Raw genomic sequence first — 144,179 nt, forward strand, 5'->3', positions numbered from 1 at the left:
GTTATGTTTAAGTGTATAGTGCCCTATTTGTGTAGGGGTTGCCATTTCCTGCTTCTGTCTGTCTCTTACCAATCTTGCTCATGGTTTTGTATCCTGTTGTCTTTTTGTTTCAGGTTGAATAGCTTCCTTCAATATTTTCTGTAATGCAGGCCTTGTGGTGCAAAATTTTCGCAGCTTCTGTATACCTGGAAAGGTCTTTATTCCTCCTTCATATCTAAAGGATAACTTTGCAAGATATATTTATTCTTGGCTGGTAATTTTCTCTTTCAATCATTTGAATATTTGATTCTAGTCCTTCCTGGCTTGTAGAGTTTCTGCTGAAAAGTCTGATGATATTCTAATGGGCTTTCCTTTGTAGGTTACCATCTCCTTTTCCCTGGATGCCTCGAGAATGCTTTCTTTGTCATTAATTTTTGACAGCTTCGATAAAATGTGCCTTGGAGAAAGCCTGTTGGGGTTAAGGTAATTAGGTGCTCTGTTTGCTTCTTGGATTTGAGGATCCAGTTATTTCCATAGGTTTGGGAAGTTCTTGTCGACTATTTGTTTGAATAGACTATCTGTGCCCTTCTCCCTCTCTTCTCCTTCTGGTATGCCCATTATTTTTATATTGCTCTTTCTGATGGAGTCAGAAAGTTCTTGCAGAGTTCTTTCATTTCATTTAACTCTCAAGTCTCTCTCTTCTTCCATCTGTGTCATTTCCAGATTTCTATCTTCATTATCACTAATTTTTCCTCATCTGATCAGCTCTGTTTCCTAAGCTGGGTATTTCATTCTTCATCTCTTTTGTTGAGTTTTTCAGCTCCAGAATTTCTATTGGATTCTTTCTAAAACTTTCAGTCTCTTTAGTACAATATTAATTTTATTATTGATTTTATTTCTGAGCTCATTAAAGCCTGAGTTTTCTTGTACCTCATTGAGTTTTTTCAGACTACAATCTTGAATTCTCTGTCATTCAAGTCACATATTTCCATCTCTTTAAGTTTATTTTCTGGAGATTTTTCATTTTCTTTTTGAGACGCCTTGTTACTTTGGTTATTCATGGAAATTACTGGATTATTTCTTTGCTGGGCATCTCAGGAGTGAATTCTGCAGCAGGTGGATATGAAGAGGTCCTTTTTTTGCCTTCCAGTAGGTGGCGCTGGAGCATTATTTTCTCTTGCATTGTTTATTCTTCTCACATTGTGGGAGATTTCCAGGGGAGGTGGGCTTCTTCTTTGCGATCAGGACACCTCCGTCCCTGGGTATCACACCCATGGAGGGTGTGGTGGGCGATGGGATTCTGAGCCTCTGAAATCCCAGTGCTGTCTCTGCAGACAGATGCAAAGCTCTGTGCCTCAGCAGACCTGGGTACACCCACTGCAATCAGCTGAGAAAGGTTGGGGCAGAGTAAAGGAGACAGGCATTTTTGTGGATCTGCTTTCCTCAGAGCAATGGCGACTGCCAGACCACAGCTGTCTCACCCTTATAGCTCCTACCCCGTCACTGGGATTAGGTGCACCATGTGTCCACCACTCAGGAAATATCTGTCCAGTACTCAGGGCTGCACATTTTCTGCTCTTTAATCTGACACTGCTACCTTTTTTTCCTGGAGCTCACTGCTAACACTGGGAAGGTGTGGGGGAGGTGAGCCTCTAGGAGAGTGGGGGCAGGTGGCCAGGCTCCGTGGCTTTGTTTTTCTCCGTGGCAGTGAGGGCTTTGACCCTCATTGTCACACTTCTGTATTTGGTCTTTGTCCTGAGTTCTCTGCCCCAATCACTGGGTTCAGCCATATTCTATGCTGATCTCTTGGGCAGGATTGCTGGGGCCACAGAAAGTGCACCTGTAATTTCAATCCTCCCCTCTCCAGGGACCACAATCAGCTCTGGGCTATGTCCTGTAGCCACTATCTCTGCACTTTCCCCCTTCCCACTTCTCTGTTCACCCTGATTCACCCACCTTCAGATGTTTCAATGTGTGGATCTCTCAGTCCTGTTTGTGTGCTGCATAGGGAATCCTTTGTTGAATTATAGCTGTTCAATTTGTTGTAACTTCCAGGGAAAATTTCAAGGAGCACCTCTCATGCTCTCATGTGTCTGATGTCACTCTAATGTATTCTTCATTTCTGACTGGTTCTTTTTTGTTTTCTCTCTTCATTTTTATGTTTCCTCTCTTTGTTGAAGTTCTCACTGAGATCATGGAGCGTTCTTATAACCAGTGTTTTAAACCCTGCATCTGGTAGATTGCTTGTCACCATTTAGTTTAGTTATTTTTCTGGAGTTTTATTCTTTTTTGGGGAGGCATATTTTTTTGGCTCCCTATTTTGGCTGCCTCTCTCCATTTGTTTCTATGTATTAGGTAGAGCTGCTATGTCTTCTAGTCTTGGTAGAGTGGTCTTATGTAGTATGTGTGCTGTGGGACTCAGTGGCACAGTCTTCCTGGTCACCTTTCCCAGGTGCTCCAGGGGTGTCTCTTGTGAGGGTTGTGTTTGACTTCTTGTTGTATTTGAGCCTTGATTGCTGTTGGCATATTAATGAGAGGGATTGACCCTCAGGCTGACTGGCTGTGAGGAATGGCCATGACTACACCAGAGGAGCTGTTGTGCAGAGGCTGACCGCATGGAGCAAGATTCACTTTAGTGGGGTCCTGTGTCTGCTGAGTCTACATTTTGGGTGTGTCATTTGTGGAGGTGGTTGTGTGGTTCTTTGGTATGGTCTGAAAGTGGCCACCAGATGTGTTCTTTCTGGAGCCTCTTGGGAGGGGCTCTGATTCAGGTAAAGGTCAGTCACTGCCTGTGCCCTGCCCTGGACCATCTGGTGTGAGCTACAAAGTGATTTGCAGATGATTGTTTCTTAGGCTGGGCTTGGAGGTGACTGGGAGAGGCTAAGCTGAGAACTGAGGCCAGCTGCTGCTAGTGCCAGGCTTGTGGTTGTTTAGCAAGAGGTACTAGGCACACAGAGGCCAGATGCTTCTTATTGGGGATTTGTGAATCTTTGAATGATTTTTGGAAAGTCCAAAGCACAAACCAAGACAGGATGTTTTTATGGAAAAGCCCTTAGAAGTGGCTTGTGTGGGCCAGCAAGTTGGGTGGGGTGGGGTCTCAAGGAATCGCCAGGATGGGGGAGAATGTTGTTAGGTAGTTTGGAGACTCAGACTTGCAGTCCATATATGTGTGTAGGCTTGGTGGTGGGAGGGCTCACCAAAGGAACAATGGCTCCTGAGGGGACCCAGCTGCCCTTCCAGCCCTTGCCCGGAAGCCGGACAATTCAGTTCCTCCGTGTATGTCCCTGGCACTTTTTGAGCTGCTGCCCCAGCATGGGAGCTCAGGGCGAGTGAGTCTGTCAACCAGTAAATTCATGTGAGGGCCCTTTAAGAGGAATGTTTGGGACTCCAGCAGCCCTCCTTCTCAGCTGCAATCCCTGCTAGTTTTCAAAGCCAGAAGTTATGGGGACTTCTCTTCCCAACTCTGGAGCCCTGGGCTGGGAAGATTGGTATAGGGCTTGGTTCCTCCTGTGATCTGTCCATGAGGGAGTTCTGGTCATGTATTTTCCTTTCTGTGTCTACTACACCAGGCTTCTCAAACTTTGGTGAGCCCAGGGGGGGAGGGGGGCAGGGGACTTTCACAAGCCCCCACCCAGAGTGCTGAGTGAGAGGCGCACTGAGTTTCTAGTCAGTTTCCAGGGACATTCAGGTGGTGCTGGTCAAGACCACATGAAGAGAACCGCAGGACAAGACAAATCCTGTGGCCTGCTGCCCTTCCCTGCTCTGCCTTCGGCATGTAGAAAATGTTCAAAAATATGTCAGTAATTTTTTTACATTGCTGCCTTCTAGAAATGACATCCATCATAACAGGTTAGTTTCCTAATTCAGATGTAGAAATTCCATAAAAATGTAATGACCTGATTCATGGACTGATATTATGGTTAAATTGTGCACTTGTCTAATCCTTAGCTCTCCAATGTCAGAGAAGCCTGCTCTTTTTGTGTAAACCACTCATCGTCATGAATCTCACCATGCCTGTGTGGGATGTGGTCCATGTAGGGACACAATGACAAGCGTGCATCGAGGACATTCTCAGGAAAGTCCTAGGAGATGGGACAACGCAGGAGGGTTCCCCAGGAAGTGGTCCTTGGGCTTCCATGGTTTTGTTCCTAGCAGAAGTGCAGAGATGCTTGTAGTTTTGGTATTATAGGGCTAGCTCTTACTGCATGCGTACTGGACAACCTGCTGACGGCCTTCCTGATGATCACCTCATTTCACTCATACACCTCCTTGCTTCCAGAGTATTCTGTATCCTGTTTAGTAGAAGAGGATGCAGGGCCTAGAGAAGTGGAATGACTGCTCACCAAATGCAAGTTTCCAACAACACCTGCTCTTCACAGCCCTGTCCTCACCACCTTTGTTCCCATTGATGGCTAATGCACACTCACCCACACACGCACTCACACCACACTCACTCACGTATACACTCACATACACTTCCACACTCATACCCTACACACACCCATATTTGAGTGTGTCATATACACACTCATACCCACATTTGCACTCACAGCCACACTTTCACACACCCATACTGACACACTCTCTCACACAACACATTCACACTGACACACATACACACAACCCCTAAACACTGGGAAGGATGTTTTCTGGCTCACAACGGTCATGATTCTGGATCACTTCAGCTTTCGTTCCTGATACACACTGCTCTGGTTTGGAGGTGTTAGGCCAGAGTTTAGCAAAAGTTTAGGGCAAAAAAATATTGTAAATTTGCTGAAAGAGCCAGGCCATGGTGGCTGCTGTGAGGAGAAGTGTCGTGTGAGTGGCGTACCAAAGACAGGTCCGGGGAATATGCTGCCCTGGTGCAGATTACATGAAGGTCATTGACAGCAGAAAATTTAAAAACAGTTATAAAAGTGATTTAAATTAGAGTCTTTTTTTTTTTTTTGTCACCAGGTACTAGGAATTCTAAACAGTGCCAGGAATGGTGTACCCTTCCTCCCCAAAATCTTTGTTGGTACAAACCCTAAACCGCCACTACAACTCCCAGAGCTTTGGTGGTGAGTACGTCAGCTGCTGCCAATTGGCGTGGTCATTACCCACCCTCTAGTAGGCCCCGAGCTGATTCCAGGAACCCCTGGGGCTCAGCTTCTTGGACATTCAGATTCAGCTACAGGCTCGCTGCTGTGAGAGCACATTCTTAATTGTTCTGATCACTTCAGCTTGTTCCAGGCACAGCTGGTGTCCCCAGACCTGAGGTGCTGCCTGTTCCTGAGTCCAAACAGCAAATCTGAAATGCACTAGAAGGCTCAGTGAAGGAAAAGATGAAGAAATAGCACTGAGGTCTTCAATGGGACCAGTCGGTGTTTACGTTTGTGTTTAAAATTCCAAACAGTGACCTAAGGCAATATTTTTGTTTGGTAAGTTCAGATTTTGGTTCATATATGAACTATATTTATTTCAATTCGTGAGTATTATGGACAATACTTTTGTCTTATGGAGGAGATGAATATTATATGCTAGGACTGTTCCTTTGGACCATAATTGGGGCAGAGATCTAGACCTTTTTGGTTTTTCTGCATACATTCCAAAATATAGAGAGGGTGCCAAAAGAATTATATGCATTTTAAGATAACATCTCTTAAAATGTGTATACATTGTTGTGGCACCCCTGATATATGATGTATTACACATACTGCCGCTTTTTCTATTGCTAAGTTGTAACTGTCACTGTGTGTTATTAAACCCTTGTACCATATGTCTTTATTTGAAAGCCCAGATGCTGGTCAATACCCAGAGGAAAGGTGTTATTTGTTGGCATTTCTGGAATTTTCGGCCCCTGTGCTTCTAGAACTATGTGAGAATTACGGCTGGAGGACCTCCAGCCTGGCCTGTCAAGGTCCCTGACTCTTGTCTGCCATGATGTACCATGGTTTCCCCACATAGCTGCAGACCTCTAGCTGAGTCCTCCCCTGGAACTGCCTCAGTCGGGAGGAGCTGCCTCGCCCAGAGTCATCGCTACCCTATGGCTGCCCCACCCAATGTGCTCAGGGAAACACAGAGGCCCAGCCCTGCTGCCTCCATTGAGGCAAGCCTGAGGCCCACCAGTGGCACACTTCTTATGGCCACCTCCATGGTTCCGGTGCTCCTTCTGCTCACTTTTATTCCCCCACTCCCTACACGATCCATCCTGACAGCGCAGCCCGATCTATCACCTCTGCACAATCCAGGGTCTGCTTTGGGGACTCTCTTACAGTACCACCTCTCTCCCTGGACCCCCGTGTGCATCGAGCCTTCATTTCTGGCTTGTACCCTGTTCCCCAAATGCGTGTGTGCATCCCCATCTTGACTCTGGTGGCAATCGGTGCCATGTTCCAAATATCCCTGCTGTTCAGGATTCCAGGCTCGTGGAAGCCTTACCTTCCTGGCCCTAGTCATCGGGTGGAGCCGTGTGAAGAGCTGGCTGATAAGCCATGGCAGAGGTGATGTGGCTCAGTTCGGGGGATGGTTTAATGGCCTGCTTAGGACCTTCCAGAACTGTCTGTCTGGCACTGACAGGGAGCTGGAATGAGTGGTCTAGGTGCAGCCCTCAGCCAATCCTCTATGGGTTTGACACAGGATCGGGAAATAAGCCTCTGATGGTGAGCGCCCTGAGGTCTGGGGCTGCTCTTCCAGCAGCAGCGTCTTGAACATCCTGACTGATACAATCCCCACGGAGCATGACCTCCTTTCCTGCATCTTCTGGCCTTCACTTCTGACCTTCCAAGTTCTCGACGAAACATAACCACCTCTGTGAAGCCTTCTCTGAATTCGCAGGGAGCCTGTGCTTAGTTTTTTTCTTTTGAAGTCTGTCTTCCCCACTGGACTGGCAGCGTCTCCGACAGGAAGCATACCCTAGTAATCTATCCCTCATGAGGACTCGGTCGTAGTAGAGAGACACTGCTTGTGAAGTGACACTAGACTTGTGAGAAGCTAAGGGTGATGAGGAACATGTGTGTGCAACGCCAGGCGATGCCAGTGGGCTGGGGGGAGGCACTGCTCACACAGGTGCGAAACATCACCTTTCATTCCTTTCACCGGCCCAGTGCCAAAGCACTGAACTCCCATCCACCGGTGAACACCACACACTCACTGCAGAGAGAGAGACACTGGATTTAAGTGTATCTGCAGTGCTCTGTGACACATTTTCTCTGCACTAGAAGAAGCTTAATATTTGATATCAGATGTTCCTTCACAGTCCTGCATGTATTGAGCAAACATCAAACATTCTGGGGTCCCAAAGCTGGCTCATTGGAATGGGGAATATGCCACTGAGTACCACTGATGTCAGCCCTGGTAGCTTCACACTGAAACAGCAGTAATGACATTGTCATTTTAGCAGTTCTGCAGGTGTGGCAAAGCACTGTGACTCCACTGTCCACTCGGTGCTCACTGAGCTCCTCCCAGGCAGATGGGCAGCGATGGCACCTATTCTCTGCAGGGCCAGGACGCAGGGAGTGCCTACAGCTGGAACTGGGGCCTCACTGGTTAATGATTTCTCAGAGCCAGGTCACCCTGCAGGGCACGTGACATCCTCTGCTGTCACTACTGGTCCTATTTTCTGAGACACTTGATTTCCCTGAAATGTCTTTTGAGGAGGACCCCCAAGGTCTTCCCACTTCATTCTGCTGCTAAATTATTTCTCTTGAGTTGTTTCAGTTCAGGTGTTTACTGTTAATTGTTTTGACATTGACTCCCTGTCCTAAACTTGCCTGTTACAGAGACTCATTTCAGCCTGGTTCTCTGGCTTGCCGGCCACCCCGCAGTGAGTGAGAGTTGAGTCCCAGCCCCACTCTACATAGGAGTGCAGTGTGTCTGGGGTTCTCCATGACCAAAGACGTTTCTGGGGCTGATGCTTTCCCCGACCCCATCACCCCCCTTCACGGAGCCCACTGTGCATGATGGTACTCCTGGGAGAGAGGCGCGAGAGCCTGCAGCCAGAGGGGAGAGACAGGAGCGGGTGGGCCTCACGTGGCCTGGTTGGGAAATCACGGAGCTGTGCCTTGAATAGTACTAGGTCCTGTTGGACAGAACTCAACATGCTTTCCACTCCTTTTAAGGTAAAGACACCAGGAAGCTACCATAGCTTTCCCTAAACTCCTTTGCAGCTGGATTCTGGGCATAATTTTGTCTCAGTTCGTTAGGTGCAAATGCTTGCAATTTCAGGGCAAACATGCACTGCTTTGCAGTGTCTGCTGATTCTATCAGGGAGCATGGTGGGGAGGCCTCTGGTTTTCTGCAGCAACTTTAGCAGACGTCCTGATATCCAGACATCCAGGCAGTGGCTGTGTCAGTGTCAAGAGCAGGGTTTGGAGGCCCCAGTCTCCCAGCAGCATCCAGCAGGAGCCTGAGGGCCTCGTCTGATCCCTAACGCTTGGTCAAGGTGAGCTGTTCCTACAACACTCGATTGTGGTTGGTGGTTTCCTGGTCCCAGAATTGTAACGAAGGTGCCCACCATCTTCCCCGGTTGTCCAACTTCCTGAATGTGGCAGAGGTGGCAGCCTCAGGTAGGCCTATCGGCTCTGTGTCCCAGGAGCCCCTCCCAGAGGCCCCGGTCAGGGCCTGCTCCTTGGTCCTCTCAACCAGTTTGCCAGCATCTCATTTTTGTGTCAAATCCTGTTTGGCTTACAAGAGTCTGACCCTGTGTTAACACAAAATGTTCCTCATGTGCTGTCATCTGTGGTTCTGCCTCGACATCTGAAGACCCAGCTACCTACCTCAGCTTCAAACTAGTTCAGTTAGAAGTGGCCCCGAAAACATAGAAGAATGGCCACACATCTTTCCTTCATGGGGCTCTGTGAGCTTGGGATAGAAGGCGGGGGACTGGCCCTCAGAAAACAACCAATTCTCCTCCCCTTTCTCAGCACCAGTTTCTCTGGCATTGGGGTGCATAAAGTGCAGGGTCTGCCCATTGGTCACTGCTGCCTTTTTGGCTGGTCCTTACTTGATCTCTTCTGGGTGGTGGACATCAAATGACGTCTCTCGTGTGAGCCCGGGAGGGTTCTGTGGAAGGCCACCAGCCGCTGGTTCCCTGACCAGGAAGTCCACTGGGGGTGACTTCTCTGGTTGGTGGCCCTGCTTCAGTCACTCTCAGCCCTGTCCTTTTCTGTCCCACAGGGCCACCAACCTCTTCCTTCTGATGCTGTGACCACAACCTTGTGCTCCTTCTGCCCACTTCACCCACCTTTGGAGAGGTCGGTTCTTCATCTGCTCCCCCTTGAATCTATTATTCATGGGTAATTTACGCCATGCTTATTCACCTTGGGGTTTCCAAACCCTTTTAAATGCCTATTTTTTAATGTCAAAATGCCCTTCTCTGGCAGGTTGAAATCTTTGCCTTTTGATACTATTGTCTCAAAGTAGGCTTCTTACTTAGAGGTCAAAGATTGCAATGCACACGGACTTATTTTGCTTTGCTAAATTCCTTCTGTAAAAACTATTCTCTTCAAGAACACGTCTGACAGACTGAGGAAGGGACATGAGAACATGAGCAGAAAAACACACAATGAATACTGCAAAAATCTTCTGATTAAGTTTAAATCCTGTGCACAGTCCAAAGGGATTATGTCGAGATGATCAACGAGGCTCTGTTGGTGGAGAATCCGTCTTGTGTATTGTGGGCAGATTTCTGTATTGACATCACATTGGAGGAGACATTTCTGTTACTTCCTCCAGATAATGCGTTTTGGATGAGACTGAGTGTTTCCCCAGGTTCCTCTTACCAGTGGGTGGTTTTGACCCTTCAGATCCTGTCCAGCTGGTACCCCTTGTACTGCTTTGACTTGGGGAACTTCAGTTCATTAGGCTTAGAAGGAAAGAGGCTTTTCAATTCTTCTGTAGCAGCACCGCCTTTCCCCGTGGGTCTGTATTGGGTTGGAAATCAGAAAACATAATAAAAACACTTTTAAAAAATCTGAAAACACTCTTCCCTCTGTTGATCATTTGAGACCTGCCTTGGGGTCAATGGAGAGCAAGAGTCAGTGTTATGTGGCTGCAGGAAGAAACTGTGACAAGGACACTGGTGGTTGTAACAAGGCAGGCAGTGGCCGAAGGATTCCCAAGCAACCTGGGTGAGACCGGGCCTCAGGGTGAATCTGCCCAGCGAGGTCTGGTCTCGGGACAAAGCCAGATCACTGGTAGACATGGATATCGCTGCTGGCTGGGGGAAGCCTGTGCCACATGACACCTCACCCTCCACCCCCCAGGAGGAGAGCCAGCCTCCTGTAGGAGAATGGAACACACTCCTGGGCCACGGGTCTTCTGGAACAGTGGACCTGGCAGTGGATCTGAGCCTGTAAGGCAGGTGCCTTGTGGGGCGGGGAGTGAGTGGTGTCTGGAAACTCAACCACATTTCCAGCTGGAGGCCAGGTTAGTCTGGGAACATCAACTCCTCCTTCATTCAAATGCTTTATGAACTTTTGTGTTCACTTTCACTGAATGAATTTACAAATGGAAAAATGTGCTGGAGCCTGCAAATATCAGATAAAACCATGTAGTTAATATGTATTCAACAGAAGCAATAATATCGGGTTACATTATTAATAACATGAACCAAAGAATACAAACATCCAAACTTTCAAATTTTCCAGTGTCAAAGGCCTCTCTGATTTGTTGGTTTTAGCGTTTCATCTGGGTGGGAAAATTTGATTTCTGGCCAGAAGTTTCTAGGCACTGGACTTCCTTGAATGGCACGGCGTCTTCCTGAGGTTTCTAGCATTGACCCCTTGCTGTCTCCGACCTCCTTGAATCCAAGGGTACTTTTCTGATAAGCGATCTACTCCCATTTTCCTGGCAGCAGGGCAAGTCAGAGTGGTCTGATGTGTTTTTCACAACCTCTTAGGTGGGAGGCACGTCTGCGGAGTCAAGTGTGCAGGTTTTTCTGAAGAATGTTCCCTATGCATGAGGTCATCTGCTCTTCCTTTCTTTCCTGTTCTACCCACTCATTCCCTCCTTTTCTGGTAAGTTCTTTCATCAAATCGAGGGAGGGGATTTTGAGCAGCTTCCTCAGTACCATGAGCAATCCTATATTTCAAGGTGTTCAAGAGCTCAGCCAACACTGCCTGTCTCACAGTAAGGGGAAAATGGGCTGTGATCCCGGGTGTCTAGAAGTGGCTTTTATCCCCCTCATGTACTGATAGAATTGTGCATTTGATGGGGCTGAGTTTGGTTTATTTCTTAAACCTTTAGACAACAGCAGCTGTCTGAACTTGAAAATACCCTTGAAAGCACCGACCCCCCGTCCCAGTGAGTGGGAGGAGGCACAAATGGGCCCATCAGCAGAGGGCTGCATGAACACATTGCGGTGCCCTCCCACCATGGAGGGAACACTGGATATAATGAGGACACGGTGATCTAAAGTGCCTGAGACAACACAGACGAGAATCTTGCAAATGTAATTTGAGCCAAAGAAGATGGACAGAGCAGTACAAACTGTATGATTCCATTTATACAAAGTATAAAATCAAGGGAAACTAAGCTATGCTGTTAGAAGTCAGGATAACATGTCCCATGGCCCCGCTGTCACCTGTGGTGCTGCTGACCTCTGCTCTTGTTCTAGGGCTGGAGACATGGGAGGAACAACTTGTGAGACTTCAACAAACCGTACCCTTAGGAAATGTGTGACGTGTGTGTGTGTGTACACACGTATCTGAGATTTAAATAAAAAAGAGCAAAGAACGGCACTGTCACGGGTGAGCGGATGGAAAGCCCCATGTGGGCATTAGGTGAAGGAGAGGCCTTCTCCAGGCACCACTTTCCTCTGGCTGCTCATCCTTCTCTCCTGCTTGGTGCTCTGGTCTGTATTTCCCCTCCTTGGCTGTACGTGACAAGCTTGGGGACAAGAAGGGATGGCCAGTGCAGACTGTGGTGGGATCACTGAGTGGTCCTCACTGTGGGATCAGGTTCTGAGGTCACCAACAAAAGGGAAAATGAAAAAGTATCTTTATTGTTGTTTTTAGCATTGAGACTGCAGATCACCCAGAACAATGACAACCCCAAGAGCATTTGGCGTTTGAAGTGAAAGATCCACGGTTCTTCTAGATTGTCTGCAAAATGACTGAAATTGGTGTGTAAAAAGAAGCCAAGGGGTGAGGGGGAGCCCTAGCCCAGCGTTCTACAGGCAGAGTCCTGAGGTTGAACAACGAGCTGAGAAGCTCCCAGAGCCAAGGTAATAGGTTTTTCAGCTGCCAGCCTTTTTGAGGTTCTAATACAGGATTTACTATTATACCACTGCTGCTGCTGCTACCACTACTATTAGTTTAGTTCATGCAAAACTGAATCTCTTAAGAGAAAGAAATTCAATTTCCCTCTCAGAAGCTCTTACAAAAAGAACCATCTTCCTCAGAAAAAGAGGACAAACCAATTCAAAAGTTTCACTTCCTCATTTCTGTGCTGAATCTCAAAAGCACTTAAACCAAAAAAAAAAAAAAACCAAAAAACAACACTGAGACACACAGACCTACACACAGACCTATTTTAAGAACAATGGGTATTTGCACTTAGTGCTTTAACTTATTTCTAGATCAGAAACTGGATCGCAAGTCCAAAAAGCCCAGTCCCACCTGGCATGGGCTGTGCATGGTGGCTGAGAAAGCAGGCTGAGGGGTTAGTGGGGAAGGCAGTTTTATCTTTTTTTTATGATAGAATGCTATGAATTCACTAATTTATAGCATCTACTTTGATATTACACACGATTGGAGCCAAGATTGGAGCGTAGCCCAGTCTTTTCTGGAAATGATTCCTTTGAAAGCAGGAGATCCACTTACAGAAAAGAAATGGAACTGTGTGTTCCCTGGCAACTTGGACCGCCTCTGTCACTTGTAGCTTTCCTTGATGAGACTTACTCTGGTAGCCACTGACGGGAGTTCTGTTCTCATCTGGAGTAGGATGGTTGGCAAGTCACTGGGGTCTATCTGCCACGGGAATCTCTGCATTTCTACAAACATGCCAGAATGAATATGGAGGAAGGGATTTCACAGCAGTTAAATGTGGGTGTTCCCCACAAGGAATCATAACACTGGAATTTGAAATGACCTTCTGGATCACCCGGTCCATTAGCTGCTGGACAGGCTGCACGGAGCCTAGGTCACCTGGCCCAGGAGCCCTGAGCCCAGGCTCGTCTTGCTGCAGGAGGGAGCTCCAAGAGTCCAAGGTGGCACCTCCAGGGTTGTCACCTGCTGTGATTATTGCCGAACCCTTTCTATTTACACGCAGTGCTTCCATACGCACGGTTTCACTTGAGAAAGCTAAAAAGAGTGGAAAACCACTGATCTACTTGAGGCCTTTATTTCACAAATAAAAAAACTGGGCACAGAGAAACACACTGTTCAGTGATTCCCAATAAGAAAAATATGCAGATAGCCAAGAAGTGTCAAATGAATGTTATGAAGAAGTGGCAATCGGTTTCAACAAATGGAAAGAGCCAATCCAGCAGAATAAGTCTCAACGGTAATTATAATTAATATATTCAAGGAGATTAGAGAATATAAACTATCCATAAAACAAGAAGAGCTTATTATGAAAAAGAACTATAGAACTTTGAAATTTTAAAAACAATTGTTAATGAAACCTCAGTAAGTAGGTTCAATGCACAACAGACCTGACTGAAGAATGAATTAGTGAACTGAAAAATTGAGGGTTTCTTCCAGAATATTCGTAAGGACAAAGGAATCAAAATCAGAGAGAGAACAGTGGACACGTAGAGGGGAGAACCAGTAGTCTGATCACGTGTTTACCAGAAGTTCCAGGAGAAGAGAGAATCTAGGGAGGAAAATCATCAGGTAACTAAAGGAAGAACACTTATCAGAACTTTTTCAGTTCTGAGCAGGGCTGGCCTCACAAATGTGTGGCCTCTGCGTCACACACCTTAATGCCCAGAAGGGTCTCAGCTTGGTCAGATGCTCTGAGGTCACCATCCTGAAATTGTCGATTTGATCTTTGAGCTGTGCTTTGTAAACGGAGTCCTTGTGACAGTGGAGCATGTGTGTGGTCAGAAGAGATAACGTGCAGAACCGGTCTGCCAGCTCTTTGCTGTCCCAGTCCCAGTCACAATGCGCATAAACACAGAATCCCCATGGGCCCAGGATGCGTGGAGTTCAGTAAAACTCAGTCGAGCTCAGGTGAGCGTGTTACCTTTACAGCTAAGTAAGTGGGGCAGCTCTGAGAAGCCACTTTTTCCATTCGAACTAGAACTTCTTCCAATGCAGAAAGAAGGCAGTGGCCATCTCAGAAACGTGAGCAACTGAGACATCCTTTCCTATCTTTTCTCCCCACTGTAGGTCGCTCTGTCAGCCAAGCACTTACTCTGAAAGTGATGACACGGAAAAAGGAATAACAGGGAGGCCCACAATGCAGTGTTTTCTCTCCTCTCACTACGCCAAAGTGTCAAGAAGTGAACTAAAAACAGTGGAGTTGGTTCTGGGTAGTATTTGCACTGTTCCAGTAAGAATGAAATACCTGGGCATGTGCGAGCTACAAAGTCCAAACTGTAATTGCAATGGTTCCAAATGTGAGTTACTCTTGTATCTGCATTTACAACTGGCATTGCACAATATAAAGATGAATGGTAAAATTCATGCTAATAATTAAAAATTTTAACTTTACTTGGAATGACCTTAAGTAACAAAAACACCTGGCAAGTCAAGAAAGACACTGTGGAGGAAAGGAAGAGCTTTATATTTTGATAACTTTAAGTACATTTTTCCCTGCTTTTTGAACAAGGGTCCCACGTTTTAATTTTGCACAGGTCCTGCAAATGAGATTTAAAAGGCCCTGGCAAATTCATACCAGAATATATTTTAAAAATTCTTATTTTGAAACTTTAAAGGTAAGGAGGACTTTTTGAGTTTCCAGAGAGAGAAAGAGTCCATTTAGATGAAACAAGAGTGCCCACTACTGATAGCCAAGTGACGTAACAACTGTTGCTGCCCGGAGGTTGGGAGCGAATGGCCGCCGCTTTGGCAGTGAGGAGTGGGTGCTGGGGGACGTTGCACCCATAGGTGAGGTGATGTGGGGTGCCGAGAGCCTTTGAACAGCCACATGGTTTTCAGGAGCAGCCCAGGCCGGTCTGGTCTTTTCTGCTCTAGAAAGCAAAGGAGGTGGAGAAGCCAGCGGCCTAGGCAGTGGGTGGGCTGGTTGTGAACCCTCCCCGGGCCGTCTCCTCACAGAACTGGCAGGGCTGCCCTGGAGACAGGCTGGATTCCTGGGATGTGCCAGCTGCAATCCTGCTGGGCTGTCCCCACAGGGCTGTGGGCGGTGGGATGCATCTCAAGGACATTCTGGAATGCAGGGTCACTCTGCTCCTGCATCCAGGCACCCCAGCCCAGCAGAAAGCCCAGAGGCCAGAGGACTGGGTCAGCTGTGACAGATGTGGCCAGGACAGAAGGATATTTGGGCTTCCCGTGTCAGCAGATGGTCAAGGCCAGCTCTGTGAGCCCTGGGTCCACTTGTGGGCAGACTCATGTACACACATACATCTATACACACACATGTACACACACACACAATGATATCTAGAGACATACACAGCACACATATATAACATACAGACACAGACACATACACGTCTATGGACACACATGCATAGATACAGAGAGACACAAACACACACGGACACCACACAGACATATACATCCATAGAAGGACACAGATACACATATACAGATGTGCATAACACCCATCGTGCATGTACACACACAAACATGGACCTACAGACAAACCCACAGACATACACATGCAGACACATACATGGCAATAGAAATTTCTGTTTTGGTTCTTCAAATACAGAAACATTACGCAAACACTTTGGCCAAAGCAAACTCTTGCCAATGTTATGAGCTCGTGAAGGACCAGGGAGCCGGTCTTCTGCCTTTTGTACCTTCTCCTCTGTCCCGCTTGGGGAGGCATTAATGAGCGAGCTTGGCTAAGTCCTCCAGGAGGAGGGACACATAGCAAGAAAGCACTGAGACGCAGTCCAGCAGCTGGGGAGCCTTGGCCAGCGTTCCGGCCCACTCAGCCGAGCTCCCCATGCTGGTCTAGGCTCGGGGAGGCGTGGGAAGGCACAAAGGACTGATAGCCTAACATCCATGAACCCGGCATCTCCAACTGGGTGAGACATCACGTTATAGGGACCGTGAGAGCTGAGGGGATGTGAGGGAGTGCACGGTGGCAGTGGAAGGAGGGGAAGGTTGATGGGGAAAGCTGGTGGGCTGGCTGCTAGGACTGGAAGAGCACCGGCACCTGCTGAGGCCTGGGCAGGCAAGAAGGGTGGCGTCCTGGCCACAGAGCCTGAGGATATGTGGGAAATGAATGTGAACAGGTTTCTGTGCTGCAGGAATTTTGTGCATTTTGAATACGCTTCCTGGATCTGTCGTAGTGGAACATAATCTACGGAGGTTTCTATATGGATTCAACCACAGTTCACCTTCTTTTCTAGCAAGCAGAACACAGTCTGGGAAACAGCGCTGCGAGCAGATGGTGGCGGCTGTCAGGGTTACGGGTGGAGGGATGGGACAGAGGGTCCTGACTCTAACACACAGCACAGTTGAGTTACCTGCTAGGTCAATAGTAGATGAAGCTGGAAAGCCACAGTTGCCTTAAAAGGGCAAAACCCAGGGTGGGAACCAGTCCCTCAACACTTTTGCTAACAGCTCTTGGTTGAATGTGCAGCCCCTTGTGGTGAAATGCACAGAGCAGACCGTGTCCACTCAGCTCACTTTCGGGATGAAAGGAACAAGACCTCGGTTAGGAGATCACGCCTTCCTAACACAACAGAACTTCTGAAGGGCCAGTATCCACACAGAGGGGGAAACCACATGGCGGGCAGTGGTGGTCACTGAGTTTGATTTTTAAAATGCCTTTGAACCATTCACATGCCACAGACTGTTGCAGAAAATGACTTCCTCTGGGGGTGCTTGTTCCTTTGTTACAATGGGGACTTGTCTTAGATGACAAAGGGCTGAACCAAGGGCTCAGGATGAGGGACTGAGGTTTATTTCATTGTTCTTTCTATGATTGGAAAGAGAACACACACAATAAAGTTTCCAAGTCCAGTCATTTAAAAACAGAAACAAGTGCATGTTGCACACCCCCTCCAGGAAGGCCATTCCGTTCCTGTGGGAGGGGTGACCCAAGGCCAGCAGCGTCTACACTGCAGCAGACTCTGCTGGGCCTGAGGTCGGGGGGCTAACACTGGACCATCTGCAGGGCACCAGACCTGTGCATGGCCCTGGGTTACAGCAGCGACCCCCAGACACGAGGTTCCCCCTGAACTTCAGGGTCCATATGGAGGGAGAGCCCTGAGGCTTCCGTCCCAGGAAGACTGGGCAAGTAAGGGCTCCATGCAGTGACAGCTCTTATGTGTCCGACCGTGGAACCGACACACCAAGTTGCCGTCTGGGTGCTCAGGACCACCCTGACCACTTCCTTGGGCAGGGCCCAGGCCAGGAAGAGCACGGGAGATGCTGGGAGGTGAGATCTGAGGAGGCCTTGCCGTGGGACCCACAGACAGCTGAGCGAGTCGCCCCAGCCCTGTTCTTGCTATGGAGGAAGCCACATTGATGAGAAAGCCCCGGGAGAAAGAGCAGGCCCGGTCCCGAGAGGAACAGGGCTGTGTGGCAGCTGGACAGGACGCCTCACAAGGAGCTATGCAGTGTGGTCACTTCAGCACAGACAGTGACCAGGCTGTGGTCCCCCTGTCGGCAAGGGCTCAGGTCATCTGACCACCAAGCCCCACCCTCACGTATCGGGACTTTTGGTTCTGGCAGCTGATGACTTCCTGAAGACTCTGCATAGAGTTTCTGTCAGGCCAGAGTCCAGACTCCAGGCATCCGGGATGACCATGGAAAATAGCAGGAGCCATTATTCATGGACCCATAATTACATCTGGGTCCCCAGGGAGATCTACCTCATGACAAAACTGAAAGCTAAAGGCGAACGCATTAATTACCTGACTTTGCTACATCTGTGAAATAACACATTTTTGTTTCACTGAATTTGTTGAACTGTCCAGCTGATCTGGGGAACTCACGAGCCCTAGGGAGCCCTAGAGGTCTAGAAGGATGAGTGTCCTTTCATGTCAACAAATATGTAAGCAAGGCTGCCTGGCAGTGGGACCCGCACACACTTCTATGCACCAGGTGCTGGCTGGGGTGGTTGTAAGGCCTCTCCCCTCGGAGCGAGAGGTGGGATTTAATAATACCAGCTCCCTGAGGTTCAAACCGACCTCTGCCTTAGCAGTCTGCCTTCCTTCTCCTACACGCCCTCAGCCCTGGATATAGTACTCACTCTCTCATGCTGCAGAAACACGTGGTGAGGCGCCTGTCAGAATCTAACAGCCTGTGTCCTGAATCTCCTTAGGCACAGACAGGGGAGCAGTGGTGAGGGGGCTGGAACTCGACTCTTGAACAGTTTGCTTGAAATGCTGAACTACGCGTTTGGCTTCACAGTGATGTACCCATGTGTGGAGGAAATGAGGACAAAATCCATTCGTTTGGGGTCTAAATCACTGACCTCTGTCTGTGTCAGTAAGCTGGAAGAAGATGAAAGAACAAACATGCAGAAAATACATCTTTTCACCAACCTAGAAGAGTCACCTGTCTGTCATCTTGACATTTTTCAAATATTTTCTTGGTGTGTCTGGGAATCTAGCAGACAGAAGTAGGCCTGCAGTGTGATCTCCTCCCCACGGGAGGCCCTGGTGGGAGTGAGAAGAGCTCCACAGAGGAGGCGATGAGGTCTCCGGGCTCAGTCCACACCCATCTTAATCCACCTGGGTCTCTGGGACTTGGTTGCCTCCCTTATAAAACAGAGGATGAATTAAACCTGGGGTCCTTGTGTCACCTCCTTATAAGCTACATTCAGAAAAGGCTAATCCTAAAACCTCGTGGACTTACATAGTAAATCCACTGTTCTCACACCTTCCCCTAAGCAAAGGCCTGCACTAGTCAAGCCTCAATGAAGGAACCCTCATAGGTCTGTGGTCCAGGTGACCTTGTCCTGGAACTTGTGACGTGTCTGTCCTTCAGTTCATAAGGACTCCAGGGAGGAGACTACCAGGCCCAGGTGAGTGGCATCTTCCAACTCAAACACTTGGCATCCTGCCTCACAATGGGCACATTTCAAGGTCAGGTTGGCAAGAATGAACACCTGTCAGGGAGATCTTTAACAAGAGGACATAAAGAAAACTTTCCAGCCCCTTAGCTGTCCAAGTCCTAATGGCAAAGATTAGAACTTGCTTTCCTGAATAGAAGAGCCAGCTGCCAACCACATACTTTGGAAATAAATCACTTACATCTTTTTACACCTGTCAACATGTGATTTCCAATAGTGCATCCCATTGGTGGCTTTCGTGCTTTTGTGAAAATAGGCAGAACCTGAATAGCAGCCGCCAGGACTGAGGGGCTCTTGTCTGGGTGTTGGCTGCCATCTAGTGTGCAATCAGGGAGCGGCCGCGCTGTGTCGGTCCAGGAGCCCAGGCTCACCCAAACACCCACCGTGCCCTCTGCCCCTTGCCGGGACAAGGCCAGCCCACCCCTCTGTTGGAGATTCCGTGTGATGGCAATCCCTCTGGTCCTTCCCTTCTTCTTCCTTCCCTCTGTGGGGACAGAGCCAGGAGTGCAGTTTCCAGGCTCTTGGCCTCACGTGGAAAGGTGCTCACTCGGGTAGTAAATGGCCATCAACTGTGATTAGATGGCCATCAGCTGTGGCTAGTTGGCCGTCAGCTGTAACCGGTGAGCCATTGGCCACTAATATAACTGCTGTGGCTACGCTAACAGAAAATGGGGGCTAGCAAGAAGGTGGTGGCTGAGCCAGCAAGCGCGGATTACAGTTAGCACGACGGATTGCAGCTAGCACGACGGATTGCAGCTAGCACGACGGATTGCAGCTAGCACGACGGATTGCAGCTAGCACGACGGATTGCAGCTAGCAAGTGGGGTTGGTTGGCAGAGAGAGAGAAGTGGATGGCAGGTTGCAGATAGCGTGGCTCCTGCTTCCTGTGTCTCCAACCCAGCTGCCAGTGAGAATACAGTGATATGACTCCCCTACCTATGGCTCCGTGGGTGTTCCTTTTTGGCCTCACCATGTCCTGCGTTCTTATGTGGGGAGCGGGACCAGAGACCCCGCATGACACCCTCCCACCTCTTACAAGAGACTCAACCCCAAAAAAGTGAACCGCCTGAGGAGAGGTAATGGGGTGGGCTTCACGTGGGTGGACTCAGGCCCGGCACTTACAATTCCAGAGGGTGGCCCCTCGCCCTCGCCTGCAGCCCCATCTCTGCCCTGGTCCCCCACCCCCGCCCCGGGCTCTGGGCCTCGTCACCTGCTGGGTCACTGTGTTATTATAACGGGCGCCTAAAGACCCAGCACTGGGCCTGATTCCGAGCTGCCACGCGGTGGCTTCAGAGGGGCCCACAGTCTGTAAAAGTGGAGCCTCCCTGAGTGTGGCATCACACAGAGCTGCCCACCGTTCCTGCTCCCCGATGGTCCCAGCGTGGCGGGAGCCCAGGGCCTACGCCTGCCTCCTTCAAGCTCTCATCAGTCAGCCAACACCTTCGCTTCGGCTCCTCCCCACGCTCCTCAGGTGCGTGACTGTTACTGATTTAACACCTGAAGCAGGGCCTGGAGACCTGGGTTTTGGGGCGGGGCCAAGGGAATTGGGGCGGGTCCAACTCCATAAGCCACTTCAGGCCTTTCTTGAGGGGCTGGAATTCATCTCCACTGGAACAAACACCATAGGGTGACGCCTCTTCAGATAACAGCTCCAGGCCTTCTCTGGGCACTGGGATACTTTCTGCTAGTGTTACCGTGTAAAAGGTCTGGCTGCTTGCTGCAGGAAAGCCAAAACTCGAGAGGCGAAGTTGGCGGAAAGAAAAGCAGGTTTATTCCAAAATGCCAGCATTAAGGGAAGACAGTGGACTCTGACAGAAAGACTGCCTTGCTCTATTAATATGGCCAAAAGATTTTATAGACACACAAGGTGGGGCAGAACAAAGGAAGGAGAAGTTGGCCAGGCAACTCCAGGAAAAGGTGCTTCCTAGAGGCTATTAGGTCCCAGGGTCAGGACTGAACCCCATACAGATGTGTAGACCCCCTCCCAAGTTACCGGGCCAGGTGTGCACACTGGTCCCAAGAAAACAGAACCATTAGAGCTGGTATGCATTGTCTACACAGTAAACAGACAGAGTCATCAACGTTTGGGGGGAGGAGAGTGAAGCAAAGAAGGGAAAGAAAAAAAAAACTTCCAAAAAGTCCCAAGCCAAACCACTGTCAAATCGAATATCAGAGGTTTTTAAATTTCAAAAATGGAAGATACAGGGTCACCCTTACTTAGCTGTTTCCTCTTCTCTCTTTACTCGTTCTGTCTCTCTTTTCCTCTCTTCTTTCCCCATCACCCTCTCTACCCCTACTCCCTCACATGCACACACATGTGCATATACACACACTTTGCTGACCCCAGAATTCCGGTGACATTTCCTTTGACCTTCAAAGCCCTTGGGCTATTTCACATGGGAGGAGGCTGGAGAGCACAGGAGCTCCCACCGGTGGCCGGCCTGCAGGGGTTAGAGCTCACCATGTCGGGGTTTCCAGGTCATGGCGGGGTCAGAGGTAAAGCCAGAACACGCCTGCTGGACTGGGCACAATTGTCCTACAGATCTGGCTAGACAAACCCACATGGTCCTGGGAGAAAGGCCCCAATGACAGCTTGTGGGGTGCTGGAATTCCTTGATGGATGAGTTCAGGAGCCTGAGAACCACCCTCATGACCTCCGTACCTAGATCCTCTGCAAAGACCTGACCTCCCATACGGTCACACTTATAGGTCCTGGGCTGGCGCTCCAACTTCCTGCTGAGGACACAACAGACTTTGTTCAGAGTGTCTCAGGGTGAGGCTGGTGCTGTAGCCCGTGTGAAAGCCACCACGGCCAGGTGAATGCAGCAAGTCGCCCAGAAGGCTACGGCCTGGTGTCAGCTGTCCCCTGTGGGCTTTAGAAGGTGTCCTCAGCTCAGAGCATGGCCTCAGGATCCAGCTTGGAGGGAATCATCAGGCCAGTTAGTTAGAACCTCTGTCCTAGCTAGGTTAAGGTCTGAGGCCAGTGGGAACCCACTACTTCCGAGCACTTGAGAGGAGCCGTGAACGAAGGACAGTGTCCTTTGGACAGTGTTATGTATGGCCTGAGCCATGTCTCTCAAACTCAAATGCTGAAGCCCTAACCCCTAGTCCCACCAGAATGTGATCTTCTTTGGAAATAAGGGCGTGGCAGGTGTACTTACTTAAAATGAGGTCATAGGCGAGTAGGGTGGCTCCCTATAAAAAGGGGAAACTTGGAACCAGAGCCAGACACACACAGAAGGAAAACCACGTGAGGACACAGGAGGAAGAGGGTTGTCTGCACACCAAGGAGAGAGGCTTCAGGAGAAACTGGTCCTGCCAGCACCTTGATCTCAGACTTCCAGCTTCCAGAATTATGAGATGATAAATGTCTGTTGTTTCTGCCCTTCAGGCTGTGGTGTTCGTTACGCAGCCCTGGAACACGTCCACACAGAGATGCTGACTGGGAGAGGAACTGGTGCCCCTGGCCTCAGGGAATAGCGTGTGAAATGTGGCCTTGGACAGGACCTGATGGCCACGCCCAGCTGCAGACACACAGGTGTGCAGACAGGTGCAGCAGACACAATCTGACCACCTCACTTAGGAAGGGTTGTAAGATGTGGGTTGGGAGCCGCTGGGCCGGGGCTTGCTGTCGTGTGGACTACAGGGAAGGCTGCCCGCTTAGCACCTCTGGCTTCCGGGGCCACATGTAAGAGCCTGAGATGCTCAGCACTGGGGTGTGGCATTCAGAGGTGACAGGGAGCCAAAGACGTTTCCAACCTCTCTATGAATCTGGCCTTGGTTCCATCCACAGGTAGCAAGGCCTGGGAAACAGGAGGGTGGAGACTGTGCTGGCAGGGTAGGCCTTCTTGGAGCCTGCTGAGGCACTGGTAGGGCCGAGTTCTGAGGGCCCAACCTGGGCTGCAGAAGGAGTAGTGAGGACCCAGGCACAGCTCACACCATCCCGTGTCCCCAGCAGGTGACTTCTCTCCTTTTGGGGGCTCTACCCATCTACCTCCTCTCATACCTCCTACACCCCGTTCTACCCTTCTCTCCCTCTTTCCTCCCTCCCTCTCTCCCTCCCTTTCTCCTTCCTCAGTTTGTCTCTCCTTCTCCCTCCTCTTCTTCCTCCTCCTCCTTTTTCTTTTTCTTTCTGCTCTTCCAACACCCAGCTTCTCTCTACCATGCCAGCTGTCGGCAGAGGTGGATTCTCCAGGAAACGAATGCAATGTAATCCTCAGGGCCCAAGTTTGCATGGGCTCCTTCCAAATTCCTGGGAAAGAAGACCTACCTATGTAGTCACATTTTTAAAACAAAATTTTCCAAAGTGAGAAGTTTAATCTGTAATTTCCCAGGAAATCTGTCTCCTTCCCCTCCATGTTCCCTGGGCAGCACTGGAATAGCTGGGGGAAAGACCCGGCAGCCCGGGCATGGTTTCTGGTCTCTCCCATGCATACGTGTTACCCCAGCGGTCCAGTGTACCAGGGGCACCACCCACTTTACTGAACCCCTGGCTTAGGACTGGAGGTGGCAGGTCATAGTATCGTGTCCCGTAGGAGTGTGGGAGTTGCACATTTTATATCTGCTGATACTCTGGGCCAAGTCGCAGCTCTGTTTATACGTGGACTGGAGCGGCTCTGGTGGCGCTGACGACATTCTCCTTCTCAGAGGCAGCTGCACCGCCATGCGTGTGAGCATCAGGTTCTGCAGCCCGCCCTGCCCTGGCACTGGGCTGGCGTGAGAAATATTTAGTTCCCCTGTTTGAGGCAGTTAACTCACTCAGGGTTTCTGGACATCTGAACCAGCCAATGTGAGTCTCTGCCAGTATCTATAAGGGAATCACTTCTGGCCCAAATTACCTTGGGTTTTCTCACTGCTGGGCATCTCCAAGCCATTGGGGATGCAGATGCTAGATGTGGCATGCAGGCCGGGATCTCCTGATTCTTCTCCTGAGCAAGGCCTGGACCCCACAGTTTCCCCTGAGTCGTCCTGGGCTGACCACAGTCCCAGCACCTTCTCAGGTTCCCACTGACACCCTGTCCCCTGATTTGTCAGACTCTATAGACAGAGAGGGAGTGACGGATGCTGCTGCCTTCCAGCTCTATTCTCTGACCCGCCGAGCCAACATGGACGAGATACTCGAGACTTCGACCTCACTGTGCTATAGGTTTTCCTGTTCTTCCAGGGAATTCTGGGACCTAAATGACAGAAAAGTGAGGAAGTTCTACAGCATAAACTTTGAGTCAACTTTTCTATCAGCCAAGGGAATTCAAGGCCCTCATCATTGAGCCAGTGTGGGACTTCTGGGACCCCTTAGAGAATTGTGCTGACCCACTGTCATCAGGTCAACACCACTCAGCCTCAAGTGGAGAAACCCAACCTACTAGAACTGAGGTCTGACTCTGACCCTCAGCTTCCTGTCCGAGGTTTCCAGATCCCCCATGTCCCCCATGTCCGAGTGCTGCCAAGGAGGAGCATCATGACAGGTCACACCAGGGCAATGGGTGGCACACCTTGCCTCCTGGCACACTTTTAAAGCTTATCAATGGCTGCCCCCCTGCACCCACTCCAGACCAATGAAGCCATGCCCTGGGAATGGACTGGCAGTCAGACCAGAAACCATTGGTGTTCTACAGGGAAATCTGGGTGGGCCTCCTTCTTCGTGCTCCTTTCTGAGTCATGGCCTTTTCGTTTTTAAAATAAGGAGTTAATAATAACAGCACTCTCAAAAGGTCGTTGTTTTTAGACTTAAAATAGAAAATATAACTGAAAATGCTTTGCAAGCTGGAAAAAGTTATGCAAATGCAAGTTCTATTACAGAGTGCTCATAAATAACACCGCGCATTCCAGCCCACCAAAGCAAGCTAAGCGACTCGTACGGGTGAGCCAGGCTCTGGGCATTCACAAAGCCCGTTGCATGCTGGTCTTCTCAGTGGTCAGAGACACAACCAATGAACTGATGGAGGCACCACGTGGGCATTTGTTCCTCTGACCCAAAGGGCTCACTGGTGCTTTACAAAGGCTGAGACTGGGGAGGGGAAGAATGACACTCACAGATTCTCATGTCCCTCTCAGGTGACAAGGGCGAGTAGTCTAACTCTGTTTTCTTTCCTGGTGAAGCCTCCAAGAACCATCAGTGGCCTGAGGCCTGGGGAACTTCCCTGGGGCCATCTAGGCCATAACTGGCGGCTGGGTGTGGGGAACTGTGGAGCTGGCACCCCTCCTTCAGGCCACTCACCCCTCAGGGGACCAGTGAGAGATGAAATGTTTGTTGTGAAGACTAGTCTGCAGGTTAGGCAGGCTTCTCAGGGGGCACGGCAGGTAGTCACAGCAACAGGCCATGTGCCACTGAGGAAGGGTCTGCAGGGCTGGAGAGGAAGCCTCCCCACCCACCCTGCTCTCGGTGAACCACCTTTTACCTGTGTGTGAGTTTCCCAGCACCCACCCTACCCTCTCACTCCCAGACGGGCTGGAGCAGGGGTCCCCCACGAGCAAAGCAGACCTTTCATTGTGAATGGAAGTACTCTGTTCTTAGGGAGACTGAAGTAAAAGTGCGTCATGCCCCAGGTCCCGCCGGGAGGGAGGTGGGGAGGAGAGTTAACTGCGGTGACTGCCAGTAAGCGGGGAAACGCTTCTGCACACTATGAAGCAAGTGGGAAAAGCAGTGATCAAGTTGGTGAATACTAGAAAGTTATTTTCATGTTGAAGGAGTATTAGAAGTACAAGAAGATTTGAAAAAAAAGACAGACTCCTGTTTAACAAAGAAGCACACACACTCACACACTCCTGGGGGAATATATACAAGAGTATAGGCCCCGCTAGCAGACTTTGGGCCCTGAATTTTCAAATTATGATACACAGAAGTAGGGACTCTGGATACAATGAACTCAGTGGCACTTTAGGGCACCCGATCGCCCTACATGGGAAAGCAGCCTGTGGGGGATTGTTACTTATGGTACAAGAATAAAGTGCTGGAATGACCCCGAGAAAAAAATGCCACAGAAGAACATTAAGGAATGGATATCTTCTTGACTTTAACAGATGAGTGTTCCAGAATGAACAAATGTCTAAATGTTTTGATTTCAGAAAAAAGTCGACTGAAATGGTTGTTTGTTCACTGCTGTGCTTTCTATCTGGGCAGTGCTTTTGTTTGCGGGAATCTCCTCAGCTTTTCCACCCATCGCCGGAGGTCAGCTTCATCTTTGTGTGGAATGGAGCCTGCTGGGAGCCTGGTCTGCTGGTGTCTGTTGTGTCGTTCACTCACCTTTCTGTTAGGATTTTCCTGCCCTGGACAACGTACAGAATTGAGATAAATGGGAGTGACATTATCAAGCATCTTGTTTTCTTTTCTCTTCAGGATTGAATGTTTATAGAAGCAAGAAGGAGGGAAGATGGTGGGGTGGTGGCATATTGGGCAGCTCAAGTCCCTACATTCTGACAGGTGTCTTGGGTAACAGCATGCTGCTGTGTAAGTTCGCCGAGCTGGGAGCTACTGGCCACCAGAACGCTCACTGGCATCTCAGGGGACACATCCAGTGCCAGAAGCCACGCTCTTGTGTGAGAGGAGCTGCTCTCTGGGAAGCTCAGGTGCATTATGAACTTGAAAACCAATTTCCTGAGCAGTGCATGCAAGTGACTTGCACACTCCCACGAAACCATTTCTTTGGGCACAAGCCACTTGAAAAGGACTGGAACTTAGCGAAATGGTTTCCTCGAGGAGTGATGGCTCCTACAGTTCCTCAGCTGTCACTTCCCACGAGACCCCATCTCTCCTCTGCCCTGGAGCAGGGAAGGAAGGAGTATTTACAGCACGTATTCTAACCTTGGTGGCTTATGGAGACTCATGAGGTCATTTGATATAGGCTGGGGAAAAAAAAAAACAGTACCAAACACTGGCTCTTTATTTTGATGAATGATGAAGAGTTGTTTATGAACAACGTGCATTTTTCTCTCATTATTCCACAGTTTCAAGACAATTATGGAAAAATGGAGTCATTCAAAGCCCTGAAAGATTGCAAAGTCATGAAGTCTCACGACTCATGGCTTTGGTACAATAATGCTGAGCTAGAAGAACAGCTCCTGGAAATATCTCCACCTGCGTGGAATGGGTGGTAGTGGTGCTGAGAGCATTACCTGGTCAGCTATTTCACAGGGGGCAGTGACCCTCAGCACCGTCCAGTGAGGCTGTGAGTTCAGACAAGTGCGTGATATGTTGAATCCTAGCTCAGGCTGTGCTGGGCGTCCAGGTGGGTGCTCACTGCGTTTGGTGGTGGTGGCTCTGGAAAGGGCTCTTTCTTCCTCTAGGTTAATTTTGTAAAACTACAAAATAATAAGGGGCCTTAAAAAGAGCTCTTTGTGATGAAACATAACTTAGTGACCTGGGCTCTCCTGCTGTATTAAAATGCTATCATTTCTTTTCTTTTTATATGAAGGAGAAACTGATTACATGGTGTATGTGTGTGTGTGTGTGTGTGTGTGTGTGTGTGTGTGTATGTATGAGAGAGAGAGAGAGAGAGAGAGAGAGAGAGAGAGCGAGCATGATGTATGCACAACCAACATCTGAGAAGATGACAGGCTGGGTTTTCAGCTAACAGGAACATGATGGGCACCAGCTTCTGCTTCCCTGGCAGGTTTCAGTGACAGAAATCTTTCCAGAAGTGCCCAGTGTCCATCCCACTGGGCAGTAAGTGTGGGATGTCCAGTGTGTGAGGAACACCAATCTGCTTTGCTAATAGTTATTGAGCACAATGGTGGTTCTGTGGTCAAAGAAGTGGGGAAACTGTCCAGCTAAAACAAATGTACAAAGGCCTTTGTCACATCACTCCTGGAACGCTGAGTGGGTAGCGGGCACAGGAACACACTTGGAGTTATCTAATTGGGGAACCTCCTGCTTGCACAGCATAGCTCTGCTGTCCAGACTCGGGTTCGCTGGAAGACAGCTGTGAGATGGTTTGGGGGATTCTCTTGGGGTGGACGGCAGGGAGGAGGAGGAAGACGAGGGAGGGGGACTGAGGACACTTCCTCTTGTCTGGGTTCACACCTGAGAAAATGCCATGATTCAGGGGACTTGCTGTCTCTGAAGCAGGGACGAATTTCCACGCTGAGGCCACAAGCCAGACCAAGGAGAAGGAAGTAACTGCTGTGTAAAGCGGGAGACACCTGCACTGTCTGTCCTGAACTGAAAGAGAATTAGGAAAAGTAAAATCTCATTCTGGTTATTTCAAAATACTTCCTTCCTTCCCTGAAAGGAGAACATGTTTACTGACCATTTCTGAAGTCCCCTCCTAACCTTGGAAAGACAAGCTCGAGTCTTAAAAGCAGTGGTATCTGCCTCTCCCCAGGGATGAAGGAATCCGAAGTCAAAGGCAGCTCCTTGCCTGAGCCATCCCACAGCGCCATCTGCTGGCCTGAAGAATCCCCACTGGCTAGGCAGCCCTCAGCTGTGGCCTTGGGGCCCAGACAATGGCTCCCACCGACATTGTGAGAATATGGCCCCTGGCCTCTGTGTCTGGCCTTATGTGTGTCAGCATAGGCCAGTGGATAACCCTCACCTGCAATTGTGCAGATCAAGGCTGAGTTTCCATGACTCACCCAAGGTCATTGCTGGAGACCCAACTGTCTGTATTGTACTCAATTTTGCCCTCACACTCTCACTGCTTCTGGAGCTATGGCCAAGGAGCTGTCCAGAAGTCTGTCATTCCCACCTTGGAGCTGTCCCAATCTCAGAGCTCACCATGGGAGTGTGAGGCTTACCAACTGGGGTCTCCTCCAAACCTCTGCCCACCAGGACCAGAGGGACCTCTAGTGGGGCTGATGGACAGGAGAATCTCTAATGCTTGACCCCAGAGTGGGCAGAAGGGAGAAGAGTACAGCCACCAGTGCATGTCCCCACGACACGATGCCTGCCCCACGCTGGAATTTAAGTGGCTATTTGGAATAAGGTTCAGTGGTGTGTGTGTGTGTGTACACGTGTGGTATGTTGGTGTATGTATGCCTGGGGTATGCATATTTATGTGGTGTGTGACATGTATGTAGGTGGCGTGCATACCATGTATTTGAATATGCCTGTGTGTGTGTAACTTCCCTTAAAAGAGGAAGAGATGGGAGCTCTGGAGTTCTTTCCCAGACTCCCCCACTGTATACTATCTTCACAGAGGAAGGGAAAGCTCATAACCCTGCTTTGGCCCCTTTTGGCATTTCTGAGTCCCATCAGTCCACCTTCCATTAGGGTATTTCGTGGGCTGTCAGGCTCTCACTGGGCAGGTCCCCTGCCCGCGCACAGAGGGTCGTGGCAGGCCATGGCCCTCTTGGACGGCCTGTGCCTTCCATGGAAGGCAGAAGCTCACAGACCTGCTCCGGAGTGCGTGGGGGAGCTTTCTACAGCTACCTTTTTAGGACATGGCTGGGGACTTAACATTTAAAACTAAACAAAGCAAAACCACACACACATTTGACAATGCTGCTTAACACTGTTTGACAGTGTGACCTATCATTCTAATAACATCCATGAAAATGATCACAAAGCTAATTTAAAATTTTTATTTAGAATCAGTTTTAACAAAGTCCAGCGACAAAAGGTCGCTCTTCTGAAATGGATGGAGGATACTGCTTAACCGGCCGCGTGTGCTCTTGGGAGCTGAAAACCCTCTAGATACCCCTGCATGTGAAAATCCAGGTGGAGTTGCGGTCCTTGGGCTGCTGTAAATGTGAAGTCACCACCCAACACATAAGAGCAAGGCTGGTGACAGCAAGTGTGGGGAAAGAACACACTCAAATGAAAAACACACGTGATTATTTTAGCCATAGAGTGGATTACATTTCTGTCGTGGAAAACTTCGACCCCACTTGGGGTCAAGGTGTTTATGGCTTCCACAGTCAACTGGTGCTGGCCTAGCCAGGGCAGTCTGTCTGTTCACAACGTCCTTTTGTTCCCAGTAAACATGGACAAGAGGTGAAGGCACTTGGAGTGATCCCAGGCCCATGTAAAGACTTGGCTAGAACCCATGAGAAGGGCAACACGCTCGTGAAAATCTGGCACCGGCCAGATGCCCAGTACAAGCGCTTACCTTTTCTGCACTTAGCTCATTCACATTATAAATCCTTCTTCAGTGAAGTTGCCTTTCCCTCTGCGCCTTCCTCTGTGACGACAGGGAAAAGGACCTGCCACGGGGCACAATTTTCACTAGACAAGACTTGCACACACTCTACACAGAATTCTGGGGAGGTGCCGGAGATGTGGGGGCCGGGGGTGCCTGCTGCTCCAGGACTGGACCTCACCTTCTAGATGTTCTTCTTCCCCAGGCTCCTGGGAGGGGCAGTGCTACTAGAGCGTGGAAACTATCCCCAAAAGGATGGCGACGAGCTCCACACATGTACTGCACACGTGCCCCCATTCCTGTGAGCAGGGGGCCTTTCCTAAGGACACATCTGGGGGGTCGAAGAAGGAAGACGCCGTGAGGCAGCAGCATAGCCTTTCCCAGAGGCCATCACCACTGTGTCCAATCCCTCCTTCTGTGGTTCTAAAGCTACACGTGGCCTGACCACAGAGATCTTGTCATGAATCTATTTAATTTCGGGGACTCTAAATGTGTACTGCCTCTGTTTAGAGTATCTGCTCAGCACATGGGAAATAACCTGCCATGAAAACCACACAGACAAGAAACACGAAGGAACCACAGGCTCTTTGAACCTGCTGTCCATCTTTCTCCCTAAGCTCCCCTGGGACAGCTTTGCTTTGTGGACAGTTGTTCCTCTCTTTAACAAAATGGTTAAACCAAGAGGTAGCATGATTCTGAAAAGCATGGATGGTTTCTGAAGTTCCTTAACACAAGTTCTCCAAGGGACTCATTGCTGCTTCTGGTAAAGCAAGGGTGCGACAGCTGCCTTTCTGTATGCTGGCTCCCCTGTTGGGAGTAGGGCCTGCTTCTTCTGCACGGGCTGGAGGAAACATTAATATGTCTTAGTTGTAGCTGCAGAGGACATGGTCCACCTCTGAGCTAAGAACGATGGGTAATTATCTTGGATTTTCAAGGGTCACAGCAAAACTGCTATCAATGGGCTAACGACTTGTGTGAGATCATACATTAGTCAAGGATTAGTCAAGGATTAGGGGATTCTCGGGTTTTGTTTCGTCAACCCAAAGTCACACTCAATGAGGCCTCCCTGTGGCGAGATCAGGGTCTGTGACTTTATTGTGTATGAATTAGTACTTTCCTTAGAAACACATGTTTAGATGCCCTTGGCCACCAAGGTGTCCCTCACTATGAATACAGAAAAAGACAGGAATTCTGGGTGCACCCCCCGCCCCCCCTTCAAGAGGGAAGAAGCGTGGACGACAGCTCACACGCCCTGCAGTCTGTCCTCAGGCACACTCGAGATGACGAGATGACGGACATGCTTTCCCCTGTGCCTATCCACGAAGACGTTTATTTACCAGTCTTCATTCACGTTCAGTCTTCAGAGAGTCTGCGGGAGACAGGCTTTCAGGGGTAAGCCAAGCCAATTCTTTCCAGCAGGGCCCACTTTCCACACAGATCTTCTGTCTCAGAACACACACAGGAAAAGCAGTATCCAGACATTTTTTTTCCCTTTAACTTAGAAACCACACTGGTCAGGCTTTTTTTTTTCTTTTTTTTTTTTTCAGCCTCAAAGCACTTTGCTCGTTGGGAAAGCTTTTCAGGGGCAGGCTCAGTCTTTCTCCTCTCCCATCCTGCCCTCCACTGCAGGCATAACAGGTGGCACTACGTCCTCTGGATGCAGACAACGCAGTACAGGTCAGCACTCAATACCACATAGCGATGTCTCCAGGCTGCTGGGGGTCTACAAGCAGCCCAGAAGCCAGAGAACTGGAAAGACAGCAAGGAAATCTGGGAACACCCCCTGAAAATAACCTGCTACGAAAACCACACAGACAAGAAACACAAAGGAATCCACGGGCTCCTTGACCCTGTTGTTTGTCTTTCTCCCACATCTCTTCTGGGGCGAGTCTGCTTTGTGGAGGGTTTGTTCCAGAACAGGCTTTGGGGAACCAGTCACACATATCCACCTGTGGCTGGCTCTCCCGATGGGCAGAGGGAGATGGAGACTCAAAATCGACGTGTTGGGACACGTTTGCCTGTGACGGCCTATCTGCTCAGAGATGGCCAGAGACAGGTGCAGGGGCCTTAGTTCACCACATCATAGTAGTAATTGCGCAGTCGCAGTTCCACCGCCACGAACCCAGGCCTGCTCTCCACGCTGAAAAGGCAAGAGATGCATCATTGTTTGTTTGTCACACACTGGTGAAAAGTGTGATCCCAGCCGGGACCCCGCAGGCTAAGTGTGAATGGTGCGCCCCCTGGGGGCTCTGTCCAAATCCTGCGGCTCACAGTGCTTCCCTGCTCCTGGCATAGCGTGACCACAGCCTGTTTGGAATAAAATGTCAGGCCCACCCCACACTGACAACACCCAATCTGCATTCAACAAGACCACCAGGTGACTCAAGTCCACTTTAAAGATGGAGAAGTTCTGCACTCAAAGTCAACGTTTTTTAACCCAGAGACTGTGATCTAGCAAAACATATGTGTCTGAAATACTTAGTTGGCCAATGTGCTGCATCATACCTTTAAAGTTTGATTGATAACCTTGTTAAGAAAAATAAAAACACACACACATACACACACAATTTAAACTTTCCCTCCCCACACCCCAATCGGATAGCGCTGGATTTCTGAAAACATGCTGTTGATATGGGTTCTTAGTAAAACTCAAAATTTGTCATAGGAGAGGCAAAGATGGAGGTGTTGTCTATTGTAAATCTTAACACAGCAAGGCCTTACTTTTCTGTCACTTGTCAGGTGAGGTATTGAGGTAAGTAAACTATGGGGAAAAGTTTGTAACAATTTGCTATCTCTAAACAAGCTTTTACAGACATCTCTGTTTTCTGTAACATGGGCACACTGACAGGATCTGTTGGAAGCAAGTATTTCTTAAAACTGTAAGAATCTATCCTCTCTTGGAAATTACTTTTCTTATTTTTGCAAGATTTTTGGCTCTATTACAAGTGGGTAAAATTGCCCAATAAGTGAAACAGAACTTGAGGTTAAACTGTGAACTGTCCACATTCAACCTTTTTGACGTACAATTGTTATGGTTCACTTGAAGGCACAGAGAACAGCCAGGGAAGGGAGCCTGCGTGAGGCCCAGGGATCACTCACCACTGTAAGGGCAGAGTGGTTTCTACAGAACCTAAATGGGTTGTTTTGTCAAATGGCATCAAAATACAGTAAGTCTTCACTAAACATCATCAAAATGTTCTGCAACATTAAGCGAAACAACGACGTATAATGAAACCAATTTGACCAAAGGCTAACTAATATAAACAAGAGTTAAGTTCTTATGGCATCTCATCAACATTATAACGAAATGACATTGAACATTTTGATGTTATTTGAGTACCTGCTGTAAATGGTTGTACCCACAGTTTTTAAGAACAAGCAAAAACTGCTTGAAAATTTTAGCCTTCTGTGGTCATGGCTGGGTACCCAGGCTTCCCTGTGGGGGGCATGTCTCTGGTCACCATGTTGTGTTCTAGGAGGAGGTCTGATGGCCAGAACCTGGGGTGCGGGGACACATGTAGAGACCTGTGTACACATAACTTCCACCCTGCTCCTAAACTTCTACAGTCAGAGAACACAAACTCATCATCTTTGCAAAATAGAGCATTCTTCTCCAATTGTGGGGATCCGAATGCACAAAGAGCACCTTTGAATCTTGCTGTGAGGGTTTCATTCACACAGCAGCCAAGCACCAAGCAAACTAATGTAGAGAATCAGGAATACAGATTGGGCCGCAGGGAAGACACGTGGTTAGGTTTCCTCTGCGCTACACCATGGGTGAGGCTGCCGACAGAACACAGGATGACCCTGAGCTTGGGCAGAGGTGGGTGACCGAGTGTCCTGTGTATGTGCCAGCTTCCTGTCCACCCCTCTCCGGGCCACTCTGCCCACCCAGGCCTGGGGAGCCTTGTCCGCTCTGCCCACTGTGCCCAGCCGCCTCCTTCTCTCATTTCCTGCATCCGAGCTCCCCATCCTGCAGCTCTCAGGTGGAATTCCCCTACCTAGGGGCCAATATGGACCCCCCAACAGAGGTGGAACCCCCCATAATTGCTCTAGAGCACCAGCCATAATGTCATCCCATGTTTATGTGGGAGTTCATTTGTTTCATGTTTGTCTAGTAATACCCAGCCCAGAAGTATAAACTCTATGAAGAAGTGACAGCTCAGGGACACAGCTAAGTGCTTATTTACAGTGCTCAGCATATGGACGGCAGCCAACAGGGTGTGTCAGTGATAAATCTCAACGTGGATATGTCGGCCTGTCTAAACTTTTATTTATCGTCTGTCTATCCTACCTACCTATCCATCAATCCATCTATCATGTGTTGATTGATCTATCATCTATCTGTCTAACTATTGTTTCTGTCTGTCTGTCTGTCTGTCTGTCTATCTATCTATCTCATCTGCCTAAAAATCTATCACCTTGGCAAAGGTGGCTAACTGTTTACATTGAAGGAAAGCTTGGAGACGACACAGGGATCATTTGTGTTTGCTTCTTTGAATCCACCAGGTTCTGGAAGCTCCATATGCTTCTGTGCCCCAGGCAGCTATTTCATTTCCCTGTGTGAGAAGGAGGGGAACACGGGGGTGTTCACACGTGGGGTAGCACCCTCCCGGGTCCTGTGGCCTCTGGCTCTGAATTGCCATTAAACATTCAACGCGTCTCCTCATGAGAACACACTACCGAGCACACTTATTTTATAGCCTCTGATGTATTGCCTGCGGCCCCTCCCTCAGCTGCAGGCTCGTACGGGGCAGGGGCTTGGCTCCCTGAGACATTTGGGGAGGGCAATCCCTCGGGTGCCAGAGCAGCTCCTGCTGCTTCTGACTTCTCCGTGTTGGCCATGCCCCAGAAAATGTTTTGTTTTCTCCATTCAGCTGTGCATCATGTCACTGCTTATATTTAAACAGAGTCTCTGACTGTTTCTCCCTGCCGTGCCTGCATCATTTCTGGTGATTACTAGAAAAACCTGAACCTTCAGAAATAAAGCTCGTTGGGGAAAGAGTCAAAGTTTGATGAGGAGCCATGATTTCTAATTTTAGGCACGGGCTGCCTTCGCTGTTTCTACTCCACTGACACTTAAACCCTGTTGCTGGTTCCTGGATATCTACATGGAACTCAATGGGAAGCACTGCTGGGGTTGGAAGCGATGAAAAAGACCTTCATTGCCTGTAAGCCTCACTCAGACTATAGCTGAAATCTCTAGGTGGGAAAATACCCCGAGAAACAACATTCTCCTAAAGATGAGTGTTCTACCTAGTGAACTCCAGTGTCCAACTCCAGTGAACACCAAGAACATTTCCCATTCCTGCCCTCTCCTCTTGAACCATCCTGGCAAGAACAGCACAAGGACCTGTGCATGGTCACAAGAACAGAGGCAGGTAAGCAGACTGGGTTCTAGTTCCCGTCACAAGAAGAACGCTTCAGGTGCTAACAGTAGGCTCTCTGGGCCCCCTCAAGCAGAGCGGGGAGTGTCCTGGCTGCATCTCCGTACCCAGCATGGTTTACCCACCCGCACATCCCCTAACACCCACCCCACCCTGAGCCACCTCCCTGCCCACCCTTCCATCCCTCACTGGTCAGCATACACCATGGAATAAACACGTCAGTGTTAACATCAAATGAAAAACACTAACTTTGACCATCTCCCCGAGTCCATTTAGATTCTAGGTTTTCTGGTTGTTTTTTATTTGTTTCAGAATGATTTAAAGTTCATTTTTCTCAGAGGAAGTGAAACCTTTCAAATGGAACTGCAGGCAGGACTTCTAGTAAATGCTCACAGGCTACCCCTGCCCATGGTGTCGCGCATCTTCCGCCTTGGGGGTCTGCTCTGCTCCCAGAGAAGCATCACAGCCTGCCAGGTCTCCAGAGCCCGGCAGGGTGCAGGGTACACAGTGCCAGGAAAGCCTGTGCTATTCCTACGGCTGTACAGATCCTTAGGGACTGTGCTGCAAGGAAAAGCTTAACAGGCAGCACTCATTTAGGGGGTTTGTGGATAGTCTCGGAAGGTGCTGCTGTCCTCCCTCCCCCTGCCTTTCAGAGGCACCTCCTAGTAGGACAGCTGGGACTAGCCTCAGCGCAGGTGCAGGTGACAATACCAAGGTCTGTAACATCATCTCAGGGGTTACTTGTCTTCTGTTTCCTATATGTCCCGACCCCAACCAGAGTTTTAAGCCCAGACCTTCAATTTCAATTTTGAAAATGGCTGGGCCCTACCTGCCAATGATTCTAATTTGGGCACTTGGGGGTGGGGGTGGAGGTGGGGGGATGAAGTCAAGACTTCAAGGAATGGACACCCCCCTCCCTCACTTAAAATCTATTTCTAGCTTCCTCTCTTGCCAATACTCTGATATCCCTTCAGCACAAACAACTCAGGTTAGAGACACGGCTCAGGGCCCAGACAGGCACCTTTGGTACCAAGAGGCCGAGGCAGGCCCTTTCCCAGATCCAGGATCAGCACCCGCAGACAGGAATACCTGCCCTCTCCCTTTGGGGCTGACACCCTGGTGCTTCCAGATGATAATGAGATTCTTTACTTGCACTCCCCATTGTGGTGGTAAATGGCGTTCCCTGGGTGTTGCTGAATCACAGATGACATCTGAGAGCACTTGAAATATCCCTCATCCTAAGATTCTCCTACATCATAAGCTGTTGTATCTGACACCAACCTGATCCCCCAAATATTAAATCTCCTGCTGGTAAACGAGCTCCTCCCAATCACAGAGCCGCGTCATGGCCGAGCTACAAGGGCTCTGCGTGCACACTGCAAAGCTAGAGGCACAGAGACCATGGCCAGGGCTTCCCCGGCAGCACTCACAGGTTGCCAAACCTGGGCAACAAAGGCCGCCACGTCCCTGATTCCCAGGTGCGATGTTTCCCTGATCCCAGGTGCGATGCTTCCGATTCCCAGGTGTGATGGGTTTCCCTGGCCTGCTGACCTGCCCTGAACATCACCTGCCATAATGTCCTATTTGCTCAGGCAGGACACATGACGGCACTCACGGCAGACTCAGGGCCACTCTTCCCAGGTCTGAGTCATTCCCCATGCAGTGCTACTTTAGCCAATCCACCTGTGAGCAAGCCAACATCTGTGGTCATGCCTCACTCTGAAAGATGATCAGAAATTGGGAAAGTGGGACGTTTCCCTCTCAGTGCCTCTGCCATTCCCTCTCACCCAAAATGGCCCATAGGGCCAGGCCGGACTCTTAGGAACATCTTTGTGGTTTGACCACCGCACTCCCTGGCCACATTACCTACATTTTAACTTTGACATCCTGGGTTAGGATAATTGTCTAAATGTATTCTTTAGACTGAGGAATAGAAGTACATGGTCCAGAAAGCAAGATATCTCCCCTACTGTTCGTTTAGAAGGGAGCCCAGCCCTGCCTTATGAAAAGACAGAATTCATGCTTCTTTTAGTGCCCAACCATTCCATACGCCTCTGGAGCATTGGGATAAATTGCAGGGGTGTGAGGGGTACTCACTCATATGTCCAGCACAGGTTCATCAGCTCATACATCTCTCTTGGACATCCTGGAGGGCACCCCATCCTTTCTCCTTTCTCCAGCATAGCGGAAACTTCACTTCCTTTCATCCCCTAAAACATGCAAAATATACCTGAACTTTTTAAACATAGCACTCAGCAAAACAAAACAACAAATAAATCTTATCCCCTCCAAAAGAAACGAAAGACACCAAACATGTGGTGGATTTCAATGATAAAAGGTACAAAAACAGGAGCACCTAACCTGTGACCTAGAAGTTAGATGGGGTTACCCTTGCGGGGGGAGGCTTATGTATACAGGGGAGAAGGGGGATTCTGGGGTTCTTTTCTGTTTCTTCATCTGGGGGCTGGTTTCATGGGTACGTCTCATTTGTGAAGATTCATCAAGTTACATATCCTAGCATTTGTGCACTTTTTGGTATGTACATTTGGATTTTAAAATATCTAAAAAATATAATGAGCTGCCAATTTGATGCTGGAATTAGCCGCTGTTTTCTATTTCAACTCTAATTAATGTCGATCTGGGTATGTTTCATGCATATTTATATGTGAAATACACAATGAAAAAACACATACTGTTCAGTTAGCATCCAATATTTCTTTTCCAGTTTAGAGTAAACTGAGGTCATATTAACTGCCCACTGTCAAAAGAGAGTGAAAGACTCAGGAAGAGTGCCCAGATTATCGTAGGTAGGTCCTGACAATCCGGTGCTATCTGTTCTGATGGCCACAGCATTAGGAAACAAAACAGTAGTGGCTTACCCTGTATGGCTTCTGCCCATAGGAAAATGCTTCCCACATCAACACTCCGAAGCTCCAGACATCACTCTTGCTGGAGAACTTGTAGTAGTTGATGCACTCTGGAGCGTACCATTTCACAGGCCACTTCCCGTGGGTCTGGGCCTGAAAGCAATGCAAATGGAGAACTTCCATTAAGAATAACATTGTGGACACCCACATTCACAGCAGCACAACAGCCAAGAAGTGGAAGCAACCCAAGTGTCCACTGACAGATGAATGGAGAAACATAAGGAGGCTACCCACACAATGGAATGCCATTCAGCCTTGGAAAGGAAGGGGGGTCTGACACACTACAGCATGGATGAACCATGTGGTTACCTTTCATTATGCTGAGTGAAATAAGCCCGTCAAGTCACTACAGGGCCAATACTGTATGATTCTACTCATTTGAGGCCCCTAGAGGAGTCCAATTCATGGAGAAAGAAAGCAGGATGATGGTTGCCGGGTGGAGAGAGAGGGATGGGGGTAGTATTGAATGGGTACAGAGTTTCAGTTTGGGAAGATGAAAGGAAGTCTGGAGATCGGCTGTGAACAAAGTGAATGCACTTTACTGGACTATAATCTTGGAAACGGTTAAGATGGTAACATTGATGTTATGTGCATTTTACCACAATTAAAAAGAGAATACAATCATGGCTCACGATACACTAGGTTTGTGTGCATGTATATGTATTTGGTCTGAATCTTAAAAACATGATTAAATCCTGATATCTTAAGATTTAAATACCTCTTTTTAAGATTCAGACTGAATTTCTTGTATCTTTTAGTCTTTTTCTCTCACCTCTTCCTTTGGCCACTCACAGCTTCATGGAGAGCTTGTCGTCACAACGCAAGAGTCAAGCTTGAATATTACTTCATGGTTAGGCTCCAAGAAATATTGGGCTGTTCATAAGTATGTGTAACTATTACTGTGTACAGTTTTAAGCCAAATTAATTTAGGTTTCCCAGTGCATATTAAAGTTATGTTTACACTATGCTGAGTTCCAAGTATGCAATAAATAAACCATGATGTCTAAAAACCCAACGTATGTACCTCAATTAACAAGGTATTTTATTCCTAAAAAATTCTAAACATAATCTGAGCCTTCAGCGAGCTGTAATCGTTTGGCTGGTGGCGGGTCCTGCCTCGATGTTGATGGCTGCTGACTGCTCAGGGTCGTGCTCGCCGGAGGCGGGCGTGGCTGAGGCGGTTTCTTTAGAGAAGACAACAGTGAGGTCTGCCACGTGGACCGACCCCCCTTCATGGACAATTTCTCTGTAGAATCAGATGCTGTTTCGTAGCATTTCACCCACAGCAGAACTTTCAGAATTGCAGTCAGTGCTCTCAAACCCTGCTGCTGCTTATCAACTAAGTTTATGTGATATTCTAAATCCTTTGTGGTCATTTCAACAATCTTCACAGCATCTTCACCAGGAGTAGATTGCATCTCAAGACACCACTTTCTTTGCTCATCCATGGGAGGAGCAACTCCTCATCTTTTAAAGTTGTATCAGGAGACTGCAGCACTTCAGTCTCATCTTCAGGCCCCACTTCTAGTTCTCTTGCTGTTTCCACCACACGTGCAGTGACTTCCTCCACTGAAGTTGGGAACCCCTCACAGTGATCGATGAAGGGTGGAATCCACTTCTTCTAAACTCCTAATGATGATATTTTGACGTATTCCCATGAATCATGAATGTTCCCAATGACATCTAGGATGGTGAATTCTTTCCAGAAGGTTTTCAATGTACTTTGTCCAGATCCATCAGAGGAATTACAATCTATGACAGCTATAGAGGCCATTGTAAGGTTAATAATTGGCCTAATTTCAATATTACTGTGTCTCAGGGAATAGGGAGGCCCAAGGGACAGAAATGGAAGAACAGCTGGACGGTGGGGCGGTTACAACACACACATTTATTGATTAAGTTTGTTGTCTTATATGGATGCAGTTGGTGGTGCCCCAAAACAATTAGAATAGTAACAACAAAAATCACTGATGACAGATAACCATAACAAAAAAATTAATGAAAATATTTGAAATATTGCAAGAATTACCAAAATGTGACATAGAGGCACAAAGCGAGCAAATGCTGTTTGAAAAATGGTGCCGAGAGACTTGTTCCACGCAGGATTGCCACACACCTTCAATTTGTAAAAAATATAGTATCTGTAAAGTGCAATGAAGTGAGGTCTGCCTGTATTTGCCCTGTGTGTAGGGTACTTGTAAGGAGATGTTGGATCAAAGGGCATTTTCCAGCCTTGGTACTGCACAATTTCAGCTGCTGTGCAGTTCTCTGCATGTCAAACTCATTTGCTTCCATCGCTATCATTTCTCTGTTAACTTTTTATTTTTTCCATTTCATTTGCTCTATTTTCTAAGAAAAGTCCTCTGTGTCACCATCTTTTCCAGAGTGTTTAGTCTCTTTTTCGCAGGTCCTAACATGGCTTTTTGTACAAATTAACACAGTTTTTTGTACAATATGATGATTTGATGCACATATTGTGAAATATTTACAATAATATTAGTTAACACATCCTTCACTTGCTATAATGACCATTTTTGTTGTTGCTATGTTGAGCACATTTAACATGTTCTCTCTTAGCAACTACCAAGTCTATAACACAGTATTGTTAACTACATTCACCATGCTGTACATTAGCTCTCAAAACTTACTCATCTTCTTAGTGGCAGTTTAACCTTTGACCACCTTCACCCATTTACCCCACCAATCTACTCTCTGTTTCAATGTATTCAGATTTTTTGGACGTTACTTATATATATTCCACATATAAATGAGATCATGGAGTATCTATCTTTTTCTGTCTGACTTATTTCACTTAGCATAGTGCTCTCAAGTTTTACCTATGTTGTTGCAAATGGCAACAGTTGCTTCTTTTTTAATAGTTGAATAGTGTGTGTGTGTGTGTGTGTGTGTGTGTGTGTGTGTGTGTGTGTATACATTCTCTTTATTTATTTATCCACTGATAGACATTCAGGTTGTTTCCATACCTTGGCCGTTGTAAATAATGTTGCTATGAACATGGTGTGTACTGACATCTCCATCAGATAGTGATTTTATTTCCTTCAGATCAATATGCACAAGAGGGATTGCTAGATCATATGGTATAATAATTCTATTCTTAATTTTTTGAGGAACCTCCATACTACTTTCCATAGTGACTACACCAATTTCCATTCCCACTAACAATGCACAAGAGTTCCCTTTTCTCCACATCATTGCCAATACTTGTTATTTCTTGTCTTTTTGCTAATAGCCATTCTAACAGGTGTGAGGTGATATCTACTTGTGGTTCTGATTTGCATTTCCCTAATGATTAGTGATGCCAAGTACCTTACCTTTTCATGTCCCTGTTGGCCATCTGCATGTCTTCTTTGGAGAAAAGTGTATTCAGGTCCTTGGCTTGTTTTAAAATCTGACTGTTTTTTTCTGTTATTGAGTTTTATGAGTCCCAACGTGTAGGCTGCCTTTTCATTCTGCTGATTGTTTCTTTTGATGTACAGAAAACTTTTAATTTGATATAATTTCACTTGTTGATTTCTGCTTTTGTTTCTGTGCTTTTATGTCATAGCCAAAAACAAAAAACAAACCAAAACAAAAAAACAAACTGTTGCCATACTGAATGTTAAGGAACCTCTTTTTTCCATTTCTTTTTGTTTTTGGAGTTTTATGGTTTCAGTTCTTAATGTTTAAGTCCTTAATCCATTTTGAGTTAATTTTTGTAAGTGGTATACAATAGGGATCCTATTTTATTCTTTTGCATGTGAATATCCAGTTTATCCGACACCATTTATTGAACAGACTATCCTTTCTCTGTTGAGTATTCTTGGCTCTCTTGTCAAATACTAGTTAAATATGTAAGCATGGGTTTATTTTGGGGCTCCCTACTCTGTTCCATTGAATCTCTGTGTTTGTTTTCGTGCCCGTACCATACTGTTTTGATTACTATAGCTTTGTAGTATTATTTGAAACCAGGGAGCATGATAACTCTAGCTTTGTTCTTTTCTCAAGATGGCTTTGGTTATTTAGGATCTTGTGTGGTTCCATACAAATTTTAGGATTATTTATTCTAATTCTGTGAAAAATGCCTTTGGAATTTTGATAGGGATTGCATTGTATCTGTAGGTTGCTTTTTGTAATATGGACATTTACACAATATTGATTTTTTCAATCTACAAGTATGTTTTTTCTTTTCACTTATTTGTGTTGTTTTCAATTTCTTTCTTCAGTGTATTAAAGTTTTCAGAGTACAGGTCTTTTACCTCCTTGGTTAAATTTATTCCTCTGTATTTTACATATTCTTTTTGATGCAACTGTAAATGAGATAGTTTTCCTAATTTTTCTTTCTGATAGCTAATTATTGATTTCCCATTGTTCCAAGGAATATAGTTTGGAAGATACTATTCTGAGTAAATCTCAAGTTGTGATATAATAGAGTATTTTTCTTTTCTAAAATAATAGAATTAAAGTGTAAGAAGAAAATGTTTTACATAGTTATTTTTAAACAGGGAAATTGCTTCTTGAAACCCCACCATAATAAAATACAGAAGACATACATTTGCATTTTAGCTTTTTAGTACCTGGTGCTCTGAATATTGGCTAAGTTGTTCCTACCTTGTAGTAGTTTTCATCAGCACCAAGTGCCTTGGAAAGTCCAAAATCACTGATTTTGGCATAATGTTGAGTAACCAGCAATACATTTCTTGCAGCCAGATCTCTGTGTACAAAATTGCACTCCTCCAAATATTTCATCCCCATAGAAACTTGATGAACCAGTTCTATGATGTTCTTATCCTTGACATGCCTGAAAGTCACAAGTGTGTCATTAGTGATAGTGAATGGTCGTCCATTTCAGAACAACCAACTGTGCTCCTCAGACAGAAGGTAAATCCACTGATTTCTTATACTTCTTAAGCAAGAGTCACTAGTGGTGATAAATATCTGTGTTACCCTATAACTGTTCAAAACTTATCACCATTCTTCTGGTGGTCAACTGGTATAATTTTCATGGCATGCTTTGAACTACGTAAAAAGTAGTATGACGGTGTGATCAGACCTGGTCATGAAGAGCCAGGCTTCAGTTGGAATCCTTCTTCCAATATTAAGTAGGTAAGAAAATCCACCCCGAGTCTCAGTTTCTTACCTGTGAAGTGGTGGTAACAACACCTCCCTTCTATGGAGATTACAGACACAATCTAAATAAAGTACAAACACAATGTAGCAAATGGAAGGAGGTAACCAGTGGCTACTCTTATGAGTTCTTCCATCTCAACAATGGCTTTAGAGAAGCACAGCATGGTAACTCCATCCATGGTTGTAATCAATTAATAGCAACAGATATTTTCAGAAGTAATTACTCATGAAGCTGCAGAGGTCAGCCAGACATGTAAAACATCACTGTTATCCCTTATAAAATATTTAGTAAATATTTATTTTAAAAGAGCAGGTTTTTCATCATGAGGGGAGATTGACTGTCAAGATATTCTAAAGCTGATTCTATCACTAAGCTAATACAGAGTGAGCAAAGGAGGATGAGAACCAGACTGTTGGATTCGAGTTTTTCTTTGTGCAAAGGAGCTAAAAGAACACTTGATCCAAAGGCTACAGCTCTCTTCCCTCCTCTCCTAAGGTCGCTAAGTGTGGACCGACACTAGATGGCATGGACAGAGAGAGGCTTCCCATAGAAATCAGGCCACTACGCACATTGGCAGGTGAGCCCTGTCCCTCACAGTATCAACTTCTGGGGTACCTAACGATACCTGTTCTGCTGTAAATATTTATTGAGTGGACCAAGTTCCGCCATTTCCATCACCAGCATCCAGGATTCGGCTTCGCAAATCCCGATCATGCGCACGATGTAAGGGTTGTCGAGTTGCTGCATGACGTTTGCTTCTGCTAATAGCTCATCTTTAAGAGCCGGGTCATTGGCCTCGTTTTTCAAGATTTTCACAGCCACTGTTTTCACAACTCTACAAAAGACATCATAACACATAAGAAACTTTTCATAGTGGCCCACTTCTAGATAATTATCTCCCGTGAAGCATAATTCCTATGCTATAAATGGTGTTATGCAAATAACTGCAACAGAATGGAAATGCATCTTAAGAAGCCATGTTATAAGTGACTAGTTTTCCAACCATGTTCTCTCATTTTATAGACAAAGAGAGTAACGTGTTATTAGTTAAAAAGAATGGGGGTGGTGCTGCAGAATGCCCCAACCAAGTACAAAGCCTAATAGAATATTTCAATAACTTTCAAATAAACCTTGCAAACTATGACATACATGGATTCCTATAAAATCTTGAGATTTACCATCTCAGATTATGTGTAGCATATGTAAATACAACACTCCTTTAATATATGTTAAATATAAATTTCTGGATGCAGAACTAAAAAGAGCATACACTGTTAAAGCTCACAGTTTACAAAACACTTTTAAGCTGAGTTTTGCTAATTTTAAGCAAGCTTCAACAAATTTACACAGAGCTATTTTTCATTTTCTAATAAAAACATCACAAAGGTCATGTTTGAACACTTGAAATATTCTGATATAGTGAGGCTGAAATAAATGAATGGAAATTAACTATGTATGGTTTGAAAAACTGCGTCTCTCTGTGGTACAATTTCCACAAATGCATGAAGTATACCTCCTTTGTTGAACTCCAACGTGGGAGAAAAAAACCAGAACTATCCAATAATACACGTAACATAAGAGAATAGCAGAGTAAGTCTGACATACATTCAGAAAAGCAGACAACTTCAGTGTAGACTTCAACAAGTGTTTACACACTGGACAGATGGAAACACAGAACACCACCAGCACCCCAGGAGTGCCACTCTCCTCTTCCTGAGGTCAGGGAAGCATTATCCTATGTTATTTTTACACAATTCATTGTTTTACCTTCACAGTTCAGTCTATCATCTGGTTTTGTATATGGTGTGAGGTTGGGGTCAAAATTAACAAGCAAAAACTTCTTGATTCTTCCCAGTGTTTAAGGAAGAAATAATACCCACAGCCCCTTCCAGGAAAGAAAAGAAAAAGGAAACTTCCTAACTCATTTTATGAGGCCAGCATTACCCTGATGCCAAAACCAGACAAATTATAAGAAAATAATTTACTGATATCCCTCATGAACATAGATATAAAAATTCTAAGATAAATGTTAGTAAATTCAGTGAATTATGAAAGATATTATGTATATATAATTCATGAACAAGATGGATTTATTCCAGGAATGCAAGGTGGGTTTAATATTTGAAAATCAATCAGTGTAATTAACCACATGAACATAATAAAGGAGAAAAACCATATGTTTATCCAGGAGAGGCAAAAAAATATTTAATAATATGTAATACACCTTAGTGATGAAAAACAAATCTCTTGGAAAAGTAAGGATAGATGGAAACTATCTTAATCCAATAAAGAGTAGCTACAAATCTAATGGTGAAACACTGCAAGTTTCCCCCTGAAATCAGGAATGAAGAATGAGGCTACTGCCACTTTTATCCTATGATTGAGCCACAGTTCGTGGGTAATACAATAAGACAAGAAAGCAATATACAAAGTACAAAGATTAGACAGAATGAAATAAAACTGTCATAATTCATAGATGACACATTTCTGGGTCAAAGACTGCATAAATACACTATTAGAAATAATAAGTGTGAGATAACAGGTGAATTCAGCAAGGTTGCTGGGTATTAGGTCAATAGGCCAAAACAGTTATATTTCCACATTCAACCAATGCCAGGGATTAGCAAATAAAATTTAAAAAAATCATACCATACATATTGATATCAAGAACACTAAATACCTACACATGAATCCAACAAAAAAAAGTTGTGCAAGACCGCCACACAGAAAACTAATTAACTCTGCTGAGAGACCTGCGAGAAACTAAAGACGACCCAAGTCATCTTTAATGGGGTGGCAGGGATGGGTCATGTTTATGGATTAGAAGACTCGATATTGCAAAGACCTCATTGTGCCCCAAATGACCCCATAGGGCCTCTCTCTCCGCAAACTCTAGTTGAAATTATGTGTCTATAATCATATCTATGTTAATTTACATATACAATTAAACAAGAACTTTAAGGACCACAAACAGCAGGATAATTTAAATTCATTTTATAAAATGATTGTGATATACATACATATATTTTAAAATAAGAATATTATTCAATTTTATATATATGAAGTGTGATCACAAAATGTAGTGAATGTTTAAATTAAAAAAAATTTATTACAGTGAGACACATTGCCATTAATCCCCCTCAAAATACTCCCCCTTGCTTTGAACACACTTATCCCATCATTCTTGCCACTTTCTGAAGCAGTTCTGGAAGTCCTCTTTCATGAGTGTCATTAGTTGCACTGTCATGGCTGCCTCGATGTCCTGGATCATTTTGACTTTGGGGAAAAACCAGAAGTCACACGGTGCCAGATCCTGTGAATAAGGTGGATAAGGACACACCATACCGGTTTTATTTGACAGGAATTGCTGTATACCAGAAGTGATGTGTGACATGGAGCATTTCTGTCGTGATCACAAAATACGGCGAATGCTGCTGTCGAGTGCCAACCAACAGAAAGGCAGGGATCTTCAATATGGGAAGTGGTGTGTCGAACCTTAGTAACAGTGTGTGATAAGTTGCAACGTGTTCGGTGCAGTCAGTCAGTCAGCTGTGAGCTACAGTTGAGAGCAGGTGTGTTTTAAAGTGTGCTGTAAGTCATCCTCCATCATGACAACACTCTGTGTCACATATCGCTTCTGGTATATGGTAATTTCTGTCAAATAAAAAACATTATACATTGTGTCCTCATTCACTGTATCTGGCACTGTGTGACTTTTGGCTCTTCCCCAGTCAAAATGATTCATGGCATTGAGGCAGCCATGACAGCACACACACGAAAGAGGCCTTACAGAACTGCTTCAGAAAGTGGAAAGAACAATGGGATAAGTGTGTTCAATGTGAGGGGGAGTGTTTTGAGAGGGATTAATGGCAATGTGTTTTTTAATGTATTAGGTTGGTGCAAAAATAATTGTGGTTAAAAAGGTTAAAAGTAATTGCAAAAACCGCAATTACTTTTGTACCAACCTAATAATAATTTTTTTTATTTAAACATTCACTGTACTGTTTGATCATGCCTTGTACACTTACACACACACACACACACACACACATATACACACACATAGAAAGGACAGGATTGAAAACAAGTTTTTCTGTGCATACTTTTATCTTTACTCTTGACCCCTGAATCATGTAAATTACCTGCTCAAGAAAAACATCCTTTAAATTTAATATAGCATTGAACAATAAAGCCAACATTATTCAGATCAGTAACATACTAATTCAAACATACATATTCAAAGAGAAAGTTTGTTTCAAAGGAATTTAGAAACCACTAGTTTTACTGAACATTCTATGTGGGTTGCCTTCTCAAGACCAAATAAAGGACAAAGAGAAGTTAGTAGTTTAGCAGTTCTAACTGCTGTATAATATGTACTACTATTTTAAATTATAGGATAAAGCAAATAAATAATTCTACTAATGATATTTGAAATTAGAAATTTTCTGGGTAAGAGAAATGAGACAATATTTTAAAAAAATCAAAGAAAATAAGTGAAAACAACTGTTACTGAATGACTGCATTTTAATTAAATAATACATACGTGTATGTATATACACATACACACTCACATGAGGTCTGACAATTAAGTTTGTGAACTCATTGCAACGATATTGCTAACCTTTTTTTGATATCAGAGGGATTATTTATCGTGAATTTGTACCAACCGGACAAACAGTTAACCAAGTTTACTATTTGGAAGTTCTGAAAAGGCTGAGTGAAAAAGATGACCCGAACTTTTCTCCAACAATTCATGGCTCTTGCATCACAACAATGCACCAGCTCACACAGCGCTGTCTGTGAGGGAGTTTTTAGCCAGTAAACAAATACCTATATTGGAACACCCTCCCTACTCACCTGATCTGGCCCCCAATGATTTCTTTCTTCACCCAAAGATAAAGGAAATATTGAAAGGAAGACATTTTGATGACATTCAAGACATCAAGGGTAATATGACGACAGCTCTGATGGCCATTAAAAAAAGTGCTCCAAAATGGCTTTGAAAGGTGGACTAGGCACTGGTGTCGGTGCGTAGCTTCCCAAGGGGAGTACTTCGAAGGTGACCGTAGTGATATTCAGCAGTGAGGTATGTAGCACTTTTTCTAGGATGTGTTCACGAACTTAATTGTTCAACCTCGTATATTAAGGTTAGTTAACAGTAGTGGCATTTAGGTGGTACAAATATGATGTTTTTATATTCTAATTTTCTGTTTTCTATATTTCTATTTTCTAAGTCTCTGTAAGACACATGTACAAAAATGAACAAAAATTTTACTGTTAATAAAAAAGGAATTAGCTATGGTGGGTTACATTTTATGTTTGGGATACAATGAACATAATACTTGCATATGTAACAGTTTCTAGCATGTAAGCTCACATGAGAACGAGTGTGGTGTGATGGTGCACAGTTTTGACTTACTTTTTCATCTGGTAGTAGCCCTTCTTCACAGTCCCAAAGTTACCAGAGCCCAGTTCCTTGTCCTCCAGGGTCAGCATCTTCCGGTCCAGGTAGACCTCCTTAGGCCTGATCTCCTCAGGGTCTGCATAGGGGCTTTCGTATACTTCCGTGTCCATGGGCAACGCTTCTCTCTGGGTGTCTGCAATCAAATCAAGAAGCATACAACCCTGGGGCTTATGAAAATCCCATCATCTCCCACTCTCACCTCCTGTGGTCACAGCCTGCCTTTCAACACCTTGGTCACTTTGGATAGTTATGGTGCCAGTGAGTACACAAGGTACGGTCTCACCCAGGTCATGGGGGGGCAGCAAAAAGCCCCTCATCCCCATTGTTCTTGACTGTCATTCTTGCATTAATGTTTATCAAGAAAACATCTTTCACTCCAGAGGCAAAAACAGATGGGGCCTGCCTCATGGGCCGTGGTAGCTTTAATTATGTCTGAAAATTCTGATCCTCTTTTCAGTGAGAGATGCAGTCTATGTCACTTCCCCTCAGTGGCTTTTGTAACTGTGTCAACTAATAGAGGGCATCAGAAGTAGTGTTTGTCATGTACTCATGAGAGGTTATCAAAAGCTCGTCTGGTGGAAACCTGGCTCTTGAGGCTTCAGACGCCATGCAGGGCGTCCAACTGCCCTGACACCTTCCATGCTGTGAGACAGCCCAGGCAGAGAGGCCCTGAGACCACGTGGAGATGGGGAGATGCTGGCCAGCCCCCAGAGCCGCGGCCTCACCATGGCCTCACCGTGGCCTCCTCCCCTGCTGGCCCAGCTCCAGCCCCACTCTTACTGAGAGAGGCCCCGAGCCACCAACTAGGTGAGCCCTGCCCAAATTCCTGACCTGCACTGGGTAATTAAATGAGAGATAATTAAACGACTAGTGTCCTTATAAGCTACTAAATTTTGGGGTGTTTTTGTAGCAATAGACAGACCAAATTCACCAATAAAAAATGACCTGGGGTCACCTACAGAACCCAAGAAGGTCAGCCAGAGGCCCCATTTCTGGTAACATGTCTAGTAGAGGACTACTGAGGTCATCCTTTCATGGGCTCACCAATCACCACAGTTCCCTAAACATGTTCGTAATTGCGATAGCTCAGACATCCCTTCAGGTTCTACCAGCCACAGTGCGGCACCTGCCGCTGAAATACATTACTGGACACAAACATCTTTCTCGTGAACTTTGAGTAGTATCAGTACAACAAGAAATGAGAAGTTCAAAAGGAGCAGCATTGAGAAACATTTTTGATGTGGCCCACTCATCGTGAGGGAGGCTGTACAGACCGTCCCATCCAGCTACGACTGACCGGTGACTAAAAGGATGTCTCTCACCTCTTTCCGAGGCCCAGGGCCCTCGGTCTGACTCATAAGGATTGAACGTCACAGTACTCTCTGGCCGGTTCCCTTGAGATGAGGGAGGCTGAAGCACAGAAAGAAACATGTCACTTTTCTTCATTGATACACTGCTAAGTTGATTTGCGTAATTATTTTTATTTTCAAATAATCACAATTTAACTTATGCAGAGAAGACAAAGGGAAGAATAAGGACGAGAGACAGGAAACAAAAGCATCATGGCTTTTTATCTCATTCTTGGGCAACTGCTTGGATCCTGTGAGGGCAAAATACAGCTCATGTTCCCACAATTCAAGGGGCCTGTGAGGGTCTCAGGCTGTTGGGAGAGAATTCACAGGAATTCCCTCCCTACTTAGAAGCCTTTCAAATCCTACTTGCACCTCCCAAAAGATGCTGCAGATTTTCATTATTCCCTTGGATCCATTAACTCCTTCCCTTCAATTTTATATCATACGTAAGTTATTTAAAAACAAACATTAAGTATCCACCATCTGCTTCCACCCACTCCCCAACTCCAAAGTGTCTCTGCAGTCCTAGTTTCTGCCTCTATCTTCAGCTTCTGTGGAGATCTAGCAACATTTGGGTGGATGCCAGGAGGCAGCACTGGCCAGTTAGTGATCACCACCACCACCACCACCATTATCATCACCACCACGGTCCTGGGAGGAAGGAGCCTCCTATGCTAACCGGATGGAAGGTAACGCTTCCCTGAACCCGGAGCATGTAACAGACGCTTATCAAAGCAAAGTTTGCTGGCCATTATTAATGGCTACCTTCCTTATTATTTATTTGATTTATATCAATTTGCATCATGAAATAATGGGGAGAAAATCTACTCCTTATATTCCTATAACATTTCCCCTTTGAAAGTCTCTATCTTGTCTTCCTGACCCACCCTCATGTAAAACAAGGGTATTGCTACTAAATTTGGTTCATTGGGAAAGCCACAATTCAATCCATTTTTGGGGCGTCAGTTTTGTAGAAAATTTATATATCCATTTACCTTATCAGTGCCCAAGCACTGGCCACGAAGAAATGAGATACCGCCAGATTTTGGAGAAATTTAAGAAACAGACAGTAAGCTTAATTGTACACATTCGCTTGTCTTCTGACACACACTGAATATCCTCATCTGCCTTCCTGATCTCACAGTCCCAGGAACCAAAAGTACAATAATGAAGTCACAATGTGTCACAGCTGCCACTCGTCCCCAACCCTGGACTTCCTTCTTCACACTGTCTACTGAGCGCTACAGAGCCGTTGCTTACAGTGACAGAGACCTGTGTGACCTGGCTAAAGGACACCTCCTCTTATGTGTCAGTGGGATGTCCTCAGATCCATTTTCCCAGCACTACATCAGCAGCATCCTTACTGAATTGTTTAGTGGAAGTAGTTATGACATGTCAAGAACGAAAATAAACTCTAAGTTCCAGGGGGCATACTAATTCTTTCACTGCATTAGAGCTTTGTCCCGCTCACTGTTGGTGCTTAATAAAAATGTGTCAAACATACACACGATGAATGTATGAAAGAAGAAACTTCTTAAAGCTGGGAGATATGAAGTGTAAACTAATGTGATATAAAAAGGAGTTCTCTCTCAAGTCTTTATATTAATGGAGGGAAATAGGTGTGGATGATTCCAAATTACAATCTACCTCTTTTAGAAATTTTCACGATTACAGCACTATTGGATATGCTGTGAATTCATGTCTCATTTATAATATAATTACCCTGTCACGGCAGAACTGTCATAGGAGAAACTAGGTAATTCCCAAGGCTTTCCATCCTCCCCCTCTGCTCAGTTCCCTCCTGAAATAAAACTCCAAGATGGAAATAGTTTTCAAATTAAAAAAGAAGTCTCTTTTAGGTTTACATTTCTATCATTTCAACCTCTCCGATTTTCCCTGCAAGTAGGAAAGTTCTGAGATCCAAAGACAAAACTTCAAGATGCCAGGGCCATCCCTCATGGACAGCAGGAGCACTGGAACCCCTGCTCGTGACCTTACGCCCTCCCGCCCTTTACCCACTTAAGACCATATCATGGGGCTGCGGTCTCTCCACCCTGATCAAATGTTTTCCAGAACAGGAGGACTTCATAAAAGCTGTTACATTTAAGCCAGAATGCAATTACCTGACATATAAATCCTGTGAGGAAGAATTTTAAAACAGAGGTGGGGGTGTAGAAAAATAGTGACAGGGATGCCAGGGCATCAGGAGTAAATCAGGATGGGCAGTGATGGACACAGTGAACTTAAGGCCCGGGACATAGCTTACTCTGATGGGTGGCGTGGTGTTCACCCGAGTCTGTTTAGAGAAGGCAACGGGTTGAGGGTCCCCTCTGAAAGGTGAGGCTCCATGTTTTCAGAGGAGGCGTATCAGGGCTTCTTTTCAATGCTGCCTGCACAGACCACCACACAGTTACAGCCTTCGGAGCCCAGCCCAGCTCCACATTTCCCTAAATAACCGTGTCAGCTCCGCATCCCAAACCCACAGCGGGACAGAAGACGGCACTATGCTCAGGAGAACAGTCTTTGGAAGGAATGGGAGGTTTTCTGTTGTGTCAGTAAAAGGGCAGTCATGACTTTATGAGGAGGATGAAGGTACAAAAAGCAAGTTTAATCTTTCCCAAAGCACTTGATGAATATGTCATTTAGTAGAACAGCAACAACAAAAACCTTCTGGAATTGAATGCTCAATGGAAAAGAAGAACTTAAGGACTTTGTAAAGCATGAGCTCTAAGGCATAATAGTAAATTATGCCTTAGATATTGATTAGTATGTAAAATTTGTATTTAAAAATATTGATTAGTATTTAAAATATAATGAAATTTTAATTTAATGAAAAGCACATTGTTGGTTCTTTACACCACTCATCATATTCTTTTTGCTTTGTATTTCATGATTTATTCTGCCCTAATCAACAGTATCACCTGTTCTGCTTAGAGAACAAGGTGTAGATGAATGTTGACAATAACTTTTTTCCCATTTTTTCTGATATTCAAAACAGAAGTCAAAACTGCAGCATACCACTAGATGGCACTAGCCACCTTAGCTTTCTACCTTCCAAAAAGCAATTTGTGATTTTTAAGTTTTATAAATTCTGGTAAAAACAGACCAGGGCCTGGCCCACTGCTTTGGCATTACCAAATGAGTATGACTTGAGAACTTCTTTTTCTTTTTCTCTCTGCCAGCGAACCCTAGTGAAGTCTGTATTTAAATACGTCATAAAATATTCTAATCATCAATGCACGTGCTAGAATAAAACATGAAAAATGGGTTTTCATTTGAAATTCTGGATTTTCCACAACTTAGATAAATGTGAATGCCGTGTCTCAGAGAATGTGCCTTTGAATTGTGGACCTGAAATGCTGTCTTGAAGTCTTTAAGGATGCTGGTCAAACTGACAATTTTCCTTAATAGAAGGACGAGTTAGTTATGTATTTAAAGTAGCAAAGAAAAATGTTCCAGTACCAATAACAGGATGGATTTTATTCATTTAAGGAGTCCCAGTCCTTAAAGTAAGTGTACGGTGGGGGCGGGGACAGGGTGAATCCCACTTGCATTCCTCAGTGAAATCCAGTTGTATTTTTAAGTACTGACATGTTACTAATCTCTAAAGAAAAGTTTAAAAGACACCTGCCCTTAAGTTTTGTCATGAAATTTTAAATTATTTGATTAATAATCTTCAAAGTAAACCATATTTCTCATTATATACCTATATGCTAGTTTAATTCAAGTTCTAGCATGTACTTTTTGTGCCTGAATTATTAAAAACTATAGTGATCAAATTAATCGAATTATTACATCAAATTGATCAAATTCAAGAAAGTTATTTACACCTTAGCTAAACAGATCAAATATTCGACATAACTCCCACTAGTCTTTTCTCAAAACTGGTTAGATAATGAAAAATTCCCCTTCTGTTTGTGAAAACATAAATATTAGTTCTCCTGAACTATTTCTGATGAGCAATTAAAATATTTTTAATACATAGCTTAAATTACACAATCCTTTTCTTTTATCAATTAACTATTGATATTTTTGAAATCTATGTAAAAATTCAATAAATACTGCAAAGTGGTTATAAATTTAAATAAACAACCTTTTTTTGGGGGCCAGAAAAGTGTTTTCACAAAATTAATTAGATTAATTAGTTAATCAGATTAGTTCTACTATTAAATTCTCTTTTTAAAAGCTGATTAAATAATTTTAATAGGTGGAAATTTTAAAAAGCACAACAGGGTTTAAAATGAAAAGTGGGTCTCCTTGACACCCCCCGTTTTTTTCTCTTTAGGCAACTAGTATTACCAGTATTTTCTATATTCTTCCAGAATATCCTACACTGTATCAGCACATATATATGTGCATAACTTTATTGTTTGCAATTAATATTGTATTTTTGAAACAATTTTAGATCTCAGCCCCCTCCCATAGTATGAACTTCATTGTAAATGACTGCATTTATTTCCCCTTGGTAGACTTTTAAATTACTTCCAGACTTCGTCAATTATACAATGCTGAAATAAACACCTTCATATATACATGATTACACATAAATGCAACAGTATCTGTATGATACATACCTAAAAATAAAATTGTGTTTAAAAAGTTATATGTGCTTTTAATTTTGATGGATGCTGTGAAATTGCCTTTTTCAGAGATTGTGTCATTTCACACTTCTCCAACTAAGCCTGAAAGTGCTTATGTACCACACCCTTGCTGCACCCTTGCTGCACGTAGGCTTTTTTACTTGGATCCGTTTCACAGGTGGACGTAACACAGCACCGTAGTTTTCACTCGCATTTCTCTTACTAGAAAATGGGACAGCTTTCCCTATGTTTAAGAGCCACTTATATCCGCTTTACTATTAGGTTGGTGCAAAACTAACTGCGGTTTAAAAGGCTAAAAATAATTACAAAAACCACAATTACTTCTGCACCAGCCTAATATAAACTGCCTACTGACATTCTCTGCCCAATAGCTTATTAGATAGGTAAAACTTCTCTGACTGATTTATAGACTCTCTTTATATATTGAAGAGATTAACTTTATATATTTGTCATCATTACTAATACTTATTCCCAGTTTATTATTTCTCTTTGGATGATGTTATGATTCTTATCCATGTGTATATTTCTTTATTTTTCGGTAGCCTTATGGATTTTTTCTTCAACATTTTTTAGACATGTTTTCCCTTAGTCTAAAGATCTACTAAAAATTATTTTCTCGATTTTTCTTTAGTCAATGTGAGTGACCTGACCTGGCTTTAGCCTGCTTGGGACAACGATGGAGGTGGGAGTAGAGCTTATCTTCTCACAATGCTGGGTGACTATTTCCTGGGGTGATGGCATTTTGACGTGTCATCCTAGCTAGCCTGAACTACAATCCTCTGTTATTGAATCAAACTGTGATCTTGGTACTGCTAGGGAGGAACTTTACAGCTCCTGTTAAAACCCCTAAGTAGTTCATTTAAGTTGGCGAGAGTATCCTGGGTGGGCCTGGCTTAATCAGTCAAGAGCCCTTAGAAGAGGGTGGAGGCTTTCCCAAGAGAGTAAAAGGTGTGGCACAACTGACCCCGGCTGTGGGTGACAGCTGCAATTGTGCGTGAGAAGTTCCATCCTGATCGTCCCTTCCTGCCGGTCTGCCCTACAGCCATCAGACTTACTTAGCCAGCCCCTACAACTGGGTAAGCCAAGTTCTTGTGTTAAATCTACATGTGCGTGTGTGGGGGGTACCTGTATATAGATGTGTGTAGGTATAAGTATGTAGTACATGTGTGCGTTATGTATGTACCTACGTGTGTGTGGGTGTGTCTGTTTTATACATAAATCTCCGACTGGTCACACTCCCCTGGTTGAACCCTGAGTGATACACCTGGAAACCACAGAATTAAGATAAATGTGGAATCCCGTGTCTACTCTGTTCACACTGAAACTGCCCGTTGCTGGGACTGCACCTGGGCTGGGGGCGGTGTGTCGGAACACGGGCTTTGGCCTCCATAGACAGAGTGATGAATAGACACGGGTGGGAACCAGGGGTGTGGCCCACTTCCACAGGGCCTCCTCCATGGCTCCAGGCAGACCCTGTGAGTGGAGCGGCCAAGGAAGCCTGCGAGTGAGGGGTTCTGGGGCTGCTGGTGGGGCGCCGGGCATGCTGCGTGTCCTGTCCAGAGTCACTCTAGGAAGCTTCGCCAATGCAGCCTCTGCTTAAGGACCTAGCCCCTTGGGTTTCAATGCCACACCAAGGTGGTGAAGTCACTAACTGGAATTGAATTTGTAATCATAATCTTGCAAACACGATTCATGGCTGAAAAGCACCCTGAATCAGAATACATTTTTGAGTCACCTCAGTTGATGGGACACCATCTGGCCTATTTACCACTGGACTATGGTCCTGTGAGGTGCCACCCTAGCAACCCAGTGGAACCCTGTCCTGGGAGAAGGGGTGAATGCTGATAGGGATCCCGGGCCAGGTGGGCCAGAAGGTGGCAGCCGTGGAGAATTTTGCGTTGGATCATGGAGAACGTTGATGTGTTCAGGGCAAAGACTCAATCACCTACTGGCCCTGGCCTGGAAACAAACACCAGGTTGTAGGGCAAAAGGGACAATGCCATAGAGAATGTAGCACCTTGACAACCTGGTCCTCAACTCCTAAGATGCCACCCCTGGCATGGGCAGTCCTCACTGTCACCCCCAAAAGCAATGCTCCATCCTAGCTGTCATTTCCATGGGCTGATGCACACTGACTGGGAATATGACATTAAAATAGTTATTCCATTCAGGTTTATCATGTAAATTTTCCCCCAAACACCGCCTTAACCTCGCTTCTCTATGGTATATATTCTATGGTCAACAAGATTGAGAACGTCTTCAGTATGACTGCCCAGTAGGAAAATTTATACTAAATAAAATCTCACGGCTTTCATGCTTTTTATTTTCTGTTTCTCATAAGTACTTTAAGCAATCTGCTTCATAAGCTGATGCCCAATGATATGCTGAAATGTTTGGAAAAATACCAACTGATATGAAAATGGAAAGAATTATTAATAAAAAAGTCAATTTTACACCACCAACGATAAAAGTAGAAAGAGGAAAAAAGCAATTACATAGATGTATACATTATATAGATGTATGTATTTTTTAACAGAGGTGATTCATTACAAATAAGTCATTAAAAAAGAGCTTTTTATTTCCCTCCTAATTCAGTAATACAAGAAAATATAAAAATGCTTCCTATGTCAACCTTCCTGCCTCATAAACATAAATGGTGTTTCTAATCCTCAAATTCCTGTCTTTATACATGTTATATTTAAAGTTCTGTTTGGGAATCTATAGCCATCATGAAGTTGTTGAGGCACTTGATACCTATGAAATAAACAACCTTAAGCCCTCACTGTGCAGTCCCCACAACACCTTGGTGTTTCTTCCATCACCATGTGATTTATATCATCAATTACCATAATACTGCAACATATGAGTATGGTAACTCAAAAGTAACTTGGCTCACTTCGAAAAGATTTTCCAATATGAGAATTAGCTCCCACCTATCATACTGACCCAAATGAATTTCAGGCACACACGTGAGCAGAGAACAGCACACGCACAGTGATACACTTTGCAGCAAAGTGACAAGGACCCACATGGAAAGCACAGTGTGTACCCGGGTGGGCTGCCCATGAGGCTACACACGGCACAGAGACGTGAGGCCATAGCAGCAGGCGGGCGGGTCAGGGCAGCGCACAGGAGGGCAGCCAGCGGGGGTGGTGGCGTGGGCGCTGAGGGCGGGTCAGGCCTACCACTTAGTCAAGGACAGCAAGTAGGGGACGCGTTAGCACCTTTCTGTGGCCAGGCTTTGGGAAGGAGTATGATTTGATTCTGGAGATTATTCCACCCGCTGACCAACTCTGGAAACCATAATGGCAAAGAGGAACAGTAAATGTTTCAGAAAACAAATACAGGCTACGGTACACGACACGCTATTTTCACTTGCTTTATAATTACACTGCCAGCCCCTCCAGGTCCTGCCGATGTGATTCCCAACAGGCAACACTTGACCGTGAGGAAGTCCTCAAGAAAAGCCAAGGACCTGAGCAGGAGGATCTGGAAAATTATTTCCCACGAAAGGCTACAGAATTAGACTTGTTACATTATATAGCCTGTTTCACAGATCATTATTAAATTTCAAACTCAAGGAAAATCATCCTAAAGAAACTGAAAGTAAATCTGACTGTCCAATTTTGTTACTCCTTTGGGGTGCTGGTTCCACGGTGTTTGTGGAAATCCATAGAGTTGGACACTTAGGGCATGTGCATTTTTTCATGTATGTATCTCATCAGTCAATAAAAAGTTTTCCCAAATATCTAACTTCTTGAAGCCATTGGGTGACATATGGTTACATGCAGGGCTTGGTATTCTTCTAGGAGTTCTCAGTGCTCATCTGTCTTAGAGGAAAATGGATGTCGCATGGAACATACATGTGAAAAGAGAGTCACCGGGACCATGAGCCACGTAAAGAGTGACATAAAATGACTCCTTAAAGGTGCATCTACTTTAGATGTTGATCCTAAAAGTCACTGGTGTTTTAGCAAATTCCAGGTCTCCCAATCTGGAGACGAGTGCTGCCCCCAGAGAGCCTCCCAGTTTCATCACAGCACAGATTCCAAGCAGTTGCTAGTTCCCACTGGGGGCAGAAAGTCCATGTCGGATTTTTTTTTAAGGGTTAATAGGCAAAACGTGAGGTGTACAGCAGACTGCTCACTATGGGGGCATTTTGACACTTCACAGATGGCATTAAAGGGAATGAAAGGTCCACAATGAGGTCCCCAAAAAGGAATAGGAAACCAGTTTGTGCTTTGAGTATACATTTATGTGTCAGCTCATAAGTCTGGAGAGAGAAAAGAGGCAGAACTCTCTCTCTTTAGGTGCATCAGGCATGTTTCAGGCAGACTCACGTGGAGAAGTCCGGACAGGCCACATGCTCACCTCCGACGGATGCTGGGAGGCAGGGTGTGTGTGCATGTGGGCTCTGGCCCCGTGCCCGACTCTGTCCTCCTCTAGGGCTTCTCTCTGATGCCATCAAGCACTCCCCAAGCCTTTCCCTGCTAAGCTATTGTCAAACCAACTCTTGTGGAAAGGGCAAATCTTCTAATAACAATGTCCTGGTTGATTTAACCCAAAGGATTGGGCCGATCATGTCACTGAGACACCTGACATACTCGACTTGTTATACCGACCGTGTGTGGTCACGTGAACCGTGCCCACGGGTCCACACAGATGGTTCAGGACTGAGCCTGAACAGTATGCTGCATTTCCCACGTCTGACAGGGGGCACACTTCCGATTAACGTTGGGTTTCGTGATAATTGTGCATACTGTTAGCAAATGGAGGGACTTTAAGTTACCAAAGAAATGAACGTGGCAGCTTAGCACTGAAAGCAGGCTGATTCCAGCTGACACCAGCCTAAACAATAATGACCACTCGTCCTCTCCGTTAGCCGAAACATGCTTCCATTACCCTAATCTTCACAGCGTCACCGTCACGGTGCTGCTGGTAACACTTACCGGATGGCTGGCACTCAGAAGCTGAGCACGAGCTCCAAAGTTCACAGTTCCTGGTGAGAAACAACATGGGCGGTTACCGCCGCAGCACTGAGTGCCACCCATTTCCCCTCTTCCCACTGCAGCTCAGTCAACGTGACTGTAAAATACTGCTGCGTGCAACGTAGAAACAGTTTCTGCATACATTTCTTTTTATTCTCTTTCACCCAACTTTCTCATTCATGCAATTAGAGCTAATTAGTGTTTTAAAGTTAAAGTTACTGGCTAGTTTTCGATGAATGATATGTGCAAACTGGAGCAATCTGACATTTTTAATCAATCAGTTAAAATAAGGCATCATCCCACCTGAATTTGCAACAGGCCAAATCTAAAAGGAGGCTGACTGTTACCAGATTATCATCATCGAAAAGACTGAGACTCCAACATCTTAGTGACTCACCAGTTTGTCCACCAATTTTTTGACATGGAACTGTAAGAACTCTTAACAAACCATCTGGTTTATAAGAATAATGCTCGACTAGCTGAAAGAGAAGAAAGGAAACAAGTTGCAATAAATAACGGAGGCAGGAAATAGAATCCTACCTGGAGCAGTGGACTCCCCTTTCGAACTTTAAAGTGATTCAAGGACAATCCTGAACAACAAGGACGACCCTTAACATCCTTGGGTCATCTGCCTGATCCATCCTCATGCCTCTCTCCTCCCGTCTTCACACACAGGACAGTTTACATGCTGCCTTCCCTTTGGGACCCTACTCCACTCGTCTCTCTCTCTCCTCTCTCTCTATCTCTATCTCTATCTGTTTTTCTCTTTCTTTTTTGATAGTAAATTGCACTTACAGCATTTGTTTATATTTTCCTACATCTGTGTGATATTATGAAAATGAACTCAGCATGCTAATATTCATTCAGTCATTCAGTCAGGCATTTAACAATCATTTTGCTTCACTAGGCCCTAAAAGACACCAAAGGTAAACTAAGGTGAATAACACATATTTCCTGCCCTCGAAGTGCTTACTTTCTTGGTGGAAAGACAGATAGTGAGTAATGCTGTTAACAGTCCTGTGGGCAAAGGCTTTGGAGGGGCCAAGCCATTCAGCCCAAAATCTTCAGAGAGAAGGTGATATAGGAGTTGGAACATAGGGAAAGGCGACCTTTTGGAAAATGGCCTTATGTTGACAGGACATGGACATCCTTGGCTAATCGCTCCCAGAAAACTGTGAATCATGATGTCTTATTTCTACTTTAAAAACAAATCAATGACAAGTAGATTTATTTATATCAAAATTATATAAGAAGACAGTCTTAGTATGTCACATTTTCTTTTGTCACACAGATATTTCCCTTTGAGACAACCTAAAATCTTCCTATGTGATATCTCTTGTCTGTTTATCGGTAACATTTCCAGTACCAAAACTTACCTACTTGGGTGAATGTTTGTTGAATGAATATATTTTACCCTTCAGATAACAAACTTAAAAAAAAATTAGTTATTGTGATAAGAACACAACAACACAACATGAGATCTACCCTCTTAACAAATGTTTCAGTCTGACCAGTCCTAACATGCTATTGAAATGGGCACCAAAGCTCTCCCTGTTCTGTTAAATGAAATAATAGTATGTTCTCAGGCTAATAGTATTGAGGCCCCTAAAACAGATGAGACATCCCATCCATCTTTCCAGTGTCATTCTAATATCTCTTTTGATGCTTGTGTTTTCAGACAATCTACTCCATAAGGGTGGGCGTACTTGTAGGGATTTCCCTCTTGGGCAGGGGTCTGCAAACTTTTTTCTGTAAAGGGACAGATAGTGATATTTTAGGCTTTTTCAGGCCACATACCATTTCTGTTGTATGGTCCTTTATTTATTTCAAACAACCTTTTAAAGTGTCAAAACTTCTTCAAGGACTATACAAAAACATACCGGGGCCAGATTTGGTCTATGGGTTTGCTAACTGCTGCACCAAAGTAAGGAATACAAGAGTAGTATAGCAATTAACAACTCTCAGAAACATAGTACTAGACTCCTGGGTGAGGGTAGGGCACAGAGGTACCCTATATTGCTACATTACTGTCAGAAAAATCCATGAAATCATGCTGGTAAAAATGGAAGATATTGCTGGCAATTTTGGTGCTCCTTCTTAAATGCTGTGGCTAGAAAATATACAATGGGAAGGATTTAATTAGGGCTGAATACTATGATATCCTGGAGAAATCAATAAATCTAAGACAGAGTCCCAGAAAAAAACTTCCCAGCGATTAGAGATGTTTAGCACTACAGTGAGCACACAGACTCTGAAACTGTGAGTGGACTCAGGAAGAAAATGGACATTCGGAAGAAGCCGGATGGCTGTGCACTGGTGAGGGAGCCCAGGGCCTTCAAGCCTTTACATGCACCATCAATGTGTCACGTGCAAGTTGAGAGAGTTGGATGGGAAATTAATTCCAGATGGCAGCATTCTCTACTCATCTCTCTGCTTTGCAGTGGGCCACCTGATAGGCTAACTGCTCTTTCAAATCGATACTATTAAAATAAAGCAAAGCCTGTGGTTGATAATGAGCCATATGTTAATGAGCTATGAATCAAACAACATATGAATAATATGACAATACCTGGCGGTCAGAAAAGAAGCATTTCTTGTTCCAGCTACAGCATTAGAAACCAAAATACATTAGGTGGAGATTACTGTAAGTGCATTAAAGGTAACGAGGATTCCTGGCCTCAGGTTTTTAAAAGATGAGATTTTAAGTTGGGACCTTTCCTTGGTGTTACCACACGTGAGGTTCCTGGCCAGGCCCTCACCCACAAAAGCAAAACACAGCTGTTGCTCTTGGGGTAGCAGAGCCCCTTTGTTTTCTCCATCTCTGCCCCACTACAGTGAACAGCATCCTTCACTAAACTGATGTCATTTCTTCAGGTAGCTGTGCTTTAAAATGAAGACAAGCTAGTTATGCCCACAACAGCCTCATGGAAAACAGCAGTGAGCACTGGTTTAGTGCTCCTTGTGCCTAAGTAACACCCAAATTGTGAGCTGTTTCGGGTTCACTAACAGTTGGGTCAAGAATAAACACTTTTCAGATCAGGGTGGAACAATCCTGTTCAGGCGGTGGCCGGAAGCATGGGGAATGCTGCCTTACTTTCTAAGCTGCCTTAATTTCAGTGGAGACTCATTTTGCAGCAAGAATGGCACCTGACATTTTATATTCAACTTCGTCTCTCACAGTAGAAAGAACAGTCGGGTCGGTCACATCCATGCCTCCTTCCCAGCCATCCACATCTTTACTTTGTGTATATTTGTCAGAAAGGTTGCTCTGGGTTCCAGTTAGAATGCTTTAGAGAGAAATGTTTTCTAGTCCCCAATGCAGGGTCCTTGTTGAACTCTGAACACAGCCCTGAGCGGACACTGCCCTAAGGTCCCAAGTACTGACTGGCCCTGGAGAAGCTACAGAACCTTCTGGAGCCTCATTAACCTAATGACTCTAGGTAAGCACTTTGCAAACTTGGCCACTGGTATGCAGTGGCACCTGGAGGTTGAAGGGTAGGCTCTGGCTGGGAAGGTCTCGGGCAGAGTCCCAGGCGGCGACGCTAACGGGTCCCAGGGGCCCTGTCCCCCTCATTTCCCAGGGCACTGTGTACCTGCCAGAGCGTGTCGAACTTCTTGCCATCAGGGATGGAGAGCTTGCCCGTCTTGTCCTTGTCGATGCGGTAGTGGAGCACCTTGCCCTCATGCAGCAGGCACAGGGCGTAGGACCCGTTGTTGTCCCTGGCCCTAATCCTGGAAGACAGGAAGGTCCTGTCACCCGCATTGCTACCCTCTTGCAGGAAGCAGTGCCCTGACAGGGCAGCCGGCAGCAGCATCCCCACCTCAGCATCAAGAGCGTTGCCCACCATGCCCAGGGAGGCCCCACTCAGAGCTCAGTGATGCCAAGAGCTCGTGACAAGGAGATTCTATGGCCCGGGGCTGGCCTGCAGCCAAGCCATAGAGGGTGGTGCCCCAGGTGGGCATCAGGAGAGGCCAAGGTTCACTTGGATCAGCAGCGCTGCTCAGGGCACCAGCAGGTGAGACCCACAGGACCCCCGAGCTGGGCAGGGGGTCTGCAGAGCCCCCGACTCACCTCCTCTCTTCCCTGAGGTCAGAGACCAGAGGGCGCTTCTCCCCCACCCAGCCCAGGGGCGAGGGGTGGGGTGTTGATGGGCATTCTAACAAGGAGCCTCTGGCCCACAGATGGAGGGGTGGAAGGGCCCCCCACTCCCAGGGTCCTCTTCACTCCTTCACACTCTCCCTTCTGCAGGGAAAGGAAGGCAGGGCTGGGATTTAAAATGTTGGTCCATATGATACAGTCAGAAGTCACCGGGAGAAGAAAATGTCATCCACTGTGGGGTGGGAGGGGCAGGGGAAATGAGGGTGCTGCTGGGCTGAGCTGACCACCACGGCTCTGCTTCCACATCCTGGCGGGTCAGTGGGCACCGCCCCTCCCCTTATCCAGGGGAATGAGATCTGTGAGCCCCAAAACAAGCAGAGAACATGACACTACAATGCACCAGAGGGGGCCTTCTGCCTACGGGGAGGAGGAGGCCTCCTGGGGCAGCTGGGGGCTGCAAAGGCAGCGAGTGAGTCCAACCCCTCCCCCAACCAGCTGCTTAGTCATCCCTACCCTCAGCCCACTGTCTCCTTCCAGCAACTTGAGCCTTTCAGATCATGAGGTCTGAGAGAGGCTGAGACCCAGTGGTCCTAGAAAATGGTCCAGACCTGACATTTTCTAAAATGAGGGAACTGAAGCCCCAAATGGTAAGAATGTGCCTCAATGCACTATATTCGGGGAAGAGTTCAAAGGTGCCAAGATGCCAGGCGCTTCTCGGTTTTGGGGACATTTCTGATACCACCTCCCAGCTGCAAGAGGTCTCTCACACGAGATGGGTTTGGAAACAGATGTGGTCTTACTTTCCTGTCCTCGGTCTTATAGATCCATCTCAAAAAGCTAACCCGACACTTGAGAGCTAGCTGAGCTGTGTTGTGTGAGGTGGGAACTTTGTTTTAAAAATAAATTTCTTTTCAAGTCATGCTCAGCTGTGCACGATGGATGGACTCCCTCCACACCCCACTGCCTAGAGCGGCGGGTGCAGGTGGAGGGACACGCGGGCCCTCCTTGGCCTCACTGGTGCCGATTCTGAAAGCTCTGTACTGTGACAACAGCTCCTCTGTCCCAACCCAAGCAGGTGGCCAGCACCCTGAAGCGTAAGCTCCACTTCTCGGTCCCCCAGCCCATTAAGGCCAGTTGGTTGCTGCCAAACTACGAACCAACCACACAGAAAGGGTAAAATATTTTTATAGGTGGAAGAACTGAATGTATTTTATAATGTGAGACGTGGGGCTGTTTATATCGTTTATTATATAAGCATTAGTAGCAAACAAATAGGATAGTTTGGAGGTATCAAAACCTGTATAAATTCTTAATAACAAGCATTAAGAATGTCTGCAGGGTTCTATGAAAGGTGACCTCAGGAGCACAATATCCACAGGCCATTCCAAAATATCATTCTCCTTGATTCAGAGTCCTTCACAACTTTGACCTCAGAGTCCCAGAAACAGTAAATGAGATCTGAACTCTGGTTTTCCAACTTGTGTCCAATCTCTACCACTCCCTCTTGCCTTATGCTTGATTCACCTTTTCTTGTTGCAACTGAGACAGATCACAGATTGCCTAGGGACATGGTGCAATCACGTCCTTAGGAATCTGGGAAATGCAAATTAACACCACAATGGAAGTAGCATGACGCACTCCAACTGGCAAACCTCAAGAAGACTGATAATACTAAGTGTTGCTGAGAAAGGGGCCGTAGGCTCCCTGGTACACTGCCAATGGGAGTGTGGTTCTAACCATTCTGGAAATCAATTTGGAATTTTCTACTGAAATCGAATGTATTCACCCTTTCTGAGTCAGCAATCCAGTCCTAGGTGTACAAAATTTATGCACTCTGCACCTGGAAGGTATGCTGGGGTGTTTGGAGCCACTTTATCAGGGATTAGCAAATACTGTAAATGACCTGCCTGTTCACTGACGGAGTGAAGACTGAGTAAACAAACCACGGGATGTTCTACAGCGGACTGTCACAGGACAAACAATGGACGAGCAGCACTGATACAAAGCACAGAGGGCTTTCACAAGCATAAAGCCTACACACAAAGTTCCCAAATAGGCAAAAGCAAAAGGTTTTGTTCAGAAGTATACATAGGTTTTAGGTGGTAAAACTAATAAAAAAAAAAAGTTAGAAGAAGAAGAAACTGAAGACATGCATGCTGGACACAAGAGTCCAGGAAGTGGTACCCTCTGGCAGGGCGGGGTGTGAGGAACGGCCCTTCCGCAATGCTGCTGTTTAACTTCTTGACTCTGTTGGTGTCTGCTTCTTAATATTCATCAAGGTGCACACATAGAGTGATGCACTCTTTTGTGTGTTTCATATTTCATAATAAAAACAGTATGGAAAGAGACCCTGTGCCGAGGGGAAAGAGAGCGTCCTTGCTTTTAGACGAGCGATTTCTGCAAAGGCACACACTACTTTGAGGCTCCCCAGAGAAAAGATCCTGGAGGAGTCCGTCCCGGAGCTCCAGTCAGACAGCCTGTGCCAGCCCTCAGGACAGCAGCGGCGACGGCGACCCGGTGAGCACACTAAGCACTCATCTCAGGCCGACAGGCACAGGGACGGGCTGTGGACATGAAGCCTAGCAGCCCTCCAGGCAGCTGGCAGGAAATGAGGGCAGAGGAGGGAAACCCACAGGCCCGGCAGCTGTAGGTGGCAAAGACCAGAGGCTTGGTGACACTAACGGCCAGTAACTGTGAGGTGTCTGCTGGGTGCAGGTAGATCCTGGGCGAGACAATTTTTAATCTAAAATATGAGAAGTACTGGTTTGGAAGCTGAAGCACCTCCTTCTCTTGATCCACCTGTTCTCAGGGAAGCACCTCTCTGCCCCATACACCCACCAGGTTGTCACTCAGGCGCCCCAATTGGGGAGGAGCAAAGGTTCATCTTCTGACTCCTCTCAGGGCTGCTGCCTTCCAACCTCAGGGTCAGTGGCCACAGGCATTGTTCACAGAAGTCCTAGAATACTTTTTCCCAATGAGTTTCTTGGAAAAGGCAAGCTCACAACAGATTTGTGTTTTGCTATTACAGAGTATGGGATTTCAGTGCTTTGAGTTGGAGCTAGGCTGCGAAGTTGTCTTAACTGGCCTTAAGACTGTCTTGATGTGATGGGCATGGCGACTCTCCTTGGCGAGAGGGCAGGAGAACCACCCTCCTCCCAGGAGGACAGCCTCAGGCTCTGTGATGAGCAGGCCTCCCCCCTCACAGATATCAAAACACTTGGCAAAGGTCAGATGGGGAGAGTGTTGGTTTTGCGAGGAGAGGCTGAACCCCTATGCCCTCCTGGGTCAGAGAATGTGTGGTGGTGATGCCCAGACATGGGCAAAGAAGTGAGGACTCAGTAGCTGTTGGGTCCCTCAAGACAGCCCCCTCCCACCAAGATCCCGGGAGACTGCACTGTGTCTGCTGCAGACAGAGCAGAACACCTGGGGCATATCCTAGCCCACCAGGCATTCTCATTCTCCTATGCAATTTTTCCCATGGAAGAGAAGAGCGTGGCTGGCTGGAGGGGAAGGAGGGCACCTGGCACGGGCCACATACAGATGATGAACGGTCACTGTGGCTGGGGCAGGCCATACAGAGAGACAAGAAGGGCGTCCACAGCCAGCATTCACTCTTCCATCCAGGTCTGATGCTGTATCAGGTGGTCAGATATTGCCACATGGGGCTTAATAGCAGCTTCTCAAGAGACAGAGAGCTGGGGAGCCGGGAAGGAGAGTATGTGGGAGTGACATGCCAGACAGTGTGCGTGCTGATATAAGGACAAGAGCCTCCTAATTCAGGAGAAGTGCCAGCCCTAATGATCCATGAAAGACAAAAGAAAACGCAATGGCTGGGTGCTTTTGCCTGGCACTATAGCAAAATTTAGGCACATGAGCATTCTACACAAATAATGAAAGCAGGATCATTGCAGAACCCACATTGAAATCTGGGGCCACACCAAGCTTCTTTGCCATATCTGCCTCTTTAAAGATTGTATCACAAATTCCCCTCTCCCTTTCCCTGTGCTCTAGTTCATGACATGGAACTAGGTCATGCTTCGTCTGTCAGCTTCATGGGACCTTGATCAGGCCAGTGAACTCACATTGACATTAGTCCACAACCCCCTTTGAACTTTTTACTTCAGATTAGTTGTGACTATTTCTGCTAACTTGTGGCCACAGAACCACACATGTCAATTAAAGTTGTGTGTTTTGATCAATGATGGCAGCACATGAAAGTGCTAATAGAACTTAGCTTTTATTGTCACATCTGAGGCTCAAGACAGCCACATGCAGTCACATTCAGTCACATGAGCAAAGGTGAAATTTTTTCTAAATCCACATTTGCTTTTGAAATTTATGTATATAAAGAAAGTGAGTTGAAACTTGAATAGAGACTAGTGAGTAACAAATAAGAGCAAAAAATGTGAGTATTGATACTGCAAAAAATGCAGTATCAGCACTGCAGTGGACAATGGGACAACATCTTGGGCCAGCAGCAAGATAGACACCTGAACCTGAGATTCCCACCCTAAAGCAAGGACTTGTGAAGAAGAAAACTTCTTCAGCTTTGGAGGACATCATTCCCGATGTAGGATGCTCCAGATTCCCACAGATGAATATCAATCAAATATGAGCTTAAAAAGATCACCCAAAATACAAAAAGCATGAGTTGCAACAGAAGGAGTAGGAACAGAAAGAGAGCAGGAGAGACTGAAACGTATATCGCCAAGAACTGTAATCACTGGATATGGAATATTCATTAACTATGTATGAAATGTTCAAAGAAACAAAAGGTGGAATCTCAAAACCTAGTAAGCAATCAGATACTCTCAAAAAATTCTCAGGAATAGTTGAAACAACAATGACAACAAACTGAACTGTTAGAAATAAAAAAAAAATGTAATTGGTAGCGGGGAAAAAAATCAGTGAACGAGTTTAACACCAATTAGACACAGATGAAGCAAAAATTAGTGAACTGGAAGACCAATCTAAAGATATTACCATAGTGTAGCAGACAGAGAAAAGACTATAGAAAATAAGATAGAATGTAGAGGATGAACTGATGATGTCTAAAATATATTTAATATGAGCCTCTGAAAGAATAAATGGTAATAAAAGGATAGTAATACGTAAAGAAAACAATAGCTGAATATTTTCTAGAACTGGATGAAATAAAATAATCCATGGTTGTACGAAGCACAGATACCTGATCACCAGTGGCTTAGATTTATACACATTACCTTGTTCATCTCCAAAACAACTCAGATAAAACATGAGTTTCCCCATTTTTTCATTGGGTAAACTGAAGTAGGAGAAATGAATTAAGTTGTCTAAGTCACAGAGCTATTAGTGGCTGGGCTTGTCTGACTTCATGGCCTGAGTTTTTGTTACTATCTCAATTAATTTTCTACAAATAGAAGCAGTTTTAAGGTTAACTGTATCTCAACCAGCAAAATAATACAGCATTTGAGGTGTGTTGTAGGAACATTCCCTAGGACATATGTTAGAGACCCTCCAGTGAACTCTGAAAATCCCAAATGATCACTGTTCTTAATCTAGCTTAGGTAGATATCAGGCATCTCCAATAGGCTCAAATGGGGTCCCCAAACCAGCAGCATCAGAATCACTTGGGAACTTGTTATAAACACAAACTGTTCAGCCAGAACCCAGACCTAGTGAGTTAAAAACTCATGGCTGGGGTGACCGAGCAATCTGTGCTTTTAACCAGTATAATAAATATGTACGTGTGGTTTTTTTTTTAAACCACTAGAACTATGTATGAAATGTTCAAAGAAACAAAAGGTGGAATCTCAAAAACTAGTAAGCAATCAGATACTCTCAAAAATTCTCAGGAATATTTGAAACAACAATGACAACAAACCAAACTGCTAGAAATAAAAAAATGTAATTGGTAGGGGAAAACATTCAGCGAATGAGTTTAACACCAATTAGATACAGATGAAGCAAAAATTAGTGAACTGGAAGACCAATCTAAAGATATTACCACAAGATAGCTACAAGGTCCAGAGAAGGTTGAGAACCACTGCTTATATCATCTTCTCTGGACCTTGTAGCTATCTTGTAGAATCTAACTTAAGGTATAGCTTTCATTCTTCATCCTTTATGCTAATTCACATTTGTTCCTTGCTCATAGGGAATACAAGTATGTATTCTTATTAGCTATCTCAATGTCTCTGAGAAATGAGCCATACTGGGAATACTTTTTTTTTAAGGCTACCTTACACTGAGTTGCACTTGCACTTAAAAAGATTACTAATACCTATTTCCAGACCAAGCCATCCACCTGCAATCCAGTCCACCTGGTGGGGCAAGGGGAGACGGAGGGGTAGGGCACTGATGAAAGGTATTGTTCTAATATTCAGGGGTGACAGGTATGTCCCCTGGTGTCCCTGAGCCAGGTACACCCTGGACAAGGACCATGTGGCTCTGATTTTCACAGCCCTGATTCAGGGTGGACATAACGCTTTTCCTTAGAGAGTCACTGTCACTGAATTTTCTATTCTCTAGTTGTGTACAGAATAGTGTACACACTCTCTGGACCATCTATGCATGTTGCTCATTGTTTCACCTGCAGGGCCTCCCACAGGGCCCCGAAAGTAAGAAGCATGAATTGGTGAGTGTGTGTGTGTGTGTGTGTGTGTGTGTGTGTGTGTGTAGAGAATGGAAAAGGATATGGAAGGCAAGGGAAGGGAGGAAGAAAGAAAACCAAGAGTGAGCGCCATCCTCCACCTGGAAAATGGCTAATACAGAAAGGATGACTCAAAAATTAAAGTGTTGATTTCTTCCTGAAAGTAAAAGGGGCAGGAAGGTCGGGGAACACCTGAATTTAGATACAGAGCACATGAGAGCATGGTGCATAGAAGATCAGTTGTACACGGGGATGAAAAAGGCTGACGACTAAGGGCCTGGGTGGGGCAAACCACACTCCTACTCAATCCCCAGAGGCCTCTGAACACAGGGATGGAGGCTACCTGGGCATGAGCTTAACTGAAATGTTAAAAAGCTGTTATGGGAATGTGTCTACGGTTCCCGCCCATCACGTGGAACAACTACTGGCCGGTGCTGGGTGATGAGACCCACCCCGACTGCAGGGGGTGCACCGTGAAGCCCCATGGTGCTGGGTGATGAGACCCACCCCGACTGCAGGGGGTGCACCGTGAAGCCCCATGGTGCTGGGTGATGAGACCCACCTCGACTGCAGGGGGTGGACCGTGAAGCCCCATGCCTTAGCTCCTGGCCCCCTTGCACACTGCCCAACACGTGTGCCTGTCAGGTAATCAGACTTTAACTGCCCTGGGCTTCCTCTCTGCCTCGGTTTCTCACCTTCCCTGCCCTGCCCCCACTATCAGCTATCGCACAGGTAGCACAGTCTCTTGACTTCTGCAAACTTCTGTGCCTGATCTATGACTTGCCTCTCAGCCACCTCTCCCCTGCAGGACCCATAGAGCCACTGCCCTGCCCCTCTATCCACACTAAGTGGGACAGATGGACAATAAATAAGTAAAGAGAAATAAAATAAAGATAACAGTAGATAGTCAACAGTGTCATTAATTTATTACCTGGGATGACAGTGATGGATGGAACATGACATATTGTCACTCATCACACTGCGCAATGCCTTCTTCTTCCCTTGCTCCACTGCTCTCCTGTCACAGCTGCCTGGCAACACCTCAACCTCAGCTAAATCTAATTGGCCAGGTTAAGGATCATTTGGCAAATTCTACAGTGGGCCCATAAACAGGATGACCATCGGCCTGAGAGACCCCTGCTGTGCTTCCTCCCATCCCGTTAGTGGCCTCCTTTCACTCACTCTCAGTCCCCATGGGGGCAGGCCATTACAAGATCTACACCCTGGAAGGGCCTTCCTGTCTGGTGTGATTGCCTCCCTGTGGCACAGCTTGTCACTCCCACGCCCGCTCCTGGTCAGCCCATGCTCAGCACAGGGTGTTGGCCCTTAAGACTCTGTGTGACACTACTGTTGCCAGGGACCACTTTCTTTTCCTTCTCCACTAACTCTTTTCCTCACTGCTCAGTGCACAGCTTAAATGTCCCTTTACCCAGAAAGATTTCTCCCACTGAGACACTGTTCTGATTGACGGCAGCCAGTACCTAAGCTTATGGCATTCAAAATAAGTGGGACAGATGGACAATAAATAAGTAAAGAGAAATAAAATAAAGATAACAGTGGATAGTCAACAGTGTCATTAATTTATTACCTGGGATGACAGTGATGGATGGAACATGACATATTGTCACTCATCACACTGCGCAATGTCTTTCTGTGTTTGACATAGAAGCACGGTGAGGGCAGGGAATGACATCTGTCTTGTTTGTCACAGTCTCCGTGGCTCTTATCACAATGCCTGACATATATCTGGTGGACTGCATGAATATTTTGTGGAACAAATATCTTTGCAGCTTTTTCTTTTAACAGCATACTTTGAAAGTCAGGAAATAGAAGCTACTATGAAAATAATATTGGTGACTTATTGCTTTGATGATTCCCTCACCAAATCTATAATCCCACCTTTTCTTGTCACATTAATTCAGCTATTTGGAGAGCTGCCACCTGTGTATTTTAGAGGTCACCTTGAACTCACTCTTGGCTCTGTAAAATTTACAAGAACTTTTAGCCAAAAATGGTAAAATATTTATCTGGGTACTAAACACAAAAAAGCGACATCTTTTTTTTTTTTTTTTTTTTTTTTTTTTTTCCCGGCAGGACATGGGGCTTTTTGGGACCGGTTTCATTGTAAGATACTTTACATGATGAAATGGAGGGCACAGCACATTGCATGTCGGCACACATGAGGTGCACTTGGAGAAGCATTCACACCCAGGGCCCTACGCTGCCGCACACAAACCACGCGGGGCGGCATTTCTGCACAGGGGGCTCGCGGGCCCCCAGCCGCGGCCAGCCAAGCGGGGCCTGCAGTGTGGCCACATGGCCTTAGGGTTTGTCCTATCTGTAAAAGATGTTTAATCACGACCACAGATTGCTCTGTCTTCCACTCCAACTTCCTTTCCCAAAGTTGACAGCAGTCCTAAGATTGTGAATGCATTACCTACAATGAGTTGTGGACCTAGAGGAAGGGCTGAGTTTTCCTTTTCTACACTCAGAAAATCACATTACTAATTATGACCGATAAGAGGCCATCAAACAGTATGCAGTCAAGAAATGTAGAAAATAAAAGTGTTAGACATGTCAGGCATTTAAGTAAAAAAGTATATATTTTTTTCTAAATTTTGTATGTTTGTAGTATTTACCAGCTTTAAAAAATTGTAATTTACTGTGATTTTTTTTTTATTCTAAAAACGTATTTTGTATCTAAATTTGCATGATTTTAAGAATAGGGTCTCCAAATTGTATATGCTTTGTACCCCACCAATCTTGGATCCTTCCTTTAGGGGAGTGGATACATAATTTTTTGAAAATAAGCTTCGTTTCCCTTTTCTAACAAATTGATTTTTCAGTCACACTTGCGCTATGACTATTTTTTCCAAATGGCCCTCTGTGCCGTCACACGAGACCTCAGAGAGATGAGGGGACGCTCCCACCACAGCCTCAGTCTCAGGTGTCACTTATGGGCTGCTCTCTGACCGCCACCCTCAGGACCTGGGCTGGGTGTTCCTGTGCAGGGCTCACATCAGGCCCGTCAGACCTCAGACAAGGACAGGTGTCTTAGTCATATACCACAGACTGGGCAGCTGAAATAACAGACAATTCTTTCTCACAGTTCTAGAAGCTGGAAGACCCAGATCAAGATGCTGGTAGATTTGGTGTCTGGTGAGGACCTGCTTCCTGGTTCGTAGACGGCCACCATCTGGCTGTGTGCTCACATGGCCTCCAGTCTCCTCCTCTTCCTATGGGCACCGATCCCATCACGGGCCCCCAGCCTGACCCTAATCTGACCCTAATCACCTCCCAAAGGCCCGACCTCCAAACACCATCGCACTGGGGGTTGGAGCTCCAACATGTGGATTTGGGGGGTGCACAGCACCAGGTGATGAATAACCATCGCTAGAAATGCCGCAGGCAGTATGAGAGGGTCTGGGCACCCACACTGTCCATCTCCTCCATAAACAGCCTTACACCTATATTCTTTATTCTCCGAACACAACATGAAGTCCCCGATAGCTGCCTTCACAGTCACTCCCTCAGTGGTCCTATCGAAGCTGTGTGATCAGAAGACAGGAGAGGGGGAAGCTAACATTTCTCCTGGACACGTCCCCGATAATACCTTCATGGGGAGTGGGTGCAGCAGTGGCAGTGCAGTTCCTGGATGTGGTGGCTTCTGCGGCTGCCTCCCTCAGCCCAGACACATCCAGACCCTGGATTCCAGCCTCATCTCCTACTTGCCTGACAGCCTTGGGCAAGCTCCCTTGTGCTTAAGTCCTCCTTGAAAAACTGAGGGATTTAGACCCATTAGCAAGAAGGTCCCTTCTGGCTCAGGAGTTTTGCCACCGCAAATGAATTTCACAGCATAATTCACAAGGAGAGAAAACTGGATCTAAGTTGGCCAGCATCCCCCAGACACAATCCGTATTTTCTGAGGCATGTCTACTGCATCTAAAACTGCATCAGCGAAGATTTATAACCTAACCTAGGTCTTATACTTTTTGAAATATGCTACCTTTCCATCCATGTTTTCTGGGGCCACGAGAATGCATGTTTTCCCGAGGTCTGCTACACTGAACCGTGGTGTAAATCAGAGGTTCCAGAATGAACTCTTGTATTTCCACATCTGCTGCTCTATGTCCTCCCCTCAATGGAAACTGTGAGCATTCAACGTCACCGTGGGTGTCCCTTAGCCTTTACTTCTGTGCTCATCCACAACTCAAACCAACTCGTATTTCCTAACCTTTTACAGCGTACAGCACGTGCACATACATAAACGTAACTTAAATCAAGTTCGTGAAGTCCCGCATTAAGGGTCACACACATTAGGTTCTGTTTCTGGATCTGAGAGCCTCCTAGGATTTCTAATGTCTGCAGGCCCTGCTGCGATGTCCCGAGTCAGGCAGGGCAGCCGTGGCCAGTCTCAGACGGGCTCCTGCAGGAAACGCATACCCTGACTGCAGCTGGGTGAGGGGAGCTGAGGGGGAATGAGAAGCACGCAGTGGGTGGCTGACTGGAGCCACACTGCGTCCAGAAAGAGCTAGAAATGAACCAGCAGAAGAAACCATGAGCAACAAGAAGTGCGAACTTCAGTCCCCAGTGGGGAACACAAGTGGCCAGATGAGTCTGGACAAGGCACCATAATCACTGAGACAAGAGAGAGCTGGCGGGAGGTCCATCCACCAAGGTCAGTACCCCTGCATGGCCGTCCACACCCAGAAATCCTGCCTTTCTCCTCGCTGCAGTGTGTGCAGAGGACAGCAGAGGACACGGATGGACCAGCGCTCTCCACAATAGAGCGTGCCTGCACAGAGGAGACACAGAGTGCACCCTGACCGTGTCGGAACAGAGGCTGGCACACAGAGCAGAGCAGACAGCAGGGCCACACGCTAGCACCCATGTCCTTCCTTTGTCCAGCCAGCACTGAATGTAGTCCTGTGCTCAGGCATGACAAGGTGGAGGCCCCGAAATCACTGCAGAGAAACAAACACAGCACTTGTGGTCAAATGTACACAAGTGTGCAGTGCGAGCATGCTCACTCAGAGCCTGCCCACGGCCTCTTTTCTACACCCAGCCAGACAGATCCTCCCTAATATCCTCCTCAAAGTGGACAGACCGGCCTGCCCACAGCAAGCCCTCCCGTTATCATTCCCAGAAAGCCCTGTGAGCACACTCCAGCCTCAGGGCCCTCACACATGCTGTTCCCTTGCTGGGTATCACCCACTGCCTTCAGGTCTCTGCTCGAATTTCTCCTTTGCAACAAGGTCTTCCTCACCACCCACCATAAGACAGAACCAGGTCCTCTGACCCAGTACTATTCTACTATCTTCCTTACGTGCACCGACATCCCATGCAGTTGCCATCCAGCTGCTCAATGTCTGCTTCTCCCACTGAGACGCAGGCTCCACAAGGCAGATGACTGTGTGGCTCATGCTGCCCCCTCCAACGCCCAGAATGGTGCTGGCATTCAGCGCCTCAAACAACCACGGACACCAGTAAATGTTGGTCCACTGATACACTAGCCAATTTAAATGGTTGCAAAGTAGGCAGGAGACACCTTCTCTAGGAAAGCCTGAATGAGGCCAGAGAAGAATCAGTGGGACAGGACCCAGCAGCAGGCAGGGCCCCTGGGCTGTCCCAGGGCAGAGGCTGCTTGCAGCACCCCCATCTAAGTGGGGAGTGGGTGGCCCTCCCTGACTGCAGCTGTTCCCCTGCGAGCCTGAGAGCAGATGTCTGAACCAGCAAGAAGGTGAGAGACCTCAATCACTGCTTAGATTATGCAACTTGGGGCGGACTTAACACACCAGACACTATGTACACAGTCCCATGACATTTGTGTTGGAAATTATTCCTAGGAAGAGAGTGAAAGCCCAAACCTCAGGGGAAAATGAGCTGACAGGTGCTACACTAAGGAAAGAGGGTCCCCCCACCACGGGGTTTCTGCCAGTGGCCGCTACCACATCCACAAAACCATCGTTCCAGTCACTGCTGGTGCCAACCTGCTGCTCTGCACTTGTTTTCAGGATCACTTTTTAAAAGAAGAGTGTGTTTTAGATAATTCCTCAATAATAGGAATTATGGTAAAGTCTGAGGGAAACTCTTTATGTTGATACTTAGGGAAAAACATTTTATTTCCAGGAAAAGTTTGCAAAGTCAGCTAGGTATTACTCAGCTTGCCTGATCACAGGGCTGCACTTGGTCCTTTGTGTGTCCAATGTGAGAATGGGGAAGTTGCCTACTGAGGCACCCAGTTAGCATCTTTGGAAGGTCACTGAGCAGTGACAAACAGGTGAGCGTGCCCTGCCAGCAGTGCCACTGTGTCACCGTGGCCAGAGCACCTCGGGGTATAAGGCTGACACCTGCCCAAGACAGCTCCTCGCCTTCTCTGGAGCAGGGACCCCACCTGAGGCGGCCTGCATTCCCAGGGCCTGAGTACAGAGGCTTACTGACCACGGATAACAACGCGCACGACTCGGGCTGCTCACCTGCCTCTGGGACCAGAAGGCTGAAGGCTGCAAACCGGCCTGTGAGCAGCCTGCACGACCTTTCACATGAGCTACACTCAGCAAATTTTCTTTAGCATCTGCCCAACCGGCACTTAGTTCCAAATAAAAGGAGAAGTAAAGTCTGTGATCTTGGGGAAAACGAGAATGAACAAACTGTGGTGTTTTTAGTTTAAATGGATAGCCACAGACATTGCTACACACCCTATGTTTGCCATTTAAAGCAAACTGTAGCCGAATAATATTAACTTTAAATTATGCCGCTCAGGGCCATAGAAGAATGTTTACTTTGGGGTCAGACTGGGCAAAACAAACAGTGAATTAAAAATTATAGCTTTGATTGGAATCGTTTTACGGCAGGCTACCATGTGTGTTTCAGGTGACAGCGTGTGGCCCCTTCCTGGGGTCACGTGGATCTGGTAATGGAAAGGCTGTTACCCCTGGTTGTCCAAGCAGGCCTGGGGGTATGGGGTAAGAAGAAAAGATACAATACTTACAAAAATTTTCCATTTGTCTTTGAGCCTATCAGTACAATTTGCTCAGATTCAATCCGAGAGATTTTTCCGTGGAACCAGGGCATTTTTTCATGGGCTGTGGTGGCGATCAGCTTCTCCAGCTGAGGCTTCTGGCTGATAATGGCCTGCTCTAGAGCTTGACCCTGCCACAGGTGGGGGAAAGCAGAGCAATGACACCAAGTTAAATGAAAAATGACACAGAAATCATTTCCAATCTGTCCTAAGTCCAGACATGGCAAAGTACAATCACATTTGTTTGTTTGTTTCTTTGCTCGTGTTCATTCGTTCATTCATTCACTCATTCATTTGTTCAATAAGGTCTTATATGTTATTTAAATACCTTCAAGGGTGTAAATAATAAATTAAACTTTAAAATACTTTTAAAAGCCACACCAGCTTTAGAAACCACCTGGTATAATCCATAAGGTCAGGAGAACATGCCTCCTGCCCTCTTCACGTCTGCTGTTTACTAGAACTGACTGTTCTATATTGAACCTGATCGTTTATTAACAATTAAGAATCCTTAAGATGTGTGCAACAAAGGAGACATGTGCCTTCTGTCTGCTTCTACAAAGGTGCACACTCATACACACTGCTGCCTGTAACTGCAAGCGATGTGACCACACCAAGTGTGGGAGACAGACAATGAGGAAATGACAACGTGAAAAGAAAAATGGCAGAGAGGCTGACAGCTGGATGAATTCACTTCCTCATTGTTCTTAGTGGGAGAGAAACAAATTCTGCACAGTAGTAAATGGAGAACCAAAGTTCAATTATTTGACGTTATAAAAAGAACCACAAGAAGTAAAAAATATAAATATAATTATGAATAGGAACCAAACTAAGAATAGAAAGGGAGGAGGTTAGAAAGAAGGGAAGGTGAGTATGGAAATTTTGTCATACCTTACAGATGAAATGAAAAAACCAAAGCAGCAATAAGTTACACACCAGAGAATTCTCTGAAACAAAGCAAGTAGAGGTCAAAGTGAAAGGGTGGGGAATAGTACTCAACCATGACAAAGAATGAACTGCGGACAGGTGAGGCCACACAGCAGACTTGCAAATGCATTAAGCTGAGTGAAAGAAGCCAGTCTGAAAAGTCTACATGCTATGTGAGTTCGTTTATATAGCATTCTGGAAAAGGCAAAACTACAGGACAGAAATCAGAGGAGGGGCTGCCAGGGGCTGGGGTCGGGGGTGGCACGAGGGTGCTTGATGGGTGGTAGAACTCTGCATATCTTGGTTGAGGTTAGGGCTACATTATGCTATGTGTTTGTCAAATTTCACAGAACTGCACACCTACAAAGGATGAATTTTACAGTGCATAAATTACATCTGATTTATCTGACTTTAGAGAAAGTAAAAGGATGGTCTAAGACACATCTAATGAATGCTAGTGAAAAATACTGGGCACACAGTATTATCTGTCTGCAAGATTGAATTTAGTACAGAACACATTAAAAAAGACAGTTGCTGTGTACAATCCTCAAAAGCTTGTGCAGTCTGAACTCTGTATCAGAAACAAGCAGAATGCAGGGCGCACACTGCCAGGAAGTGCAAGAGTGATGGCTGAACACCTAGGGCTGAGCAGGAGACCGTCAACCAGCCTGTGGGCTCCTGACGTCAAGGGCTGCTGACAGTGTGGCAGGAACATAAGTTGTCACAGCCTCTGGGACCTTTCTGGATGACAATCTGTCAGTACACACAAATTAAACCCAACCTGTTCAGGGTTATGTGCAGATACTGCCTGAAAGCTCAGAAGGATGGGTATAGAGAGATGTCACTAGCAGCATTACTTGTCAACAATGAAAGTGTCCATCAACAGGTATTAGTTAAATAAATTACAGTGCATAGGAAGGACAGGAGGCAGCCAGAAACAGGCTGGTGCAGCCATGTGGATGCTGACACAGAAAGGTCTGCAGGAGATGTTAAGAAGCTATAAAATCAAATGCCAATCAGTTTGTCTGGGATGGCCCCCTCAGGTAACTAAAGAACAGAAGATGCCTGTGTTGCTTCTGAAATGGCCCAGCATGACTGGGTGACAGTGGCTTCCTGCGGTGGAGAAACCCACATCGCTGCCATGCAAGGACTGCCCTCTCAACTGTGACCACAAAAGAGGAAAGGCTGCCTTCTTGGAGTGAGGCATTTTTTTGTCCAAACTGATGACTAAGGGGATGACTGCTTATCTGAGGCACCACTGCCAGGCTCTGCACGGACTGCGGGCCCGTGTGGAATTCCAGGGCCCCTGAGCACGAGAGCATGCGCGGCGGGAGGACCAGCCGCGGCCCACCTGCAGGTTCCAGGTCTGCTTCACGTACTCCCGGATGAGGTTCTCCTTCAGGTCTTCGAAGGGTCCGGTCTTGGGCTGCACCCCAGGCGGCCGGTTGAAGGGCTTCTTGAGGAGGCAGATAAGGCCATCCGACTCCTGGGAGTGATACTGGCAGAGCTCGGCGGGGCTGGTGTGCGTCCTGCCGCCCGCGATGGCGTAGGTCCCATTCAGCTCCCGCTCGATGGTGTAGTGGTGCGCCTTGCGCGCATGTGCCACCGACAGGGCGAAACCGCCCAGGTAATTGCGGCTCTGGCGCAGCAGGTAGAGCCCGTCACTCATGCCGCCCTGGACCAGGTAGTCCTCTGCCTCCTCCCGGGTGATGTTGCCAAAGAAGAAGGGTAGGTGGTTGGCACTGTCAGCCATGCCTGCGGCCATGCTTGTCTCCCCTCAAGGCCAAGGGCGCACGATGTCCACCTGGACAAAACAAGGAGGCACATCGATCAGCACCCAAGCAGCAGGACCAGGTGTAACGCCGCCAACCTTCCCACACTGGAGACAGGCCCTCCATCAGGGGAAGCCCTTTCCTCCTGGGACTTGGCGCGTGGCTCTCACCAACCTGTTACCCACCCATCTGCTCACATAATCGTTAGATTTTCAAACATGTTCCCATTATGGAACCCACAAACAGAGCATCACACAAACGTGGCCACAGGAAGTTTATTTTTTTCTTTGGTAGAAACAGAGAATTCTAAAAGGCACACCAAAAAGAGAAGTCCTATTGAAAGCAGGGCTTAGGAGCTGGTCCACTGGGAGGGGCCCAGACAAGCATGTGCCCACCGTTCTCTGCACATGGAGACAGCGCTGCAAGGAACATTCGCGGCTGCTCAGAGCTATGGGCAGTGAAGAAGACGTCACTGAACACTCTTCACCTGAATGTCAGGGGTGTACTGTGTCATACGCTGTAGTTAGACCCCAGGGAGCTGAAGTGCTAGGCATGGGCACACACCATTTAAACCTGTGAGGTGGTCACCATGGCCTGTACAGTTTGGCTTGGAGATGGGACCCACAAGTCGTTGCCCTGAGGCCTGAACAACAACGTCCTCAGAAAGCCCCTGGCGTTGGGCTGCACACTGTCTCCTCCCTGACTCTGCCAGACCACTTCCAGACACCCGCCATGCACCAGTCCATAGTGAAGAAATAGTGCAGGTTCCACAGTTGATGAGGATGCCTGTCACAGAGAAGATACTTCTTCACTAAACAGACACACACAGAAACCCAGACACCGACACGCAGACAGACACAGAGAGACAGACGGATATACACACAGAGACATACAGACACACAGCCACACACAGAGAGACACATAGGAACACTCACACACAGACACAGAAACACAGAGACACGCAGAGACACACAGACACAGAGATGTACAGAAACATGATTATGTGAAAGAGCCTCTTCTCAACATGACTTATCCTACAAGTGGTTATAAACATAAGCATTATCTGCCCAACAGAGGCCGTAGACCTCTCTAGGCAACATTGCCAAAGCAGTAACATGTGAGTTTATAATTTGATGGTACAAATAATTTTCTTGCTTGCTTCTAACATATGATTATCAATGATCAATTTTTCTTTGTCTAGGTCCTAAAAATTAATCTCTCAGTAAGTTTTGTTTTGTTTTTGTTTTAAGTACAGTCCACATTTACATGTAAGTCTAAGACACTATTAAGAAGGAAGACATCTCTGGAGAGACCACGAGTCAGTGTGTCTTCTGGAAGCACTACTTCTCTTCTGCGCCTTTCTCCCTCTCTGGCAAATCCTTCTGGGACACTTGAGTCGCAGGTTCAGCCCAGCCCTCCTCAACAGTGAGGCCTTCAGCGCTCCTTCCTCACACTCTGCTCTGTTCCTACAAAGGGTCTCCTGTGGCCACGTTTGTCTGACGCTCTGTTTGTGGGTTCCATATTAGGCACGTGTTTGAAAATCTAACGATTATGTGAGCAGATGGGTGGATAACAGGTTGGTGAGAGCCACGCGCCACGTCCCAGTGCTTTGGGCCCACCTGCCCTTAACTCTCCTCCCCTGCAGACCAGCACTTCCCAAACTTCCACATGTGTGCACATCACCTGGACTCTGAAATTGCAGGGGCCTGCGGCATTGCAGGGCCAAAAATCTTGGTGATGTTGCTGCTGGTCCCTGACCACACCCGTGGCTGAGATCTCCACTGCCACCTGCCTGCCTTCCCCACCCAGGTGCTGCCCGGCCAGACGCCCGGAGTCCTTTCGAAGCCCTTGCTTTCTCTCAGGCTTGTTTTGCAACTGGCTTAGGTGTAAGCTCCTGTCTTGCTGCACCCGTTACCACCACCTGGGTTAACTGCATCATCCCCAGCTGCTCGGCTATAAGAACTCTGGCTGCTGGCCTGCATCCCTTCCCCTCCTGTTCCTCCCCCACCAGGGGTCCCACAGGTCCCCGCAGCATGTCACCGTCCCTCCTGTTGCCGTCCCTCCTTGCCTGTCAGCCTCTCTCCTAGCAGGCTGGTCCCCTCTGCGGGTCCTGGCTCTCACTCTGTCTGCTTGGGGAGGGGGTGGGCGGGTGCACAGTCTTAGAGACTTGCCTCAGACGCATCCGTGCAGTTAGCTGGCCCTGCTGCTCTAGATCCCTGACAGAGCTGCTGCCCACCATGAGCCGCAAGTAAAACCTTAGGTCTTCAAGAACAATATTTTAAGTGTTAACAAATACTTTTTAATTTATATAAATCTTAATACGATTATTTGTGAAATTCATCGGTTTGTCACTAACATTTACATTGGTGCTGGCCTCTCCTGTGAGTCCCACGCCGAAGCGACTAACATGAGACAGACAGGCTGTGACGAGGCAGCCTGCCAGGGCCCATCCTCCAGGCACATGCGGGTGCTCCTGTGTGGCTGTAAGGGGACACTGCAGACTCGGCTCCAAGGGGACATTTCTGGCTTCCCTTGAGGCTGAAGGTCTGGCTGAGCTGGGTGTCAGCAGCCCCCTGGCCCCAGGTGTGACTTCCTGTGCTATAGGTGATGCCTGGTGCGTTGTTGTTGCTGGTGGTGGTTTTGACAGTAGAGATGGTTTATTGCAAGGACAGCTCAGGGTATAGCCTGGAAGTATTTAATCTGGGTGTGAACAACATCTGTGACGCCTTCTCAGGACTGGCTCCCACCAGTGCCCACCCAGGACATTCTCCCGCCCCCAACCTCCTTTCTACAACACAGGCCATGGTCGTGGGTACTGTCACCTCCGTTCTAGCCACTGTCCACAGGAGTCTGTCACCACACTACTGTTTTCCGCCCTGTTTTTTCAGATATTAGTTCTCACTTACTATGGCAAATCCCAAGAGTTTTGCGTTTGTGTTCAGCCTTAGTTGGGACACAGCTGTCATGTCGACCGCTCCTGCCGCTGTTGGGACAGGAAGAGACAGCGCATCCGCTGTGCACTTTCCTCCCTGCACCCACCGACTCAGCTGCCCTATAACCCCGGTACCTGCTTACAGGCACTGCTTAAGTCTGCCTTTTCCTCAGACCCCTGGAAAGTCCGAAGTTCAAACTCTAACACCCACTGGGAAAATTTTCCCCTCAACAGTCCCTACAATTCGCTACCTATTTTTTTTTTTTTGTCTATTTCAACATTCCCACTTATTATTTTCCATGTGTGAAACCACTTTATTCAAAAGCTTAAAATTGAGAAACAAAAGAGGCTTTGGGTCCCCTTCTCTCTCCAAACTCTGCTAGTACCTCAGCTGGTGCACTGTACATGTAGCTTTTCAGGAAGGTGAGGCTTCAGGTCATTGTCAGGTGAGCTCCTGCAGTGTCACCTGCAGTGCGACTTGCTCTTCTGGGGCCATTGTATGATGCAGGCTAAATACATTTCATGATAACATGAAACAATGTTTTGTAAACACTGCTTCATTTTTCTCCATAGCATTTCTCCATAGGTGACTGCCCTTAAGACACCGTAACTTACTGTTGTCTTGGTTCCCCCACCAGGGAGGGGAAGAGAGAAGAGGGTGTTTTTATTTGCTGCCCTATCTGGCCCCCTGGAGCAGTTCTTGCACAAAGCAGGTTGTCAAAAATATTTGAGTAACAAGTACAATTAAGTGAATTTCAAAATAAGTGGTATAGAGCAATCCAGTTTTGTTTATAAAAAAGTTGTATGTACACACGTGTGTAATAATACACACAACGAGGGTGAGAAAGGAGAGTCTGAAAGGACGGTGGGTACCGTGGAAGCACCATGGGTGCTTTTACTGACTTTGTATTTGCTGTCAAGACCTCTGCACCACCCCTCGGCTCTTCCACCCCCTGTCCTCTGCCTGGCCTTTACTTCCACATTCCATGAGTCTTCTTTTCCCAGTGTCACCAACCTCTAAGTGGCCAAACTTAAGGTCACCTGTCTGGCCCTATCTTTGATGTCCCGGCAGCACGGATGCAGCCCAGCACCCCCTGAAGTTCAGTGAGCCTCTCTCTCATCTTTGTGCTCCTCTCCCCTCCGTGGCTTCTTTCTTTTTTTACTCTGCAACCCAGTGCTGGGTCTTCAGCCCCCTCTGGTCCTTCCATACGGCCTCACTACCAACAAAATGCCAAGGAGTATTTTCACATTCACCTCTCTCCACTGTACCCCTGACCCGAATGCTGCTTACCTGACATTTCCACCTGACTGGAACAACTCATCCTTCACGCGCCTAGAATGGGGCTTTCGAGGGCTCATGCATGCTCCTCCCTGAGCCTCTCCTAACTGAGCAAATGACACCAAGCAAACTCATAGTCCAGGATGAGACACTAATGTGTTTCAGGATTCCTCCCTCACGCACCACGCACATCTAACCCACTGAGTCAGAAAAGACATGTCTTCTACCCAACGCGTCCATCCCATACTGGGATGGGTTCCCTTAGGAAGCATGAGCTCCATGCAGGGCCATGTTCCACTGGGGGTAGGCCATCTAGCAAGAGATTGGACCAGCTGGTCTCCAGGGATCTCTCGTGGGCTTTTCTCTAAAACATCCCACACCACGGCTTCTGTCTCCCCTGACCCCACCCTGGTGGAAGCTTACAACCTCTCACTCACATCGATGGACGTTTCATCCAGTTCTCATCCTCACGGTCCAGTCCCTACACAGCAGGCAGCACGAGGTTGGCAGGCCATCTCCTGTCCCCGTCACATCCAAAACCCTCTTTGAACCCTACTTCCCCACATGGTTTGGCCTGAGCTCCTTCCTCATCGTGCCTTACTTATGCCCACAGTCACCATGTCCAGCCACACCGGGCTCCCTCCTGTCCTAACGTGTGAGGACCTTTCCTGTCCCAGGCCACCACACACGCCCCTGGGTGGTTTCACCTCCTCCGGCCTGTGATCTCAATTCGTGTCACTTCAGAGAGGTGTAAGCTGATGACAGCGTCTCAGACGGCTTCATGCTATCTTTATCTCACCAAAAGGTTTATTTCCTTCATCGTGTTCAACACAAACCCTGCCCTACTGGCCCTAAAATTTAAGCTCCAAAGTCTGGAAGTGTTGACCTGCACCCCCAACACTTAGGGGCATCCCAGGTGCTCACAAAATACCTGTTCAATGAAAACACGTGGATTTGTTCTTTTCTGAGTTTCTACAGTGGATGCACACTGCTGTTGTAATGCAAAATCTGTGTGCAGGGGGCTGTTGTGCCCGGGTGGAGAGCGTGGTTCCAGAGTCAGAGAACTGGGGACACTCGCCCAGCCCCCTTTAGGTTCCCAGCCCCGAGGAAGCGTGGTGTCCGCATGGGGCTCACCTCCTCCTGAGCGACCTGTTCCACTCTGGGATGGATGCCCTGGGTGGGCACTGGTGGGAGCCAGTCCTGAGAAGGCATATTGTTCACGATTCTGGTCACTGCTCCATGCAGTTCCATTTTGCCCCCGACCCTCCTGAAAGGGCAGCAGCTTTGATTCTGCTACCGCTGAGATCTAGACACACATGGGCACAGCCCCTCCTGCATCTGCACTATGTGATCCACAAATGCAGCCGGCTGGCCTCAACCCCAGCATCCATGCCTGGCTTCTGCTAGTGAAAAGCTGCCCTTTTCACTTGCAGCCTTGATTTACATACTAGGATGGTGGCATCATGCCCTCACACTCCTTTTGTTCATTTCCATGTCACCCATTTCCATGTCACCTTTCATTATGTTAGCTCTGGGTTCCTTAACTCTAGCACTCACGACATTTGGGCTGGATCATTCTTTGTTGTCCATTATCAGCACGTTAGCAGCATCTCTGGCCTTCACCCACTAAGGCCAGAGGCAGCCCCATTCCCCAATTGTGACAATCCCAATCTACCGCCAGACATTGCTAAATGTTCCCTGGTGGCAACATTATCATGATTGGAAACCACTATGTTAGCTATTTTGGCCTGCCCACAAGTCGGATGTGTGTGTTCCATTGTGCTGGCGTCTTCATCAGTAAATTAGATGTACTACCGTGTTTCCCTGGAACTAAGACCTAGCCAGACCCTCAGCTCTAATACATCTTTTGGAGCAAAAATTAATATAAGACCTGGTCTTATTTTACTATAAGACCCAGTCTTAATATAATATAATATAATATAATATAACATAATATAACATAATACCGGGTCTTACATTAATTTTTGCTCCAAAAGATGCATTAGATCTGATGGTCCGGCTAGGTCTTATATTCGGGGAAACCCGGTAATACGGCCTCATCTAATTCATTAACATCATCACTCTGAGCAAAGCACACAGAGGGTCACAAAGGGAGGAGCCCCCAGGAGGTAAGTGCACATCAGCTCCAGAGATGGCTGAGCTGGGGGGCACAGCAGAGGCTGAGAGTTGAAAGGGCTGGTATCCCATCCAGGCATGTGCGACTCAGGCACCTGTGCAGGGGATGAGGGAAGTATTACCAAAGTAGCCAGAACTAATCGCAGTCATGATGGGGAGTGTGGAGGTCAACAAAAAAGAGAAGGATTAGGTCACGATGGGATGCTGTAGAGAAAGGCACGGGCAGCTGCATTTCATAGGAGAAAGTGTGTGTGTGTGTGTGTGTGTGTGTGTGTGTCTACGTGTGTGTGTGTGTGTGTACACGCACAGACACACTGCATCCACACAGGATGACAGAGCCTTGGACCGAACCAGAGACAATGCTTTCTTACCTCCAATCCTGCCTAGTGCCAGTCTAGCTTCCACCTACATCCAATACACTCTGAGAGGTACATCTATTCATAAAACAGAGCCATTGTCTTCTCTGGGCTCTGATTCTGCCCGCCCCACCACAGCCCTCCCAGAGCTGGCAAAGACGAGTCCTTGTAATCCCCTTGTATCCAACCAGCTCCCTCAGGTCCTCCACCTTTTCCCTAAGCTCTCCTGTGCCCTGCACTTTTTGACATGTTATAAACCTCACCCCACCCCCCACCCCTCCAAACTCCTTTCATGGCCCATCTCTCCAGTCCCAGGACAAAAGCTGACTGCACAACCTTTGCTCTTTAAGACACATTTAGCTTAGAGAATATCACTTAGAAAAAATATTTAGCTTAGAAAAAATAACTATTTGTGTGTAGTTCTATCTTATCAGACAGCAATTTCAAAGATTAAGAGGAAGAGGCCACACTTGCCATCATAAACACAATGTTTCAGATAACATTTTAGATAATTTTAAAATATGTTTCTGGGGCAGCCTAAGTGGAAGATTAAGTCCAGATGTTTACAGTGGGCCAGTAGCTGAAAAAGCGGACTGGAACCCACGACTCTGGTAGAAGGAAACGTCATCTCCTGCAGAGGGCGAACCAGAGCGAAGTCAAGACGATGAAGTCAACATGCCCACCCAACTCCTTAGCCCAGTTCAGATTTATCACCTTCTAAAGCTATCACAATAGACATTCCGTTAGGGTCAGTATGGTTACCATTTTGTTCCCTTCTGTCCAGAACACAGGCTACCCTAAGGACGGGTCTCCAGCCTGCAACATTTAGTGGAGAGTTAGAAAGCACACATGACAGGCAGCCTCCAAGACTCTTCCAACGCCCCACAGATCCCTGCCTCTTGGTATCCACACCCTTTCGCAGCCCTTCACACACTGACCAGGGCCTGGCTGCACAATGACAGTGTGGGATGCCTAAGGCGAGCCCACAGAAGCCCGTAGAGCTTTCCCTGGTTCCTGGATTTTAACCTGAGAAGCCAGGGGCCATGTCGTGAAGACACTCAAGCAGTTCTTTGGGAAGCTGAGGTCTCCTGCACACAGCCCCATGAACTTGCCAGCCACAGAAGGGAGCCACCTGGGAAGATGGTCCACCAGCCCCAGTTGAGCCTTCAGATGATGCAAAACATTTGACTGCAGTCTCAGGGGAGAACCTGAGCTGAGCCATGCTACCTTAAATTCTGGTCCCTCATAAATTCTGATACGTGATACATGATTATTATTGTTTTAAGCCACTAAGTTTAGGGTAATCTGTTACATCGTGACAGAAAACTAATACAGCATAGGAATCAGGCCAAGTGAGAGAAGCAATGGTGCTTAAAAATATGAATGATTTGTTGAGAAATTAGGCCCGAGCATCTGGGGAGGGAGGTAATCAGAGGCTGGGCTAGGGCAGAGTCAGAATAAAACTTCCTGGTATGAGGCGGGACGAAGATGTAAACTATCAGAAAGGAGGGAGTTGACTGCACAAGCCAGTGTGCACTCCTAGAAGCTGCCACCTCCCTCTGTCTTCCTTCATCTCCACCCCTACCTGTGGAAGACGGTCAGAGGCACTGGTCCTGAAACCATGCAAGGGCCATGATATCTGAGCCTGGGAACCAGGACTCGAGGCAGATCTCAAAGTTCAGATTAATTTACAGTCACTAACAACATTGTAACTCACCAACCTCCACAATGTTGTTTCTTTCCCTTCTTTCTCCTCTGTCCCTTTCATCAATACCACCACCCTTGGCTCTGTTCTCTTCGCCTTATGTATCTTATAGTCTATTCTCATTATAACAGTAGTTATGTTCTAATACCATTGCTGCTGAGGAAAGACAGAGTTTATCTTCCTACAAGTCTGTGGTCATGACATTTTAGTCAACCGATCAATATAGAGCCTTGTTTTATGTTTAAATAAACTTATTTCATTTATGTTGACTTATTAACATTGAGATCACGGCCAGCAGCACTGTAACTCCTGATTGAAAGAAGCTCATCTGACACGTGTGCTTTCTCTGTAAGCACATCACAGCCTTCTCACACTTAGAACATCACTCGTTGCCATCCTTGGGACCCATTCAAACTGCAAAAATCCCTAACAAAGAGCATAAAAAACGCAAAATAATGTGGCTCTAAGTAGATCCTCTGCAGTATGAGCTGACACAAGGCAAGGAGTCGCCTCCTCCAGTGTCAGCTGGGAATGTACATTTGGGTGGCTTAGATTTTCCACCACTCTGTGTGCATCCACAAATGATCGTGCAAGTGTGGTGAGTACTGATTTGGGGATGCAACACATTTTAGGGAGAAGGTAAATTTGTAAACATGGACTCCATGAATAAGGAGGGTCAACTGTAAGTCATTTTCTTCTGCTCTGCCCCACCTCCTAAAAAGACCCAGCCTCATCAATAAAGGTACACCATTCTGGCTCGGTTCTATACTCTGTTCCTAAGTGTGTTATTCTTATTCCCTAAATCTGTGTTCATTTCAGTGTTTTTAAACTTGGCATGGCACTAGAAAAGGCAGCCTGTCTTTGCACTTCTTTTTTTTAACCCTATCTGCCTGGTTATCAGAAGTGCAGACCTGTGATTCAGGGCTTCTGCTTCAGACGCACCGGACCATGATGCCAAACCACAGCGTGCAGCCCCTCCACTTCCCGGAGAGGACATTCCCAGCAGAGTTTGCACACTCAGGTGGCTGCTTTACATCGCCGCCACAGAGCCTCCACATACCATATGAACTGAGGTGACAATGGGACAAGTGGGGGCTGCTCTGGGGAAACAACATCGGGGACGATTTCTGCCACATCCTACCACGTAGGGGAACAAAATCAGGAAGATGCAAAAAGCTAACTGAGCTTATCATGCCCAAAGCCACACAGCAACCTCAATGCAAAGCAGCCCTGATCAAATTTGCCTGGGAATTTCCTCTGCAGCTTGAAGCTGACAAAATCAAGTGTCAAGACTTGGGCAAAAAAAATATTTCATGTGTGAGTTCAATTTGCATAAGAAAGAGGAAAGAGCCCAGCCCAGAGGGAGAATGGATCTGCCTGGGCCAATCAGGGACTGACTGTTGGTTTCAAGGAAATAACCAGGCCAAAAGAGAGGCGGCGGGGACCACCCCAAGAACCGACCACCACACCTGACTGGTCTGCAAAGAGCTGGGCGCACTGCTCTCTACATCAGGATCTCACCACCCAAAAGAAAACACATGAACACAGATCCATGGCCTCAACATGGAGAAACAGAACCCACGGCGCCCGGCTTGAGGTGGCCAAAGTCTCCCGTGCGTGGCTGCTGACATTCGGACAGGCAAACCCAGCTCCGACTCCACTGTGGGGAGAAGGTCCCCTCTGCACTACTTCTCCACTAGGAAGCACACGACACCGGCGAGCCCACTATGAGTCAAGGGGCACGCACAGGGAATTGGTTATTCAAAAGAGAGCTAGGCTTAGGAAATAATCGGCGAACACGGGATCGCATCCGAGGTATCACTTGGCAATGTCCCTCTCGTGATCTATCTAGCAGAAGAGAAAGGGTGCAGTTGCATCCAGGGGCTGAGGCCCGGATCGACACTGACTGGGTCCAAGGACATCTCCTTGATGAATGTCATCCAGCCACTATGTCCTAAAAGCCACCTCATCGCTCACTCTCCTCTGGAGAAAGATAGAAACAACAGACAAAATAATAGACAAGAGAAGACACATTGAAAGTGGCCGATGGCTCCCTGGCCTTCTCTTCACATGAGCAAACCACACGGGGAAGATGGAGGCAGCCAAGTGACCGAGCCTCCTCGGTCCTGCTCCAGACGACTCTCTACGGTCCTTTTCCTTTAGGAGCACAAAGGCTCCTGGGAAGGCCTGGGTCACCTCCCAGTGCTGTGGCTTCCTCTGTCTGATGTACAAGTAGCTTGCTAAGGTTTTCAGCCTCAGGAACTATGTTATGTTTCCATCCCTGCCCTCAGCTGTAGAACCTCTACAGACCCTGCTGCTGCTGCAGAAAGCAAACCACCTGGTTTAAACAAAAAGGACACACGCCAGTGGATTAAGACATCTACAGACAGTTCTACTGAATATATATTTTAAAAAATCACCATCATATTTTTCTAGTCAGTTAAAGAATAATTGTGGGTGACTCATTGCAAAACATTACCACAGCTTATGGTAGTGTCCTTAGATTTCATAAACCTGTGACATCAATATACCCAATGTTTAAATAGGTGGCAAAAGGTTATATGAATAGGAGAAGGATGGTTTGGTCACATATCACTGCAGGAAAGAACCAGGGTGCAGGGGGCTGACCACCGCGGCCCTCATTGTCAGGTGCACAGTGGGAGAGCACTGGCTGCACAGGGGAGGAAACACAGGAGCACAGACACCCCCAGGGGGTGCAGTGTTCTGGGGTCACGGCTCTGGATTTACTTGATTCCTACACATTTGACTAACCTTCCTTTACTGGATCCAAACACAGGCTTGGAATCAGAAGCCCGAAGCAGCATGGAGTGTGGGAAGAAAAAAATACCCACAAAATGGAGAGAAGTATTTAAAGGGAGAACAGGGGAAACAGAGGGAGAGACCTAGGAGCAGGAGCGCTTCCTGCTGTGGTTCCTGTAATTCGGGAAGTGGGCTTCCCCTTGGTGTCAGCAAGAAAAGCCAGCCAGAAAGCAGAAGTGCAGGTCTCCCAGGCAACGGGCCTCTTTTAACTGCACATTCGAATGAAGCAACGACAACCGGGACACAGATCCACCAAAACAGACTCGAGTCAAACAACATGCCAACAGACTTCACCGAGCGGGCTAGCACTGCCAGCCGGGAACACACTCTCCCAAGAGTTCTTACCAAATGAACTTTCTCTCGAATTGCTAGGTAGGGCACACCCAAAATTTTTGGTTATTTCATATTTTTAAGAAGTCCTAGGACATTTTAAGTATCAAATTCCAAATACGAGATAAATCCTATAAAAGCTTTACCAGAGCCCTCAGATGTTAACTCACAGCAGGGAATGGCAAGGTTGGGCGGGCCTGGTCGGTCTTCCTGGCAGGACAGCGACGTGCAGGGTCAGAGCTGACGTGCCAGCTCGCTGAACCTGACCCCAGATCCCCTGGCACACAGCTGCTCCTGGTCGCAGCAGGGGTCTCAACTTTACAGAAGGCTTCTGGCGAGGTCCCTCAATTGAGACCCGAGGGGCTTTTCAAGCATCTATTAAACATGTACACACTCTGCAGTAAGCAGATTTTGAATTTGTTACTCCAGGCTGCGTCGTCTCCCATACTTGGAAAAGCAGCCAGGAGAAGCCCAGCCAGGCTTCACTCCACAGCAGGTAAGGAAACATCCCTGGAGATGCGCACAGGAGAGAAACCCTCTCCAGACACGGGAAGCTGAAAGGAGTCCTGGGGACAGGCTTACCAGGGTGCAGCAAGGGTACTTGCAAGGACGTGTTCCAAAAAGTGACAGGAACCAACCTGCACCCCAAGCCTGAAAAAATGACAACTCTACGATGAAAGCATTACCATTTTACAGATAATAAACTTGAGCCAAAAAGGGGTTAGGTATACACCTGTACAGCTGCTCAGGATACCCATGAGACTGATGTCAAAGGTGTCAAGGACGGCAAGCGGAAGCAGCTCTTCCATGGCACCCACTCGCAGGGTGTCAGCGACCTGCACAACACTCCTGAAGGGAATGGCTACTGTTATCCTCAGTTCCCAGATGACACCAGGCTCAGGAAGGTCAGGTACCAGCGGCAGAGTCTGTGCTAGAAGCCAGCCCTTCTCCTCACTACAGCATTCAGAGACCTGCAGGTGTGTGTGAACAGGCACCTCTCTCTATCGGCACAGCCAAATGTAAGCCCAGCCTTTCCTGCCAAACGCGGAGCCCCCTCCTCATCACCTTACAGTGGTGGTTCTCAGCACACAGCCCCAGGGCCAGCTACATCAGCACCACCGGGAACGTACAAGAAATGGAAATGCTCAGGGCCCCACCCTGACCTGCAGTCAGAAGCTCTGGGAGTGGGGCCCAGCAATCTGTTTTCACAAATTCGTGTTTGAGAACTTTGGCCACAGAATGCCATCCAGGTAACTGCTCAAGACAACAAACTAGGTACTCTTAGATAGCTCTGCCTCCACATTCCCGGAAGTAACGCACCAGGTCCCATCCATCTTATCTTCCAACCTTCCAACCATGGCCACTCTTCAAACAAAACCCAACCACGCCATTTCTCTGCTAAAGATCCACACGGTCCACCCGATATCAGGAAAAACACACCCGTCTCCCAGCATAGCTGCTACCCTCAGATCTTGCTCCCACTGGGCTTTGTACAGCATCCTTGGATACTTCCAGACCATCTCATCCCCCTCAAGGTTCCCTGTACCTTTCTTTTGCAGTACTGACCATGGTTCTGACTTAATTTTAATTTACTTTTACTTAGATGTGTGTGATTATTTGATGAATGTGTCCCCCACCTACGGCAGAGGTTTCTCTCTCTCTCTCTCTCTCTCTCTCTCTCTCTCTAAGTAAACTTTTAATTTTAGAATGTGAGATATTTAGATTTACAGAAAAACTGTAAAGATAGTATAGGGCTTCCATATAACCCATATACAGCTTCCGCTAATACCAGCTTTATGCCTCCGTAGGCACCGACTGGCTGGGACAGATTCTCAGACTGTCCTCGTTTGTGACGACCTTGACAGTTTTGAAGAGCACTGGTCAGGGAGTTTGTAGAATGTCCCTCCACTGGGGATTGTCTAATGTTTTTATCCTGGTTAGACTGGGGTGATGTGTTTTGGGGAGGAAGACGAGGGAAGTAAAATGTCATTCTCCTTACATCAAGCCAAGGCTGCATGCTGTCACCATGGCTTATCACTGCTGATGCTCCTCTCTGACATCTGGCAGAGGTGGCACTTGTCAGGCTTCTCCACGGAAAAGTCACTCCCCCATGGAAGTCATGCCTTTCCACCCCAGCCTCTCTGGGAGGAAGAAACTCTGTGCAGTCTACACTTAAGGAGAGGAGAGGAATGTTTCAACTCCCTGAGAATGGTGAGTCCTCATAACTTATTTGGAATTCTTCTGCAGAGCAGAGTTGTCTATTCTGCCCCATTTATTCATTCAATCACTTATTAAGTATGAATTCAAGGATATTTATTTTATACATTAGGTTATAATCCAATAGTACTTTATTTTTTTGTTCCAGCCTGGCCATTGAGAGCACTTCCAGCTGTCTCTGTGTTCCTCTGATACACTTCCACCACCGTGGGTTGGTTTGTTTTGGGTTTTGAGCACTTCCTTATTTTGACTACAAAATACTCCAGTCCTAGAATATCTCATTTCTCAATCCTTCTAATTAAGAGTGGTGTCAGAAACCAAGATCTGGGTGCTAGGTGTGCTCGTTACTACAAGGATGTCATTGATTCTACACCCTCTCAGATGACAGAGCCAGTATTTGACCTGTATAGGTACACACATGTAAAGTATTTCTCTATATATCCATCTGTGTCTATATTCATGTAAATGTGAATTCATACCGATGTCTGCATCCTTCTGCTTCTATTTTCTGGAAGAGAAAATTGTTTAAAATTGGCATAATTGTCTCCTAAATGTATGGTATAATTCACCAACAAAATCATATAAGCATGGTGCTTTTGGGGGTGTAGAGGGTGTTAGTTACTGATTTAAATTGAAAAGACAGGGCTATTCAGGATGCTTTTCATTCTGTGAGCTTTTATTCTTTCAAGAAATAGTGTATTTCTCCTAAGTTATCACATTTGAGAGTACAGAATTGTCCAAAGTATTCCACTATTGTCCTTTTGATGTCCATGGGAGCAGTAATGATGACTTCTCTTCTATTTCTGATACTGGTAATTTGTGTCTTCTCTCTTTTTATTCTTGTTTACCTTGGGCTAAAGGTTTATTGGTTTTATTGATCTTCGCAAAAAGCCACCGATCGTTTTTTCAATTTTTTTCTATTTTCAATTTCAATGATATCTGCTATAATTTTTTTTTCTTCTTCTTGTTTTAGGCTCAATTTGCTTTTTTTTCTGTAGTTTTCTAAAGTGGAAGCATAGGTTATTGGTTTTATTTCTTCCTTTTATTTAATATGCTACAAATTTCCTTCTAAGTACAGCTTTTGCTGCATTCCACAAATTTTGATAAGCTATATTTTCATTTTTATTCAGTTCAAAATATTTTAAAATTTCTCTTCAGATTTCTTCTTTGATCCACAGGGTAATTATTAGTCTGTTGTTTAATTTCCAAATATTTGGGTACATACAGCTATCTTTCTGTTACTGATTTCTAGTTTAATTCCATTATGTTCTGAGAACATAATTTGTATGACTTTTTATTTATTTAATGTATGCTTTCCAAGAATGTTCTGTGTATTGGTGAATGTTCCATGCGATCTTGAGAAGAATATGCATTTTTCTGTTATTGGGTTGAATATTTTATAAGTGTCAAGTGGATCAAGTGAACTGATAGTGCCGCTCAGGTCACCTATATCCCTTGGATTTTCCATCGACTTAATCTATCAGTTGATGACAGAGGGTGATGCAAATCTCCAATCACAATAGTGCATTTGTCTAGTCTCCTTTTGGTTCTATCAGTATTTGCCTTGTGTGTTTTTATGCCCTTCTGTTATGTGCACAAACATTTACGATTATTATGTCTTTTTGGTAATTGATCTTTCTATAGTTATTCAACACCCTTTTTTATTTCTTATAATCTCCCATTTTCTGAAGTCTGCTTTGTGAAAAATTAATATAGCTACTCCATCTTTCTTTTGATTAGTGTTATGATAGAATATCTTTCTCCATCCCCTTACTTTTAATCTATATGTGTCTTTACATTTAAAGTGTATTTCTTGTAGACAACATATAGTTAGGTCTTGTTTTCTTTTCAATTCACTTTGACAAATTCTGTGTTTTAACTGGTATAGTTAATTTACATTTAAAGTGATTATTGATTTACTTAGATTAATATCTACCATGTTTGTAATTGTGTTTTATTCAGTGCATTTGTTGTTTTTTTTTTCTCCTCTTTTTCTTCTTTCTCTGGTTTTAATCAAGCATCTCATATGATCCCATTTTATACACTCTCAGCATATTGTTTTTAAAAATGTTAGTGCTTGCCCTTTAGTTTACAACATATATTTTAAAATCTATATTCCATTTTCAAGTAACTCTCCACTGCTTCACATAAAGTACGGGTAACTCATAAAAGAGTATTTCCAATTCCTTCTTCCCATGCTTTAGGACAATCCGGCCATTCATTTAACTTATCAATATGCTATAATACACTGTTGCTTTAAACAAGTAGTGACCTTTAAAGATCAATTAAGAATAAGAAAAATACAATGTTTCATCTACCTTTATTTTTTCTCTTCTCTGATGCTCTTCCTTTCTTCAGACAGATCCAAGTTTCAGACCTGTACCATTTTCCTTTTGCCTGAAGAACTTCTTTTAATATTTTTCTGTAGGGCCAGTCAGCTACTGATAAATTTTCTCAGTGTTTGTCTAATAAAGTCTTTATTTTTTCCTCACTTTTGAAGGATAATTTAGCTAGATATAAGATTCTGGGTTGGTGCTTGTGTTTTCTTGTCCTTCAGTACTTTAAATCTTTCACTGCTCAATTCAGGTTTGCACTGTGATGAGAAATCTGCTGTAATTCTTATCCTTGTTCCTCTGTAGGTAACGGTCATCTAATTAGATGATTACTTTATAATAGGTGGTCTATAAGTATTTGTCAGATGAAAGAATAAATGATCCAATGTGATCGCCCTATAATAGATGGTCCACAATCATGTCAAATGTATGAATAAATGAATAATTCAGATGTGATTTCTGGTCCACAAACATTTGTCAAATGAGTAATAAATGAGTAAGTCAGTGATTGAGAGGTGATCGCAGTCTCATTCAGACAGGAGCCCCCCTTGCTCATCTCAAGTCTGAGGCGGCCACAGGTGCTCGGGTCCAATCCACCCTCTTTCATTCCATGTCACTAGGGAGCCCCACATCCTCCAGGGCCCCTGAGCTCATTCTCCGACATGCAGTGCACACCCTTTTCGTATTATCTCCCCAGGAGCTCTGAGTAGTCCTAAACTACCTCTGCCTCAAATAATTAGGTCCCTGTTTTTACTAAGGTCTGAAATGCAAACAGAAAAGAATATACATTTTTCATACTTCCCCCCAATACAATACAGTTAGCAAACATTGGTATGTCCCATTTAGATACTACTATCTAGTATTATTTTCTACTAGGCTAATTAATAAGCATAACCTTGTCCCAAATTACAAAGACATCACAGGCCTTATCATCTCATTTCCTCCTTCTTCTTATGCACAGCCTTTAAGAAACTTGGAGGTCTACACCAAGAAAACTGCAATGACTCTACAAAGTTCAGGACCTTGTGCTGTGTAGGCAATGTTCCCTTCTCTTCACCTTCATTGTAAGGGTGAGCTGCATTTTCCATGCCTTATTTTAGGCGGAACTGTCTTACAGAGTGAGAAAAAGACTTCGTGTGTCATAGAGAGGTGGTCTGTGGAATGGTCACAAGTCCCAGCTCAAGGCAGAGGCCCTGGGCACAAACACTGGCTTCACTGCTCTTAGCCATACAGCTGAGCCTCAGTTTCCTCACCTGCAAAACGAGGATCATGGTCAAACCCACCTCAAAGAGCGGTGTGGTATTCTATGGCCATGCCACCTGACGTGCTCCCAGCGTAAGTGCCCTGGGATGGCAGTGAGCATGGGTGTCCCAGTGACAGGCAGGGTGATATCCCATGCACGACCTCATTCTTGGGCTGGAAAAGACCTCCTCACATAGGTTTTCCCACTCGCCCCAGGAAGCCAAGTCCACACATCATTCCTCACCAGCCTCTAGGTTCCGCTGCCACAGCAGGCTCGGGGACTGCCCTGTCATACATGTTCTCCTAATGCTAATTGTGTCAGGAGGGGTAACTGTGTTATTATAAAGTCTTTTTAAGGAGAGGTATAGTGAAATGTTTAGGGGGTGAAACTTTATGATCTCTGTAGTTTACTTTACACACTGTCCACAAAAAAAAGGGCAAAATATTACCACATGTGTCATGACTATACGCATGGCTGCTGCACTATTCTATGTGCCCGTGTCTTAGAAAATACTCATTACAAGAAACCTAAGTTTTTTTCATGCAAAAATATAAATACAAAGCATAAAACTCACCCTGCATAAAATGAGCTTTAATGGCAGGTTTAGAGCATGTCCCCATTGGCCACCACTCTGACTGCACGAGGGCCCTGAGTGAGGCCACGCGCACATCTACTGTGGGCAGCTGGGCACAATGAGTGATACAGGCACTCTGTGCTTCATGGATCTCCCTGGAAAAGTGGGGGTGAACACAGCACCCTGGACCCAAACCCCCTCCAAGCACACTAAGTGACAAAGAGCATCAAAGAACAGTGTATAAGAAACTTGAAAACACAGAACCTTCAACAAAAAATTCTGTTGTGGTGTTACCTAAAGTATTTTGTTCACTAAAGCCTCCAACTGCTCAAATGACCAGCATTTGACCCTCCAAGAGGCATAGTGCTTCATCACAGGAATGGCCTGTGTTCAGCATTTCCACAGAAGGAGCAGGCACTGCCTGGCCCATTACAGGATGCCCTTCCCGCCTGCTGGCCATCTGCCACCGCCTACTGCCAGGCAGTACTGTGTATGGTAAAAATGACACCTCATGTATAAACTGCATCTGGAATGGAGGAACTACAAACACCTGATAAAAACTAAAGCTTGGGGCCTATTTCTGGTGGGGACCTGAGAGCTCTGCCTCAAGTGTTGTTCAAAGGGATAGCTGGCTTTCTGGGCATGCTCCAGGTGTGCACCTGCCCCCTTGCACTTGTGCTCTCTGACGCAGTGAAGATCCACTGAAGGAAATGCCTACTGTTTCCCTGATGTGCAGCAGGGGCTTCTGCCTAGCAGCCATCAGAGCCAGCTGGTCCAACATGACCCGTGGGTCTGAACACTGTGGGCTACGGGACCTCCTGGGGGGTGGGCGCTATATTACATCATCGTCAGTCTCCACCTGCCATAAAATTAGTCTCTACTGATGAGAAAGACATTTATTTAGAAATACTGGCTATGAAAAATTATTCTTTCACGAGAAAACCACTTGTGTGCTAATTAAGATTCTTGTTTTGAGAACTCATTGGGCTTGCTGCCACAATCAAACAGAAATATCAAGTGATGACACTACTTTTAATCCTGATGCGTGTAATCTGACTTCTGCACCTGCTCACTGATGTCCTGCTGGTTCCAGAAGAGTGCCAGGCACAAAGTAGGAGCTCAAGAAAAATCTGCCAATTTAACTAACATGAAATGCAAGGGTAAGGATTTGCACTGTATTATTAAAACGTTCATTTGTTTCAAAGTCATATGTCTCTTGTAAAAACAGTCAAACTTAACTTGGTTTTAAAAATTATTTTCCTGCTTTGTACAAGAAAAAAATATATAGTCAATTCTCATTATTTGTGATAAGTATGTCCTATAACACTGCCATGAACACTGAATTAGTAAATACTGAAACATTGCTTCTTGGGGAAACATAGGCTTAGGTTTCCAAGAACCTCTGGTTCCAATATTTCATCAACCAATCAATACATAACATTGTTTCTGTTTAAAGACACCGTATTTAATATATATTGTTCATTAATTGACATTGAACTCATGGCCAACAGTGCTGTTAACTCATGTCTGAATGAAGCTCATCTAACACATGTCTATTTTCTGCACAAGGCACATTACAGCCTTCCTCCCTTAGGAACCCTGAACAGCACTTTTTCCTATGTTTGTAGGCAATTTTAAATAGCAAAACACCAACAAAAATTTGAAAAACGTGGCGCTTGATTGACCTGAAAAGGACATGTTGGCGAGCACGGCCTGCTCCTCCTCAGCCAGGGGCATGCACAGCAGGTGATGGGACATTGTGCCGCTCTGGCAGGTGCACAAAGGGCCACCTGAGCACTGGAGCACTGCTGCTGCAGTCACAAGTCAGTTTTAGCAAGCAGGCGAAATCACTACACAAAGCCTGCGAATAACGAGAACTGACTGCACATCATCTTACCTAAGAATGCTAAATGTAGGTCTTAGAGTCACTCTTCACCCATTTTGAATGACTTGTAGAATATGCACGTGGGGCCGTGTTCATCACAAACAAACAGGAGGGGAAAGTACAAGTTATTTGAAAAATCATTCCAGGGTGAACAGACAGGCATTTTGGAAAATTCGAATCTCAATTAGCCATAGCTCCTGATAACCTCTCTCCTCTGTTCGTTTGGCTCTCTAACAAAATGCTTCCGGGCACTTGCAGAAACACAGGTCTTATTTGTTAGCGAATCCATAGCCTTTGCACCCAAAGTGCCCTAGTTAGAGTTAGGGTTAGGGTTAGGGTGCCTGAGAGTAAACTTCAGCCCCGCTGCTCACCAGCTCTCCAGCCTTGGTAAGTTACTCTCTATAAAAAGGGTACAGCTTCTAATTTATTTGGATTGTTTTTCTTTTAGGAGAAATAAGGGCAAAATGGTAAAATGCAACATTTATTAATTATGAGTGGTTTCACTCTTTCCAGTATTTCAAAAAAAAATTTTTTTTTTTTAAAGCTTGTTGTTGTGAAGAATACATGCAGTTACATCTGATCTAGGCCTGGTGCTTGGCTGCTACTCTTTCATTCAATCTGACCGTAAATAGCTGGAGTGCAGGGAAGCGTCTTGGCTCCTGTTATGCCTCAGCACCTGGCACTGTCCTGGCTGCAGGGGGTGGCCTATACATCAACGTGCTGAACAGACCAGAGAACCAGCCAACACCATGGCCCTGGTTGGCCATGCTGATCAGAGAGGCTGACAGAAGCCAAGCACTACATGAGTTTTTCTGGCCATTTTGAAGTGGTTTTGTGTTTGCTTGTTCTGAACTATTCCTGTGGAAACTTAGTTGTTCAACAAAAATACCAAAGACTCTAAGTTACTCTATAAGACAAATAGCAAAATATAAGATAACTTGGGTGTTGACAGAGTAAAGATTTTACAACCCCATTCTCTCTGAAATCATCCACTACAAAAATAAGAAAAGAGAAATGCCTTGGGACTAGTAGACACCTAACACCCCAATCAACCACCCGAGATGAACAAAGCCAAACGCAGCAAAGGGTGGACCTGGGAGCACGAAAACCCTTAGGGAAGATAGTCAAAGAAGGAGGGCGGCCGCAGCCCTCAGACAAAGCCTACAGAGCTGGGTTTCCACATGGCAGTGGGGAGCCAGTATTTTGAGGGTGAAGAGATTTGGAATGGCCAGCAGTCTTCCTGGGAAGAAAAAATACTAAACTAATATTCTCTCTCTCTCTCTCTCTCTCACACACACACACACACACACACACACACACACACACACGCACCCACGCACGCACACAGCATCACTGAGAATGAGGAAACCATTCTGTTAGGCTGGAACACATCTTGGGCTGCTCCCTAACATGCTTCATTTCCAAGGTAAAGAACCTATCCCGGGTGTATGCAATTACATTAAAAGAATAAAAGGAAAGAATCAATAGGAGAAACATCTGGTACATAAAGAACACTGGCCCAAATGCCCAGAAAACTGTCCCAAGGGGCAGATGAAATCAAGACTACACATATAGCCATGAAATCAAAGAAGATAAGAAAACAGTCACTTTGTTAAAACAACAGCTCAAACTAGAGATACGTAAGTTAAGGGATGAGATGGACAGGCAAGAAAAGTCATCAGAAATAAGCTGGCAGAGATCAGGGGACAAAGTAGGAAGAAATGATGGTGTTATTTCAACAGCACAAAGAGAATAGACATTAAACTTTAAAGAACATAGTGAACAGCATGGAGTAGCTTGAGAAAAATGGAATGGAATTAACAGAGAGTGAAAGAATTCAATGGCAAAATACTAGGACAAAGGAGATCCAAAATACACAAGACACATGTCCCTGAAGTCAAGAATTTAAATAAGGGAGTAGCACATATGTTCAGAGTTATAATTAAAGCAAATGTCCGGAAATAAGAGAGCACTTTTCTCCTGGATTCCCTTATAAATCATTGGGCCTTCTTCTCCTTGGCCACACTCCAAGCCAGCAGAGAGACGAGTGACGTTCCCAGAGGTGGCAAGCATGTCCAGCCCAGAGAAAAAGGGTCCAGCTGGGCTCAGGGCTGGCCGTAAGCCACGCAATTTCAGCACGCTGACTTACACAACTGTGGAAGGCGGGAAGGTTCTGCTGCTCTACCAAGAGCCAGGCCAGAGCAGGGTTATCACACCCCCTGGATACCAGCTTCAGTCACTGCAGATGCCTCGTAAACACTGACCCCGGCGCCTGGCAGCCACCCCAGCTGTTTCCTATGCACATAAAAAGGTAAGAGTGACTGCTTTCATCATCAGTAAGCTCCATTCACAGCAAAACAAAGGAAAGCTCTAGACCAGAACAGTGACTCTCCACCCTGGCTGCAGGTTAGAATCACCTGGGTGCTTGTTTTTTAAGTACTGGTGACAGGGTCCTAGCCCAAACTTACTCACTCTGAACCTTCAGGGGTGGGCCCAGACCTCACCATGCTTGAAACTTTCCGGGTGGTGCTCGCCTGCAGCCCAGACGCAGAATCACTGCTCTAGCAGGACTGCTTCTCTAGTAAGGGTCCAGGGGCTCAAAACTGACCCCAACACCGCTGGCCGCTGAAGTAGGCAGCAACGTGAGTGGTAGCAACTGAGGGGGACATGGCCGAGAGGAGTGAAGAATTTGAAGTTTTACATAGAATTTGAAAGAAGTAATATTAAAGCCATCATTCAGGAAAACACTCTCAGTTAACCCCACCCCCCGCCCCAAATATACACACTAATTTTTAGACATCTGGATTCTGCTAACGCAGTAATTCAGGTAAAGGTTTTTGCCGTGTCCTCCTGTTGACGGCGCACACAGGCGGGCTGGGCCTGCAGCTGACTTTAGGAAGAACACATGTGTTGCTCCACTTCCTGATGTCTGGCTGAATCATGAAAGGAAGTTCTATAATTCGCAACCCTACCAAGCAGCTTCTCTTGTGGTATTTTATCTTTAATCAAACTGAGCAGCACCGGAATTCCAGAGACAGGCAAACTGCACCTCTGTCACCCCCTGCCCAGAATGAGGAGGAGCCAGGGCACCAGCCTAGGGGACAGCGGCAGATTCCCAGTTGGTGGGCCCCGCCGGCGTCACCTGAGCCGGCCTCAGGCTCCTCGGGTGCCACCCCACACGTGCATCTGCCTGTCCACCACCTCCGATTCTTCTGTTGTTCTCAGGGTTCTCAAATGAGCACAAAGCGCACATTCCCAGAAATAAACGTCTTGTTCTCTTTTGTTTGGAAGAATAGACATGGTCAAGCAATAAGCATCACGCTTTCCTCACCTCACCTTAATGAGGAAACATTCCCTCTTCAAGTCTTCCTTTTAAATGGACAGAGCATTACATCACAAATATTTCGAGAAAATGATGTTGGACTTTTTTCTTGCAGAGAAATTAGTAAGTACTAAGGTTTTCTCCAATACCTCTAAATCCTCTTGAACAGAAACCCAGTTTATTCTTTCAGAAACCATATGAACCAAGTGTGCTAACACACTGTAAGGATACATGAAGGCTGGGCTCCCCTTACACTGCTCCCGGGCCAGAACGGAGCCATTTCAGCTCCTGTGGGACTCATCTGTAACCTGTCAGAGACAGGTTGTAATGGGGTGTGTGTGTGTCTGTGTGTGTATGCACACGTGTGCGCACATGCACTGTGTGTGGGGGGGGCTGTTGTGTTGAGTAGGAGACTGTCCCTGTGTTGAGGATGAAAGGGCCAGGCCAGAGCCTGTGGGCATGACTTGAATTTCCTGGTACTACCATCGCTGACCATAGTCAGGTCTCCTCAAAAAAACAGGCGGCACCCAGGGTCCACATGTGGACAAGTGGCAAGCGTTACGATGCAATCACCATGACCAGTGGCATTAGGCTAGGAAAGGTGGGAGGGGGTAAAAGCTCCAGCGCCCCCTGGCTCTCCAGGAAGGGCTGTGTGTGGCTTGGCTAAAGAATGGCGCTCCGGATCTGTCCCGTAGACTGGGTGGCAGTGACCGAAATGCTCGCTGTACTCTGTCCCTCACAGAGCCACTAGCCACGTGGGGCCGCTGCCCTCAAAATGTGGCGAGCGTGACTGAGAATGGATTGAATTTTAAATGTTATTGAATTTTAAGTACTTGAATGTCAATGGCCACACGTTGCTGGTGATGATGTACTGCACAGCACAGTACTAGATCCTTGGAGAGAAGCTGGGGAAAGGCCTTCTGTCCTCACCTGGGCCAGGTGTCAGAGATGGAGCAGCACACAGCACCCCCTGGGACCAACATGATGACACTGCATCTGGACAAAGGGCGCCCTCCACATTCACCCCGAGAACAGGCTGTGTGGTCCAGATACCTTTCTCTTCCAGATGTTTCTCCTACTTGGGCCAAATGTAGATGTTCTAGGTTTTCTTTTTACTACCATGTTTCCCCAAAAATAAGACCTAACTGGAAAATAAGACGTAGCATGATTTTTCAGGATGCTCGTAATATAAAATCAGCCCTACCGTATTTCCCCAAAAATAAGACCTCGTCTTATATTAATTTCTGCTCCAAAAGACGCATTAGGGCTTATTTTACATTCCGAGCATCCTGAAAAATCATGCTACGTCTTATTTTCCGGTTAGGTCTTATTTTCAGGGAAACATGGTATGGAGAGACACATTTTACTCCAAATATCTAGTTTACGGTATCCAAATCACATCTGATCTACTGAAATTTAAGGAAGGAACTTTAAGAGCCAACATGTGCGAAGGTGCAATGCAGGGAGCACAGAGCACACAAAAGGTCTACAGCATGGTGTCCATCTGGATGTTTTGACAGTGCATGACTGGGGCCAAAACAATGTCACAAAGTGTTTTAGTGCCTCAGGGCAAGAGTGATGCCATGACCCCCCTGGGGAGGGGGTATCCTTGTCCAATGTCTGGGGACAGGAGACAACTGAGGAAAACTCACTCCCTAAGTATTTCTTGTTAAAACCCAGCAGGATTTCCAAATGCATCATTAGGGAACAGACTTGCTTCAGAGTCAAGTGACACTCTTGGGTAAGAGCCACTCTTTCTGAAACCCTCCCACTAAGTCTTCTAAAATCATGTTGCCCCTAAATCATTTTTTGAATCCCTATGGAAGTAGAGGTTACTTAGCTCCTTGGTTTCCTGCAGCCAATCGTGACCATCCTGCCTCTGAGCTCCACACCACCCAGGGGCAGGCATCTGTACCCTCGTTTTGCAGGTGAGGTCGCCAGAGCCTATGCAGTTTCAACAAATTATGGAATCCAGAGGCGCTGCCTGGTCTGCTTCTGCCAACCATGCCCCCCACCCTGACCCTCCATAGAGGGGCGTTAGAGCCACTTCTCAGAACTGGACATTTACAGATCAAATCCATGATCCTAGAAGTTTTATTACAAGGTATAAATGGAGGTGCATGGGTGAGCCCTGGGGCTAATTAGGTGAGGGCTGCACAGTGTTCCCATGTGTGTTTGCGGATAGACCGAGTCCCGGCCAGAGAGGACACAGCCGCAGAGTGTCCCAAAATGGCCCTCAGGTCACCTTATGCTGCAGCCCTTGAGGCTCAGAAGCCAAGTCACAGACACCAAGAAACCATGGCCGTGCCTTCAGCCCAGAGCAAGGCTGTTCATGTCCTTCTCGTGAGAAAAAAAAAATCCCACATGAAACAGATAGCAAACTGTCTGGCAGAAAATAAGTACAGTGGACTTGGAATAATGCTAAACACTAATCTTAAAGATGGAAACCATTCAAATTATCTTGTGCAGATGTTACAAGTGGGTTTTTCTATGAGAGCAGCGCACACGATCTCTCTCTGAGAGCCTTTTTATGTCCATTCATCTACAGGTCTCATGGCGTGTGCTGAGAACACACAGCCTTTCTTGCTAGGCGCTCTTCCTCCTCAACTTCCACCTCATGAATACAAATTCCCAAGGAACAGCATCCACAAATAAAAACATGTTAGTGCACGCGCGCGCGTTCTCTCTCTCTCACACACACACACACACACACACACACACACACACGAGGACGTACTACTCTAACATCTAACACATCCAGAGTCTTTGCAATGAAAGGTACACACAGCTGCCACTATACCCAGCATACCAATAAATTCAAATTTGGTGGAAATTTTGTTAGGCTTTAAAGATGAACTTGCATGCTATAAAGTCCTACTAACTAGTTCTAAACCCGTGGTTCGTAGCCTTGGCAGCTGCACTTGGTGGGAGCGGTAGTGGAAGGCCTTAATAATTAAAGTCCAGAGGCAGGCCATATGCCAGACCACATCAGAATCTTGGGAGGTGGCCTGGGCACCAGTGGGTGAGATAAGCATGGTTATGGCTGTGTGCAGGCAAGCTAGAGACACTTGGCTGTACAACTCTGCACAAGCCACGCACTTTCTCTAAGCCTAACTCCTCGCCTGGAGACAGAATGGTCCCAAAAGCCATGATGGATGCTTTGTTCTGAATTAGCTCTGTTCCTGGTCTCATCCTATTCACTCCCCCTGGCCCCAAGCAAACCATATTTTGTTATGAGTACAGCAAACTTCTGTGTACAGAGTAAAAATGTATATTTCATCTTTTTCTCCAAACTGATCCTACTGCCCTTCCCAGATAACTGCTGCTCACAGTTTGGTGTTTTTGCTTCTAAATGGCTCTCCATATATTCTCTCTCTCTCTCTCTCTCTCTCTCTCTCTCTCTCTCTCTCTCTCTCTCTCTCACACACACACACACACACACACACACACACATCTGTATAAGCTGACTTGCATCTACACAAAGTAAATAACAATCCAATGTAGCCTACATCAAGTGCACGTATGTGTTTAAAAAACACATTATACCTTGCTTTTTAACTGAACATAATTTGGACATCTTTATATTTTCATCTAAGAAAACTCCACACTTTTAAAAAGACCACATGGGATTTCTACTGGTATGTATTTCTTTTTCTTCCTTCCTTCCTTCCCTTTTTTTTTTTTGCTATTGCAAAATAAAATGTTGAAATGAATTACTGTATGCATATATTTCTCCATTTTTATCAATATATATGTGTAAGAAGCTCTTAAGATTGAAACTATTAAGTCAAAGCACATGTGCGTTTTAAATTTCAGAAGATTTGCCCAAGGGCCGTGCCATCACCCACCTGTGAGTGTCCTTTGTCTCCACACCTTGTCACACAGCAACCTCTTAAACTGCAGAGAAGCAGCACATATTCCTGCACTTTGGGTTCTTCTGCAGTTCTACCTGTTTATCAGTGTCCTTGATTTATTTTTCTATGTGAGTTTATTTTTCTCACATAGAAAGAACTCATTGCGTATTAAGTCTACTGGTACTTTACCACAGGCACTGAAAATCAATATATCTCACAGGTTTTTCCCCCCACTTATTTATATATACTTTTCATTTGTATGGGGACTTGTTTAAAATTTTAGGAAATCATAGTCATCATTCTTTTTCTATTATGGTTTCATATTTTCTTCTTCACTCCACAATTATTTAAAAACTCACCTAAGTTTTCTTTTAGTACTTTTATGATTTCACTGTTATTCTTTGTTCATTCTAGAACTTACTTTGGTATAAAAAGCAGTTTTCTTTTTCCCAAATTATTAGCCATGTTTCCCAAGACCATTAATTAATAACCCATGCTCCCTTCCCTGACAGATAGGAAATGCCATCCTTGCCTTAAACTCATTTTCCACATGTAATTTGGGTCTCTTGGTCCACTCTCCATTGTTGCTTTGCCTTAAGATCTTATGGAATTTGTCTCACCCATCACCATTTTTTCTCTGGGTCTTCTCACAACTTCTTCTAAATTTTTTTTTGTCACTCGAAAGTGTAAAAAATTGTATCTCAAGCATGTTAACTTGCTTCGTTTTGTTTGGTGTTTACATATACAATGTTCCCTAACCATCTGTGCACGACACTTCGGCTGGCTCAGACATCGCCCCATCACACAGCAAGGCCACCATAAGGAGAGGCCAGACTCCACTTAACCACTTGTCATGGGCAGAGTCATCATGTCCCCCAAATTCGTGTTGGAGTCCTAACCCCAGTACTTCAGAATGGGACTTTATTGGAAGTAGGGCCTTCATAGAGGTGATTAAATCAAAATGATCTCATTAGGGTGGGCCCTAATATGACTGCTGTCTTTATAAACAGGGGAAATCAGGACACCGACACCCACAGAGGGAAGACGATGTGAAGATACAGAGAGAAGACATCATCCACAAGCCAAAAAGGCGCCACAGAAAAAATCCAACCCGGCGCACACCTTGATCTCTGAGTTCCAGCCTCCAGAACTGTAAGATGATAAATGTCTACTGTTTAAGCTGCTGGCTGTGGAATTTGTTCCAGCGACCCTAGCAAACTAATGCACCGTGTAACGATGTTGCAGTCAATGACAGACTGCATACAGGACAGCAGTTCCATAAGATTATAATGCAGCTGGGACATTCCTATCACCTAGTGACTTCACAGCCATCGAAACGTCATCGTACAAGGCATTACTCACATGTCTGTGGTGGTGCTGGTGGAAACAGACCTACTGCACTGCCAGTCATATAAAAGTATAGCACATATAATATGTACAGTGCAAAGTACTTGAGAAAGACAAACTACTATGTTATGGCATATGCATTTACTATACTATACTTTTTATCATTATTTTAGAGTGTACGCTTTCTGCTTACAAAAACAAAAACACGTTTGCTGTAAAACAGTAGCCCCCGGCAGCAGCTTCATTCATCTCATGTCTACCTCATCTCTTGACTGCATCACTTCTTTTGTGTTTGATTTAATCTGATGTTGCTTTGTACAGTGACATGTGGCTGAGGAGCAATAGGCTGGACCATACACCTAGGTGTGCAGTAGGCTGTACCGTCTTGGTTTGTGTGAGTACGCTCTGTGATGTTCACACAACAAAACCGCCTAACGACACATTTCTCAGAAAATATCCCTGTTGTTAAGTGACGTAACACTGTGCACTATTCTTCCACTAATAGATACTGACACAATTTCTAGAGTTTTCTTAGTAGAGATAAGCTAGAAGGAATATCTCGTACATCTCTTTGCAGACATTGTTGCATCCTTCAGGAAAATCACATGACTTTTCTATCTTCTTCCTAAAATGCATCCTTTCGCCACAGTTACCATGCTGCCTTTCTCTAACTGAACCATTGAAATTCCACCTGCACCACAAATATTTCCACAATGGAATGGAAATGAATTTGAAATTGTCCACCTTGCCCCCCTGCTCTATTCCAACCCGTGAGGATACCTTGTCCTCCCTCTCCCGACCCTCCTGACAGTAATGTGTGCAGATAGCAGCAAAGAGTCCCTGTGTGGGGAAAGCTGCAGATGTGAAGGACAGCTGAGCTCACTGCTTGTGGCTTGGTGCATCCTCTTACACAAGCTTCCCACAGTATTCTAGTTCACTCTGGATGGCAAATTTGGAAGTCAGCTTAATCTGTGCTGAAGAGAGACATGCAAAAGCATCAGAAGTCTTCATATTAACCTCACATTGATTCGGGACTTTTTGTCCAGTTGCTATTGAATTTGCTTAATTTCTCAAGACAAAGCTATAACGATAATAATGTTTTCTATAACTGCTGGGAAGAGTGTGAAATCAACATGTCAAACTGAGCTTAAGGCCTCGTGTTGCCTTCTCAGGCTTCCTCGTGTCCACTGATATGACTTGAATCTACATCTTCTTACCACTAGGCATGATGGCAGATCCTTTTTTTCTACTCTTTACTAGAGCAGTGGATACAAATTCTGGTTCTGGATTAGAATACCTCGAATCACATCAACATCACTTAGTGGTTGGACAAGTCATTTCACCTTTCTGGGTTTCACAGCTTTTCAGCAGGTTGGATTAGATGGTCTCTAGATCCCTGCCACCTCTAACAGTCCATGCCTCATTAAACATGCTGCTAAGAAATTTTAGACTGGCGATTTCCTAAAAATCAGTAGAGGCTTGACAATGCCACCCTCTCATTGGACACACTATCTGCCTGAGCTACAGGATGGCCAGCCCAGCTCCCAGAGCAACAGAGAAGACCAGAGAAGCTCCAGTTCTGGGATCTGCCCCTGCTGTAGTGAGCTTCTCTCCCTCCACCTCGCTGTCACTTCCTCCACACAGCAAAGACCATCAGCTGATTGGTGTTGCTAAAAAAAAAAAAAAAAAAAAAAAAAAAAAAAAAGGAAGTGGTGGACTTCCGCTTCAAGCCTATGCAGCAGCTATAAATGCAGAGAAAGGAAAGAAACAGTATTAAGCACAATAACACAGAATATAAATCCATAACTACTCTGGGAAGCAAAGGAAGCATCTTACTAGTATACTGGAAACTGTCGTGATCCTTGAAAGATGCAAAGCAAGACGGGCTCAAACTGAAGAGGGAAACCACAGCAGAAGGACAGGCAGAGGGGACAGCTGTGAAGGTGAGAGAAGCCTTGGAAATGACAGAGCCCTGCGGTGAAGTAGGGCGGGACGAGGTAGGAGCAGCCAAGCTCTCTCCAAACCCTCAGCTGTGGGCACCCCAAAGAGCAACAGAAGTCCCTCTGCAGGGAAGACATTCATTTGGAGAGGCAGGGCATGGCCAGTTCTGTGAAGAACAGGGCCCCGGCACCCACACACTGGTTTACTGGCTCACCTGCCCGGTGCACATCTCACCCACCTCCTAGCTCACAGGGGACAGGCTAAAAGAGGGCCACACAACAAATTCAGCCTTAAAAAATCTAACTCCTAGGGTACCTCAAAAAAAAAAAAAAAAAAAAGAAAAAAGAAAAAAGGAAGACCAGCGCTGGGGTGGGATAAAACACCTAGAAATACCAAGCACACAATGAAAGCTAACCCCATGAAGGCAAGACACCAAATGAGTAGAAAAGCTGATGCCAAAGAAGACCGGTCAGGGAACAGGAAGAGACTGTCCAAACTGGAACCAAGTGTAATAGAAAGAACCAACTGTAATAAAAACCACGAGTCTAATGAATTGTTCAAAAATAGAGAATGAGCTACATTCCTTGGAAATGAAGCACCTGCTTGCTAAAATGTAAGACTCCACGGATGGACTGAATGACAGGATAGCCAGGCCTGACGCTCTTGCTGGAGATGAAGATTAACCTGGTGGTTTCACGCGACACAACGCAAAGGGCAAAGCGAGGGAAAGAATGAAAGAAGGCCATTTACTGCAGCTCTGTTTATAATATCAAAATTTAGGGGAAAGTGTCCGTCAATAAATGATGTTTGCCACTCTGTGGAATAAAACACAATGATAACGACTAGGAAGGGCTTCCCCGACCCTGGCATATTGTTGTTATTGATTAAAAGAAGTTGCAGAATGATATTAGTATTAAGAATACACACACACACCAAATCATATCTTCTGAAGACACATACATATATACACAGGATGAATGAGTGGAAGAAAACACGCCCAACTGCCCTCCCACAGTGGGCGTGAGTGGGGCTGTGGGCAGCAGTCAAGAAGCATGTTAGTGCTGCCTGTCCTACCTGAATTCTTTCTTCACGAATGGATCTGGATTTGTGCATCAGTTAAGCAATTTAACACTTTTCAAAAAGAAAATGATGTTCTCTCACCTAGGAGGTCAGAGAAACTAACTTGAGAAACAGTTTTTACTCATCTGTGACCTGTTCGGGGGTGCTATTACTAGCCTCCATCTAAGACTGCAGGGACTCCCAGCTCCACTCACCTGGGAGAGGCCGTGACAGTTATGTCAATTCTAACCACAGGCCAGGTATGGGCGGGCACTGCATTCATGGTCTCTATTGTGTATCACAATAAAACCCACTGTGAACCCATCTACGAAGACTGAAAGAGTAGCTTAAAAACACAGAATGGGATTTAAACTCTGTGGGACCTCAGACCTCAACTCTCAACCATGTTGATAAAAATATTCAGCAAATGTGACTTTGAGGCAGTAGAGCAATCAAATGATTAAACTATTCTTAGCATTTAAGATGAAATCAACCAGTTTTTCTACCTCCACACATGCAAAGCCTGAGAATCTTGTAAAGGGACAGCAGAAGATCACCCAGTGTTTCCGAAAGCAGACTTCAGGAGCTCCTGTTCCCTACATGCTCCAAAAACCATGCCCCATGGTCATGGAGGTGTGAGAACAGGCTGACACAAGCCCTTCCATGCACATCAGCTGCACAGCAGTTCTGAAGAATCCCACTGCATTATTCCTGCTTACGCAACGTGATTCCATCCAGCATTTCACTTACTTGAGCAAGGAAAGCTCCCCAGGAATACCATTTAAAATCAAACCGAACCCACTCCAGGAATCAAGGACATCCAGGCTAGCCATGTGACGAAAGCTCCAGACTCGGACCCAACATTCCTGGGAAAGTACAGGTTCCCATCAATCGGATCATAAGACATCAGTGTCAAACACAGAGGTGACACTGAGATTGATTTTAAGTGGAGATGCCAACTGCTAAACGGGAGTTAAAAATAATCTTTCACTAAGTATGATTCAGAATATGTCCTGTTGGAAGAAATTACAAAAGTTCTATGCTACAAATAAATAACCCTGGAAATAACAAGTCTGGGGAAGTGTTTTCCATAGTTATGACAATGGATTTATAATAGATAAAATGTACGTGAATGTTAGTAAGAGGTATGTCAAGACCTCAAAGGATAAGATAAAGGGTCAATTTGTCGGAAATGTATGTAGTTAACCAATTCCCAAAAATATGTTTCAGCTATTAGTATCTGTGTAGCAAGACAGAAGAGAAATTGTCAGACTGGAGCAAGAAGACAGAAGGTTCCAGAAACAAAGAAAGAAAAGTGGAACCGATAGATTGCGTGGTATGTTTGACTCAGTGGGAAACTGAGTCAATAAGGGTTTTAGCTTAGTGTCAGAGAGTCGGGGAGAAAATTGTAATAGGCACAGAGCCCAATGAAAAAACCCCAAACCAGAACGAGAGTTTACCCCAGGAAGAGCAGCAAGGGGTCCGAGAAAGAAAATGAAACTGTATTATACACCTTCCTTTAGCAGTAAACATCATGACAATGAAGTAAACACCAAATAGCACCTTAACCCCAAATTCTAGGACGATTATCCTGGGTGGTGGGGCATATAGGATGGCCGAGTGCTCGTTTCTCAGAGTAAGAAGTCAGCAGGCACTGTCTAAATGTGATCACCCAAAACGTAAGCAAATGAGCACATAATAAGAAACTAAAGGGAGAGAATTCTAGAAAAAATAGCAATAAAAATATAAAATGGTTGCTTTTAGGGAGCAGTAGTAGCGGATGGGAAAGTATTGTCACAAATTAAAATTTTAAAAAAGAAAAATGAACTCTGGTCACACCATAACATTTCCATGACAACTCAATAGAAATGGATAGATTTAATAAATTATCAGACTGGCCAAGACAGAATGAAGATTTATCAATTAAGACAAACAGAATGTGCTGTGTTGGACATCAAATGCCATGCAGAGTATAACAAAACAAACCAATACTTAAACTGTGGCTTTTCCTGAAACGCTGCTGCCCTAAGGGGCTCCTCCATTGACCCAGCCAGTCCTGGGCCTCACTTACCCTCACACCAGCCTGCATTCCCCGTAGGGCCTGCTGCCTGCTCAGCTGCCTCGTACCATACTTCTCACACTCAGCATGCCAGTCTGGAAGGCCAGCACGCTCCTGCGTCCGTACTCCCCTCTAGTGCTCCAGCACAGCAGCGAGGGGTACTGCCACCAGCTTCAGAAGCAAGGACTCCAGTGTCAGAGCTAGCTAGCTACCCCAGAAGAGAGCACGGTGCTCACCAGGCACTGCCCATCACACAAGCTTTCAGTACACCCTCCATGGTCACCGTGGCGTCACCAGTACTCTAAATCAGTCCTATCTTCTTCCTCCTCTCATCGCCAGCCTTTGGTGGCCTCCAGAAATAAACACATGGTTTTTCCAAGAATAAAAGAATCAAGAGGGAGTCAATTTTGATTTATTAAATCTACTGTAACACATACTAAATGTTCTTTTTTCTATTGGTATCTATGGCCTTGACTAAATCTGATTATACTTAAGATTCCAATTCAATCACCTTTCAAGAGTCACATGGCAAAACTTACATAATTAATTCTTAAGGGCAAAAAAAAAAGTCAAAATGATGCAAAATAACTTTGTCAGACAAACTTATACGCTAATAGAAAATTTCCCTGGTAATATAGTGTCAAAATGGATGATTTTTTTTCCTTTAAAATTTAGCCTATTTTTTAAAAATTTTCCCACAATTCCTCAGTTAAAAAATTTTTTTAAACTCTTTTCCACGTGAAAAGGAACAAACCTGTTCAAATCAAAGTAGAAGAGTAAGATGATAGGACATAATTAAATCAGGCAATTTAATTCCAATCTCTCTTTAAGATTCTGCCTTTTGATTTTAATTGCTTTTAAAGAAAAAAAAAGTTCAGTATGCAGACATTTTTAAAAATTCTCCCCAAACGCCTAAATTCCTAATTTTTTCTCCACTCATTTATAGCTAAACCAATCCAGAAGTGGAAGAAAATGTTAAAACTTGCAAACGAGGGGCAGGGGAGAGAAGATGAGTTAGTTGGAAAAAATCTGTTACAGTGAAAGCTTTCTCAGCAAAAATGAGGTCAGATTGGAGTGTCCTGCCATTCCTTAGGCACAGACGACAGAGCCAGCTGCACAGTGAACAGGAGACATTTCTTCCAAGCACATACTGCAGTTGGAAATGGTGATAGTACCCTTTCCTTGAGTAACCACTGTGTTCTTGCTCTACAATCCTAGACTGTCAGAAAATCTGCTGTTTGAAAGTACATCAGTAAGGATGAAACATCCTATTCTTACTTGCAGGATTTACATTTTGATGGTTATCACTGAAAATTCAGTGAAGTTATGCTATTTCAGACTCCCTGACAAGAAGGGAATTGCCTATCTAATTACTGAAAAGTGTGAGTTATTGGGCAATAGAAAAGCAATGTGTTTTCAAAAGCAAAACAGTAGCTTGATGGAGTCTCACACAGACTCAGTCCTTTAGTCGAACTCCAAAATGCTCTGAAAAACAGGTTTCTTTGGTAAGTTTTAGGGACTCTCATTTAGGGACAATGCCTGCCCTAAACTGACGCACAGCTAATTACAGTCTTTATTTATTCCACATACTGAGGCTGTTCACAGTGTCAATGCACAAACATTAACGTGTGCCATTACAGGAGGCTGTATCGGAGTGGTACCCACCATACGGTGTCAGTGTGCATACATACCTGTCTAAATTCTGAGAAATGTCTTTCTCAATGCTAAAATTCTAACTTTGAATTCTAAACTGTGAAAAATCCTGCATTCCAAAACCTATCTGAGCACAAGGGTTTTAAACGATCACGAACATGCAGTGTGCTGCCTAAGTGGTGTCCTACTAAGAAGTCTGGGTTAAAAACAGAGAAATCAGACCTGCTCTCAGAATATTAAACATGAGCTGAAGGAAAGCTAAAGTGAGCTATTTCTGAAGTGTAAACCTACCAATTAAATGATCTTCCAGCCAATTTCATCCCCCAGGAAAGGTAAGGACCTAAAGTACACACCTCATTTTCATCATGGCTTAAAACATTAAAAACAATTCTAGTTAAGACTACATAATCCTACATATCTAAGCATTACAGACATAGAGAATACAAATCAATTTCTATTTTATTGCAAAACTCTAAACACATCACACATATGATGTAGATAGAACAAAATGATTTGATAAAATCATTTTAACTGACAAGATTTCTCACTTAAAACACCTAACACTTTACAAGTATTTTAATCATTTAGCTCAAATACAAATACATATATCTATGCACCATCCAGACTTTTGGCAGGGAGGGGCATTAATGAATTTAATTGCCTTTAATTGAAATCCTGCCTGTGAAATAGCAATGAATTTGTCCTTACTAAAACAAAGAAATCAGATACTAGAGTCAATTCCATTTCTTCTGGAAATTCTCCATTATCACAATTATTATTTATTTATTATTATTATTATTTAGTACGAAGATTCAAATGTGGGACAACTCCAACTCTTTCAACTACACGCTGAAATGTTCCGAGGGTTTAAGAGAAAGACCAATTCCTCCAGTAACAGTTCTACTTGGGTTCAATGAAATCTTTGGGGAGTCAGGCAAACTCATTCAAGTAATCTGCAACACTGTTTCCAACTTAGAACGATTTAAACTCTAATTTCTCCAACGAAGCCTTTCTAATACTTCAACATTCAGACAAACGAAAAAAAGAATTGTCTTTGTACAGTTATTTAGGTGGGTTTAATATTTTAAACCATATTGACAAAAAAACAAACAAACAAAAAAACAAACAACACTTAAAATTTACATTTTACTGCATAAAACTACCCTGCGCTCCAAGTCATTCATTGGCTAATTAAGTTACTTTACCACGAAAACGTGTCGTAAAAGGAGCAATCATGCAAAATTTTGGTAGTAGTTAAGAAAGTTTCATGTGTCGATGCAACTGCTCTTTCTTTCTGTAGTACACGAAATGTAGTGTATATAAAACCTCTGCAGGCACACGAACATTTGTACATTGAGTCACTTCGATAAATACAGTGGAATTTTCCAGGGCATTCATGTAAATGGACGAACGAAAATTTCTTATTTTGGAGTTCCCCGTGCCGGCGGACTCCAGCTCCTGCTTCCCAGGACCCTGTCGGGACACTGTGGGCGCTGCCAGGGCACCTGGGGTCCGGGGACCCCCGCACTGACCCCCGGGCCCAGGCCTGGCACCTAGTACAGGAGTCGGACCCCGTGAGGCTCTGGGTTTAGGAGAAAAGCTGGCACCACCTACCTGCTTCTATTCGAACGATGTCATCAATTTCCCCTCCTTTTTCAAAGGCCGAAGGCCCCGAGCGTCCCTGCCCGGCTGAGCCCGGACACCCAGAAAGCGGCCAAGGAGGCGCAGGGCCGCGCTCCCTGCTCGCCGCCTTCCCGGCCCCAAAGCGCCGGGGCTCCGCGGTCCCGCGGGCCGAGCGGAAGGAGCGCGCGCCACACCTACCTGCGCAGGTAAGGCGAGGGCGGGGCGGCGTGGGGTCGCCGTGCGGGGCGCCGGGCGCGGGGCCGGGGCGTCGGGAGGATGGGAGAGGAGCGGCGCCGGCCGCGGAGTCGCCTCACCCGCCCAGCGCGCGGCGCTTCCTCATTTTGGGCAACTTCCTTAACGCGCCCGGGCAGGCCCCACACTTCCTCCCGGCCGCCTCCCCAGCGCCCCGTGCGCCCCCACAGCTGCCTGTGCCCCCAGCGCCAAAGGCGCCCCGAGAACCCAGGGCAGGGCAGCGGCGGCCAGAGCGCGCGGGTACCCGGCGGCGAGGTCGACCTGGGAGGCCGGAGGGGAGGAGGAGAGCGGCCGGGTGACCGTTCCACCCGTCTCCCGGGCACAGAAGCCCGGGACAGGGGCCGTCATATACCATGCGGGGCACTGCCAACAACGAGAACCTCTCCCCCTGTCGCCTTTTTTAAGGACGACAGGCTGTTAGGGGCACCCCCATTTCCCCGTGCAATTCCTCAGGAAGAGAACCTTTTTCCTTGTGCGGTGCATTCCCAGTCATCAACCCGAGACACCCCTGCTGACCGGTGACCAGGAGGCCCTGGAATCCCGCCAGGTGACCTGCCTGAGATGAACGCCAGACTTCAGGCGCACCTTTGGGTGGGCCCAGCTTGCCCAACACAGCCAGTTTTCTGATGGCTTTAATTGCTACCAAGTTCTTGACAGTGAGTTTGACTTGCTTCCTTCTGTAATACCTACCGCGGTCTGCAGTCTGGAGCTAAATAAATTATTAATAAGTTTAACCCTTCTCTGTAGTCCTTAAAATGGTTTTAAAACACCTACCTGGTTCCCCTTCCCCATCCTCTCTCCGCATTTTTTTCTTTTTCTGTTGGACAGCCCTCTTTGAAATGTCCGTTCCCCTGAAAGTTTCCAGACCCTCACATTTTTGGTAACACTGTTTTGAAAACCTGTACCCTGAGCCAAAACACAATGACCAATACAAAATAGTGTGTTAGATTATAATTGACATGGAGAAGAATAAGGCGATAGGAAGTGTTTACATTAGATTGGAGCCCCTCAGACTTTCCACTTGGGCATTCTCTTCCAGTCATTTTTCCATTTAATTTTTAACCCAAGGAAGGGTTTTTATTATGATTATATTTGTTAACCACTGGACTTGTTTTTGCTTCAAAGAGCCAGTGAAATAGCAGTTGTTCTCTAAAAGACTGGAGGCTGCAGGAGGTTTTTAGAGTCGGCGATGTTGCTGAAAAGTAGAGTCGGCGATATTGCTGAAAAGTAGGGGTCCTGCCTTGCGTTTACTGAAATTACATGTTTCCTTAGGGGCCGCTAATGGCGGTGAGGTAGGTGATGTTCTAGATCCATCTGCCTGCCTCCCTGTAGTACTGGGTCCTTCCCACCTTTGAGTCATCTTTAAAAAGTTAATTAGTATGCTTGTAATGATTTTTTAATGTTAAAATTATCACACAAATATCTATGAATAGAAAAAATCTTCCTGAAACTCAACACATTTCTCCCAGCCTTTCTTCTTTCCCCCCATGTGCTGAGTGCTTTTTATCTTTTCACTGTGATCAGTCTTCGCTGTGATTGTATGCTGAGTCCTGGAAGCCCTTCTAGCAAAATGCGCACCAGGATGATCTCAGGGACACTACACACAGTCACTTTTTAAAGTCTCCTGTTCCCTGCAGATTATTATTTTTATTTCTTTAAAAATAGTCAATGTTTTTCCCCCAGTTTTGTTGTGTTATTTCCACCACCTGAAGTCTCGCATATCTATCTGCTTGTGTTGTCTGAGTGTTTCTGTGGTTCTTGTTCACGGTGCCTGCCTTACTGTGTACTTGGTCACGTTAGACTGTGTACTTGGCCACTTGTTGTCCCTGAAATATTTGTGGAAATTAGTTGAGGCCTGGGAAGAAGGTATTTTCTTTCAGAGAGAATTTTTCTTTGCTTCTGTGCGAAACCTAGGGTTTAACTAGTATTTGGATAATTTAAGAAAAGTTCTCAGGTTACATTTTTTTCTTTTTTTCTTTTTTTTTTGGATCACCAAAGTGATATGAATTTGGGCTGGAAATTTGGGCACAATTTTGGTCAATTTGTAGTTACAGTTTCTCAAGGATGCATTTCTTCTGTTTCTGTTCTGTGCTTCCTTTCACTTTTATTTTGGAGTTGTTTCTTGTATTCCATGTTGTTTCTTGTATTCCTTTCTCTTCCTTAGTTTACTCTGTCATTTTGGTGGATCACAATCTCCAGGAGTTTCCTGACAAATGGAAGTACAGTGGTACCTCGGTTTTCGACTGTAATCCACGAGTTCTGAAACGTTCGAAAACAGCCTACTGCGAGGCCTCAGGATCTTGCACTTAGCGGAAGCCACGTGACATGTTCAACTTCTGAGGCGTGTTCGAAAACAGAAGCATTTACTTCCAGGTTTACGGCATTCATAAACCAAAATGTTCGTCAATGGAGACGTTCGAAAACCGAGTACTACTGTAGATAGTTTAAAGACCTCCCATATCCAAAAAGGTTCTATCGTCAACTGTGATTGATGGTTTGGATGTGCTCTTCCATCCTGCATGATTGTATAGAATTCTAGTTCAGAAATTACTTTTCCTCACAATTTTAAGCCATTATTCCATTGTTTTCTTGTTTGCAGTGTTGCTGTTGAGAAATCCAAACCATTCTGAGTCTTTTTCCTTTGTCTATTCATTCTGATTCTTTATCCTTTGAGCATAGTTACTAGTCGGGTGTTTTACTTGCCCACACTTGCTAGCTTCTCCAGGCCTTCTGTTTACTCCTCTGTGGGTGACAGCTCCTTGATCCTTACATCAGGATCAAAGAATCATTGATTCTTTCTTCGTTCTGGGAGTCACTTTTAGGGTTTATTAGTCCCTTTATGCCTGATTTTCTATAACCTTTGGGCATTGGTTATGGAGTTGCGTTGCTATAACTGGGTCCTCCCTCCTGCATGAGAATGGGTTGAAGGCAGGAGGGTTCACTCTTCATTGGGAGATGGAGAGGGAAGAGCTTACCCCACTCTTTTGGGGGCAACTTTGAGCATCAGCTCCGTCCCCCAGTTAATGTGGGTCCCTGGAGCCCTCAGACTTCTGACAGTCATACAGAAAGCTGACATTTCTCTTTTTTCTCTAATCTCCACTGCAGACATTTTCACTACCTCAGAGTCAAAAATGGGGAAAGCTAAGAATAAATTATCACTCCTCTTTCTTCTATCAAGATTTGAATGAGAATTGTCAAGATTTTGTAGACACACCAGTTATGGTTTCTGGGAGGTGGGAGCATGACCTCACCCTGCTCCTCTCAAACTTCTGTTTTCTATATGAGCGAGCATTTTCTGAAGTCCATCTCATTAAGCCCTTCTCCTTTTCTTGTTTGGTTACTACCGGTGACTTTTACATTTTTGTTTTCTCTTCCGTTTTTGCTTGGGTGGCAGAGAGGGAGGGAATCTTTTTGTTTCTAGATAGTGGGACCTTGAAACTCCATGAATATTTCATTACTTTTATCCAGAATTTAATGCCAGACATTTTTTTTTTACTGTAGAATATATCCGTACATTGTACATTTTAATATTTAGAATGCAAGGTCCTCATATTTAACTCTTTCAAATTAAAAATACGTGAGTTACACATGACATGTGTTAGGATGCTTTAGGTTGCAAATAAAAGAATACTCAACTCCAACTATTGAAATGGTAAAATTTGATTGGCAAAAAAGGGAGAAAGTTCCAGAATGAGGACAGCATTAGGTGTACTTTTATACAAATAATTTTAAGTTGAGATAAAAGTCACACACACAAAATTCACCATTTTAACAATTTTAAAATGTAGGTGTACCTTTACAAAATGTAGTTATTTAACCCTATCTTGTCTTAAGAAGGCAAGTTATTTTTGCTAGACCAGCATCGCTGAATCTCCGTGATGCCCACCACCTGGGCACATCTATCTGCCAAAATGCCACAGAATGTCACCAGAGGAACAGCCTCCTTCTGCTGCTCAGCTCCCTCACCAGCTCAACCCTGATTAAAAAGGGACCTTTCACCTACAAATGGTGGACTTCCTTCTTTTTCTGTTGTCAATGAGGTTTTGAACAAGAAATAAAAAAGTTACTTAAGGACTAAGGATAGCATTTGAACTTAGGCCACACGTGACAGCCCACTGGTGAGAACTCTGGCCAGGGTCAAAAGCACGGGCTATCTTCCCAAGGCTGCCCCTTTCCTGGGCGTGTAGCTCTGAGGAAGTCAAGCCTCCTCTGCATACCTCTGATTTCTTATTTTCTGTGAAATTCAAGTTGGCAAACAATTACAGCAGTACCTCGGTTTTCAAACGTCTCCGTTGACGAACACTTCGGTTTACAAACACCGTAAACCCAGAAGTAAATCCTTCGGCTTTGGAACACGCCTCGGAAGTGGAACATGTCACGCAGCTTCCGCTGAGTGCAAGATCCTGAGGCCTTGCTGTTGGCTGTTTTCGAACGTTTCAGAACTCGAACTGTCTTCCGGAACGGATTACATTCGAAAACCGAGGTAACATTGTATTGTGTATCTTTATTGCCAGACATGATCCTATACCCGGAGATTAAAAAGGATGGAAAAATATGCTCAAAAATAACTCCTTCACATACCACAACAGGCAGCCATGTATTTGTCTAGCAGTTTACTTTTTAAAAATATAATTACAGCTGGCCCTCAGTATCTGAAGGTTCAACCAACCAAGTAGCAAAAATATTGGGGGGAAAAAATCACAGAAAGTTCCAGAAAGCAAAACTTGAATTTGCCTCACCCAAGAACTACACTGAATCCACACAAATGAAATGGTATGAAAATATAGGTTATATGCAATTGACTCATTTTTTATTATTGAGTTGTAAGAATTTTTTACATATTTTGGATACAAGTTCCTCATTAGATATATAGTATTCTCCTATTTTGAAGGTTCTCTTTTTCTTCATTGTATCATTTGCAGGACAAATTTTTTTTTTTTAATTTTTATGAAGGTAAATTTAGTTTTTCTTTTGTTGCTTGTGTTTTTGTATTATATCTAAGAAATCATTGCCTAACCCAAGGTCGAGAAGATTTACTCCTATGTGTTTCTCTAGTTTTATAGTTTTAGCTTTTACATTAATGTCTCAGATCCATTTTTAATTAACTTTGGGGTACAGTTTAGGACAGAAGCCCAACTTCAGTTTTGTGCATGCACATATCTAGTTGTCCCAGCACAACAGTAGTTATCGAAACAACTAAGTTGACCTTTGTACAATGCAGGTGTTAAGGACGCCAAACCCTCTCACAATCAAAAATCTGCATATAACTTTTGACTCCTCAAAAATGTAACTACTAATAGCCTACTGTTGACTGGAAGCCTTACCAATAATGTAAACAGTCGATTAACACATATTTTATATTATATACTATATTCTTACACTTAAATGAGCTAGCGAAAATGTTATTAAGAAATTCATAAGGAAAAGAAAATACGTTTACAGTACTGTATGTATTTATTGAAAAAAATCAGCCTATAAGTGAACCTGTGCTGTTCAAACCCATGTTGTTCAAGGGTCAAGTATATTCTGTTCACAATTAATTGTCTTGCCACCCTTGTTGAAGATCAATGCAAGAGTTATTTCTGGGCTCTAAATTCCATTCTCATGATCTATGTATCTGTCCTTATTCCAAAATTACAGTCCAATTACTGAAGTTTTGTATTTCTTTGGAAATTGAAAAGTTTGAGTCCTACAACTTTGTTCTTTTTCAAGATTATTTTGGCTTTGCATTGTGATAAGAATTTTAGGATCAGCTTGTCAATTTCTGCCAAAACAGAAGCTGGGATTTTGACAGGGACTCTGTAGATCAATTTGCCATCTTAACACTATTAAATATGTCCATCCATGAACACGGTCCATTTGTTTTTAGCATTTCTTTAATTTCTAAATATTTTTAAAGTATTCTTTAATACTTCTTTGAACATATTTATAATAAGTCCTCTGAAGTCTTTGTCCATGACATTCACCATCTGGGTCCTACAAAGGCCCTTTCTGCCTCCTGCTTTCTATTCCTGTGTACAGGTGATACTTTCGTGATTCTATGCGTGTCTCATTTTCTTTTTTGGTTGAAGATTGGACATTTTAGATAATATAGATGGCAAGTTTGGAGACTGATCCCTCTCCCCAGGGCTTGTTGATGTTTGCCTGTTTGCTTGTGCATTTCTGTAGTGTCCTGGTTGGATGAGTCCCCTGGCTGTGGGCTGCCTGAGAGTTGCTCCTCCGAGGGTGCCACGTTGGTTGTGGGACAGTATTTCTGACCACCAGGAATGGCTGTGGTCTGCGAGGGCTCTTTTTATCTCTCTCTGATCTCAAAGATGATCTTCTGGTTTGCTGTTGGTATCACATACAGATTTTAACCTCTTTTAATTGCCCGCTGATTGCTCTGTTGTTTTCACCAACACTCTGGGGTATAACTTGCTTTACCGTCTGATCCAGTCAAAGTCCATGCTCTTTCCAGGGACAGATATCACCAGTCATCGAAGCTTGCTCTGATCCCGAAGGGCTCTCAGCTGCCTCTTGTCCTGATTCTCTCTGGTCATCTTTCAGCTGGTCTATGTTGTGCTTGTTGCCACTAGAACCATCAATTACCACCCTCCTTGTAACTGTTCGCCTCTAGGACCTCTATTGTTTTCAACAACACTCTTAGGTTTGAGCTTCTTTATGTTATATTCCAATGAACTAATATCAGCCCCTGTAGGGAGAGCTGGGGAGCTCTAACAACCTATGTCTCTCCTGGGAGGAACCTCTGTGTTCCTGCACTGAAGCTGGGTTTGAGGACAACGGCCTGCTTCTCCTGGAGTGATACCTTCTCTTAGCAGGACACTGGGTGGGGGTGGTAGCCTTAGTCTTCTCCATGTAGACTCCTGCCCTACAAGTGGGAGCTGGGTGGGGGAAGGGAGCCCCAGGTTTCTTGCATGAACTTGCGTGGAGTGGAACTTCTGCAACATGGAGCTGGGTGTGGGGAGGATGAGAGATCCCAGTGGCCTGTGCCTTCTGGGTAACACCACAGCTGTAGGCTGGGAGCTGGGAGAGGGAGCCCGCCTCTGGCTGCATTCACTCAGAGTGGGGCTCTGTCCTGCTGGTTTGGGGGAGGAGATGGGAGCAGGTCAGGGCTCATATGACACACACTCTCCTGTTCGTACAGAGATTTTCTATTTTTTCTTGAATAAATACTTTTCTATTTCCTGTATGACCTGAGGACAATTCCCAGAGATTTCAAATTATTTTATATATATATATATATATATATATATATATAATTTAACTTGCAAAACTGTGTGTGTATATATATATATATATATATATATACACACACACACAGTTTTGAATTTAAATAATAGTTTTCCTGGAGAGAATTTCCACCATACTCCCCATACTCCTCATTCCAGAAATCTGACTCTTCTTTTTTGTTTTCTTCTAGAGGCACTGATATTTGAGGGTTTTATTAAAGAGGTTAGAGGTAGAGAGGGCAACACGTGCCTCTCAGCAGAAGAGAGGGTAGGGCAGGGGGGTGCCAGGGAGGAGGGCCTTGACTAGAGGGGGAAAGAAGCCATGGTGAGAAGAAGGCCAAGGACACAAGCTGCCTATTTTATTCAAATTATTTTTTATATCTATGTCTCTATGTGTGTGTGTTTTTTGTTTTTTTGTATATATATATATATATATATATGTAAAATTTATTGGGGTGACATTGGTTAGAAAAACTGTATAGGTTTCAAGTGAACAATCCTATAAATGTTTATATATGGATATAAATGTTTATAAATGGATAAATGTTTTCAGATTTTTTGGGTAGATTCCCAGGAGAGGGATTGCTGGGTCATATGGTAATTCTATTCTTACCTCCATATTGTTTTCCACAGTGGCTGTATCAATTCACATTCCTACCAGCAGTATATGAGGGTTCCTTTTTCTCCACAGCTTCTCCAACACTTGTTATTACTTGTCTTGTTAATAATAGCCATTCTAACAGGTGTGAGGTGGTATCTCATTGTGGTTTTGATTTGCATTTCCTTAATAGCTAGTGAAGTTGAGCATTGTTTCGTATATCTGTTGGCCATTTGTATGTCTCCTTGGGAGAAGTGTCTAGGTCCTCTGCCCATTTTTTAATTGGATTGTTTGTTTTTTTGTTGTTGAGTTTCATGAGTTCCTTGTACATTTTGGATATTAGCCCCTTATCGGAGGCACTGTTTGCAAATATCTTGTCCTATTTAGTTGGTTGCCTCTTTGTTTTGTCGATGGTTTCTTTTGCTGTGCAGAAGCTGTTTAGTTTGATATAGTCCCATTCATTTATTTTAGCTTTTACTTCCCTTGCCTTTGAGGTCAAATTCATAAAATCCTCTCTGAACACAAGGTCCATAAGTTTAGTACCTATGCTTTCTTCTATGCAGCTTATTGTTTCAGGTCTTATGTTTAGGTCTTTGATCCATTTTGAGTTAATTTTTGTATATGGTGACAGATAGCAGTTTAGTTTCATTATTTTGCACATGGCTTTCCAATTTTCCCAGCACCATTTAATTGAAGAGGCTTTCTTTTCTCCATTGTATGTTTTTGACTCCTTTTTTGAAAGTTATCTGCCCATATATATGTGGGTTTATTTCTGGATTCTCAATTCTATTCCATGGGTCTGTATGTCTATTTTTCTGTCAATACCATACTGTTTTGATTATTGCAGCTTTGTAGTAAAAACTGAAGACAGGGAGTGTGATACCTCCCGCCTTGTTCTTTTTTCTTAGGATTGCTTTGTCTATTCAGGGTCTTTTGTGATTCCATACAAACCTGATGATTTTTTTTGTTCTATTTCTTTAAAAAGTGCCATTGGTATTTTGATGGTGATTGCATTTGTATATTGTGTTGGATAATATGGCCATTTTAACTATGCTTATTTTTCCGATCCATGAACACAGAATACCTTTCCATTTTTTTGGGTCTTCAATTTCTTTTAATATTGTCATGTAGTTTTCGTTGTATAAGTCCTTCATATCCTTTGTTAGGTTTATTCCTAGGTATTTTGTTGTTGTTTCAATTGCAAAAGGAATTTTTGATTTATTTCTTTTTCTGAAATTTTAGTGTTATTATATAGGAACGCAGTGGATTTTTGCACAATTGATTTTGTATCCTGCAACTTTTCTGTATTTGTTTATTGTTTCTGATAGTTTTTTGGTGGAATCTAGGGTTTTGTATATAAAGAACCATATCATCTGCAAAAAGGGACAGTTTAACTTCTTAATTCCCAATTTGGATGCTTTTTATTATTTTCTCTTGCCTGATTGCTCTGGCAAGGACTTCAATACTATGTTGAATAACAGTGATGACATGGGGCACCCCTGTCTTGTTCCTTATCTTAAAGGAAAAGCTTTCAGTTTCTCACCATTAAGTATGATAGCAGCTGAGGGTTTGTCATATATAGCCTTAATTATGTTGAAGTACTTTCCTTCTATACCCATTTTATTAACTGTTTTAATCATAAATGGATATTGTATCTTGTCAAATGCTTTTACTGCATCTATTGATATAATCATATGATTTTTATCTTTTAGTTTGTTTATGTCGTATATCACATTGATTGATTTGTGTATGTGGTCTGATAATTAAGTTCGCGAATTTGTTGTAATGATGTTGCTAAACTTTTTTTATATCAGAAGGATTATTCATTATGAATTTGTACCAACTGGACAGTTAACCAAGTTTACTATTTGGAAGTGCTGCAAAGGCTGCGTGAAAAAGTTAGATGACCTTCACTTTTCACCAACAATTCATGGCTCTTGCATCACAACAATGCATCAGCTCACACGGCACTGTCTGTGAGGGAGTTTTTTAGCCAGTAAACAAATAACTATATTGGAACACCCTCCCTACTCACCTGACCTGGCCCCCAATTACTTCTTTCTTTACCCAAAGATAAAGGAAATATTGAAAGGAAGATATTTTGATGACATTCAGGACATCAAGGGTAATGCGACGACAGCTCTGATGGCCGTTAGAGAAAAGAGTTCCAAATTGCTTTGAAGCGTGGACTAGGTGCTGGTGTCAGTGCATAGCTTCCCAAGGGGAGTACTTCAAAGGCAGCCATAGTGATATTCAGCAATGAGTTATGTAGTACTTTTTCTAGGATGAGTTTGCGAATCTAATTGTCAGACCTCGTATGTTGAACCTTTTTTGTGCCCCTGGGATGAACCCCACTTGATCACGATGTATAATCTTTTTAATGAATTGTTGTATTCGATTTGCTAGTGTTTTATTTCAGATTTTTGCGTCTGTGTCTTTTAGAGATATTGGTCTGTAGTTTTCTTTTTTTGTGTTATCCTTACTGTGTTTTGTTATCAGGGTAATGTTGGACTCATAAAATGAGTTAGGAAGTATTGCTTCTTCTTCAATTTTTTGGAAGAGTTTGAGGAAGACAGGTAATAAATCATCTTTGAATATTTGGTACAATTCACTAGTGAAGCCATATGGTCCTGGACTTTTGCTTCTGGGGAGGTTTTGGATGATTGTTTCAATTTCCTTACTGATGATTGGTCTATTTAGACTTTCCAATGCTTCATGATTCAGTCTAGGAAGGCTATATATTTCTAAGAACTTGTTTATTTCTTTTAAGTTATTGAATTTTGTGGCACATAGACCTTCATAGTATTCTTGGATGATCCTTTGTATTTCTGTGGTATCCGTCATAATTTCTCTTCTTTCATTTCTGATTTTGTTTATTTGTGTCTTTTCTCCTTTTTCCTTTGTCTAGACAAGGGTTTGTCAATTTTATTAATCTTGTCAAAGAACCAGCTCTTTGTTGTATTAATTCTTTTCTATTGTCTTTTTGTTCTCTATTTAATTTAATTTGCTCTAATTTTTATTATTTCCCTCATTCTGCTAACTTTGGGTTTCATTTGTTCTTCTTTCCAGGTTCTTTAAGATGTAATGTTAGGTTATTTATTTGGGATTTTTCTTGTTTCTTGAGATAGGGCTGTAATGATATAAATTTCCCTCTTAATACTGCTTTTGCTGCCTCCCAATAATTTTGATACAATGTATTTTCATTTTCTTTTGTTTCTATGTATCACCTGATCTTTTTAAAATTTTTTTCTTTGTCCCAGTCATTTTTTTTTAATAGCATATTATTTAATCTCCATATATTTGTGGGTTTTCCACTTTCTTTTTACAATTGATATCCAATTTCAAAGCATTGTGGTCAGAGAATATGCTTGGTATGATGTCAATCTACTTAAATTTCCTGAGGCTAGTTTTGCGTCCCAAAATATGGTCTATCTTTGATAATGTTCTATGTTTACTAGAAAAGAATATATAGTCTAGTGTTCTAGGATGAAGTGCTCTGCAAATGTCAATTATGTCCATTTGGTCTAATGCGTCTCTTAAGGCTGATATTTCCTCACTGATTTTCTGTTTGGATAATCTATCCATAGCTGTCAATGATGTATTTAGGTCCCCTACTATAATTGTGTTTTTTTCAGTTTCTCCCTTTAGTTTTATTAGTAGTTGCCATATATGTGTGTGTGTACATATATATATATATATATATATATATATATATATATATATATATATATGTTAGTGCTCCCTCATTGGGCGCATATATATTGGTAAGTGTTATGTCTTTCTGTTGTATTTTTCCGTTAATCATTATGAAATGTCCATATTTGTCTCTTGTTACCTTTTTTTATCCTGAAGTCTGTTTCATCTGTTATAAGCATGAATACACCCACTGTTTTCTCTGGATACCATTTGCTTGGAGTATTGTTTTCCACCCTTTCATTTTGAGTCTGTATTTGTATTTGAGTCTGTATTTGCCTCTTGGAGGCAGCATATGGTTGGGTTTTGTTTTTTGATCCAGTCTGCGACTCTGCCTTTTTATTGGTGAGTTCAGTCCATTTACATTTAGGGTGATTATTGATATATGCAGCTTTCCTATAGCCGTTTTATCTTTTGTTTTCTGGTAGCTCAGTGTCTCCATTGTTTCTTTGCCTTTGTGTTTCTTCTGTCTGTTATTTTAGTTTGGTGTTAGTGTATGATTTTTTTCTTCTGTTTCCTCTTTTTTTATGTTATGTGTCTCAGTTCTGGGTTTTTTTTGAGTAGTTACCATTAAGTTTATGTAAAAAAAAGTTTCACATATACAGTAGTCATTTTTCTTTAGTATGCATTTTATCTCCATTGTTCTTTACAAATTCAGACCTTTCCTCCCTCCCCTTTTATGTTTTTGTCATCACAAATTATCCCTATTTATGCTATAAGTTCATTTCTGAGTTGCAGTAGCAAACTGTCTTCTTTTTCTTTTTTTATATTTTTATTTTTTTTACTATTTCTGTTATGTTTAAGTGTATAGTGTCCTATTCTGTGTAGGGGTTGCCATTTTCTGCTTCTGTCCATCTGTTAGCAATCTTGCTCATGGTTTTGTATTCTTTTGTCTATTTGTTTCAGGTTGAATAGCTTCATTCAATATTTCCTGTAATGCAGGACTTGTGGTGCAAAATTCCCTCTGCTTCTGTATATCTGGAAAAATCTTTATTCCTCCTTCATATCTAAAGGATAACTTTGCAGGATCTATTATTCTTGGCTGGTAATTTCTCTTTTTCAATAGTTTGAATATTTGATTCCACTCCCTCCTGGCTTGCAGAATTTCTGCTGAAAAGTCTGATAACAATCTCAGGGTCTTCTTTTCCCTGGTTGCCTTGAGAATTCTTTTTTTTATCATTAATTTTTGACAACTTCAAAATGGTGTGCCTTGGAGAAGGCCTGTTAGGATTGAGGTAAGTAGGTGGTCTGTTTGCTTCTTGGATTTGAGGGTCCAGATCTTTCCATAGGTTTGGGAAGTTCCTGTTGAATATTTGTTTGAATAGACTCTTTGTCAGGCTGCCTATTTATGATGTCCTTGGGGCTGAAGTATTAGTAACAAAACCTACTCATGCCCACCAAGACAAGTAATCTTTGTGCCCGCCTTGGAATGCATGCTAGAGATTGAAAATGCCTATTCTAGACAGTAGAAAATTAAACTTAAAAAATTAACACTGTATGACAAATCACTGGTATTTTTCTTTCGTTTCAGTAGTACTCAAATTGCTTTACTCCTTTAAGTTTATATGTGGTCTTAGGGGGAAGGCAAATGATTCATAGTGGAAATTAAGTTAAATATAAAGTAACTAACTTGATGAGCAATATAACATTATTTTAGGAGAGTCTTTTAATGTAAAGCATTAAGTGTGTTGGTGTGAAATCCTATTAAATATTACTACTCCCAGAATCATAACCTATTTTCAGTGTACCCAGGAAAAAATATGACAAAAACAAAAAAGAGAAATTATGCTTTCTGATTCAAAATATGTTTCAGTTCCATGAGTTGAGTGAGCACTTCCTGTTTGCCCACACATCTGTTTTATTTATAATACTTGAAAAACTTGACTGACTGAAATTTTCAGGATTGATCTGGGGTTGAGGTTACCACCTTGAAACTCAATTAAGAATGAAATTTTCGTTCTTTTTGTACAGATGGCCAGTAGGTACATGAACACATACAAATGGCTGGCAGGTACGTGAAAAAGTGCTCAGCATCACTAATTATCAGGGAGATACAAATCAAAGCCATGCTGAGGTATCACCTCACACCCATTACAATGACTGTTATTAAAAAGACAAGAATTAAGTGTTGGAAAGAACATGCAGAAAAGAGAATGCTTTGTGTACTGTTGGTGGGAATGCAAGTTGGTGCAACCATTATGAAAAACAGGATGGAAGTTTCTCAAAAAATTAAAAATAGAATAACCATATGATCCAGCAATCCCACTTTTGGATATTTATCTGAAGAAAACAAAAACACTAACTGAAAAAGATCATTGCAGCATTAGCAATATTTATAATAGTCAAGATATGGGAACAACTCAAGTGCCCATTCACTGATCAATGGATAAAGAAGATGTAATATATATATATATAATTGTGTATATATATATAATTTAAATATTTATATATATATTATATATATATTATATATATTATATATATATTATATATATTATATATATTATATATATAATAATTTATATATATATTATATATATATATAATTTTCATGTATATTTCACGTATATAATATATATATTACATCTTTATCCATTCATCCGTACATATTCATCCATACATATATATATGTGTATATATATATACACACACACACACACACACACACACACACACACAAACACACACACAATGGAATATTATTTGGCCATAGAAAAGAATGAAATCTTGCCATGTTTGAAAACATGGATGGACCATGAGGGCATTATGCTAAGTGAAATAAGTCAGACTGAGAAAGACGAATACTGTATGATCTCACTTATATGTGGAATTATATATATATATAACCAAGTTCATAGATATAGAGAACAGATTGGTACTTGCAAGAGGCCCAGGGTTAAGGGATGGGAGAAATGTGTGAACTGCGTTTTCTTTTAATAAGTCATATTTATTTTTTAAATTAAAAAAGAATGAAAAGTTTTCAAATTAATGTATCTTTTGTAATTATTAATACAGTTTGCTATAAAATTTGATTGATTAGTGGAAATTGAAGAAGGAGTGATTGACCAAAGTTATCTACATATTTTGACCTTTGAGTATGGATCCTGAAGGCTCAGGTTCTTCCTCTCCGAATGAGGGCTCTTTGATTTGAGTCAAAGACAAAATAGATTACCAGGAAAGTCTGGGGATCACTAGATGGGTGGGGATAAATTAGAACTGACTCAATAAAGAACTTCCGTTTTCCAAAGATAATATATATCTAATAGAAACCTTAGTAAAAGGGTAAAAAGTAAAAGTCACCCCAAATCACAACCTTAGAGGCAACTACTCAAACTTTATTTGGTGTGGTTTTAGTAATCTTTCTGCATACAGAGACATATATTTGTGATTATATATATATTTGTGGCTATGTATGTTGTTTTGTCCCCTGATTACTGGATTAGAAAGCATGTTATGGAAATATTTTTATTCCATCTCTTTTTGGGGACATACATAGTATACTCTTGAATGTGTGAACCATGAATTATAACCAATCACTGATACACAGTTAATTGTTTCCAGGGTTTCACTATTATTAACAACCTTGCCACAAACACCTCTGCATCTACATCTTTGATCCTTGATGGATTGATCTTTCTGGGATGAATTCCTGAAAGCAGACTCAGAGGATCAGAAACTTGTTGCTGACCTGCACCCTGGAAGGGTGCGATTCTGATTTGGTGCTAAGCACAGGGTCAGGTGGGACTTAAGACAGCACCACACCCCACTGGACCAGCAGGGAATGGCATGTGCCCGAGGAAGGCTGCCTGACCTTTCCTGACACACAGTACCACATGGCAAACCAGGCCCTGATGCCCACTAGCAGCTTGGGAGGGTGGTCCTCTCCTGCAGTAATTAATTCCAAGCAGTATCCATGCTTTTCTCCCATGCAATGTGAGGTGAAAAAAGTCTCAATTTGTTATTAACTTGTATCATTTTAACTAGAGAGATTGAATACCATTTTAGATGATTGTTGACTATTCTTATTGACTAGTTTTGTGAAATGCGTTTTTATCATCTTTCTCAATATTTTCACCAGAGGCTAATTTTTCTCTAATAATTTATAAAAAGTTTTGGTGGATTATAAACCTTATTCCTATCTATATTCACCAATTATGTTGTAAACATTTTCTCCAATTTGTTCTTTGTCTTTTAACTTTCTATATTTCATTTGTTTATTTATTTATGCCAAAAATAAGATTTCAATTTTTTATATGGAAAAATCACCTATTGTTTCTAGCTTTAATGCCTTTGTTATCACCAAATATATAAAAATGCTCACAACTTTTTACATTTAAATCTTCATAATCCATCTGGAATTTATTTGGCCATAAGCAGTAATAGATATTCAATCTCTTTCCCCAAATGCTTTGTCAGTTTGTTCAAGGGTCCATCTTCTCACTGATTGGTAATTAAAATTTATCAAATACTGAATTGCATAAACACTTGGGTCTATTTTTGGCCTTTCTGTTCTGTTTCATTCATCTGTCTAATATACTAGGATATTGCTGCTTTAATTGCTGCAGCTTTGTAATTTTGCATTATTATAATTCTTTTTTCAGGATTTGAGAAACAATTCTTGGATAGCAAAAGCCCCTCCTCCAACATGATAGGATTTTTACTTTTATTATCAGGAGACTGAGAAAAATGCATATGTATATGAATTCTTAGATCACAGATTCTCTGACTCAGTTTTGAGGCGATAAAGCAGGAAACAGAGGGACATTTTCCTCCAATTCATGACTATTGAGTAGAAAAGTGAGTCTGATACAGTGATACAACACAATTCTCTAATAGTGATCTATTTTGAGTGTTAAATTTTTCTGATGTTTCTGGTGACCTGCAGCAGGGTGAACAGCTAAAAGACAAGTGCAGATTCCTTTACACTTTGTTGTCTTTTTACAAATGTAGTTGGACACAAATATTTTTAAAATAAATTCATTAGATTCCGCTTGATGATATAGATTGTGCTTACATTAGTTAACTTTATAATTCAGAGGCCAATGGTTATTGTCTACATCTTTTTGAGTAACTAATTTAATTTTTCCCTCTTTCAGTATGTGGACCCTGAGAAAGAAGATACTTACTAAGGGGGGGCACCTGGTGGCTAACTGGGCTCAAATTTGAAAACAGAGCTTAGCAGCCATTTCTAAGCAGGGGCCTCTCATGCAAACCACACTTCAGGAAGAAGCCTGCACTGAACTGCCTGCCAGCAACTGTGTTCCTGCCATCTGAGCCAAACCTTATAAAGGAGTTCCTGGAATTGTATTTCAACCAGTAAGACTGACACTTTCTCCACCCAATCGGAGCTGAGCAGCTGTATCTCTCTCTCTCTCTCTCTCTCTCTCTCTCTCTCTCTCTCTCTCTCTCTCTCTCCCCCACCCCCATCACCATCTTCACCAACCAATCAGAGTGGCTCCGTTCCCACCAATCAGAACAGTGCCTTTTGGACCAATCAAACTTCGAGGTTCTGGATTCCTCATTTGCATGAGGATAGACCAGTCACGGAACACGGGTGGGGACTTCTGTCTGTATAAATCAGCTCTCCCATTGGCTGGGAGAGCCCACTTTCCATTTCCCATGAAGACTGTTTTCCTGGCTGGAGCCGAAACCCCAACAGCTGGCCAGAGTGGATCTATCTAGCCCCAGGGCCTCCTCACAGCCTTGCTGTTCCATAGCCTGCTGTATCACAATGAGCTGTTTGCACTGAACAGCCTTGCTGTTCCATAGCCTGCTGTATCACAATGAGCTGTTTGCACTGAATGAAGTTTCCTTCTTCACTGCACCCTAAGTTGGGGTTTCCTTGTGGCATCGAACTGGTGCAACAATAGGAAGTGTACGTTGGAGCAGCCTTTCTGTTAAATAAAACAGACTAGGACTACATAGTGGACTACAAGTGCTGAGAGGCTTCTGCTACTTATTTCTCCTGCAGCTAAGAGGAATACAACTCACAAAGCAACATAGAAACACATTACCTACTCTAAACCTTCTGATTAGAGAGGTAACTTTTAGAATGCGGCTGGGACTGTAGAGGATTTAGAAGTGACAGTGATCATGGTCACGTCCAGAGGCTGGGCAGCTTGAAGCAGCAGGAAGCAGGGGACCTGTCAGTGTCCCACTTCTTGCCATGTGATGGGAAGGGAGCTCCTACCTGGAGCTCTCAGCAATGGAGGGCATCAAACTTGGTAACCTGGGAGGTGTGGTTTGTGGCATCCCCAATACTTCCCTCCTCCTCAGAGGCTGCAAACACCCTAAGCAGCCAGAGCATTAGAATGACACCATCAGTAAGAAGCCCACGATGGTCCCAGCAGGACCGGAAGGTGCTCTGCTGTCTATCTGGTGTCAGCATCCTTGTAGTCCAGGTGGGTCTCAGAAGAGATGCAGGGTCTGGAGCTTGGAAGTTCCTTCCTGGGTGTGCTGTCTGAACAGGTTAGGGTGGGGAGGGCACGAAAGACCAGGGAAGGGAGTTAGGGAGGCATCGGCCAGGCCACGGAGCTCAGGTGAGCACCTTCAAACTCGGAGCCGCACCTGAGGCAGAGGGAAACCAGTCCTCCAGGCATCTAGGACTGGAACCTCAGAGCCCGCGTAACTCTGCAGACCCTCTGAACCACCGGGAAGATCCTTGACAAACGGTGCTGTGAACCTCTGACCTTCAGCACAAATCACACAAACCACAACCTTCCTGCCTCAAACCCACCAAAGTCGCAACTTGAACAAGCCCTGACCTCTAAAATGGCCCCGTAAATCTGGGAATGTTTGTCATCTCTGAGAACGGTTTATAACAGGACTTTAATTCTTCTTTGTCCTTTGAGACATTTTTATTAAAAAATAAAAATGAGAGATATTGTAAACAGAAATCAGAGATTAGCAAACTACAGCCGCTGACCATGTCTGCCCAGTGGCGTCTTGCATGCCCTTTCCCCTTCCATGCCCAGAGGGGTTTTTCCATTTAAAATGGTTCTTAAAATACACAAAAACCAAAGAAAGTAGACTGTGCTCCAGAGAGTCTGTGTGGTTTGCAAACCTGACATTTTACTGTCTGACTCCCCACAGAACCAGTGTGCTGACCTCTGACATAGATCATCCAAATTATTCAAGGAGCTTACCAAGTAAGGTGTTCTCATCCTTCTAGACGGTGCATGGATTCCTTAAACAGACTCAGAGACAGGGCAGTGTTGGAGATAATGCGTTAAGTAAACTTATTAGGAAGAAACAATTTAAAGGGAAGTCAGCTTCCACTTGGAAAAGCATGTTCAAGTCACCTCCAACTGAGCAGTTTTTCTGAGTGGGGTTACCCTGATCATAGGAAAAAGAAACGTGGGTCTCATTCCCCTCAGAGCCCACTGAGGCTGCCCCGGGTCACAAGCCTGCCTTCTTTTTCCATGTGGTCCTTTCAGGGACCTGGTCCCCCCACCCCCACTCCGTACCCTGCCTGACACTCCCCAGAAGCCAGATTTTGTCTGGATTTATATTAATTTTTATTTTAAATATGAAATATTTATTGTAGGCTTGCCCACTCTTGCTCTTTCATATATAATAATGGAAGGAAGGAAACATGAAAACATAAAAGGCAAACAGAAAGTTTCGTTTTCTTGCATTTGGAGGTGTTGCTATGAGATAAAGTTTTGCAGAGGGTGATTGTGTTCAAAAAGCGATGGTGTGAGCTTATTTACATAGGAATATCAGGTTCAAACATGACTTTTTGTATCACTGTGTGGTGCTCATGTTAAGTTCTTTTAAACTTATATAAAGATTTTATTTGTTTAAAATTTTTTGTTTATATTTCATATATGCAATGAGAAAGAAGTGTGTGGGTTAATTTAATCTTTGGAAATCTTGAATGGAGATCTCGTTTTAAATACATGTCAAAGGATTAAAAATGTATTATTACTCAATATGAAAAACAAATTTGACTCATAAATATATTAATAAATGGAAATATATTCTTTATTTTTTAAAAAAAGTTTAATTTGGGAATAATTTCACATTTACAGAGAAGTTGCAGAGATGTGCAGATGTCCTTCTCCCAGCTTCCCCTGATGCGAGCATCTGATATAACCACAGAGCACTTCTCAAACTGAACAAGTCTCACTGGTACAATACTTTTAACTAAGCTGCACACTTTGTTCAGACTTCATCAGCTTTTCCATAATGGCCATTTTCTGTGTCAGCATCCAGCCCGGGATCCCTCACTGCACTCAGTGTCTTTCACATTTAAAATTCACTACCAACCGCATTCACACTTAGGTTCTTACAGCAAGAAGACGGGAGGACCTTCTGCTTTTGAAGATTCCTTTCAGATCTTTTTTTTACATATATAACATAAAAACCACATGAAAGAAAGAGATTTTAAAAATGCCCCTGCTTACGTTTCAGTGCTTTTAAAGACCTTTGGATGGATGCTCAGTCCATATTGACAGAAGAAAACCCTTAGTAATTTTTCTTAGACAAAACTCTCATAATTAGAAAGTTCTTCCTAAGTCCCAAATAAATTCCTTCTGTGACAATCAAATTCAGCAAAAACAACAAAGACTTTTTCACTTTAATTATTAAAAATATAATCACTGGTTGTTTAGTTTAACTTGTCCTGGGAATCAGGGACGTGGCAGGGAGCTTGGTGGCTGGAGGAGAGGAGAGGCAAAATCAAGAACCGTAAGTACACAGTTTTGGGGCTATGGCAGGAAAGACAGAAGAGCACCCTCGGGCAGGGCATTGCCAAAGCATCCTTTCTTTTTACCTTGTGACTGTGAGTGAGCCCTGGAGGCTGCTGGGTGAGAACAGGCGGGTGAGGAAAACATGAGGGGGTGTTTAGCTAAAGATGCCTAGAAATCAAAGTCAGGAGCCAAAAACCTAAAAACTCGCCCCCCTCCCAAAAAAAAAAAAACCCTCATAAAAAGTGGCAGTTATGCCACAGGGAGTACAGCTTCCTCCTGCCAGCTGAGCTTTCACACTGAGCACGTGCTTTTGTACTTAAAATCGTTTCCCTTTTTAAAACAGTGAGGGAAAGTTGGTTTGAAGAAACTACATGTTCTAATGTTTCCAGATGATATCCTTCTATGATGTTGGGGAGGGAGTTGATTTCGCTCACCCTCCATCAGGATGTTTGTTCTGTTCTCAAAACACAGCTGTTTCTGCCTCCATATACTCTCTAGGACCAGCCTGGGCTTAGCCTAGACATCTTTTCCCTGTGGGACTCAGGCAGACTAGCCCATCATGAGCTGCCTAGTGTTGGGGATTTGTGCTTCTACTTGGAAAGTGGGACAGGACCGCTTCCAAGCCCCATGCGGTGGCAGTCACGCTTCATCCCAGTGTGGGTGCCAACAGACTGCATGTGGACCCCTTGGCAACTCATCTCTGCTTTGGGGCCTGTTTGCTCCATCCATGGGCCATCCAGCAATTCTGTTCTTAGGGGGCTGCATCAGGATCAGAGCAGTTCTAGGTTTTCTTGCTCCCTTTTGGAGAACTCTAATCTTTATGATGTTTTCTCTCATATTGATCAACACTTTCACTTTTAAGACTGCTCTCCTTTGGTGTGAAGCCTGCCTTCTGGAGCTAAGCCTGAACTCTCCATTGTCACAAGTCTAGTTTAGAGACTGCGGCCACCAGCACAGCAGTACAGTCAAGAGCATAGACTCTGGAGGGCTCTCTTAGGACTTCCCGTACAGAGGGGGCACCCTTGTCTTGTTCCTGATCTTAGCTATGGGCTTTTCACATATAGCCTTTATTAGGTTGAGGTCATTTCCTTCTATTTCTAGTTTTTTGAGTGCTTTTATCATGAAAGGGTGTTAAATTTTGTCAAATGCCTTTTCTGCATTTTTTAAGAAGATCATGTGGTTTTTTTCCTTCATTTTGTTAATGTTGTGTATCACTTTCATTGATTTGCATATGTTGAACCATCCTGCATCCATGGATAAATCCCGCTTGATCATTGTGTCTGATCTTTTTAATGGGCTGTTGAAATCAGGTTGGTAGTATTTTGTTGAGAATTTTTTCATTTATAATCATTAGAGATATTGGTCCATAGTTTTTTTTGTAGTGCCATTTTCTGGTTTTGGCATCAGGGTAATGCTGGCCTCATAAAATGAGTTAGAATATGTTCCCTCCTCTTTACTTTTTTGGAAGAATTGAGACAGATAAGTGTTAATTCTTCATCAAATGCTAGATAGAATTCACCAGTGAAGCCATCTGGTCCTGGGCTTTTCTTTTTTGAGATGTTTTTGATGACTGTTTCAATCTTTTACTCATTATTAGTCTGTTCAGGTTTTCTATGTTGCCATCATTGAATCTTGATAGGTTACATGTTTCTGGGAATTTATCCATTTCTTCTGGGTTATCCAATGTTGACATATAATTGTTGATAGTAGGCTCTTGTAATCCTTTTTATTTCTGAGGTATCAGTTGTAATGTCTCCTCTTTCATTTATGATTTTGTTTATTTTTTTCTTACTCTAGCTGTGGTCTGTCAATTTTGTTAATTTTTTTCAAAAAAAAACAAAAAAACAGGCATTAGTTTTGTTGATTTCTATTTCATTTGTTGCTGGTCATTTTTATTATTTCCTTTCTTCTGCTAACTTTGGGCTTAGTTTCTTCTTCTTTTTCTAGTGCCAATCAGGGTACCTCATGTGCTTAAGCCAAGTGACTGGACAAATAGTGGGCATGTAATTCAGTTAGTGCCTACCTAGATGCTTCCTTGAGATTTGACATGGAACTCATGGGAAAGGGCCCCTCCTCCCATTGGATTGTGTGCTGTGAGAATACAGCCTTGGGGCTTCCAGAGCCATGTTTCTTGGGAAAGATGGGAGAGTGGAGAAAGAAAGAGAGAAAGCCACTCACACATCATTTAACCTGTGGGTCCTCTAGCTGTATCAAAACTCCTTGGTGTCTCAGTCATGGAAGCCAACACATCTCGTTTTCTCTCTGTCTGTCTCTCTCTTCTCTCTCCCTTCCTCCCTTGCTCTTTCTTCTGTTTGGCTTAAGCCATTTTAAGTTTAGATCCCTAGCAATTGAAAGTATCCTGAACAATATGCTACTATATTTTGTTGTTGTGAAAACTAAAAGAGGTAACTTGTGTAAGACCCCTGACATCAATGAATATTATTTTATTTTATTTAAATCTCTCTAGATTCCAGTTCCTTTTTTTCTAGTGTACATAACAACTTCTATGGCTTCTTTTACTCAAGAGAGGCCAGCCACTTCCTCTTTTCATTGCACTATGAGCACCTACCATAGACTTTTGTTTATAAAAGATACTAAATATCTATATATGAAATCTCCAGACACTTTGCTAAATTAGATTTAAAAATTATCTAAATTTGTCTTTAATATAGACTGCAAAGTGGGTTCCATGATTATTTCCATTTTATGGTGAAGATCCTGTGGAAGAGAAGGGGAAGCAACATGCCCAAGGCCACACAGACTGGAAGTTGTAGAATCAGGATTTGAACCCAGATCTCTCTGCTCCTAGATCCCTCATTTCTAATTTTGTTCTCTAATATTCCTGGAACTGAGAGTATATACATACCAACCAGAAAACAGCTTTCAGGGTAAGTGTACAATTGCTTCAGAACATCTGTAATGTATTTTCATAGTTCAAAACACAGATTAACCACTTTGTATGAGTTCAACAAATAATAAGGATGTTATTGTAATTTCAGCAAAAAGGAATAGGGAAGTGTCATCAGGGGTGACAGCTTGAGTCCTCCATGTGATCAGAGCACACCAGGTACCAGGAATTGTGACTTCCTTTATCGGGAAACAAGGACCAGAAATAGTCCTTGAGGTCCAGGGTGCATATTGAAGTGGTATCAGAGGAGCCGGGAGGAACCGAGGTGATTATCATTCTTCTTGTGGTATCAAAGAAACACCCAAATTAGAATGGTGGTCACATTTATGTTTCACATTCACAGCTATTTTTGCATAGCTATTTAGAAGTGTGCCTGGGTATTAGATTTTCTTGTATATTTACAAGTCTTAGGAGCATTGTTTGAAAGCATGCTATTTTTTTGCAAAATCCAGTTAACTTTGGCCTTTGAAAAGGTCCTAGTTATTGCTGATGATGGATGTTATTATTAATGTATAGTTGATAAGACTGTTACTGATTGAACTATGGTACATCTAGCTATCAAGGCAAATTGTATGACATCTGGCATCTATACAACTTACCATAAAACTTTCCTAGATGGAATCTTACAAATCAAACAATCTTTACTCTTTCTTTCTTCCTTTGTGTTTTTTTTTCTCTCTGTCTCTGTCTCTTTCTTACTGAGGTATAATTGAAATAATCTTTTTATTTTTCAAGGAAAATGACCCAAACCCGATACTTCTTAGCCAATCAATATTTATATTCCCAGTTGAGGTCCAGAGCAGCTGAACTTGAATATGAACTTGGCACATTTCTTTATCTTCAAACATCGTGTAATCTTTCCTATGAAAAGTGGAAGTCCCCCACGTGAGAAACAGAACCTTCCTGCAGAGATTTAGATGGAGAGGTTTATAAAAGATCGCAACTTTCCAGTAGAAGACGTGAGAACTTTATGTAAACAAACCAATGAGAATTCATCATTACATCGCTCTGCCCACTCTCCTTGTTCAGCCAGCATGTGTGTCTGTGAGTATGCGTGTATGTGTGTGTGTGTGTGTGTGTGTATGTTATGTGTGTGTGCATGCATGCATGCATGTGTGTATGTAGGTATGTTTTGTATGTGTGTATATATGTATCTGTGTTATGTGTGCATGTGCACATGTGCATGTGTGTGTGTGTACATGTGTGTGTGTGTGTGTGTGTGCGCGCGCCACATCTACTGTGCACCAGGCAGTTCTACGCCCTGGGGATACAGGACAGACAAGGTCTCTGTCTCCTAATGCTGACAATTCAGTGGGCATATAGACAATCAACAAGTAGGCTGACAAATATGCAATTTAATTTTCAGGTAGAATTAGTGCTATGAGAAAGTACAGGCAGTGGGAAGGAAGAGACAGAAAGTCAGGGAAGGTGTCTCTGCAGTGAAGACAACCCCAGGTGAATGAATGAAGAGATTCATGCATGAACGATCTGTGGGAAGATGTGGGGCAAGAGTGTTCTAAAGAGAGGGAAAGGGAAGTGCTGAGGGCCTGGAATGTGCAGTCAGGGGATTTGGCTGCAGTGCGCATGAGGGTGAGTGACGGGAGAAGAGTGTGGAGAGAAGGAGTGAGGTCAGATTAGGTCGGCCTCATAAATCCCAGTAAATACTTTGATTTTGTGATAAAGCCAAAGAGGAGCCATAGGAAGCTTTTAGTGAGGAGAGGAACTGCATCTCATTTTTAAAAAGTTTTTAAACATGGGAAACTATAGCACTGTAAAACTTTAATTTCACTGGGATGACCTCAATCTGTTTACAAAATTGAAGCATCGTTCAAATACAGTAAATACAAAAACCTCATGTACGTGTTTTGATTAGTTTTGACAAATGTGTATATGTGCATACTGAGGTAAATAACCACCACCACAATGAAGACAGAATTTCCATCACCAACAAATTGCCCCTTTACAGCAAGTCTCCACTCTCCCAGAGTCAATTACAATTCTGATTTCTATCACCTTAGATTAGTTTTCCCTGTTTTTGAACTCTATTTAAATGAGATCATACAGTTAACGTACTCTTGTATGTCTGGCTTCATTGATACATATCTCACTAGTTGTAGTTACTCTGACTACCAATGATTGTTGAACATACCTTTATGCTCTTATTGAACCTTCTGTTATTTTTTCTTATGAACTGCTTGTCCAGTATTTTGCCCCTAAAAAATATTAGACTCTTCATCTTTTGATTATTGATTTGTGGGACTTCTAAAAATATATTCTGAATTCAAGTGTTTTGTCAGACACACATGTGGCAAGCACCTTCTCCCTTTTCATTCTTTTATTGTTTTTTAATGAGCAAAAGTTGTTAATTTTGATTAAGTCAAATTGATTAATTTTCTTAACATGGGTGCTACTTTTGTCCAGTTTAAGAACTCTGCCTACTCCACCAGATTCTCTCTATTTTTTTTAGAAATTTTATAGGTTTTAGGTTTCATAAAATTCTGATCCATATTGAATTAATTAATAGTTTAAGATAGTAATTAAGGTGCTCTGTTTTTCTATATAGTAATCCAATTTTTCTGCATCATTTCTTTTTTAATTTTTATTAGAGAATATTGGGGAACAGTGTGTTTTTCCAGGACCCATCAGTCATTGTCCTTCAATCTAGTTGTGGAGGGTGCAACTCAGCTCCAAGTCCAGTTGCCATTTTCAATCTTAGTTACAGGGGGCACAGCCCACCATCCCATGCGGAAGTTGAACTGGCAACCAACCTTGTTGTTAAGAGCTCACGCTCTAACCAACTAAACCATCTGGCCGCCCAGCATCATTTCTTGAAGGAAATTTCTTTTTCCTCTTTGAATTGCTTTTATGACTTTGTCATAAATTAATTATCAATAACTGTATATATCTGGACTTTCTATTCATTTTTAATGATCTATTTATCCTTGCACAAATACTATGCTATTTTGATTACTGTACTACCACAGTAAGACTTAATCATGTATTGTAACTGCTTCATTTTGTTGTATTATAACTGCTTCTTTTTTTTTTTTTTTTTAAGATTTTATTGGGGAAGGGTAACAGGACTTTATTGGGGAATAGTGTGTATTTCCACTACTTTTTGTTGGAGAACAGTAGTGTGTTTTTCCCGGGACTCATCAGCTCCATCCAAGTCAAGTTCTCCTTTCAATCTTAGGCGCAGCCCACCAACCCTTGAGGGAGTCACAGGGGCAACTTTGTAGTTTGAGAGCCCGCACTCCAACCAACTGAGCCACCCGTCCTCCCCGTAACTGCTTCTTTTTTTAAGACTGGGTTATTCTAAGACCTTTTAATTTCCATTTAAATTTGATAAATAGCTTGTTATTTCCTACAAAAAAAATCCCAAAAACCCTCCTTGGGTTTTGATTGGCATTGCATTTGACTCTATAAATTACTTTGGGAAGAAATGATATCTTAACAGTTGAAAAAAATGACACCTTAATGGTTGAATCTCCCAGTCCACAAACATAGTATATCTCTCCATTAATTTAGATCCACTTTAATTTTTCTTGGCAGTGTTTTGCTGTTTTGAGTATGCAGGTCTTGCAAAACTTCATTTATGTGTTTCTAAGAACTTTATAGTATTGTAAAACGGCATAGGCTTC

The 144,179-nt window shown here is 44.5% G+C and overlaps 1 protein-coding gene across 2 annotated transcripts; it reads right to left on the bottom strand.

Annotated features, from left to right (window-relative positions):
• Window positions 1-31,801: 31,801 nt before the first annotated feature.
• On the bottom strand, window positions 31,802-117,489 carry SYK (spleen associated tyrosine kinase). 2 transcript variants are annotated; one of them, XM_033123042.1, is made up of 14 exons: window positions 117,364-117,489; window positions 80,077-80,529; window positions 77,769-77,929; window positions 63,641-63,779; window positions 60,445-60,526; window positions 60,009-60,058; window positions 58,284-58,352; window positions 50,429-50,516; window positions 49,062-49,239; window positions 44,268-44,477; window positions 43,123-43,312; window positions 38,467-38,607; window positions 37,685-37,797; window positions 31,802-32,340 (listed from the first exon to the last, which is right to left on the bottom strand). In XM_033123042.1, the coding sequence occupies exons 2-14, from the start codon at window positions 80,488-80,490 to the stop codon at window positions 32,268-32,270; spliced, it is 1,908 nt and encodes a 635-aa protein (XP_032978933.1). In that variant the 5' UTR covers window positions 80,491-80,529; window positions 117,364-117,489; the 3' UTR covers window positions 31,802-32,267. The 2 variants fall into 2 exon arrangements, with proteins under 2 accessions (XP_032978933.1, XP_032978932.1); XM_033123041.1 differs by having other exon boundaries at window positions 117,157-117,447.
• Window positions 117,490-144,179: the final 26,690 nt, after the last annotated feature.

This window comes from Rhinolophus ferrumequinum, chromosome 12, assembly GCF_004115265.2.
Source record: "Rhinolophus ferrumequinum isolate MPI-CBG mRhiFer1 chromosome 12, mRhiFer1_v1.p, whole genome shotgun sequence".
Classification (NCBI taxonomy): Eukaryota; Metazoa; Chordata; class Mammalia; order Chiroptera; family Rhinolophidae; genus Rhinolophus; species Rhinolophus ferrumequinum.

Coding starts and splice junctions, on each gene's coding strand:
- SYK (XM_033123042.1), bottom strand. CDS start 80,490: ATGGCCGCAGGCATGGCTGACAGTGCCAACCACCTACCCTTCTTCTTT. Junction 44,478..49,061: donor GGCTACTACCAGATGAAAAA/GTAAGTCAAAAC, acceptor TGTCTTTTGTAG/AGTTGTGAAAACAGTGGCTG. Junction 43,313..44,267: donor AAATATTTACAGCAGAACAG/GTATCGTTAGGT, acceptor TGTGACTTTCAG/GCATGTCAAGGATAAGAACA.